The 121,896-nt window shown below is 33.2% G+C and overlaps 17 protein-coding genes, 4 long non-coding RNA genes and 1 pseudogene across 23 annotated transcripts; 7 read left to right on the top strand and 15 right to left on the bottom strand.

Moving 5' to 3' along the window:
- Positions 1-6,052: 6,052 nt before the first annotated feature.
- LOC112786603 (F-box/kelch-repeat protein At3g23880-like) lies at positions 6,053-7,198 on the bottom strand. The gene has a single exon (XM_025829973.1). It carries the CDS (start codon positions 7,196-7,198, stop codon positions 6,053-6,055), a length of 1,146 nt encoding a protein of 381 aa, XP_025685758.1.
- Positions 7,199-9,096: 1,898 nt separating this feature from the next.
- LOC112782460 (F-box/kelch-repeat protein At3g23880-like) lies at positions 9,097-10,242 on the bottom strand. The gene has a single exon (XM_025824850.3). The coding sequence runs from the start codon at positions 10,240-10,242 to the stop codon at positions 9,097-9,099; it is 1,146 nt and encodes a 381-aa protein (XP_025680635.2).
- Positions 10,243-13,656: 3,414 nt separating this feature from the next.
- On the bottom strand, positions 13,657-14,793 carry LOC112786602 (F-box/kelch-repeat protein At3g23880-like). Its single transcript, XM_025829971.2, has one exon. It carries the CDS (start codon positions 14,791-14,793, stop codon positions 13,657-13,659), a length of 1,137 nt encoding a protein of 378 aa, XP_025685756.2.
- Positions 14,794-15,113: 320 nt separating this feature from the next.
- Positions 15,114-15,946, top strand: LOC140182798 (uncharacterized). The gene is made up of 2 exons (XR_011878931.1): positions 15,114-15,303; positions 15,518-15,946. It is a non-coding gene; the product is annotated as an uncharacterized lncRNA (long non-coding RNA).
- A 316-nt stretch (positions 15,947-16,262) lies between these two features.
- Positions 16,263-17,493, bottom strand: LOC140183293 (F-box/kelch-repeat protein At3g23880-like). The gene is made up of 2 exons (XM_072231334.1): positions 16,491-17,493; positions 16,263-16,288 (listed from the first exon to the last, which is right to left on the bottom strand). The coding sequence occupies exons 1-2, from the start codon at positions 17,491-17,493 to the stop codon at positions 16,263-16,265; spliced, it is 1,029 nt and encodes a 342-aa protein (XP_072087435.1).
- A 4,171-nt stretch (positions 17,494-21,664) lies between these two features.
- On the bottom strand, positions 21,665-22,810 carry LOC112782461 (F-box/kelch-repeat protein At3g23880-like). The gene has a single exon (XM_025824852.3). The coding sequence runs from the start codon at positions 22,808-22,810 to the stop codon at positions 21,665-21,667; it is 1,146 nt and encodes a 381-aa protein (XP_025680637.1).
- A 2,839-nt stretch (positions 22,811-25,649) lies between these two features.
- Positions 25,650-26,798, bottom strand: LOC112786601 (F-box/kelch-repeat protein At3g23880-like). The gene has a single exon (XM_025829970.1). The coding sequence runs from the start codon at positions 26,796-26,798 to the stop codon at positions 25,650-25,652; it is 1,149 nt and encodes a 382-aa protein (XP_025685755.1).
- Positions 26,799-27,494: 696 nt separating this feature from the next.
- Positions 27,495-28,861, top strand: LOC140182669 (uncharacterized). Its single transcript, XR_011878667.1, has 2 exons — positions 27,495-28,100; positions 28,221-28,861. It is a non-coding gene; the product is annotated as an uncharacterized lncRNA (long non-coding RNA).
- A 1,038-nt stretch (positions 28,862-29,899) lies between these two features.
- On the bottom strand, positions 29,900-36,798 carry LOC112786600 (F-box/kelch-repeat protein At3g23880-like). The gene is made up of 2 exons (XM_025829969.1): positions 36,448-36,798; positions 29,900-30,637 (listed from the first exon to the last, which is right to left on the bottom strand). The coding sequence occupies exons 1-2, from the start codon at positions 36,796-36,798 to the stop codon at positions 29,900-29,902; spliced, it is 1,089 nt and encodes a 362-aa protein (XP_025685754.1).
- Positions 36,799-43,289: 6,491 nt separating this feature from the next.
- LOC112786598 (F-box/kelch-repeat protein At3g23880-like) lies at positions 43,290-44,435 on the bottom strand. The gene has a single exon (XM_025829968.1). It carries the CDS (start codon positions 44,433-44,435, stop codon positions 43,290-43,292), a length of 1,146 nt encoding a protein of 381 aa, XP_025685753.1.
- A 4,180-nt stretch (positions 44,436-48,615) lies between these two features.
- On the bottom strand, positions 48,616-49,755 carry LOC112786597 (F-box/kelch-repeat protein At3g23880-like). Its single transcript, XM_025829967.1, has one exon. It carries the CDS (start codon positions 49,753-49,755, stop codon positions 48,616-48,618), a length of 1,140 nt encoding a protein of 379 aa, XP_025685752.1.
- Positions 49,756-50,145: 390 nt separating this feature from the next.
- On the top strand, positions 50,146-52,460 carry LOC140182800 (uncharacterized). Of its 2 annotated transcripts, XR_011878934.1 has the most exons (3): positions 50,146-50,297; positions 50,623-52,022; positions 52,103-52,460. It is a non-coding gene; the product is annotated as an uncharacterized lncRNA (long non-coding RNA). The 2 variants fall into 2 exon arrangements; XR_011878933.1 differs by having other exon boundaries at positions 50,623-52,460.
- A 698-nt stretch (positions 52,461-53,158) lies between these two features.
- Positions 53,159-54,340, top strand: LOC112786596 (putative clathrin assembly protein At1g25240). The gene is made up of 2 exons (XM_025829966.1): positions 53,159-53,995; positions 54,098-54,340. The coding sequence occupies exons 1-2, from the start codon at positions 53,159-53,161 to the stop codon at positions 54,338-54,340; spliced, it is 1,080 nt and encodes a 359-aa protein (XP_025685751.1).
- Positions 54,341-55,788: 1,448 nt separating this feature from the next.
- LOC112786595 (CASP-like protein 1C2) lies at positions 55,789-57,482 on the top strand. The gene is made up of 3 exons (XM_025829965.2): positions 55,789-55,943; positions 56,444-56,546; positions 57,246-57,482. Exons 1-3 carry the CDS (start codon positions 55,789-55,791, stop codon positions 57,480-57,482), a joined length of 495 nt encoding a protein of 164 aa, XP_025685750.2.
- A 408-nt stretch (positions 57,483-57,890) lies between these two features.
- LOC112784449 (uncharacterized) lies at positions 57,891-60,051 on the bottom strand. Its single transcript, XM_025827650.3, has one exon. It carries the CDS (start codon positions 59,971-59,973, stop codon positions 58,162-58,164), a length of 1,812 nt encoding a protein of 603 aa, XP_025683435.1. The 5' UTR covers positions 59,974-60,051; the 3' UTR covers positions 57,891-58,161.
- A 2,235-nt stretch (positions 60,052-62,286) lies between these two features.
- LOC112784231 (protein TOM THREE HOMOLOG 1) lies at positions 62,287-65,761 on the bottom strand. Of its 2 annotated transcripts, none has more exons than XM_025827374.3 (11): positions 65,455-65,761; positions 65,283-65,373; positions 65,121-65,173; positions 64,914-65,006; positions 64,752-64,823; positions 64,150-64,222; positions 64,009-64,054; positions 63,698-63,761; positions 63,551-63,604; positions 63,393-63,470; positions 62,287-62,717 (listed from the first exon to the last, which is right to left on the bottom strand). In XM_025827374.3, exons 1-11 carry the CDS (start codon positions 65,635-65,637, stop codon positions 62,625-62,627), a joined length of 900 nt encoding a protein of 299 aa, XP_025683159.1. In that variant the 5' UTR covers positions 65,638-65,761; the 3' UTR covers positions 62,287-62,624. The 2 variants fall into 2 exon arrangements, with proteins under 2 accessions (XP_025683159.1, XP_072085531.1); XM_072229430.1 differs by having other exon boundaries at positions 62,287-63,296; positions 65,455-65,757.
- A 2,175-nt stretch (positions 65,762-67,936) lies between these two features.
- On the bottom strand, positions 67,937-70,646 carry LOC112786734 (putative GEM-like protein 8). The gene is made up of 4 exons (XM_025830104.3): positions 70,393-70,646; positions 70,022-70,102; positions 69,053-69,297; positions 67,937-68,268 (listed from the first exon to the last, which is right to left on the bottom strand). The coding sequence occupies exons 1-4, from the start codon at positions 70,538-70,540 to the stop codon at positions 68,092-68,094; spliced, it is 651 nt and encodes a 216-aa protein (XP_025685889.1). The 5' UTR covers positions 70,541-70,646; the 3' UTR covers positions 67,937-68,091.
- Positions 70,647-72,867: 2,221 nt separating this feature from the next.
- On the bottom strand, positions 72,868-73,782 carry LOC112783811 (uncharacterized). The gene is made up of 2 exons (XM_025826885.3): positions 73,617-73,782; positions 72,868-73,290 (listed from the first exon to the last, which is right to left on the bottom strand). Exons 1-2 carry the CDS (start codon positions 73,741-73,743, stop codon positions 72,977-72,979), a joined length of 441 nt encoding a protein of 146 aa, XP_025682670.1. The 5' UTR covers positions 73,744-73,782; the 3' UTR covers positions 72,868-72,976.
- A 15,922-nt stretch (positions 73,783-89,704) lies between these two features.
- On the bottom strand, positions 89,705-90,857 carry LOC140183292 (serine/threonine-protein phosphatase 7 long form homolog). Its single transcript, XM_072231333.1, has 4 exons — positions 90,510-90,857; positions 90,213-90,391; positions 90,037-90,118; positions 89,705-89,950 (listed from the first exon to the last, which is right to left on the bottom strand). Exons 1-4 carry the CDS (start codon positions 90,855-90,857, stop codon positions 89,705-89,707), a joined length of 855 nt encoding a protein of 284 aa, XP_072087434.1.
- A 5,139-nt stretch (positions 90,858-95,996) lies between these two features.
- On the bottom strand, positions 95,997-100,685 carry LOC112786593 (probable pectinesterase 29; annotated as a pseudogene).
- A 3,471-nt stretch (positions 100,686-104,156) lies between these two features.
- Positions 104,157-105,328, top strand: LOC140183291 (uncharacterized). The gene is made up of 3 exons (XM_072231332.1): positions 104,157-104,427; positions 104,541-105,043; positions 105,116-105,328. The coding sequence occupies exons 1-3, from the start codon at positions 104,157-104,159 to the stop codon at positions 105,326-105,328; spliced, it is 987 nt and encodes a 328-aa protein (XP_072087433.1).
- Positions 105,329-108,377: 3,049 nt separating this feature from the next.
- LOC112783994 (uncharacterized) lies at positions 108,378-108,925 on the top strand. The gene is made up of 3 exons (XR_003193676.2): positions 108,378-108,515; positions 108,586-108,679; positions 108,765-108,925. It is a non-coding gene; the product is annotated as an uncharacterized lncRNA (long non-coding RNA).
- Positions 108,926-121,896: the final 12,971 nt, after the last annotated feature.

The following is a 121,896-nucleotide window of genomic DNA, read 5'->3' as shown; positions in this document are numbered from 1 at the left end:
GTCTGAAGCATCTGTTTCTACTATTAAGTAGTCATTTTCTTCTGGAATATAAAGTTCTGGAAGTTTTTCACATAATTCTTTAATCTTTTGAATTTGCATACTATCTTTTTCATCCCATTTCCATTCTTTTTTAGTACTTATTTTTGGAAATAAGCTTTTAGTGTATTCTGTTATATTTTTTTAAAAATCCTTGATCAGAAATATAATTTATACACCTTAAAAATCTTTGTAATTATTTTCTATCTTCTATTTTATTAGGAAATAAATTTACCTTTTCTAGGACATTTGACTGAAGTTTTAGCTTTCCCTGAGTGGATAGAATTAATCCAAGAAACTCTATTTCTTGTTTTGCTATTCTTGCTTTCTTTTTGCTAAGAACTAATCCTTTTTCTTTACATCTTTCTAAAACTATTAATAATTTTTGAAGATGATCTTCTCTATCCTGTTTTGTAAAAATTAGTATATCATCAATGTACACTAAAACAAATTCATTTAACTCTTTTAGATTTTCTTCCATAAATCTTTGATAAATACCTGGGGCTTGTTTTAATCCGAATGGTAATACATTCCATTCATAGAGCAACACACTTGTTGATTCTTTTGTTGGGCAAGTAAAAGCAGTTAATTTCTTTGTTTCTTCGTCTAAACGAAGTTGCCAATATCCTGATTTTGCATCAAGAGATGAAAACCAAGTTGCTCCTTTGATTTTTTCTAAAATAGAATCTTTTCTTGGAAGTTTATGAGCATCACCAATAGTTGCTTCATTCATCTTCTTATAGTTAATAACCATTCTTCGTTTTCCCCTTTTAATTTCATTATTGTTTTCGACATAAAAGGCTGGAGCCGCATGAGGACTTTTACTTAGTCTTATAATTCCTTTTTCCAAAAGATCTCTACATTCTAGTGAAAACTCTTCTCTATCTCTTGCGGAATAAGGAATTTTATTTGGAACATTTATCTCTTTTGTAGGATCTTTTAATTTAATACTTACTAATTCGTTATTTGTATTTTTAATATCTAAAGGATTTTCAGCACAAATTTCATCCAAAAGTTCTTCTATCTTTATTTCAAGATTATTTTTTGGGATATTTATCTGAAAGTATAAATTTAAATAACATGCCTCTAATATAGAAAATATTTTAAATTTTAAGATCTTATCTATAGTAGTAGTCGGTATTTTTATTCGTTTTGATTTTTGATTTATTGAAGAATCGTGTGGAGCTTTTAAAACTATATATGTTAATTCTTGAATGAATGGATGATATAGCTTTAAAAAATTATTTCCTATGATAAAATCCATTCCAGAATCTAACATATATATAGATGGAACAATGAACCTATAATTTTGAATAAAAATTTCAACCATCTCTGCTTTTTGGTTAATTTTATGTATTGATTTGTCAGCTATTCTAACTCTTAATGGTTTCTTTAATTTTTTCCAATCAAGTTTTATATTTGAACTAGCAAAGCATTGTGTTGCTCCAGAATCTATGAAAGCATTTATAAACTTTTCTGTTATTTTTATGGTAATAAATGTAGCATTATTACTCAGTCTCTGAGTCTGTTTCCGAGACATATTCAAAAATATAGTCTAAGTTATCATCAGATTCCTCTAAAGGTTCCATGAAACAAGACTTAGCAATTTCTATTTGTTTAGTAAGATCCTTTTTATCCTTCTTTTTCGGACATTCATTTGCATAGTGTCCTTCTTCTTGGCAATACCAACATTTACAATTTTCTTTTTTATTCGGGCAATAGTTATTTCTTTGTCTTTTGTTTTTATTATTATTTTCCTTTCTAAAATATCTATTTTTTCTCCAGTTTGGATAGTATTTTCTTTTTCTAAATTGATATTTTCTTTTTCTTTGAAAATTTTTATTAAGACCATATTTTTGAGGTATCTCTTCATTATCTTGACAGCAGATTCTAATTATGTTTGCAAATCTTTTTTGAGTTGCTTCTTGCATACAACGTTCTTTTATTTCCTCTCTTATTGCAGAAGTTGCTCCACCAAAGTTATTTTCAGTTGTTCCTCTATTTATTTCTCTTATAAATCTTCCCATTATAAATTCATTAGCAGAATATGGAAGTTTTGTTATATACATACTAAGATAATGATTTTTATCTTCTTCTTTTAATTTCTAATAATGTATTCTATATTCACATATATAAGACTCCACATTACATAGATCATATATCTGAATGTTACCTAAATGGTTTTTTGCTTCTTGATATTCTTTATTATAAACTTCTTGTCTATGATCTATAATATTTTTTCCAAAAAATTCCTTATATAGAATCATCATTATATATAATATCTTATCATAAGCTGTAGTTTTTGTTGCTAATTCTTCTATTATTTGGTTTTCTATTGATGTCATATAATCTCTTATAGTTCCTTTAGTATGAAACCCTATGTAATTCCAAATATCTCTTCCAGATAATTCACTAAGTTTTGGATTAGTAAAGGCTTCTAATAAAAAGGAATTCAACCAATTTTCGAAAATTTCTTTTTCGTTCTTTTTGCAGTCTAAATCGAGTATTCTTTCTCCTTCCATTTCCTGGATTTTAGGAACATATTTTGATGGTATTTTTGTATATTTTGAATCTTTATTTGTAAACCCTTTTTTAAAAGCATAATTATCAAAGCCCGTTTCCCATTTAAATTGAGATTGATTATCCTTAGATGTTCCAGCTTCATTTTTTACTTGTATTGGAATTGCTGGTTCTTCGTCACTTGAATAATCTAGAATGTGTTCTTCATTTTCTATATTTTCAGAATTTACTAATTCTTCTTCTATTTGAAAACCGTGTTCCATAATATTATTTTCTTGAGCCATTTTTAATTGTTTAAAAAGCATTGTAACTTCTTCTAATTTTTCTTCAATATTCATAATTTCAATGGTGGTTTTACTTTTAAGTCTGTTATGTTGATTATATTTTGGAATTTTTCTTCTTTGGAATTCTCTTTTTCCTTATTTCTTTGAAATTTTATGGATATTAATATTTCTTCAAGCATATCTACTATAGAATTTAATTGTGGGTTAAAAGTATGATAAAGATGTGGGGAATCATTTTCATGGTAGTATTTTTTAGAAATTCCGTGTGAAAAATAAGTTTTTTCAGGTTTTTGAAGTCCTTCAATAAAACTTATAGTAAAATAAAGATTTTGAGAAAAATCATTTTGTATTGATTTTAAAAATTCGGTGTCATTACAGTTAATATTAGTTAAAATCATTAATTTTTGATCTATTAATTTTGATAACTTAATTATTTCTTCTCTTAAATCTTCTAATTTACTTTTTTCCATTAGGTGACGCTTTTCTTTGTGAAGAGCTACGGTTTTAAGTGAAAAATGTGGCTTTAAAAAGTGTGGTTTAAGTAAGCAAATCTTTAAATCTATACAGATTTAGATCTGTACCATATAATTTTCTATTTTTTAAAATTATGATCCATTCTATTTTGACAGTATAGATTATCCATGGTATAAAAGATTTATAAAATTAAAATATTTTTACAAAAAAAGTAGGTTGATAAAAGTCTGTGGCTAAAAAGATTACGGTATCTATAGATAAAAAAATCAAATAATAAGATTTTTAGTTATTATTTTTATATGAAAAAGTCTAATTTTTTATTAATAATTAATTTTAACATTCGTTATCTAAAATTTAAAATAATTTAATGTGTATATTTTTATATTTAATTAGGTGTTAACTGTTAAGTCTGTTGCACAAATAAGAATAATTAATTTTTATACTTGCTATTTAAAAATAATATTTTTTTTCATGTGTATATAAAAATATAATTAGATATTTGCATAAAAAATCATACTGATAGTTATAAAATTAACTCAAAATTAATTTTTTTAAAATAATTGAATCTTGATTCTAACTTTTAATTATAATATTAGTATTCTCTCCAAATTGTATGTAATAAATATTTAAAAGAAAATAAATGAAAATATAGATTAAAAAGATAAGCGATAAAAATTTAAAACTAAATAAAAAATTATGTATATAATAACAATAATAATAATATTTTTTATTTAAATTATATTATTTTGTTAATTTTATTTTTTGTAGAAGAGAAAGATAAAAAAAATAGAGAATGAGAGAAGAGAGAGAGAGATAAAGATGAAAAATGAGAGTGAGAGAGATGGTTTGTAAATTTTGGAAGGAAAAAATTTACTTTAATTGTAAAAAAATATCAGATGATATATTTTGATTTGTCAAATTACTAATATAAAATATAAATTATATATAGAGGAAAAATAGTAGAGAGAAATAAAAGAATGGAGAGAGGTAGATGAGAAAATTTATGAAGGGAGTTTATTAATTTTCAAAAAAAATATTTTCTCTCAATTTTAATAAGAGAGTGTCATGTTGAACATTTTGATTGTCACACAGATACAGTTTTTTAAATTCCTTATTCTACGGGATATTCACACACATTAGTGAATCCCAAACCAAAAAGAACGCTGCCAGCTTAATTCTCCATCTCGTCTTCATTGGTGAAAACCATCACCACCTTCCAGCTGAAGCACTCTCTCGTTTTGCATTGGTGAAAGGTATTATTATTTTCCACACATGTGTTTATGTAATTTGTTAAGAAATATCATGTTCAACATTTTTAATTATATTTTAATTTAAACATAAAAACACTCTGCTGATTTAATTGGAACAAGGTTGATCTTATTTAATTTTATTAATAAAGTTGTTGCAAATAAAGTATATAATCAACAATTAATTTAAAATTGTGTTGTTATTTTTCGATTATAATACATCTGATAGTATGATATTTTATACAAAATATTTTTAAAACACATCTAAAATCAGTCAACTTTAATAATACAATATAAATGTTAATAATACAATTATGAATGGTCGAATATAATTATATACATAAACTAAAATATTTTCAATTATAGTTTCTTTTTCAATTGTAACACATCTAAAATATTAAGTTATACAAAAAATATTTTTAAAACACATCCAAAATCATAAATCTAAAATTTAAATTTAAACATTAAAAAATAATTGTAACACATCTAAAATTATGAAGTTATACAGAAAATATAAAATCATAAATCTAAAATCTAAATTTAAACATTAAAAAATAATTGTAACACATCTAAAATTACGAAGTTATACAGAAAATATTTTTGAAACACATCCAAAATCATAAATCTAAAATCTAAATTTAAACATTAAAAAATAATTTTTTTTTGGTGACTAACATTAAAAATTAATTGTAACACATCTAAAATTACGATGTTATACAGAAAATATTTTTAAAACACATCCATGTGCACTTTTCGATTTTGGATGAACGACAGCGGAGAATGACTTCTCGATGTGCACCTCTGAGTTTTCCATGTGCGCCTTTGAATTTTCGACATGGCGCAAACGCGCTTCTTTGAGTGTTTTGTACGAGTTTAATTAATAATTTGATAGTTTAAGGTTTATTTTATATTTTTAAAATCAAAATTTTGAATTTTGAATAATTTGATTTTTAGATATGTATTTAAATTATAATATATTAATAATTAAATATATTAAATCTGAAACAAAAATTTAAATTTTAAATTTTAAATTTTAGTTTTTTTAGATTGTATTTTGAATGTGTATTTAATTTTAAAAAGACAATAAATCTATTCATAATTTTTAGTCGTGTTTATTTTAATTTTTTTTAATTATTGTAATAAAAAGCTGAATGTTGTAAAATTTTTAAAGGATACCTAGTTAAACAATTTATGACAGAGCTAATTTTAGGATTTGTCCAATTGCAGAACAACTTTCTTTTCTAGTGAATGGCTGCGGCATGTTTTGTAATCCCAACTTAGAGAATGTTGCAGAGCAGCCATGGGGGTAACTTGCCAAAACGGGGAGGAAGAGTTTTTTTAATTTTTTTTTTTATTATTTTTGTTGTTTGGACCCGCCGGAAATACGAATAAGACAAGCCACACCAAAATAATAAGAGAAAGGCACACAACAATGTTTAAAATAACAGAACAAAAAGCTGCAGAAGCAAAACTTTGAATAGGAACCAAATTTTAACAAGGCTGAACCAAGCTCTCAACATAATCAAATACATCGAAGAGAAGATTGTTGGCCAAGAAATTAACGCGTTTAACACTATTGTCTCTTCGGTCATAAAAAACTTCCTCAAAAAGATGACTGCCTCTCAACATGAAGATATTTCCATCCTCAAATATAAATCCTGGAAATAGCGTTTTAACAATACCGAGATGGTGAAAACTAATCTTTAGCAATTGAGTCCAAGAATTTTCATCTCCAAACTCCTTCATTTGCCATGCAATAAGATGAGTGTTCTTGTAATCATGAAGAAGATACAGGCTATTTCCCCAAACTCCCAGAGTTGGCTGTTGACCGGGGATCTCATCGATACCCTTTGGAAGCAGAATCTGTTTATGTGTATCAGATTTCAGGTCAAAAGAAACAATCATTAACATATCAAGTGTAACAGCAGCCCAATCATAATGAGCTCCATGCGGGTTACGGAGACCTAGCCAATTAAGAGTGCCACCGATGAACTGGCCATTATCTTCACATGAAAACGGAAAAGCAGGGAAACTGTTGGCCCTTTTCCAAGAACTGCCACCGAAGCTATAAACTTGCGCAGTTACTGTTCCAGAAGAATCCCGACTGACAGTCACTACCTTGTAACTGTCACTTGACTCATCATACCCAAACCCAAAAGCAGTATGCACATTGACACGTAAGCACGGCGAGTTCTCTGAAATAAACCCTGTGAGAGGGTTCAATAAACGCAACCAGATATCGCAAATATCCTTGTTGGGGTGGCAAAGAATACGGGCCACACAAACCAACCCGTTGCATGAACCCGAAACCCAGTCTTCTAGGTGTAGAGAGCGGCGATTCTCTTGAGCATCAAGAGTGGATGATGGATTTTGGATGAAAGATTCAACGGTAGTCAACACTAAGCCCCGTTTTTTTTCTTCGTCGCGGGGGAAAGTTGGTGTTCGCGTAGACAGGAGGATGGCATTATTGGGTGAACGGTGAAGGTGAAGTTTGACGAAGTGAGGGTGGGAGATGATGGAGTTCCATGACTTGCACACAAGCTTCAGGCGCGTGACAGGCTTTGCAGGAATCCAAGAGAGGATCTCCATCACCACTTCACACAAGAAGAGCGCCGCTGTTAGGTGTTGAGCCGCCATGTGCATACTCTCAAAATGCAATTGCAAATGTAGTTTTGGCACTATAAGGTAGTTTGATAAAGCTTTTATTTTTAAAAGGTTTAGTATTTATATTTGTTAAATTAAATTAAAAATAACTTTTAATAAATACAAGTAGTAATAATTATGTTTGGTAAAATAATTTTTAAAATTTAAAAATATTATAAAAGATATAAATTTAATTGTTAAATTTAAAAATTTGTTAATATTAGACTTTTAAATTTTAAATTTTAAAAAGTTATACCTTAATTACTTTTAAATAATAATAATAATAATAATAATAATAATAATACAGATTAGTTTATTAATTTTTTTTGTTAAGGTTGACGTTGACGTTGACTTTGATTTTGATTTTTGAGTTACTTCTATAAAAAAAAGCAGTTGGATTTGGATATGAAGGAAATGAAGTATCTTTAGTTGAGAGAAACTCTGCTGCTAATTGCTTCTAATCATATCATTTCGTTTCGGACTAAATTTTACTTCTAAGGTAAGAATTCAGCTCTCTCTCTCTTTTTTAATTAGTGGTCCACAATTAGAGGGAGAGACTGGAATAACATCTGCTGATAGAATTAATGAACAACATTTTGGTCCTATTTATTTGTTCTAACTTGTTACTAATTACTTAAGAATAATCATCATTAACAAATATTAAGAAATTTGTGTGTGGTTTTATTTCAAGACTATTCTGATTATTTTTTTAAAACAAAAAGTTCAACACAATAAGGTGGAGCAACTAAAAAGTACAAAATTATTAAGTAACAAAACAAAAAGTTAAACTGTAGTATTTCCGATATTATTATCAACAACTAAAAAAATTAAAATTAGTCCACTTTTTGTAAACTAATATTGTTATTTACTGGTAACTGTAGGTTCTTATTTAAACCAAAGAAAATATGACTGCTGCTATTATGGGAGGGGCATTACTCTTTGCTTATGTTCAGGTGTTGTTGGATAAGATCATTTCCAATGAGTTTTTGGACTTCTTTAGGAGAAAGAAAGCTTAATGTTTCACTTCTTGAAAAGATGAAGGTGACATTACTGAGTGTTTAAGCTGTTCTAAATGATGCCGAGGAGAAGCAGATCACAAATCCTGCTGTCAAGGAATGGTTGAATGAAAGTGCCAAGGTGCGAAACGTCTTTTCCTCTCGTTTCGACGATCATATGGTATGATCAATTCTAAAAGCAGCTCCCTCATTAAGTTTTTGTTATGATACCCCTCCCCTCCCAACCGTCTCTCTACAACAGCATTTTAAGATATATAACTTTTTCAATGACAAAAAATTCTCTCATTAGGCAATACTTCATCGTCTTTTTTTTGTATTAACTATCTCACAGCAACAAAATTCAGAATACACATAGTTACCATCCTATTAGACATATATGTAACAATTTAAGAAAGCAATCTTATTTTAGTTGCTATTCTATTAGATATGTATCTAAAGATCCAAGAAATCATATACTGCATGACAAATTTACTCCGAATAAAAAAAGAACTAAACAATACTCTGACACGTAAGTTTTTTGGTTCCAATACTATTGGAAATGGAGATACACAGGATCAAACCCACCTTTACATAGTCACATAGGAAAAAACTAATGAAGGTATATACATCATGTTGAATTTGAAAAACTAAAACTGGATTGAAGTGATGACCAAACATTATTAGACTATTATATACATCATGTTTTATTAAGTTCGTAAGATGTTAAAATAGTCATGATAAAAGTGAACTGTCTACAAATTTGGACCCAACAACAAAGAAGTAGCTAAAATAAGAAAACACCCAAAATAATCACAATGACATGAACTTTGCTGTGCCTACATGAAATATAAGAATTTAAAATAACAGAACAAAAGCACTTTGAATAGGAACCAAATTTTAACAAGGCTGAATCAAGCTCTCAACATAATCAAATATATCGAAGTAACAATTGTTGGCCAAGATATTAACGCGTTTAACACTATTATCTCTTCTGTCATAAAAAACTTCCTCAAAACGATGCCGGCCTCTCAACATGAAGATATTTCCATTCTCAAATATAAACTCCGGGAATAATAGCCTTTCAACACCGAGATGGTGAAAACTAATCTTTAGCAATTGAGTCCAAGAATTTTCATCTCCAAACTCCTTCATTTGCCATGCAATAAGATGAGTGTTCTTGTAATCATGAAGAAAATACAGGCTATTTTCCCAAACTCCCAGAGTTGGCTTTTGACCGGGGATCTCATCGATACCCTTTGGAAGCAGAATCTGTTTATTTGTATCCGATTTCAGGTCAAAAGAAACAATCATTAACATATCAAGTGTAACATCAGCCCAATCATAAGCACCTCCATGTGGGTTACGGAGACCTAGCCAATTAAGAGTGCCACCGATGAAGTGGCCATTATCTTCAACAGAAAACGGAAAAGCAGGGAAACTGTTGGCCCTCTTCCAAGAACTGCCACCGAAGCTATAAACTTGCGCAGTTACTGTTCCAGAAGAATCCCGAATGACAGTCACTACCTTGTAACTGTCACTTGACTCATCGTACCCAAACCCAAAAGCAGTATGCATACTGACACTTAAGCACGGCGAGTTCTCTGAAATAAACCCTGTGAGAGGGTTCAATAAACGAAACCAGATATCGCAAATATGGTTGTTGGGGTGGTAAAGAATACGGGCCAAACAAACCAACCCGTTGCATGAACCCGAAACCCAGTCTTGTACGTGTAGAGAGTGGTGATTCTCTTGAGCATCAAGAGCGGATGATGGATTTTGGATGAAAGATTCAACGCTACTCAACACTATGCTCTGTTTTCTTTCTTCGCCGAGGGTGAGCGGTTGTGTTAGCGTAAACAGGAGGATGGCATTTTTGGACGAACGGTGAAGGTGAAGTTTGACGAAGTGAGGGTGGGAGATGATGGAGTTCCATGACTTGCACACAAGCTTCAGGCGCGTGACAGGCTTTGCTGGAACCCAAGAGAGGATCTCCATCACCACTTCACACAAGAGGACCGCCGCCGTTGGGTGTTGAGCCGCCATGTGCATACCCTCAAAATGCAATTGCAAAGGTAGTTTTGGCATTATAAAGTAGTTTGATAAAGTTTTTATTTTTAAAAAATATAGTATTTATGTTTGGTAAATTAAATAAAAAATAATTCTTAATAAATATAAGTAACAATAATTACGTTTGATAAAATAATTTTTAAAATTTAAAAATACTATAAAAGACAAATTTAACTGTTAAATTTAAAAATTTGTTAATATATAAGATTATATTAGACTTTTAAATTTGTTAATATATAAGATTATATTAGACTTTTAAATTTTAAATTTTAAAAAGTTCTACCTTAATTATTTTTAAATAATAATAATAATAATAATAATAATAATAATAATAATAATAATAATAATAATACAGATTAGTTTATTGATTTTTTTGTTAAGGTTGATGTTGATTTTGACTTTGAGTTTTGAGTGACTTCTCATCAAAGAAGAAGCAGCTGGATCGGGATATGAAAGAAATGAAGTATCTTAGTTGAGAGAAGCTCTGTTGCTAATTGCTTCTAATCATATCATTTAGTTTCGGATTAAATTCTACTTCTAAGGTAAGAATTCATCTCTCTCTCTCTTTCTCTCTTCTTTAATTAGTGAGGTCCAAAATTAGAGGAAGAGACTGTAATAACATCTGCTGATAGAATCAATAAATTACATTTTTGTCCTATTCATTTGTTCTAACTTGTTACTAATTACTTAAGAATAATCATCATTAACTGATTAAAATATAATTGTAAATCCATCAAATACTAAAAAAACTTGTTTGTGAGAAATTTGTGTGCTATTAATACACTATTTCTCCTGTAAACTAATACTGTTATTTATAGGGTCTTATTTAAACCAAAGAAAATATGGCTGCCGCTATTGTGGGAGGGGAATTACTCTCTGCTTCTGTTCAGGTGTTGTTGGATAAGATCATTTCCAATGAGTTCTTGGACTTCTTTAGGAGAAGGAAGCTTAATGTTTCACTTATTGGAAAGAAGAAGATGAAGTTAAAGACAAGATTGATTTAAAAGCATGGGCATGTGTTTCAAAGGATTTTGATGGTTTTCAGGGTCACTAAGACTGTGCTTGAATCGGTTACCTCAAAAACAACAAATACTGATAACTTGAATACTCTGCTATGCAAACCTTTCCTATCTTCCATTTGACATCTCTTGATAGTGAAGATTGCCGAACACGCATTTGGAGCAAATAATTCCAGTGAAAGGTCCAACATAGAAGAAATTGGAAGAGAAATTGTGAAAAAATGTGATGGTTTGCCTTTAGCTGCAGTTGAATTGGGGGGTCTTTTTCGCACCAAATTGTCGAGAAATGATTGGAATAAGGTACTTAGAAGTAACATTTGTGATCTGCCAAATTTGAAAGTGCAACCTGCTCTGCTACTAAGCTATCATTTCCTTCCGGCTCCTTTGAAACATTGCTTTGCTTATTGTTCAATTTTTCCAAAGAACTCAGTCTTAGAAAAAGAGATACAAGTTCGGTTATGGATTGCAGAAGGCTTAGTACATGTGTCAAAAAGTAAGAAAATCCTGGAAGAAGTTGGTGACGAATTCAATTTTCAGGGGAAGATTGTTGACCCCTGTGATGCTTCACAAGCCAATATGAAGAAGAAAGAACAAATTGAAGATCTATCATTAGAATGGGATAGCTGCACTGCTCAAGAGTCCCAACATCTTGTATTGGAGCACCTGCAGCCTTCAACAAACTCGAAGAAACTAACCATCAAATTCTATGGTGGAACCTGGTTTCCGAACTGGTTAGGTAATTCCTCATTTGCACTATCACCTGTTGGACAGCTTCATAATCTTAAAGAACTCATCATATTTGATATTATCTCAGTGAAGACTATTGGTCCTGAATTTTATGGAATAGAGTTTAAACAAAGAAAGAAAAAGAAGGATTTTTAAAAAAGACATAATGGTTCACGAGTTTAAAATTGGTATTCAAAATACTCATGTGTTGTTTCAATAAGTGATGCCAAAAATTGGTTACAAGTCTACGATTTGATCTTGCAAAGCATAGATTGAGTTGTCAAAATGGCGGAAATGATAGTTACAGTACCTGGCTTTTACACTAGGCAAACTAAACATGGCAGTAGCTGCATTGTGCAGTTGCTATTCCTGTCAAATTGGGAATGTAAGATAGCTATAAGAAACATTTGACAATTCAAATGAGTTAATTCATGAGCTGAGGTTTCTAGTGAATGCAATAGGGAACAACTTAGTATTAGCAGTGCAGCAACGTCAGCAAATAGTGATAGCATCAAACTTATCATGTTATAGTTCAATGTCAATTGTGACTTTTAGCAGCATATTTTCTAGTGCATTGAAACAAATTTTTTTCAGCTGCTAATGTAATATGTAATTCTTGGACTTGATAATTTTGTTGACAAAACAGCAATAGAATACTAAAAGCAGCTCCCTCATTAAGTTTTTGTTATGATACCCCTCCCCTCCCAACCATCCCTCTACAACATCATTTTAAGATTTTAAGTACATCAAAAAATTCTTTCATTAGTCAACATTTCATCATTTTTTCTTCGTACTAACTATCTCACAGTAACAAAATTCAAAATACACATAGTTACCATCCTATTAGACATGTATGTAACAATCTAAGATAGCAATCTTATTTTAGTTGCTATCCTATTAGACATCTATCTAAAGATCCAAGAAATTATATGCTGCATCACAAATTTACTCCGAATAAAAAAAAGAACTAAAAACAATACTCTGACACGTAAGATTTTTTGTTCCAACACCATTGAAAATTGAGATACACAGGATCAAAACAACCTTCACATTGTCACATAATTTCCACGGAAAAAACTAACGAAAGTATATACATCATAGATAGGGTACTTTTGGCAGGGCAATAGGATGTCATAATTTATTTCCATCCTTATATTATTCATTCCTATGACTACTGTAAATAAGAATTCAGCTTGTCATCAAGCTTATTCGCCATACAAAACATATGTCATGAAAAGATAAAGTAACCAATAACTAAATAAAGTGAATTTTTCATTACTTTTATAATAGGATAGTCGCAAAAATCAATCTTCCCTCCAGAAAATGATGTTCTAGATTCTTACTAATGAAAAAATCAACGCAACTTCATTTGTCTGTAAACTTCATCCAACAATTAGCAAAAATGAATAAACTTATGCAACAAGTAGTCATGATAAGAATGTTAGAATTTTTTGTATATATAAAGTTTGCAGCCAAATCAAAATTGATTTTTAAATTTGGACCCAACAACAAGAAGTAGCTAAAGTAAGAAAACACCCAAAATAATCACAATGACATGAACTTTGCTGGGCCTACATGAAATATAAGAATTTAAAATAACAGAATAAAAAGCTGCAGAAGCAAAACTTTGAATAAGAACAGAATTTTAACAAGGCTGAATCAAGCTTTCAACATAATCATATGCATCGAAGTCAAGATTGTTGATATTAACGCGTTTAACACTATTATCTCTTCGGTCATAAAAAACTTCCTCAAAACTATGCCTGCCCATAAACATGAAGATATTTCCATTCTCAAATATAAACTCCGGTAGCAATAGCATTTCAACACCGAGATGGTCAAAACTAATCTTTAGCAATTGAGTCCAAGAATTTTCATCTCCAAACTCCTTCATTTGCCATGCAATAAAATGAGTGTTCTTGTAATCATGAAGAAGATACAGGCTGTTTCCCCAAACTCCCAGACTTGGCTCTTCACGGGGGATCTCATCGATACCCTTTGGAAGCAGAATCTGTTTATTTGTATCCAATTTCAGGTCAAAAGAAACAATCATTAACATATCAAGTGTAACAGCAGCCCAATCATAATCATCTCCATGCGGGTTACAGAGACCTAGCCAATTAAGAGTGCCACCGATGAATTGGCCATTATCTTCAACAGAAAACGGAAAAGCAGGGAAACTGTTGGCTCTCTTCCAAGAACTGCCACCGAAGCTATAAACTTGCGCAGTTACTGTTCCAGAAGAATCCCGAGTAGCAGTCACTACCTTGTAACTGTCACTTGACTCATCATACCCAAACCCAAAAGCAGTATGCACATTGACACGTAAGCACGGCGAGTTCTCTGAAATCAACCCTGTGAGAGGGTTCAATAAATGGAACCAGATATCGATAATACCATTGATGGGGTCAAGAAAACGGGCCACACAAACCAACCCGTTGCATGAACCCACAACCCAGTCTTCTACTTGTAGAGAGCGGCGATTCTCTTGAGCATCAAGAGTGGATGATGGATTTTGGATGAAAGATTCAACGCTACTCAACACTAAGCCCTGTTTTTTTTCTTCGTCGCGGGGGAAAGTTGGTGTTCGCGTAGACAGGAGGATGGCATTTTTGGGTGAACGGTGAAGGTGAAGTTTGACGAAGTGAGGGTGGGAGATGATGGAGTTCCATGACTTGCACACAAGCTTCAGGCGCGTGAGAGGCTTTGCAGGAACCCAAGAGAGGATCTCCATCACCACTTCACACAACAGGAGCGCCGCTGTTAGGTGTTGAGCCGCCATGTGCATACTCTCAAAATGCAATTGCAAAGGTAGTTTTGATAAATCTTATATTTTTAAAAGGTTTAGTATTTATATTTTTTAAATTAAATTAAAAATAATTTTTAATAAATTCAAATAGTAATAATTGCATTTGGTAAAATAATTTTTAAAATTTAAAAATATTATAAAAAATATAAATTTAATTCTTAAAATTTAAAAATTTGTTAATATTAGACTTTTAAAATTTAAATTTTAAAAAGTTATACCTTAATTATTTTTAAATAATAATAATAATAATAATAATAATAATAATAATAATAATAATAATAATAATACAGATTAGTTTATTAATTTTTTTCTTAAGGTTGATGTTGATTTTGACTTTGACTTTGAGTTTTGAGTGACTTCTCATCAAATAAGAAGTAGCTGGATCTGGATATGAAGGAAATGAAGTATTTTAGTTGAGAGAAGCTCTGCTGCTAATTGCTTCTAATCATATCATTTGGTTTCTGACTAAATTCTACTTCTAAGGTAAGAATTCAGCTCTCTCTCTCTCTTTTATCCTATTTATTTGTTCTAACTTGTTACTAATTACTTAAGAATAATCATCATTAACTGATTAAAATATAATTGTAAATCCATCAATTACTAAGAAATTTGTTTGTGAAAAATTTGTGTGCTATATATTAATCCTTATACACTACTTCTCTTGTAAACTAATCCTGTTAATTACTGGTAACTGTAGGGTCTTATTTAAACCAAAGAAAATATGGCTGCTGCTATTGTGGGAGGGGCATTAGTCTCTGCTTCTGTTCAGGTGTTGTTGGATAAGATCATTTCCAATGAGTTCTTGGACTTCTTTAGGAGAAGGAAGCTTAATGTTTCACTTCTTGCAAAGATGAAGATGAAGTTAAAGACAAGTTTGATTTAAAAGCATGGGCATGTGTTTCAAAGGATTTTGATGTTTCCAGGGTCACTAAGATTCTAAAACATCATTTTAAGATCCTAAGTACATCTAACTTTTCCAGTGGCAAAAAATTCTCTCTTTAGTCAATACTTCATCATCTTTTCTTCGTATTAACTATCTCACAGCAACAAAATTCAGAATACACATGGTTACCATCCTATTAAACATGTATGTAACAATCTAAGAAAACAATCTTATTTTAGTTGATATCCTATTAGACATGTATCTAAAGATCTAAGAAATCATATACTGCATGACAAATTTACTCCGAATAAAAAAAGAACTAAACAATACTCTGACACGTAAGTTTTTTGGTTCCAATACTATTGGAAATGGAGATACACAGGATCAAACCCACCTTTACATAGTCACATAGGAAAAAACTAATGAAGGTATATACATCATGTTGAATTTGAAAAACTAAAACTGGATTGAAGTGATGACCAAACATTATTAGACTATTATCATTTGTTTGTGTGATTAGTTTTATTAAGTAGCTAAAGTAAGAAAACACCCGAAATAATCACAATGACATGAACTTTGCTAGGCCTACATGAAATATAAGAATTTAAAATAACAGAATAAAAAGCTGCAGAAGCAAAACTTTGAATAGGAACCGAATTTTAACAAGGCTGAATCAAGCTCTCAACATAATCAAATACATTGAAGTAACAGTTTTTGGCCAAGATATTAACGCGTTTAACACTATTATCTCTTCGGTCATAAAAAACTTCCTCAAAACGATGCCTACCTCTCAACATGAAGATATTTCCATTCTCAAATATAAACTCCGGGAATAATAGCCTTTCAACACCGAGATAGTGAAAACTAATCTTTAGCAATTGAGTCCAAGAATTTTCATCTCCAAACTCCTTCATTTGCCATGCAATAAAATGAGTGTTATTGTAATCATGAAGAAGATACAGGCTATTTCCCCAAACTCCCAAAGTTGGATCTTTACTGGAGATCTCATCGATACCCTTTGGAAGCAGAATCTGTTTATGTGTATCCGATTTCAGGTCAAAAGAAACAATCATTAACATATCAAGTGTAACAGCATCCCAATCACCTCCATGCGGGTTACGGAGACCTAGCCAATTAAGAGTGCCACCGATGAAGTGGCCAATATCTTCATCAGAAAACGGAAAAGCAGGAAAACTGTTGACCATCTTCCAAGAACTGCCACGGAAGCTATAAACTTGGGCAGTTACTGTTCCAGAAGAATCCCGAATGACAGTCATTACCTTGTAACTGTCACTTGACTCATCATACCCAAACCCAAAAACATTATGCGCATTGATACGTAAGCAAGGCGAGTTCCCTGAAATAAACCCTGTGAGAGGGTTCCATAAACGAAACCGGATATCGCAAATATGGTTCTTGTATAGAATATGGGCCACACAAACCAACCCGTTGCATGAACCCAAAACCCAGTCTTGTACGTGTAGAGAGTGGCGATTCTCTTGAGCATCAAAAGTAGATGATGGATTTTGGATGAAAGATTCAACGCTACTCAACACTAAGCCCTGTTTTCTTTCTTTCTCGGGGAAAGGTGGTGTTCGCGTAGACAGGAGGATGGCATTATTGGGTGAACGGTGAAGGTGAAGTTTGACGAAGTGAGGGTGGGAGATGATGGAGTTCCATGACTTGCACACAAGCTTCAGGCGCGTGACAGGCTTTGCAGGAATCCAAGAGAGGATCTCCATCACCACTTCACACAAGACGAGCGCCGCTGTTGGGTGTTGAGCCGCCATCTGCATGCCCTCGAAATACAACGAAGAAGAACGTAAATGTAATTGTATTATAAGTAGCGGATAGGATTTGAATTCTTTAAATTTTAAATTTTATTTTAAAGGATAAAGTGTGTTTTTTTTTTTTTTTATTATTTATCTTATAAATAAGATTAAAAAATTATAAAAAAATCATTTAAAAATGAGTGATCATATTTCAAAATTTAAAAAAATTAAATTTAAATTAATCGTGTCTCTGGCGGCTAGGTTTTAAAATTGATCAGGAAATGAAGAGATGACATGTGTCCTGTTATTGTTGTGTTAGTGGAGATTATTAACGTCGTTTCTGAAAACGAAAAATTTGTGATGGCGCACACATTTTTGGGATTTTATTAATATGTAGAGGTTTGAAAGTAATTTCATTTTCCAAGTTATTTATGGCAGAGCTAATTTTAGGATTTGTCCAATTGCAGAACAACTTTCTTTTCTGGTAAATGGCTGCGGCTTGATTTGTTGATTTTGTGGTGCTGAAATCTTGAAATTTTTGTATAAGTTTTAGGTTTAATTACTCTGCTGATTCCTATAGTTTTGCAAAATTTTCAATTAGATCCTTATATTTTTTTTTAATTGAGTCTTTACACCAAATTTTTTTTAAATAGGTCCCTATACTTTTTTTTTTCTTTTATTTAGGTCTCTATACTTTTTTTTCCTTTTATTTAGGTCCCTGTACCAATTCCTTTTTTTAGTTGGGTCCCTATAAAATTAAGCCAATTACTACTAAGAGGGACTTAATTAAAAAAAAATTGGTGCAGGGACCCAATTAAAAAGAAAAAAAGTATAGGGATCTAATTGAAAATTTCACGAAACTATAGGGACTGACAGAGTAATTAAACCTAAGTTTTATGTTTGTTTTGTGATCCCAACTTTGAAAATGTTGCAGAGCAGCCATGACTGTAACTTGCACAAACTGGGAGCAAGAGGTTTTTTAATTTTTTTTTTTGTTGTTTGGACCCGCCGGAAATACCAATAAGACAAGCCACACCAAAACAATAAGAGAAAGGCACACAACAATCTGATTGTAACTCTAGCAACTCGCAGGTGCTAAGCATTCTTTTCAATTTTGTCAAATTTTTATTTTCATTACACTTCTTTATTTAATTTCTTAATTTTAAGTTTTGAAAATTGAGGGAATAGGATGTTTTTTAGACATTTCATAAAAAAAGAAGTGTCATCTTCTCTTGAAAATACAAAGTACATACACTTTTAATTTGTCGAAATAAATATCTTTCTGTATTTTTAAAAAATCAGAATTATGCATCACATAATAATAATAATAATAATAATAATAATAATAATAATAATAATAATAATAATAATCTGGATATGAAGGAAATGAAGTATCTTAGTTGAGAGAAGTTCTACTACTAATTGCTTCTAATCGTATCATTTGCTTTCTGATTAAATTCTACTTCTAAAATAAGAATTGAGCTCTCTCTCTCTTCCTCTCTTCCTCTCTTCTTTAATTAGTGAGGTCCAAAATTAGAGGGAGGGACTGTAATAACATCTGCTGATAAAATCAATAAACCACATTTTGGTCCTCTCATGGCTCTCTATTTTATCCTATTCATTTGTTCTAACTTGTTACTAATTACTTAAGAATAATCATCATTAATTGATTAAAGTATAATTGTAAATCCATCAAACACTAAGAAGTGAGAAATTTGTGTGCTATTAATCCTTACCTACACACTACTTCTCTTGTAAACTAATGCTGTTATTTACTGGTAACTGTAGGGTCTTATTTAAACCAAAGAAAATATGGCTGCTGCTATTGTGGGAGGGGCATTACTCTCTGCTTCTGTTCAGGTGTTGTTGGATAAGATCATTTCCAATGAGTTCTTGGACTTCTTTAGGAGAAGGAAGCTTAATGTTTCACTTCTTGGAAAGATGAAGATGAAGTTAAAGACAAGTTTGATTTAAAAGCATGGGCATGTGTTTCAAAGGATTTTGATGTTTTCAGGGTCACTAAGACTCTGCTTGAATCGGTTACCTCAAAACAACAAATACTGATAACTTGAATACTCTGCTATGCAAACCTTTCCTATCTTCCATTTGACATCTCTTGGTAGTGAAGATTGCTGGTCTTTACTTGCTGAACACGCATTTGGAGCAAATAATTCCAGTGAAAGGTCCAACCTAGAAGGAATTGGAAGAGAAATTGTGAAAAAATGTGATGATGGTTTTCCTTCCCTTACCATTGAATGGATGGTCATTTGACTATTACCTATCAAACAAGGTAATATATGACTTGTTGCCCAAGTTAAAACAGTTGCGGGTATTATCTTTGTCACACTACAAGAATATCTCTGAGTTACCAGACTCCGTTGGAGCTTTAAAACATTTGCGGCATTTAGATCTCTCTGGCACTAACATTAAAAGGTTGCCTTCTGTGGTTTGCAAGCTCTACAATCTACAGAGCTTGCTGTTGTCTGATTGTAAATTTCTCACTGAATTACCTGAGGAGATAGCAATGTTGGTGAATCTTCGCCACCTCGACCTTAGTGGAACTCAATTGCAGGAGATACCGGCACAAATAGCAAGACTAGAAAATCTCCAAACTTTATCTGGGTTTGTTGTTAGCAGACAGCAAAATGGATTGAAGGTGGGAGAATTGCAAAAATTTCCCAATTTGCAGGGGAAGCTCTGCATTTCAAAGCTAGAAAAAATTGTTGACTCCTGTGATGCTTCACAAGCCAATATGAAGAAGAAAGAACAAATTGAAGATCTGTCATTAGAATGGGATAGCTGCACTGGTCAAGAGTCCCAACATCTTGTATTGGAGCACCTGCAGCCTTCAACAAACTTGAACAAACCAACCATCAAATTCTATGGTGGAACCTGGTTTCCCAACTGGTTAGGTAATTCCTCATTTGCAAACATGGTGTATTTGTGCATTAATCCAGTTGTTCTCTACTTGAGTCACAATTTTCTGTTGAAGTAGATAACAGAAACATTATCAATGCATCAAATCTATTCAGTGAATTAATGCTTGGTCTTAATTCTCTTGAACAATTACATATCGAAGGCATTCCTTCTCGGACCGCCATCCCTAGAGATGGTCTGCCGGAAACGTTAAAGAGTTCTGTTCTTCAAAAATTGTGAGAACTTTCAATTCTCAAAAATTGTAGTTTATATTTCCATTGACAACTAAGTCCGTAATTTAGTAACTTGCATATACGCACTTATTTTTCCATTCACTTCTTCCGCAATGAAAGTTTTGCAAGCTATTAATAAATAAATATTGATCCAAATTTGTTGGAATAGAGTTTAAACAAAGAGAGAGAAAGAAGGATTTTTAAAAAAGACATAATGGTTCAAGAGTTTAAAATTGGTATTCAAAATACTCATATTTTGTTTGCATAAGTGATGCCAAAAATTGGTTACAAGTCTACAATTTGATCTTACAAAGCATAGATTGAGTTGTCAAAATGGCATATATGACAGTTACAGTACCTGGCTTTTATATTAGGCAAACTAAACATGGCAGTGGCTGCATTGTGCAGTTGCTATTCCTCTCAAATTGGGAATGTAACATAGCTATAAGAAACATTTGACAATTCAAATGAGTTCATTCATGAGCTGAGGTTTCTAGTGAATTCAACAAGGGACAACTTAGTATTAGCAGTGCAGCAACGTCAGCAAATAGTGATAGCATCAAACTTACCGTTTTACAGCTTTTAGCAGCATATTTTCTACTGCATTGAAACAAATTTTCAGCTGCTAATGTGATATGTAATTCTTGGACTTGATAATTTTGTTGGCAAAACAGCAATAGAACACTAAAAGCAGCTCCCTCATTAAGTTTTTGTTATGATACCCCTTCATCCCAACCATCCCTCTACAACATCATTTTAAGATCTTAAGTACATCTAACTTTTCATCATCTTTTCTTCGTATTAACTATCTCACAGCAACAAAATTCAGAATACAGATAGTTACCATCCTATTAGACATGTATGTAAGTATGTAACAATCTAAGAAAGCAATCTTATTTTAGTTGCTATCTTATTAGACATGTATCTAAAGATCTAAGAAATCATATGCTGCATGAAAAATTTACTCTGAATAAAAAAAAGAACTAAAAACAATACTCTGACAAGTAAGTTTTAACAAAAAGCTGAATAGGAACTGAATTTTAACAAGGCTGAACCAAGCTCTCAACATAATCAAATGCAATGACGTAACGATTGTTGGCCAAGATATTAATGTGTTTAACACTATTATCTCTTCGGTCATAAAAAACTACCTCAAAACGATGCCTGCCTATCAACATGAAGATATTTCCATTCTCAAATATAAACGCTGGAAATAGCCTTTCAACACCGAGATGGTGAAAACTAATCTTTAGCAATTGAGTCCAAGAATTTTCATCTCCAAACTCCTTCATTTGCCATGCAATAAAATGAGTGTTCTTGTAATCATGAAGAAGATACAGGCTATTTCTCCAAACTCCTAGAATTGGCTTTTGACCGGGGATCTCATCGATACCCTTTGGAAGCAGAATCTGTTTATGTGTATCCGATTTCAGGTCAAAAGAAACAATCATTAACATATCAAGTGTAACATCAGCCCAATCATAATCAGCTCCATGTGGGTTACGGAGACCTAGCCAATTAAGAGTGCCACCGATGAAGTGGCCATTAATATCTTCAGGAAAAAAAGGAAAAGCAGGGAAACTGTTGATCGTCTTCCAAGAACTGCCACCGAAGCTATAAACTTGTGCAGTTACTGTTCCAGAAGAATCCGGAATGACAGTCACTACCTTGTAACTGTCACTTGACTCATCATACCCAAACCCAAAAGAATTATGCACATTGACACGTAGGCACGGCGAGTTCTCTGAAACAAACCCTGTGAGAGGGTTCAATAAACGAAACCAGATATCGCCAATATCGTTGTTGGGTTGGCAAAGAAAACGGGCCACACAAACCAAACCGTTGCATGAACCCGAAACCCAGTCTTGTCCGTGTAGAGAGTGGCGATTCTCTTGAGCATCAAGAGTGGATGATGGATTTTGGATGAAAGATTCAACGCTAGTCAATGCTAAGCCCCATTTTTCTTCTTCGTCGAGGGTGAGCGCTGGTGTTAGCGTAAGCAGGAGGATGGCATTTTTGGGTGAACGGTGAAGGTGAAGTTTGACGAAGTGAGGGTGGGAGATGATGGAGTTCCATGACTTGCACACAAGCTTCAGGCGCGTGACAGGCTTTGCTGGAACCCAAGAGAGGATCTCCATCACCACTTCACACAACAGAAGCGCCGCTGTTAGGTGTTGAGCCGCCATGTGCAGTTTTGGCATTGTAAGGTAGTTTGACAAAACTTTTATTTTTGAAAGGATTATTTTTTAAAAAGTGGAGCATTTATGTTTGGTAAATCAAATTAAAAATGACTTTTAATAAATTCAAGTAGTAATAATTAAGTTTGGTAAAATAGTTTTTAAAATTTAAAAATATTATAGAAAATATAAATTTAACTGTTAAATTTAAAAATTAGTTAATATATAAGATTATGTTAGACTTTTAAATTTTAAACTTTAAAAAATTCCATCTTAGTTATTTTTAAATAATAATAATAATAATAATAATAATAATAATAATAATAATAATAATAATAATAATACAGATTGGTTTATTGTTTTTTTGTTAAGGTTAATGTTGACTTTGACTTTGAGTTTTTGAGTGACTTTTCATCAAGAAGAAGCAGCTGGATCTGGATATGAAGGAAATGAAGTATCTTTGTTGAGAGAAACTCTGTTGCTAATTGTTTCTAATCATATCATTTGGTTTCTAACTAAATTTTAAGAATTCAGGTCTCTCTCTCTCTCTTTCTCTCTTCTTTAATTACTGAGGTCCAACATCTGTTGATAGAATTAATAAATTACATTTTAATCCTCTCATAGCTCTCTATTTTATTCTATTCATTTGTTCTAACTTGTTACTAATTACTTAAGAATAATCATCATTAACTGATTAAAGTATAATGGTAAATCCATCAAATAGTAAGAAACTTGTTTGTGAAAAATTTGTGTGCTATTAATCCTTCTTTACACACTACTTTTCCTGTAAACTAACTGTAGGGTCTTATTTAAACCAAAGAAAATATGGCTGCTGCTATTGTGGGAGGGGCATTAGTCTCTGCTTCTGTTCAGGTGTTGTTGGATAAGATCATTTCCAATGAGTTCTTGGACTTCTTTAGGAGAAGGAAGCTTAATGTTTCACTTCTTGGAAAGATGAAGATGAAGTTAAAGACAAGTTTGATTTAAAAGCATGGGCATGTGTTTCAAAAGATTTTGATGTTTTCAGGGTCACTAAGACTCTGCTATGCAAACCTTTCCTATCTTCCATTTGACATCTCTTGACAGTGAAGATTGCTGGTCTTTACTTGCTGAACACGCATTTGGAGCAATTTGGAGCAATTTGGAGCAAATAATTCCAGTGAAAGGTCCAACCTAGAAGGAATTGGAAGAGAAATTGTGAAAAAATGTGATGGTTTTCCTTCTCTTTGCTGTTGAAAGCTAAGGTGAGTCCTAGTCAAGTTCAGGATTGAGTTAGAATCTGAATTTGTCTCAGATAGGATTGGGTAGATTCTAGGAAGAATTGGTGAATGTAATTCCGTTAAAAGATAGTGAAATTTCGTTATTGTTATGATAGAAACTAGATATAGACTATATTGCATTAAGTAGTCGAACCATGATATATTTGGGTGCAATTCTCTCCTCTCTTATCGTTCCATATTTTTTTCACAATAATTACAGCTTTATCTCATGTTGTGACATAGGAGATAAAAATAGAATATCTCCTTAGTTTTATCTAAAGAAAGCAAAAGTTACAAGACTAGAAAAAATGGTGGCCAAGATTCAACCTCATTCGAGTTTTTTAATTTGAATATGGAACCCAAGGAAGTGTTGAACTCGCGTATGGGGAGGAGGGGTGCTTCACCTCGTTGTGGGATCAGAGGAAGCAGAACTCGGACTCTGCGAGTTGTGTCTCTCAGAATGTAAAAAAAATTACCCAGAACAAAACAAAACGGAGGGTCCGAATTCCATGTTTCAGATTTCAAATTCCATCAGCTGCAAATCAGACCATGCGATTTGTGAAGCAAATTTGTGTACTCTGAATTTTTTTCAACACAAATCGGACCATCGGAGGGTCCGTGTACTCCCACAATCTTAAAAAACACCAAAAATTACCATGTTAAAGTATATCACTTATTTTGCTTCCATATCAAAATTTTTTTGCCACCTCATTCTCTTAGTTACTGACAATCATCACATCATAAATACATAAATAGAGCATCTATGACATAGATAGGGCATACTTAGGGTACTTTTGACAGGATAATATAGGATGTCATAATTTATTTCCATTCTTATAGTATTCATTTCTATTAGTATAATCCCATGGGAATAGATCTTCTCAATTGTTAAAAAAATTAAGAGTGTAAAGTGTGATCTTTAACCCTCTATTGCTCTCTCTTTTATATTTATTCTTGGTCCTACTTATAAAACTAATGGTGAGAGATCACACTTTACTCTCTTAATTGTTAAAAAAAATGGAGAGAATCCATTCCCCAATCCCATGACTACTATAAATAAGATTTCAACTTGCCATCAAGCTTGTTCATCATTTAAAACATATGTCATGAAAAGATAAAGTAACAAATAACTAAATAAAGAAAACTAAATAAAGAAAGTGAAAATTTCATTGCTTTTATAATGGGATGGTGGCTAAAATCATTTTTCACTCCAGAAAATCATGTTCTAGATTCTTAGTAATGAAAAAATCAACACAACTTCATTTTTCTGTAAACTTCATCCAATAATTAGCAAAAATTAATAAACTTATGCAACAAGTAGTCATGATAAGGATGTCAAAATTTTATGCACATGTATATATAAAGTTGCAGATAAATAAAAGTGATTCGTCAACAAATTTGGACCCAACAACAAGAAGTAGCTAAAGTAAGGAAACACCTGTTAAAATATAATTAGGATCAATTAGAATTTTAACACACCCAAAATAATCACAATGACATGAACTTTGCTGGACCTACACGAAATATAAAGATTTAAAATAACAGAACAAAAAAAATGCAGAAGCAAAACTTTGAATAGGAACCGAATTTTAACAAGGCTGAACCAAGCTCTCAACATAATCAAATGCATTGACGTAACGATTGTTGGAAAAGAAATTAACGCGTTTAACACTATGATCTCTTCGGTCATAAAAAACTCTCTCAAATCGATGCCTGCCTATCAACATGAAGATATTTCCATTCTCAAATATAAACTCCGGGAATAATAGCGTTTCAACACCGAGATGGTGAAAACTAATCTTTAGCAATTGAGTCCAAGAATTTTCATCTCCAAACTCCTTCATTTGCCATGCAATAAAATGAGTGTTCTTGTAATCATAAAGAAGATACAGCCTATTTCCCCAAACTCCCAGAATTGGCTCTTGAGTGGGGATCTCATCGATACCCTTTGGAAGCAGAATCTGTTTACTTGTATCCGATTTCAGGTCAAAAGAAACAATCATTAACATATCAAGTGTAACATCAGCCCAATCATAATAAGCTCCATGCGGGTTACGGAGAACTAGCCAATCAAGAGTGCCACCGATGAAGTGGCCATTAATATCTTCAGCAAAATACAGAAAAGCAGGGAGACTGTTGATCGTCTTCCAAGAACTGCCACCGAAGCTATAAACTTGCGCAGTTACTGTTCCAGAAGAATCCCGAATGAGAGTCACTACCTTGTAACTGTCACTTGACTCATCATACCCAAACCCAAAAGCATTATGCACATTGACACTTAAGCACGGCGAGTTCTCTGAAATAAACCCTGTGAGAGGATTCAATAAACGAAAACAGATATCGCAAATACCGTTGTTAGGGTGGCGAAGAATACGGGCCACACAAACCAACCCGTTGCATGAACCCGAGACCCAGTCTTGTACTTGTAGAGAGTGGCGATTCTCTTGAGCATCAAGAGCTGATGATGGATTTTGGATGAAAGATTCAACGCTACTCAACAGTGTGCTCTGTTTTCCTTCTTCGCCGAGGTTGAGCGCTTGTGTTCGCGTAAGGAGGAGGATGGCATTTTTGGGTGAACGGTGAAGGTGAAGTTTGACGAAGTGAGGGTGGGAGATGATGGAGTTCCATGACTTGCACACAAGCTTCAGGCGCGTGAGAGGCTTTGCAGGAACCCAAGAGAGGATCTCCATCACCACTTCACACAACAGGAGCGCCGCTGTTGGGTGTTGAGCCGCCATGTGCTTACCCTCAAAATGCAATTGCAAAGGCAGTTTTGGCATTATAAGGTAGTTTGATAAAGCTTTTATTTTCAAAAAGTGTAGTATTTATATTTGATAAATTAAATTAAAAATGATTTTTAATAAATATAAGTAGCAATAATTATGTTTGGTAAAATAATTTTTAAAATTTAAAAATATTATAAAAGACATAAATTTAACTGTTAAATTTAAAAATTTGTTAATATATAAGATTATATTAGATTTTTAAATTTTATATTTTAAAAAGTTTTACCTAAGTTACTTTTAAATAATAATAATAATGATAATATTACAGATTAGTTTATTGATTTTTTTGTTAAGGTTGATGTTGACTTTGTTTTTGACTTTGAGTTTTGAGTGACTTTTCATCAAAGATGAAGCAGCTGGATCTGGATATAAAGGAAATGAAGTATCTTAGTTGAGAGAAGCTCTGCTGCTAATTGCTTCTAATCATGTCATTTGGTTTTTGACTAAATTCTACTTCTAAGGCAAGAATTCATCTCTCTCTCTCTTCTTTAATTATTGAGGTCCAAAATTAGAGAGAGATTATAATAACATCTACTGATAGAATCAATAAACCACATTTTGGTCCTCTTATAGCGTTCTATTTATCCTATTCATTTGTTCTAACTTGTTACTAATTACTTAAGAATAATCATCATTAACTGATTAAAGTATAATTGTAAATTCATCAAATACTAAGAAACTTGTTTGTGAGAAATTTGTGTGTTATATATTAATTCTTATTTACACACTACTTCTCTTGTAAATTAATACTGTTAATTACTGGCAACTGTAGGGTCTTATATGGCTGCTGCTATTGTGGGAGGGACATTATTCTCTGCTTCTGTTCAGGTGTTATTGGATAAGATCATTTCCAATGAGTTTGGACTTCTTTAGGAGAAGGAAGCTTAATGTTTCACTTGTTGGAAAGAAGAAGATGAAGTTAAAGACAAGTTTGATTTAAAAGCATGGGCATGTGTTTCAAAGGATTTTGATGTTATCAGGGTCATTAAGACTGTGCTTGAATCGGTTACCTCAAAAACAACAAATACTGAAAACTTGAATACTCTGCTATGCAAACATTTCCTATCTTCCATTTGACATCTCTTGATAGTGAAGATTGCTGAACACGCATTTGGAGCAAATAATTCCAGTGAAAGGTCCAACCTAGAAGGAATTGGAAGAGAAATTGTGAAAAAATGTGATGGTTTGCCTTTAGCTGCAGTTGCATTGGGGAGTCTTCTTCGCACCAAATTGTCGAAAAATGATTGGAATAAGGTACTTAGAAGTAACATTTGGGATCTGCCAAATTTAAATGTGCAACATGCTCTGCTACTAAGCTATCATTTCCTTCCAGCTCCTTTGAAACGTTGCTTTGCTTATTGTTCAATTTTCCAGAGAACTCAGTCTTAGAAAAAGAGATGCTAGTTCGGCTATGGATCGCAGAAAGTTTAGTACATGTGACAAAAAGTAAGAAAATCCTGGAAGAAGTAGGTGACGAATACCTGGTGACGAATTCAATTTGCAGGGGAAGCTCTGCATTTCAAAGCTACAAAAAATTGTTGCCCCTGTGATGCTTCACAAGCCAATATGAAGAAGAAAGAACAAATTGAAGATCTATCATTAGAATGGGATAGCTGCACTGCTCAAGAGTCCCAACATCTTGTATTGGAGCGCCTGCAGCCTTCAACAAACTTGAACAAACTAACCATCAAATTCTATGGTGGAACCTGGTTTCCCAACTGGTTAGGTAATTCCTCATTTGCAAACATGCTGTATTTGTGCATTTATACAGTTGTTCTCTACTTGAGTCACAATTTTCTGTTGAAGTAGATAACAGAAACATTATCAATGCATCAAATCTATTCAGTGAATTAATGCTTGGTCTTAATTCTCTTGAACAATTACATATCGAAGGCATTCCTTCTCGGACCGCCATCCCTAGAGATGGTCTGCCGGAAACGTTAAAGAGTTCTGTTCCTCAAAAATTGTGAGAACTTTGAATTCTCAAAAATTGTAGTTTATATTTCCTTAGACAACTAAGTCCGTAATTTTGTAATTTGCATATACGCACTTATTTTTCCATTCACTTCTTCCGCAATGAAAGTTTTGCAAGCTATTAATAAATAAATATTGATCCAAATTTGTTGGAATAGAGTTTAAACAAAGAGAGAAAGAAGGATTTTTAAAAAAGACATAATGGTTCAAGAGTTTAAAATTGGTATTCAAAATACTCATATTTTGTTTGCATAAGTGATGCCGAAAATTGGTTACAAGTCTACGATTTGATCTTACAAAGCATAGATTCAGTTGTCAAAATGGAATATATGACAGTTACAGTACCTGGCTTTTATATTAGGCAAACTAAACATGGCAGTGGCTGCATTGTGCAGTTGCTATTCCTCTCAAATTGGGAATGTAACATAGCTATAAGAAACATTTGACAATTCAAATGAGTTCATTCATGAGCTGAGGTTTCTAGTGAATTCAACAAGGGACAACTTAGTATTAGCAGTGCAGCAACGTCAGCAAATAGTGATAGCATCAAACTTACCGTTTTACAGTTCAATGTCAATTGTGACTTTTAGCAGCATATTTTCTACTGCATTGAAACAAATTTTCAGCTGCTAATGTGATATGTAATTCTTGGACTTGATAATTTTGTTGGCAAAACAGCAATAGAACACTAAAAGCAGCTCCCTCATTAAGTTTTTGTTATGATACCCTCCATCCCAACCATCCCTCTACAACATCATTTTAAGATCTTAAGTACATCTAACTTTTCCAGTGGCAAAATATTCTCTCATTAGTCAATATTTCATCATCTTTTCTTCGTATTAACTATCTCACAGCAACAAAATTCAGAATACACATAGTTACCATCCTATTAGACATGTATGTAAGTATGTAACAATCTAAGAAAGCAATCTTATATTAGTTGCTATCCTATTAGACATGTATCTAAAGATCTAAGAAATCATATGCTGCATGACAAATTTACTCTGAATAAAAAAAAAGAACTAAAAACAATACTCTGACAAGTAAGTTTTAACAAAAAGCTGAAAAGGAACCGAATTTTAACAAGGCTGAATCAAGCTCTCAACATAATCAAATGCTTCGAAGTAACAATTGTTGGCCAAGATATTAACGCGTTTAACACTATTATCTCTTCGGTCATAAAATACTTCCTCAAAACGATGCCTGCCTATCAACATGAAGATATTTCCATTCTCAAATATAAACTCTGGAAATAGCGTTTCAACACCGAGATGGTGAAAACTAATCTTTAGCAATTGAGTCCAAGAATTTTCATCTCCAAACTCCTTCATTTGCCATGCAATAAAATGAGTGTTCTTGTAATCATGAAGAAGATACAGGCTATTTCCCCAAACTCCCAGAATTGGCTTTTGACCGGGGATCTCATCGATACCCTTTGGAAGCAGAATCTGTTTATGTGTATCCGATTTCAGGTCAAAAGAAACAATCATTAACATATCAAGTGTAACATCAGCCCAATCATAATCATCTCCATGAAGGTTACGGAGAGCTAGCCAATTAAGAGTGCCACCGATGAAGTGGCCACTAGTATCTTCAGCAAAATACAGAAAAGCAGGGAGACTGTTGATCGTCTTCCAAGAACTGCCGCCGAAGCTATAAACTTGTGCAGTTACTATTCCAGAAGAATCTCGAATGAGAGTCACTACCTTGTAACTGTCACTTGACTCATCATACCCAAACCCAAAAGAATTGTGTGTTGGGTTTTTCTCTCCTTTGTGAGGCCCAAGCCCAACATTTTGGGGGTGTATTCTTTCACCCTAGTGTCACAACCCTAGTTCAGATTTTTGGGGTCATTGAGAGTGAGTGAGAGTAGCCACCAAGTGAGAGAGAAGGGGAAAAACAAAATTCCCGTTTTTGCCCAAAGCAGTAAATTTCAAATATCAGTTTCTCAGTTGTTCACCGTTGGATCGGCTTGAAATTTAAACTGCATGTTCTTATCATCTTGTTCTTCATTCTGGTCGGTGGAGATGTTGATTGGAGATTTGCAGTGAGAGAAATTGGCTTCGCAAGAGAGAAATTAGGTTTCCCGTTTTTACACAGAGCAGCAATTTTGGAACGGCAGTTTCTCATTCTTTCACCGTTGGATCGACGTGAAATTTGAACTGTAGATTCTTCACATCTTGTTCTTCATTCTGGACGGTGGAGATTTTAATTGGAGGTCTACAGAGGGAGAAATTGGCTTCGACAGCAGCTCTGTTTTTTGGGTATATTTCATCTTCTTGCTTTTCATTTGTGAGCTTTGGTGCTTTGATGTTTTGGCTGGTTATATGCACATTTTTGTGCTTTGTTTGAGACTCTCTTGTACCTCATTTGATTATAGTGGAGCTATTTCATTGGTCTGGACGACTCGTGGTTTTTACCTCTTACCTTGAGGGGGTTTTCCACGTTAAAATCTCGGTGTGTTCTTATTATTGCTTTACTTGCTATATTTGCTTGTTATAGTTGCTGCCATATTGTGTTGTGAGTGCTTCCATATTGTTTTTGTGTTGGACATTTGTGTCGTTTCCGCTGCTAGGCTCTTTCATACTGGCATCAGAGCTTGTTGGTATTTTTCTGGGCTTGTGAGTTTGTGAACAATGGAAGCTAATACTAATACTAGTAGGATGATCACTCTTAATGGTCCTAATTATGATTTGTGGAAGTCAAAAATGGAAGATTTGCTTTATGTCAAGAATTTTTATCAACCAGTTTTTGGTACAGAGAAGCCTAATGATAAATCTGATGATGATTGGACTTTGTTGCATAGACAAGTCTGTGGATATATTAGGCAGTGGGTTGACGATAATGTGTTGAACCATATTATTGGAGAGACACATGCTCGGACTCTTTGGATTAAGCTTGAACAGTTGTATGCTCGAAAAACTGGGAATAACAAGATGTTTTTGATTAAGCAGTTGTTGGCTTTGAAGTATACAGATGGGACATCAATGACAGATCACTTGAATAATTTCCAAGGAATTATGAATCAGTTATCTTCCATGGGTATCAAGTTTGATGAAGAGGTTCAAGGATTGTTACTTCTTGGCTCCTTACCAGACTCGTGGGAAATTCTCAGAATGTCATTGTCCAATTCTGCTCCTGATGGTGTAATCTCTATGGATCTTGCCAAGAGCAGTGTTTTGAATGAAGAGATGAGAAGAAAGTCACAAGGTACATCGACTACACATTCAGATGTTCTTGTTTCTGAGTCTAGGGGGAGAAGCAAAAGTCGAGGTCCTAAAGGTAGAGATCAAAGTAGAAGCAAGTCTCGAGGAAAGTATAAGAATATTGAGTGTCATCATTGTGGTCAAAAGGGACATGTGAAGAAATTTTGTTGGCAGCTAAAGAAGGAGAAAGCCAAGGCAAGTAAAGATAAGAGCACAAATAAAGATGATGGTAGCAAGGAAGACAAGGTTAATGTAACTCATGATGATTTTCTTGTTGTTGAAGAGTTTGAATCTGTTAACCTTGTTGATAATAGCACTAGTTGGGTGATTGATAGCGGTGCTTCTATTCATGTTACATCTAGGAGGGATTTGTTTACGTCCTATACTCCTGGTGATTTTGGTGATGTAAAAATGGCTCATCAAGGTGTTGCAAAATGTGTCGGTGTTGGACAGGTTTGCTTGGAAACCTCCAACGGTACCAAGTTGACTTTGAAGCGTGTGAAGCATGTTCCAGATATTCGGTTGAACTTACTTTCTGTTGGTAAGTTGTGTGATGAAGACTTGGATAGCTCATTCTCTCGTGATAGTTGGAAGCTCACCAAGGGTTCCATGGTTGTTGCTAGAGGTACTCGACACTCTACTCTTTATTTAACTCAAGCAAAGATTGTGAAAGATGTTGTTAATGCTGCTGAGTTTGTTGATGAAACTGATTTATGGCATAAGAGATTATGTCATATGAGTGAGAAGGGCATGAATATGTTATCCAAGAGGAATCTTTTATCTGGTTGTAAGGTTGCTTTGCAAAAGTGCAACTATTGCTTTGCTGGGAAACAGAACAGGGTTTCTTTCAAGAGCCACCCACCTTCAAGGAAGTCAGAGATACTTGACTTGGTGCATTCTGATGTATGTGGGCCGATGAAGACAAGAACACTTGGAGGGTCTATCTATTTTGTAACCTTTATTGATGATCATTCTAGGAAATTATGGGTTTACACTTTGAAGACCAAAGATCAAGTTTTGAATGTGTTCAAGCAATTTCAAGCTTCTGTTGAAAGAGAAACTGGGAAGAAGTTGAAATGCATTCGTACTGACAATGGTGGTGAGTACTCAGGTCCATTTGATGCTTATTGTAAAGAGCATGGTATAAGACATCAGAAGACTCCTCCGAAGACTCCTCAGTTGAATGGCTTGGCTGAAAGGATGAACAGAACATTGGTTGAAAGAGTTAGGTGCTTATTGTCACAGTCTGGATTGGCAAAATCCTTTTGGGGTGAAGCTTTGAGCACTGTTGTTCATGTCTTGAACCGAACACCATGTGTTCCCTTGCAATTTGAAGTGCCAGAGAAGGTATGGTCAGGTAAAGATGTTTTTTATGATCATTTAAGAGTCTTTGGATGTAAAGCTTTTGTTCATATTCCTAAAGATGAGAGATCTAAGCTTGATGTAAAGACTAGGCAATGTATTTTTATTGGCTATGGCATGGATGAGTTTGGTTACAGGTTTTATGATCCTGTTAACAAGAAGGTGATTCGGAGTAGAGATGTTGTCTTTGTTGAAGACCAAACATTGAAGGATGTTGATAATGCGGAAAAGCCAATGGTTCAGCCTAGTGATGATTTTTCTGACTTGGATATTACTCCCTCTATGCCTATGGTAGAAGATGGTAGAGTTGAAGCTCAAAATAATGAGCATGATACAAGTGCAGGTGAAGATGGAACAGTTGATCCAATACTTGATGAAGTTGGTGATGATGATCAAGATGAAGAACCAGCTTTAGAAATTCCTGCAAATGCACTTAGAAGGTCTACAAGAGAGAGAAAGCCTTCGTCAAGGTATTCTCCACATGAGTTTGTTTTGTTGACTGATGGGGGAGAACCTGAATGCTTTGGAGAGGCTGTTGAAGATGAAAGCAAAGCTCAATGGCTTGAAGCTATGCAAGAAGAAATGAAGTCCTTGCTTGAGAATGATACCTATGAGTTGGTGAAGCTATCGAAGGGTATGCGAGTTTTGAAGAACAAATGGGTATTCAGAATCAAGAATGAAGAACACAATTCTAAGCCTCGGTATAAGGCTAGATTGGTTGTTAGAGGCTTTAGCCAGAGAAAAGGTGTTGATTATGAGGAGATCTTTTCTCCTGTTGTGAGGATGTCATCCATTCGTGCTGTGCTTGGATTAGCAGCGTCTCTTGATTTGGAGATTGAGCAAATGGATGTGAAGACAGCTTTTCTTCATGGTGATTTAGACAAGGAGATCTACATGGAGCAACCGGAGGGCTTTGTTGTTAAAGGAAAGGAAGATTTTGTGTGCAAGCTTAAGAAGAGTCTTTATGGGTTGAAGCAAGCTCCAAGACAGTGGTACAAGAAGTTTGAATCTGTTATGGGGAAGCATGGTTACCGTAAGACAACTTCAGATCATTGTGTATTTGTGCAAAAATTTTCTGATGATGATTTTATCATTCTTTTGCTTTATGTGGATGATATTTTGATTGTGGGCAAGAATGCTTTGAGGATTAATGAGTTGAAGAAACAGTTGAGTAAGTTCTTTGCTATGAAGGACTTGGGTCCTGCCAAACAAATTTTGGGCATGACTATTACTCGTTATAGAGATTCCAAGAAGCTTTATTTGTCACAGGAGAAGTACATAAAGAAGGTGCTTCAAAGGTTTGGCATGAATGATGCCAAATGTGTTGCTAGTTCTTTTGCTCCTCATTTTAAGTTAAGTACCAAGCAGTGTCCAACCACTGATGAGGAGAAACAAGCAATGGATGAAATTCCTTATGCCTCAGCTGTTGGAAGCTTGATGTATGCTATGGTGTGTACTAGACCAGACATTGCTCATGCAGTTGGTACTGTGAGTCGTTTTCTCTCTAATCCAGGTAAAGAACATTGGAATGCTGTTAAATGGATTATGAGATATCTCAAAGGTACAACTAACTTGAGTTTGAGTTTTGGTGGTGAGAAACCTTTGCTAGTTGGCTTTACTGATGCAGACATGGCAGGAGATATTGATTCTCGAAAGTCTACTTCAGGTTATTTGGTCAAGTTTGCAGGGGGAGCTATTTCATGGCAGTCAAGGCTACAAAAGTGTGTTGCACTTTCTACCACAGAAGCAGAGTTTATTGCAGCAACTGAAGCATGTAAAGAGTTGTTGTGGATGAAGAAGTTTCTTGCAGCACTTGGTTTCAAGCAAGACCGTTATGTGTTGTTGTGTGATAGCCAAAGTGCTATTCATCTTGCCAAGAATTCTACTTTTCATCCAAGATCTAAACACATATCGATGTTAGGTATCACTGGATACGGGATGTGTTAGATTCTAAGTTGTTGGAACTTGAGAAAGTTCACACTGATGACAATGGTGCTGATATGATGACAAAAGCATTGTCAAGAGAAAAGTTTGAAACATGTTGTTTGATCGCCGGAATGGCGAAGGCCTCCACCTAGTCGAGAAGGGGGAGATTTGTTGGGTTTTTCTCTCCTTTGTGAGGCCCAAGCCCAACATTTTGGGGGTGTATTCTTTCACCCTAGTGTCACAACCCTAGTTCAGATTTTTGGGGTCATTGAGAGTGAGTGAGAGTAGCCACCAAGTGAGAGAGAAGGGGAAAAACAAAATTCCCGTTTTTGCCCAAAGCAGTAAATTTCAAATATCAGTTTCTCAGTTGTTCACCGTTGGATCGGCTTGAAATTTAAACTGCATGTTCTTATCATCTTGTTCTTCATTCTGGTCGGTGGAGATGTTGATTGGAGATTTGCAGTGAGAGAAATTGGCTTCGCAAGAGAGAAATTAGGTTTCCCGTTTTTACACAGAGCAGCAATTTTGGAACGGCAGTTTCTCATTCTTTCACCGTTGGATCGACGTGAAATTTGAACTGTAGATTCTTCACATCTTGTTCTTCATTCTGGACGGTGGAGATTTTAATTGGAGGTCTACAGAGGGAGAAATTGGCTTCGACAGCAGCTCTGTTTTTTGGGTATATTTCATCTTCTTGCTTTTCATTTGTGAGCTTTGGTGCTTTGATGTTTTGGCTGGTTATATGCACATTTTTGTGCTTTGTTTGAGACTCTCTTGTACCTCATTTGATTATAGTGGAGCTATTTCATTGGTCTGGACGACTCGTGGTTTTTACCTCTTACCTTGAGGGGGTTTTCCACGTTAAAATCTCGGTGTGTTCTTATTATTGCTTTACTTGCTATATTTGCTTGTTATAGTTGCTGCCATATTGTGTTGTGAGTGCTTCCATATTGTTTTTGTGTTGGACATTTGTGTCGTTTCCGCTGCTAGGCTCTTTCATTGTGCACATTGACACGTAAGCACGGCGAGTTCTCTGAAATAAACCCTGTGAGAGGGTTTAATAAACGAAAACAGATATAGCAAATATCGTTGCCGGGGTGGCAGTGGCAGAGAACGATATGGGCCACACAAACCAACCCGTTGCATGAACCCGAAACCCAGTCTTCTACGTGTAGAGAGTGGCGATTCTCTTGAGTATCAAGAGAGGATGATGGATTTTGAATGAAAGATTCAACGCTACTCAACACTAAGCCCTGTTTTTCTTCTTCGCCGAGCGTGAGCGCTTTTGTTTGCGTAAAGAGGAGGATGGCATTTTTGGGTGATCGGTGAAGGTGAAGTTTGAGGAAGTGAGGGTGGGAGATGATGGAGTTCCATGACTTGCACACAAGCTTCAGGCGCGTGACAGGCTTTGCAGGAATCCAAGAGAGGATCTCCATCACCACTTCACACAAGAGGACCGCCGCTGTTGGGTGTTGAGCCGCCATGTGCATGCCCTCAAAATGCAATTGCAAAGGTAGTTTTGGCATTATAAACCTTTTATTTTTTAAAAGATTGTTTTTAAAAGTGTAGTATTTATATTTGGTAAATTAAATTAAAAATGATTTTTAATAAATATAAGTAGTAATAATTATATTTGGTAAAATAGTTTTTAAAATTTAAAAATACTATAAAAGATATAATTTTAATTGTTAAATTTAAAAATTGGTTAATATATAATATAAAATACATTAGACTTTTAAATTTTAAAAAATACAAACTAACTTTAAAAAGTTCTATTTTAATTATTTTTAAATAATAATAATAATACAGATTAGTTTATTGATTTTTTGTTAAGGTTGACGTTATCTTTGACTATGACTTTGAGTTTGGAGTTACTTCTCATCATACGAAGGAAATGAAGTATTTTAATTGAGAGAAACTCTGCTGTTAATTGCTTCTAGTCATATGATTTGGTTTCTGACTAAATTCTATTTCTAAGGTAAGAGTTCAGCTCTCTTTTTCTCTTTCTTTCTCTCTTCTTTAATTACTGAGGTCCAAAATTAGAGGGAGAGACTGTAATAACATCTACTTATAGAATTAATAAACCACATTTTGATCCTCTCATGGCTCTCTATTTTATCCTATTCATTTGTTCTAACTTGTTATTAATTACTTAAGAATTTTTATCATTAACTAATTAAAGTATAATTGTAAATCCATCAAATACTATTATGGTTTCGGTGGCTAAGAGAAGGGGGTTGAATCTTAGCCCACTTTTTGCTTAGTAACACTTGCTGACCTTTGAGATAACTTCAGGAGACTTTTTGATTTTTGTCTCGTCTTTAGCCACGAGACTTTTATTTTTATCTCGTCACTTGGCACGAGACTTTTTTTTTTGTCTCGTCACTTGGCACGAAATATTTTTCAGTTTGACCTCCTGTGCAATAGAAACAGAATTGGGGTAGAGAAGAAAGAAAGTTACACCCAGATATATCCTGGTTCAGCTGCTAAGTGCAGTGCAGCCTACATCCAGTCTCCATCACAACCATGATGGAATTTCACTATAATCTTCTTGATTACAGACTGTAAAGTGCTAACCCAACTTACAAGGGGATTCCCACAGAATCATGAAACACAACATAGATGAACAAAGGAACTCTAAGGACATCTATGGCTTTTTCTTTTAATTTTGCACTCTCTGCCTTTTTCCGCTCTATGGCTTTTTCATACAAACATCACTGTTTGCCTTTTTTTTCCATGAGACTCAAGACATGACAAAATTAAACAGAAAAATACGAAACAGAATACATTGAAGGAGAAGAAAATCTGTAAGCTTAGATAGCTCTGAGAATCCTGTGCCTTGCACTCTCACTGCTTACTTCTAACTCCTTGCTCCAAACAGTGGTTGTTCTCCCTTTTTATAGAAGAGAGAAGCCTCCACACTTGAAGCCAAAACCCAAGCCAACTTCTTCTTCTTCAAGAAATAGAACCGGTTCGAGCATATAGAGAGAGAAGAGATAACCATACAAAACCCAACATGCAATTACCTCTAGTCCTTTCTTGGTCACCACTTTTTATCAATCCGAGCTCTCCATCCTTGGCTTGCTCTCCAAGATGGATTTCTGGCCCTTGATGCTTCATGATGATGATGACTTCATCTGCTTCAATCTCTGCCTCTACCATCACTTCGCCACTCTAGCTACTTCCTGTGGTAGTTGAGCAGAATCAAAGACAAGTCACGCCTCCAAGAGTCTCCTCCTTGTTGGCCGAATCTTCTTCTTCCTTTTTGAGTATGAAGAGCTCGAGACTATCTCACCAAATCTAACCATATTTGGTGAAAATCTCAGCCACAGCACACTTTTGTTTTGTTATGTTTTCTTGCCATCATTGTGATGGTCTCTAGACTTGTCCTTCCTTCACTTCGGTAGCTCCATGTAGCTTCCATGGCATCCATTGTTTCCTGTGTAATAACCGAAGAAGAGAAGCAAATAGAGAGAGAAGAGAGAAATTTGAAAAGTATTGAATTAGGAAAGAGAATGAGATTAAATGAAATGATTCTTTCCTTGCTGAGTAGCGTGTAACCATAAGTGCTACAATCAAATCAAATGTCTTGTTTTCTCTCTCATAGTTCCCATGCAATAAATGACAATGTAATGAATTTTGGAATCCATCACATGGTGAAATGCTTGGATCCGTTGAAAGCAATTTTGCTTTCCTTTTTTCATTGGTTCCGGATCATGCATGAGGAACTTTTATCAAATATAAAATTGGGTTTAGTTGCAACAACATTTAATTTCTGGCCCAAAAATAACATTTGCTTTCATGATGAATTTTTGGATCATGCATTGAGCAAATATGAAAGCATTCATTTGGGCTTGTAGTAATAATAATAACTCAATCTGGCCCAATTAGCACAATAAACAATTCAGCCATACTCATCATATATTCTAGCATCAAACCAAGGCTGAATTTTTTTTATTTAATTGGGTTTGTATCAGAATTTTATTTTCGGCCCAATTAGAAACCTGTATCACAAAATTATTAATTAACATATGTTAAATGAAAATCAAATTAATAATTTTGTAATTAATTATTTCAATAATGTTTGTTCATCATGAAAATTAAATTAGAATTTTCCAAACTCATCATACTAAGAAACTTGTTTGTGAGAAATTTGTATGTGCTTCTTTTCGAGATCATTTTGACTATTTTTTTGAAATAAAAACTCAACCCAACAAGGTGGAGCAACAAAGTTACTAAGTAATAAAACAGAAAATTAGACTGTAGTCATCTCTGGCATGCCATCAACAATTAGTAGAATCAAAATCAGTCCACTCTTTGTTGCTCCTAATTGACTTGTTGATAACTTCCGTAATACGTGTTTCTTGATTCCTGAATATCCTATCATTCCTTTCCAGCCAAGTATTTCAAATAATAGCACAAAAACCAATCAACCACCTATTGCATTCATTCTTCCTAGCAAGAGCCTTGTCCAACTCTCGAAGTATTGTTTAATTGTTTCCAAAACAAACTATAGTTTCTTATAGCCATTTCGACTATTAATCCTTACTTACAAACTACTTCTCTTGTAATCATCAACTGTAAGGTCATATTTAAACCAAAGAAAATATGGCTTTAGGAGAAGGAAGCTTAATGTTTCACTTCTTGGACAGATGAAGATGAAGTTAAAGAGAAGTTAATGGATCTCTTATTTTATAAAATCTCCACTCTTTTTTGCTTTTTTTAATGTGGGACTAACTTCAACACTCTTCACACTTGTAACATTAACAACTATTTGTGAACCATGCTTGTGGAGTTGTGGGAAACTTGCTGTAACTTGAAGCAGAGGATAATATTCTCCATCGAATTTTGGTGTGCGTGTAACATTTATTTTGGAAATATACAAACATTTTCCCACTTTATATGGTAGTATGTTATAAATTTATGACAAAATACATGACTTATAGGAGTTGTTTTAATTAAGTTAATTAATCGACTGATTTTTATTATTAGTATCAAAGCAAATAACAATAGAATCTTTGTATGTATTTGATGGAATAATTTTCTTTCATTTTTCGTTTTTAAATTCACTTTCCTTCATTCCGTAGGTTTTAGCAGAAAATGCTTGATTGCCACTATTTGAAAAAAAAAAAATTATTAACTTGTTAACTTAATTGGCAGTGTTACTTGATAAAGAGAAGCTCACAGCATATGGTGCAACCTCATGCAGCCAAGTTCAGCTCATGCGTGCATAGTTGGCGTGACTAAATTAAGTAGATGATAGTTGTAGAGTTAGTTATTGTTACTTGCCACGTAGGATCAGTTAGTTAGAGGCTAAGTTAGTTGTAGTTTGCTGCTATATAAGCCACGTGTATCAGCTACTTTCATTTGAGATCATTCACTTCAGATTGAGTTTATTCATCAATTCCATTTAATTTCTTCTCTCAATTCTCTCCAACTTAGTGTGCTCTGTCTGCTTCACTCACCATCTTAAAGCATATTATCAATATGTCATTGTTTTTATATAATCATTAAATATTTTATTTTGTGAAATTTTAATTTTTTTTATATTTTAAACTCTTTAAACTATCCCTTCCCAATCAAACTTGTTTAGTTAGACTTTTTTCTCAAAACCAATTTTAACGTCAAAATATCCATAAAACATAGAAAATCACACAAAACCAAATAAAAAAATTATTATTATACAAAAATAGTGATATATTTGTAATATGTTTCAAAAGAGTAATATAAGTAATTAATTCTAAAAATAGTGACAATTGAGTTCTAAAGTAGTATGCAGTTAACACACGTGATTTAACTAAAATCCGCTAAAGCGTGTTGAAATGTGTAGTAAAAATTAGATTACAAGAAAACTTGTAGATTCAGTTTTATTAATAGGTAGAGATCTATAATAAAGACAAAATCGAAAACTAAATTTGCACACAAAATTTTCTAATGAATGCAACAGGGGACAACTTAGTATTAGCAGTACAGCAACGTCAGCAAATAGTGATTACATCAAACTTATCATTTTATAGTTCAATGTCAATTGTGACTTTTAGCAGGATTTTTCTAGGTGAACTCTACTATGCCCTATCTAAAATAAAGGGTAAATTACCCATTGTGACATATACAATGATTATTGATAAATTATCTTTCAATCAGAGTTTTAAAGTTTGAATGAGATCGTCAAATCTAATTACTATCTCTAATACGATTACTAGAAAATCCTAAAAATGAGGGAGCTAAAAAACTGATAGAAATTTGTGATATATTAGATAAAAATGATGGTAATTGGTGCGTGAAAGGAGACACCAAGGTATTTTATTTTATTTTTTTATCTTTAATTGTTCTTAAATTATTTTTCAATCATTATTCAGATAATAAAAATTCTAAGATGGTAATTATTGACTTATTGTTTTTATGACTAACTAATATTTTAGTTAATTTTTTTGTTATATAGTTATACAAGGCTATGAGGGTTGGTTATCTGAAGAGGAGTATCATTGTTGATCCAACTGAATTTTAAGAAAAATATTAGGAAGAAAATCTTAGGAACAAGAGAGTTAAAAAATTAATAGATGTGTTCGTTGAAATGGGAGATTGAAAGCATATATGAACAAGTTCAAAATTCTAACATAATTGATTGGAAATGGTGATTGGATTTGAGAGGAATTATGGTTTTAAAATTGAAGAAGAAGAGGTGTATTTGGTGCGGATTATGAAAATGACATTACTATCAAATTTTAAGAGAAAACATAGCGTTAATTGAAAAGAAAAGAGAAGATAATGTGAATTTTGGAGCTCTGATAGTAGAATAATTTATGAATAATCACTGTATATGTCACAAGGGTAATTTACCCTTTATTTTAGAAAAGATAGAGTAGAATTTACCATTTTCTAATGCATTGAAACAAATTTTCAGCTGCTAATGTAATATGTAATTCTTGGACTTGATAATTTTATTGACAAAACAGCAATAGAACACTAAAAGCAGCTCCCTCATTAAGTTTTTGTTATGATACCCCTCCCCTCCCAACCATCCCTCTACATCATCATTTTAAGATCTTAAGTACATGAAAAAATTCTCTCATTAGTCAATATTTGATCCTTTTTTTTTTTCGTACTAACTATCTCACAATAACAAAATTTAGAATATACATAATTACCATCCTATTAGACATGTATGTAACAATCTAAGATAGCAATCTTATTTTAGTTGCTATCGTATTAGACATCTATCTAAAGATCCAAGAAATCATATGCTGCATCACAAATTTACTTCGAATAAAAAAAAACTAAAAATAATACTCTGACACGTAAGATTTTTTGTTCCAACACCATTGAAAATGGAGATACACAGGATCAAAACCACCTTCACATTGTCACATAATTTTCACGAAAAAAACTAATGAAAGTATATACATCATAGATAGAGCATCTACATCATAGATAGGGTACTTTTGGCAGGGCAATAGGATGTCATAATTTATTTCCATCCTTATATTATTCATTCCTATTAGTATAATCCCATGACTATTGTAAATAAGAATTCAGCTTGCCATCAAGCTTGTTCGCCATACAAAACATATGTCATGAAAAGATAAAGTAACCAATAACTAAATAAAGTGAATTTTTCATTACTTTTATAATGGGATGGTTGCGAAAATCAATCTTCCCTCCAGAAAATGATGTTCTAGATTTTTACTAATGAAAAAATCAACGCAACTTCATTTGTCTGTAAACTTCATCCAACAATTAGCAAAAATGAATAAACTTATGCAACAAGTAGTCATGATAAGAATGTTAGAATTTTATGCAATTGTATATATAAAGTTTGCAGCCAAATTAAAAGTGATCTGTCTACAAATTTGGACCCAACAACAAGAAGTAGCTAAAGTATGACATGAACTTTGCTGGACCTACATGAAATATAAGAATTTAAAATAACAGAATAAAAGGCTGCAGAAGCAAAACTTTGAATAGGAACCGAATTTTAAAAAGGCTGAATCAAGCTCTCAACATAATCAAATGCATCGAAGTCAAGATTGTTGATATTAACGCGTTTAACACTATTATCTCTTCGGTCATAAAAAACTTCCTCAAAACAATGCCTGCCCATAAACATGAAGATATTTCCATTCTCAAATATAAGCTCCGGTAGCAATAGCATTTCAACACCGAGATGGTCAAAACTAATCTTTAGCAATTGAGTCCAAGAATTTTCATCTCCAAACTCCTTCATTTGCCATGCAATAAAATGAGTGTTCTTGTAATCATGAAGAAGATACAGGCTGTTTCCCGAAACTTCCAGACTTGGCTCTTCACGGGGGATCTCATCGATACCCTTTGGAAGCAGAATCTGTTTATTTGTATCCGATTTCAGGTCAAAAGAAACAATCATTAACATATCAAGTGTAACAGCATCCCAATCATAATCATCACCTCCATGCGGGTTACGGAGACCTAACCAATTAAGAGTGCCACCGATGAAGTGGCCATTATCATCAAAAAACGGAAAAGCAGGAAAACTGTTGACCCTCTTCCAAGAACTGCCACGGAAGCTATAAACCTGCGCAGTTACTGTTCCAGAAGAATAATCCCGACTGGCAATCACTACCTTGTAACTGTCACTTGACTCATCATACCCAAACCCAAAAGCATCATGCCCATTGACACGTAAGCAAGGCGAAGGCGAGTTCCCTGAAATAAACCCTATGAGAGGGTTCCATAAACGAAACCAGATATCGAAATTATCGTTGTTGGGGTGGAAAAGACTATGGGACACACAAACCAACCCGTTGCATGAACCCACAACACAGTCTTCTACGTGTAGAGAGCGGCGATTCTCTTGAGCATCAAGAGTGGATGATGGATTTTGGATGAAAGATTCAACGCTACTCAACACTAAGCCCTGTTTTCTTTCTTTCTCGGGGAAAGGTGGTGTTCGCGTAATCAGGAGGATGCTATTTTTGGGTGATCGGTGAAGGTGAAGTTTGGCGAAGTGAGGATGGGAGATGATGGAGTTCCATGACTTGCACACAAGCTTCAGGCGCGTGACAGGCTTTGCAGGAATCCAAGAGAGGATCTCCATCACCACTTCACACAAGAGGACCGCCGCTGTTGGGTGTTTAGGCGCCATGTGTATGCCCTCGAAATAAAACGAAGAACGTAAATGTAATTGTATTATAAGATGGTTGAGATTTGAATTTTTTAAATTTTAAATTTTATTTTAAAAAATAAGATGTGATTTTTTATCATTTATTTAATAGATAGAATTAAAAAAATATAAAAAAAATTTATTTAAACATGAGCGATCACATTTTAAAATTTAGAGAATTTAAATTTAAATTTAAATTGATGGCTAGGTTTTAAAATTGACCAGGAAATAAAAAGATGACATGTGTCTTGTTATTGTTGTGGTTAGTGGAGATTATTAGCGTCGATTCTGAAAACGTAAAATTTCTGATCGCACACATTTTTGGGATTTTATTAATACTAATATTTTTATCTGTAATATTAGGATATAAATTTTTTAAAATTATGATCTATTTTATTCTGATAGTAAAAATTATACATGGTATAAAAGATTTATAAAATTAAATTACTTATACAAAAAAATAGTAGGTTGACAGAAGTTTTTGGCTAATCATCAAGATATCTATAGATAAAAAAATCAAATAATAAGATTTTTAGTTATTATTTTTATATGAAAAGTTTAATTTTTATTAATAATTAATTTTAACATTCGTTATCTAAAATTTAAAATAATTTAATGTGTATATTTATATTTAATTAGGTGTTAACTATTAAGTCTGTTTCACAAATAGGAATAATTAATTTTTATACTTGCTATTTAAAAATAATATTTTTTCTTCCTGTGTATATAAAAATATAATTAGATATTAGCATAAAAATTTTATATTGATAGTTATAAAATTAATTCAAAATTAATTTTTTTAAAATAATTGAATCTTGATTCTAACTTTTAATTATAATATTAGTATTCTCTTCAAATTATATGTAATAAATATTTGAAAGAAGAGAAATGAAAATATAGATTAAAAAGATAAGCGGTAAAAATTTAAAACTAAATAAAAACTATGTATATAATAACAATAATAATAATATTTTTTATTTAAATTATATTATTTTGTTAATTTTATTTTTTATAGAAAAGAAAGATAAAAAAAATAGAGAATGAGAGAAGAGAGAGAGAGATAAAGATGAAGAATCTGAGTGAGATTGAGAGTTTGTTAATTTATTTTTTAAATTTTAAGTTCTGTAAATTGAAGGAAAGGGATGTTTTTTAGACATTTCATAAAAAAGGAAGTGTCATTTTCTCTTAAAAATACAAAGTACAGACACTTTTAATTTGTTGAAATAAATATCTTTTTAATTAGTTTATTGATTTTTTTTTGTTAAGGTTGACGTTGACTTTGAGTTTTGAGTTACTTCTCATCAAACAAAAAGCAGCTGGATCTGGATATGAATGAAGGAAATGAAGTATCTTAGTTGAGAGAAGCTCGGCTGCTAAGTTTGGTTTCTAACTAAATTCTACTTCTAAGGTAAGAATTCAGCTCTCTCTCCCTCTCTTCTTTGATTAGTGAGGTCCAAAATTAGAGGGAAAAACTATAATAACATTTGCTGATAGAATCAATAAACCGTATTTTGGTTCTCATGGCTCTCAATTTTATGCTATTCATTTGTTCTAATTTGTTACTAATTACTTAAGAATAATCATCATTAACTGATTAAAGTATAGTTGTAAATCCATCAAATATTAAAAAACTTGTTTGTGAGAAATTTGTGTGCTATTAATCCTTACTTACACACTACTTCTCTTGTAATCATCATTAACTGTAGGGTCTTATTTAAACCAAAGAAAATATGGCTGCTGCTATTGTGGGAGGGGCATTACTCTCTGCTTCTGTTCAGGTGTTGTTGGATAAGATCATTTCCAGTGAGTTCTTGGACTTCTTTAGGAGAAGGAAGCTTAATGTTTCACTTCTTGGAAAGATGCAGATGAAGTTAAAGACAAGTTTGATTTAAAAGCATGGGAATGTGTTTCAAAGGATTTTGATGGTTTTCAGGGTCATTAAGACTCTGCTTGAATCGGTTATCTCAAAAACAACAAATAGTGATAACTTGAATACTCTGCTATGCAAACCTTTCCTATCTTCCATTTGACATCTCTTGATAGTGAAGATTGCTGAACACGCATTTGGAGCAAATAATTCCAGTGAAAGGTCCAACCTAGAAGGAATTGGAAGAGAAATTGTGAAAAAATGTGATGGTTTGCCTTTAGCTGCAGTTGAATTGGGGAGTCTTCTTCGCACCAAATTGTCGAAAAATAATTGGAATAAGGTACTTAGAAGTAACATTTGGGATCTGCCAAATTTGAATGTGCAACCTGCTCTGCTACTAAGCTATCATTTCCTTCCGGCTCCTTTGAAACGTTGCTTTGCTTATTGTTCAATTTTTCCAAAGAACTCAGTCTTAGAAAAAGAGATGCTAGTTCGGCTATGGATAGCAGAAAGTTTAGTACATGTGACAAAAAGTAAGAAAATCCTGGAAGAAGTTGGTGACGAATACCTGGTGACGAATTCAATTTGCAGGGGAAGCTCTGCATTTCAAAGCTACAAAAAATTGTTGAACCCTGTGATGCTTCACAAGCCAAGATGAAGAAGAAAGAACAAATTGAAGATCTATCATTAGAATGGGATAGCTGCACTGCTCAAGAGTCCCAACATCTTGTATTGGAGCACCTGCAGCCTTCAACAAACTTGAACAAAGTAACCATCAAATTCTATGGTGGAACCTGGTTTCCCAACTGCTTAGGTGATTCCTCATTTGCAAACATGCTGTATTTGTGCATTAATCCAGTTGTTCTCTACTCGAGTCACAATTTTCTGTTGAAGTAGATAACAGAAACATTATCAATGCATCAATTCTATTCAGTGAATTAATGCTTGGTCTTAATTCTCTTGAACAATTACATATCGAAGGCATTCCTTCTCGGACCGCCATCCCTAGAGATGGTCTGCCGGAAACGTTAAAGAGTTCTGTTCCTCAAAAATTGTGAGAACTTTGAATTCTAAAAAATTGTAGTTTATATTTCCTTTGACAACTAAGTCCGTAATTTAGTAACTTGCATATACGCACTTATTTTTCCATTCACTTCTTCCACAATGAAAGTTTTGCAAGCTATTAATAAATAAATATTGATCCAAATTTGTTGGAATAGCTTAAACAAAGAGAGAGAAAGAAGGATTTTTAAAAAAGACATAATGGTTCAAGAGTTTAAAATTGGTATTCAAAATACTCATATTTTGTTTGCATAAGTGATGTCAAAAATTGGTTACAAGTCTACGATTTGATCTTACAAAGCATAGATTGAGTTGTCAAAATGGCATATATGACAGTTACAGTACCTGAATTTTATATTAGGCAAACTAAACATGGCAGTGGCTGCATTGTGCAGTTGCTATTCCTATCAAATTGGGAATACAAGATAGCTATAAGAAACATTTGACAATTCAGAATACACATAGTTACCATCCTATTAGACATGTATGTAACAATCTAAGAAAGCAATCTTATTTTAGTTGCAATCCTATTAGACATGTATCTAAAGATCCAAGAAATCATATGCTGCATCACAAATTTACTCCGAAGAAAAAAAGAACTAAAAACAATACTCTGACACGTAAGTTTTTTGGTTCCAACACTATTGGAAATGGAGATACACAGGATCAAAACCACCTTCACATAGTCACATAATTTCCACAGAAAAAACTAATGAATGTATATACATCATAAATAGAGCATCTACATCATAGATAGGGCATACTTAGGGTACTTTTGGCAGGGTAATAGGATGTCATATTTTATTTCCATCCTTACATTACTCATTCCTACTAGTACAATCCCATGACTACTATAAATAAGATTCCAGCTTGCCATCAAGCTTGTTCACCATACAAAACATATGTCATGAAAAGATAAAGTAACCAATAACTAAATAAAGAAAGTGAAAATTTCATTACTTTTACAATGGGATGGTCGCGAAAATCATGTTCTAGATTCTAACTAATGAAAAAATCAATTTGTCTGTAAACTTCATCCAACCATTAGCAAAAATTAATAAACTTATGCAACAAGTAGCAATAAGAATGCTAGAATTTTATGCACTTGTATATATAAAGTTTGCAGCCAAAATAAAAGTGATCCGTCTACAATTTGGATCCAACAACAAGAAGTAGCCAAAGTAAGGAAACACCCAAAATAATCACAATGACCTGAACTTTGCTGACTGAATTTTAACAAGGCTGAACCAAGCTCTCAACATAATCAAATGCAATGAAGTAACAATTGTTGGCCAAGATATTAGTGCGTTTAACACTATTATCTCTTCGGTCATAAAAAACTTCCTCAAAACAATGCCTGCCTCTCAACATGAAGATATTTCCATTCTCAAATATAAATTCTGGAAATAGCGTTTCAACACCGAGATGGTGAAAACTAATCTTTAGCAATTGAGTCCAAGAATTTTCATCTCCAAACTCCTTCATTTGCCATGCAATAAAATGAGTGTTCTTGTAATCATAAAGAAGATACAGCCTATTTCCCCAAACTCCCAGAGTTGGCTCTTGACGGGGGATCTCATTGATACCCTTTGGAAGCAGAATCTGTTTATGTGTATCCGATTTCAGGTCAAAAGAAAAAATTATTAACATATCAAGTGTAACAGCAGCCCAATGATAATCATCTCCATGCGGGTTACGGACACCTAGCCAATTAAGAGAGCCACCGATGAACTGGCCATTAGCTTCAACACAATACGGAAAAGCAGGGAAACTGTTGATCGTCTTCCAAGAACTGCCACGGAAGCTATAAACTTGCGCAGTTACTGTTCCAGAAGAATCCCGAATGAAAGTCACTACCTTGTAACTGTCACTTGACTCATCATACCCAAACCCAAAAACATTATTCACATTGACACGTAAGCACGGCGAGTTCTCTGAAATAAACCCTGTGAGAGGGTTCAATAAACGAAAGCAGATATCGGTAATATCGTTGTTGGGGTGGAAAAGAAGACGGGCCACACAAACTAACCCGTTGCATGAATCCAAAACCCAGTCTTGTAAGTGTAGAGAGTGGCGATTCTCTTGAGCATCAACAGTGGATGATGGGTTTTGGATGAAAGATTCAACGCTACTCAACACTAGGCTCTGTTTTTCTTCTTTGTTGGGGAAAGGTGGTGTTAGCGTAGACAGGACGATGGCATTTTTGGGTGAACGGTGAAGGTGAAGTTTGACGAAGTGAGGGTGGGAGATGATGGAGTTCCATGACTTGCACACAAGCTTCAGGCGCGTGACAGGCTTTGCAGGAATCCAAGAGAGGATCTCCATCACCACTTCACACAAGAGGACCGCCGCTGTTGGGTGTTGAGCCGCCATGTGCATGCCCTCAAAATGCAATTGCAAAGGTAGTTTTGGCATTATAAACCTTTTATTTTTTAAAAGAGTGCTTTTAAAAAGCGCAGTAAATTAAATTAAAAATAATTTTTAATAAATATAAGTAACAATAATTATGTTTAATAAAATAATTTTTAAAATTTAAAATTATTATAAAAGATATAAATTTAATTTTTAAATTTAAAAATTAACTAATATATAAAATATATTAGACTTTTAAATTTTAAAAAATATAAACTAATTTTAGAAAGCTCTACTTTAGTTATTTTTAAATTTTAAACTTTAAAAAGTTTTACCTAAGTTACTTTTAAATAATAATAATGATAATAATTCAGATTTGTTATTGATTTTTTTGTTAAGGTTGATGTTGACTTCGTCTTTGACTTTGAGTTTTGAGTGACTTCTCATCAAAGAAGAAGCAGCTGGATCTGGATATGAAGGAAATGAAGTATTTTAGTTGAGAGAAGCTCTGCTAATTGCTTCTAATCATGTCATTTGGTTTTTGACTAAATTCTACTTCTAAGGTAAGAATTCATCTTTGTCTTTCTCTTTCTCTCTTCTTTAATTACTGAGGTCCAAAATTAGAGAGAGAGAGATTATAATAACATCTGCTGATAGAATCAATAAACCACATTTTGGTCCTCTTATAGTGTTCTATTTATCCTATTCATTTGTTCTAACTTGTTACTAATTACTTAAGAATAATCATCATTAACTGATTAAAGTATAATTGTAAATTCATCAAATACTAAGAAACTTGTTTGTGAGAAATTTGTGTGCTATATATTAATCCTTACTTACACACTACTTCTCTTGTAAATTAATACTGTTAATTACTGGCAACTGTAGGGTCTTATATGGCTGCTGCTATTGTGGGAGGGACATTACTCTCTGCTTCTGTTCAGGTGTTATTGGATAAGATCATTTCCAATGAGTTCTTGGACTTCTTTAGGAGAAGGAAGCTTAATGTTTCACTTCTTGGAAAGAAGAAGATGAAGTTAAAGACAAGTTTGATTTAAAAGCATGGGCATGTGTTTCAAAGGATTTTGATGTTTTCAGGGTCATTAAGACTGTGCTTGAATCGGTTACCTCAAAAACAACAAATACTGATAACTTGAATACTCTGCTATGCAAACCTTTCCTTTCTTCCATTTGACATCTCTTGATAGTGAAGATTGCTGAACACGCATTTGGAGCAAATAATTCCAGTGAAAGGTCCAACCTAGAAGGAATTGGAAGAGAAATTGGGAAAAAATGTGATGGTTTGCCTTTAGCTGCAGTTGCATTGGGGGGTCTTCTTCGCACCAAATTGTCGAAAAATGATTGGAATAAGGTACTTAGAAGTAACATTTGGGATCTGCCAAATTTAAATGTGCAACCTGCTCTGCTACTAAGGTACTTAGAGCTTGCTGTTGTCTGATTGTAAGTTTCTCACTGAATTACCTGAGGAGATAGAAATGTTGGTGAATCTTCGCCACCTCAACATTAGTGGAACTCAATTGCAGGAGATACCGGCACAAAAAAGTCTCCAAACTTTATCTGGGTTTGTTGTTAGCAGACAGAAAAATGGATTGAAGGTGGGAGAATTGCAAAAATTTCCCAGTTTGCAGGGGAAGCTCTGCATTTCAAAGCTACAAAACATTGTTGACCCCTGTGATGCTTCACAAGCCAATATGAAGAAGAAAGAACAAATTGAAGATCTATCATTAGATCTTGTATTGGAGCACCTGCAGCCTTCAACAAACTTGAACAAACTAACCATCAAATTCTATGGTGGAACCTGGTTTCCCAACTGGTTAGGTAATTCCTCATTTGCACTACCACCTGTTGGACAGCTTCATAATCTTAAAGAACTCATCATATTTGATATTATCTCAGTGAAGACTATTGGTCCTGAATTTTATGGATGATGTTCTCCTTCATTTCAACCATTTCCTCAAAAATTGTGAGAACTTCGAATTCCCAAATCATGAATCCCTGCGTAGTTACACGGCACTTGAATCTTTGACAAATATGGAATAGTTGTTGCTCACTGGCATCATTTTCCTTAGGCTCTCTCCCTGTGCTCAAGTGGCTCTACTTTATAGAATGTAAGAATCTGAAATCATTTTCAATTTCAGAAGAAGAAGAGGCACCCCAGTGTCTCACATTTCTTCAAGGTTTCTACATTCTAGAATGGCCTAAAGTTGCTCACATAGTCACATTCCATGCATTATTATGGATAAGAAGGTCATCATTTGAGTGTGTAGGTGAGCCATTGAAATATTATGAATGTGTAGAGTCATATCCTTATAACACCATTCACTCTTGAATTTTACTTGTTTCATAGGTTGTAGCAAACTATTTGTGAACCATGCTTGTGGAGTTGTGGAAAACTTGCTGTAACTTGAAGCAGAGGATAATATTCTCTATCAAATTTTGGTGTGCACATAGCATCTATGTTTTAAGAGAAGCTCACAGCATATGGTGCAACCTCATGCAGCCAAATTCAGCTCATGCATGCATGGTTGGCGTGACTAAATTAAGTAGATGATAGTTGTAGAGTTAGTTATTCTTACTTGCCACGTAGGATCAGTTAGTTAGAGGCTAAGTTAGTTGTAGTTTGCTGCTATATAAGCCACGTGTATCAGCTAGTTTCATTTGAGATCTTTCACTTTAGATTGAGTTTATTCATCAATTCCATTTAATCTCTTCTCTCAATTCCATTTAATAAAAAAAATTATTATTATACAAAAATAGTGATATCTTTGCAATATGTTTCAAAAGAGTAATATAAGTAATTAATTCTAAAAATAGTAACAATTGAGTTCATAAGTATGCAGTTAACACACGTGATTTAAGGAGTGATCTTGGCTAAAACCCGCTAAAGCGTGTTGAAATGTGTAGTAAAAATTAGATTGCAAGAAAAATTCTAGATTCAGTTTTATTAATAGGTAGAGATCTGTAATAAGGACAAAATCGGAAACCAAATTTGCACACAAAAATGTCTAGAATTGGCTTGTGAATTAAGTCAAAGACATTGTTGTAACTGTAACAGCTAAACAACCCTTGACTATTTCCAACGCGTACATTCCAAAAATGCCCCGCCAAGACAAAACAGTTCAACATTACAACACATCACAGGCTGTGCAGCTTGAGCAGCACCACCACAAGAACCCAAGCTTTCTGTTCAGCCAAGTTTGAATCCAATCTCCAATTCCATTTTACACATTAATTCATACACAAACCCAATCAGGGGAATCTCACAACACAACTATCATTCCCCTCCTTCCTTTGTTCTTTTCTTTTTCCTCTCGAATATTCTCGCCCAGTCTTTGACTGTTCCACTTTATTGTGTTGAGCTTTTTCTGTCCCTTTTTATTTACTTACAAAGAATATTATAAAGATGAGGATATGGAAGAGGGCGGCCGGAGCTCTCAAGGACAATTACAGCATTTTGGTGGCGAAATTCTCGCCGCACGGCCACCCAGATCTGGAGAGAGTGGTGATAAAGGCGACGAGCCATAACGAGCAATGTATGGATTACAAGAGCATACAAAGGGTGTTCCAATGGCTGCGAAGCTCGCCATTGTACCTGAAACCTCTTCTCTACACATTGTCAACGAGGATGGAAAAGACTCATAGCTGGGTTGTCGCCATTAAAGGACTAATGCTCATCCATGGCGTGTTCTGTTTCGACCTTCCAACCGTTCAAATGCTAAGAAGGCTTCCATTTGATATGACACACTTTAGCGACGGTCACTTAAACCCCGAAAAAGCGTGGGGATACAACGCTTTCATCCGTGCCTATTACAGTTACTTGGATCTCAAGTCATCGTACGTTTGCGCTCAGGCGGCGAGGAAGCGGAAGCCGGGGAAGAAAACGGAGGAGACTCTGGCGGAGGAGTTACAGAATTTAGAGAAACTTCAAGGTTTGATCGACGCGATCCTTCATGTGAAGCCGCGAAATCCTTCCATGCACGTTGTGCTTGTTCTTGAAGCCATGGATTGCGTAATCGACGAGGTTCTTGAAGTTTATGATAGCTACTGCAAGGGAATGGAGAGAGTGATTCTAAAAATTTTTGATATGGGAGGAACGGTTGAAGCCGGAACCGCGCTTCGGATCATCGAGAAAGGCGAAATGCAAGGCGATAAACTCGCCTTGTATTTCGAATTCTGTAGGGAGATTGGGGTTCTTAATGTTTCTGATTCTCCCAAGATCTTGAGGGTGGCTGAGAAAGATGTAAAAGAATTGAAAGGAATAATTGATGGCGTGAATGAGAAGAAGAAGAAGAATAAGAACATGGATGAAAAAGATGAAAATGATGATGATGTTGTTAAGAAGATGAATGAAGAGATGGCAATTGTTGTTAGAGAGAATGATTTCTTGATGAAGAAGACAGTGATTACTGATCAGTGGGAAGTGTTTGATGATGACGTGGCATTTGATCAAATGAGCAGTGCTGTTGTTGTTGCTGCTGCTGCTACTAATAATTATAATCCATTTTTGGAACTGGATTCTTATAATAGCATTGTGCCTTATAATCCTCATCAACATCATGTTCTTCCAGATCTAATAAGTTTTTAATAAAATTACTTAATTGCTGTTTTTGTAATTATTAACTTCATCATCTATTGTGAAATCATGGTGGTTCTTTTTTTTTTTCAGTGTTTATTTTTCTTCTTAACTGTTAACATGCTAGTAATTAAACACCTATGAAGCATAGTCACAAAAAAAAACACCTATGAAGCACGGACACTTCGTTGAGTTGGCGTGTCGGACACATTTTGAACACGACACTCACCGATACTTGTCCGATACGCGTGTCTGCTGTGTCCAACCGTGTCTTAATAAAAAATAAAAAGTTCTTCTCCGGACACACCTGGACACATCTAAATACCATCACGTGTCAGCGTGTCTTGTCTTATTCTTAACATATATTTTTAAAATAAATTTAGATATAGTATATATTATTATTTATTAAAACAAAAAATATTTTAAATATTTGATATAATTAAAATAAGACATTAAAAATAATTAAAAATTTTAATTTATATTTTAATATCAATAAAATATCAAAATATCATTACGATTTATCTAAAAAATACTTTATATTTTGTATATATGTGTGTCCCCGTATCATGTAAGATTTTAAAATTCACGTGTCGGCGTGTCCCGTGTCTATGTTATTGTCTGTGCATCATAGTTAAACACTAAATAGGTTTATTAAAAAGCTCACTCAAGAGTCGCCTTGTGCATGCAACAACTCATTGGCCAGCGGCAGACTCTTAAATGGAGCTCAGATCTGCGACGGATTAATTCTTGACCTGTCGAATCGGGGGATACCGTGGAAAACAAAAAAAAAAAAATAGATTATTAAAATAGGTTAAGTAAAAATAAAGGGGAAAAAGAAAATCTTATAAACATTGCAAGTGAGGGGAAAAAAAAGGAAAAATATATATTATATATAGAAAGTTCAGGAGGATGGGAATGGTTTGATGATAATTTGTTTCTAATTTGGTAACATATATGATACATCCTAATTTTAATAGGATGCAATGATATAGTAAAATTATTTTTAAAAAATCACAATAATATATAGTTTGATCTAATTAATAATATTGGTAAAGGAAAGGATTTGATCAAATAAAAAACATATAATTTTTATAAGACAAAAAAAAATTAATAAAATAGAAGCTTTCTAATTTTATTCTCTATTACCAATATCTTTATTAAGATATAACTAAATTCTTATTGTAACAAATATCTATGAAATAAAATTAAAGTTTTTTTCTTCCATATATATAAATATACACTGTTAATTACTAATTGTAATTTAGTAGTAATATTTATTATTAGATGAAAAAGTTTAATATAAATATGGAATGACACTAAATTGGTAGGAAAATATTCTAATTTATGTGATTGAGAAACGAGATTTTTATTAGCCAAAAAACATAGAACATCACAAGCATGAGAGAAAAAAGAAACCCAAGTAATCAACCATAGTGTTTGTGTTGTTCCATACTAAAGTGATGCAAAGTAATACTACCAACTTTGGTAGGTGTATGAGGGGTTTTGCGTCGGTTGCTACTCTCACCGCCGCTAGTGTTATGCTCAGTGCACATCAAACCGCCACTTATACTGATTCTTCTGTTCTTGTCACCTTTGGCGACATACCATCCTATTGGTGAGTTCATAATTTAATTTTGTGGATTATTGTTCTTTTACGATAGTTTTTTTTTTTTTTCTGTTTCGAAATAAATACTCTTTTAGTGGTTAATTTTGGTGTGTGCACGTAATAATTTTGTTAATTTTGATGAGCTTATATTGTAAAGAGTTTTATACGATTATTTAATCAAGTTTCAGAGGTTAGATGATTTTTTAAATAGTGTGATTAAAAATTAGTTATTTTTACTAATATAGCAATATACAATTACTTGTGTGTGTAAAATTTTTTGTATTGACAGTATATGAAAATTATTTTTTTTTAATATTAAATTTTAAATGGAAATAAAGTCTTTAAAATTTAAATTTTACTTAGTTATACTTATAATATCTAGTCTAGTATGAATTCTCTAGAATCAAATTAATAGTGAAACTTTTTCAGTTGACATGATTAAGGGAATTTTTTAGTTTAAAGGAATTATTCAATGGCTTTTGTTTGACTTTGGTTGACCTTTGCTACAGGTGCTTTGTATTTGCAAATTATCTAATTTCTGCTTATGGCACTTTGCTAGTCTTTCTTCCAAGGAAGAGTCAGTTATGGCAATTAGTAGTTGCTTTAGATTCGGTAATACCCTCCTTCACACTATCATTCATTTTATTCTCATTAAAACTTCATGAAACTATTTCTTTTTTTCATTAAAAGCAATTATAAATTCAAAAATTTTATATAATTCAATATGTATTCTATATGAATCACTAATCAGATAACTGATGTAAAACCTACATAGAGAAAACCTTAGAAAAACTTTTGAAAAGTTTGAGAATGCATGATTAGTTAGTTTTTTTCAATGTTTTCAATTACTATTTATATTTTGGGGCACTCTACTGTAATATAATTCCTTTTATAGTTTGGGGCACTCTATTGTACAGATTGGAGTGGTATAGAGAGAGAATATAATTCCTTTTATAGTTATTTTTTATTATTTTATTATTATTCAAAATGTGGGTCCTACCGTTATTAATTTCTCTTTCATTCTATTAAAGAAAAAATCTATAAACTTACATCTTTACCATATAATTCACCTATTCATATTGCAACCTCAATATTGTTGTTACATTTAAATACTATACTATTGTTTAACAACAAAATGTTCATTTAATGGTGAAAACTCAAGTGTAGTTAACTTTATGATAGTTGAGAGCCGTTAGATAATAATTTAGTCAAATATGTCAACTGCATATGAAGTTAACTGCACCTGAGTTTTCACCACCCTAAACTTGAATGATAACAAATTTTTTTGCGATTTATATGATGGTTGAGTAGGTTTTGGTTGTGATACTGTCCTCAAGTTGCTCAGCAGCATTGGCAGTTGGTCTCATAGAAAGGAATGGCATCCCTCATGCACGTTGGGAGTCAATATATCACCAAGTTCCTTCTTATTGTGCCCGAATCCTCTCTGCATGTGGCATTGGCTTTGTTGGCGTAGTAATCTACCTCCTGCTCCTTTTGCTAGCTCTTCAAGCTGAATTCAATTCCATTCTTATTGATATCACATTATAAACCACATGTATATACTGAATTAATCCTAATCTTTGTCACTAGTTAGAACTTTATCTGTTTTTGACACTTTTTCATGATAAATTTCTGAAGAATTTAATGCTTTTTTACATTGTCAGTGGTAAAGAATTTTACCCAAATAACCAGTTGTATATCTACACATTAGTAGAATTAACTAATTTTCAAACTCATTACTTAAAAGTCATCTAAATACTTAAATCTGATTGAATGACTGTATAAAGCACTGTCACTGCATCAAATAAAATTCATATTTTGAATATCAAGGTGGTGTGGTGTGCATAGACAGCATCATATTGATGTGTGTGCAAAGATCGTACTCGAGAGAAAAATCCTAGACCATAGGTTGTGTTCCTGGTTCCAGAAAGACAGAAACTTAAAAACATTCTCAGCTTGCAACTAATGGCCTTTTACTTGGATTATGTATGTCAGAATATAAGTACAAATTTGGAAGCATACATACAATTTTTTTGTAAGAAAGAAAGACTACTACATTGTACAAAGCTGAGCTTCTTCACCCCAAAACTATACACATGACAATATAGCTACCTATCTTTTTTCCAAGTGCTAGAAGAAACAAGCATTAATTGATCTACCTATATTCAAATAATTCCATTTTCACCTTCAGATTTGGCCATTGTTATGAAAAAATTGAAAGAGCAGACTAGGCTACATAGAAACACTCTTTCAGCCATCTTGCCTGAAGTTGCAACCCGGCTTCGGTTAAAGCATTCCAAGCAGACTGATACAGCCTCTGATCCAATATCGTCCCTTCGGTTTTCATGTCTTGTAAGAGCTTGACCAATTCATCAACCATACTTGCCTTTGAGTACACACCAACCATTAAACCCGCTATGGCCCTATCGATTACGCCCCCATTCAATCTATACTCATTGAAAAGTTTCACACATGTATCAAACTCCCCTGCCTTACTATATGCGCCGATTACACTCGTGTAGGTCACCTTATCCGGTGCTATCTTTCTTCGCTTCATTTCCTTCCAAAGCTTCTCAAGTTGCCTCAAGTTCTTAGCCCTCCCATGCATATCTATCAAGGAATTGTAAATCCACACATTTGGTTGGCACCCTCTTTCTTTCATCTTCGCCATCAACCTCGTCGCGTCTCTCAACCTTCCAGTCCGGCCGTACATCACAATCATGCTTGAATAGGCCACAACACACTTGTCAAACCCCTTTGCCACCATTTCTTCAAACACCTTCTCTGCTTTGCTGTATTGGCCGAGGCGACAATAGGCATTTATAGCCGAAGCATAGGTGACTTGGCCTGGTTCATGGCCTTGAGAAATCAGCTCCTCAAATACTTGAACTGCAGCCGGAAAGCCCCTTCTTTTGCTGAATCCATTGACAACAGCGCATAATATGCAATCAGAAACCTTAACACCAGCATCCCTCATTTCCTCAAGAACTTCCAATGTCTTCTCAACTAAACCCTCTTCAATATACATAACCACAACCTTCAAATAGACCTCAGGATCCGTTATCACCGTCTTGCTTTTCGCCTCTCTGAGAATTTCCTCAGCAACAGAAACCTCGCGCAAACTCGCGAAAGAGTATACCAATGTGGAGTAAATTGAATACTGTAAGACCCCTTTCTTGATCATCTCTCTGAAGTAATCAAGAGCTTCAAAAGCTCTTCCAGATTTCCCTAACGAAACGCATAGAATCTCATACGCCTCACCTAAGTACCTTGCAGAATCTCTCAATTTCCTACTCTCAAACTCATGAAACAACCTAACCACTTCACCACAATCCCCTAATCTCGAGTAAGCTTCCATAACATGTAAATAACTAACAGAATCAGCAGAAACATTACTCAATTTCATTCGCCGAAAGACTAAAACAGTTCTCCTAAACATATGAATCTTATTATAACCCCTCATAGCAGAACCAAATGCTAAAGTAGCAACATCAGAATCAAATTGAAAAGCATCAAGTAAAGTCTCAGTAATCCTGAACTTCCTATGCTTAATACAAGAATAAATCAACCTAGAACAAGTATCCCTATCAGGAAGCACACGATAAATCTTAAAGTCTTCAGAAACTGAAGAAATGCAATCCCATTTCTTCAGTTTCCACAAGTACCTTACAACATGGTTAAGAGTTGTTCTCTCTGGTCTAAACTCTGCTCTCTCCTTCAACCTCTGGTAATAATCAAATGCAAGCTCCTCAGTTTTTGAATCCTCAAATAAACCACACAAGAACTCGTTCAGATTCCGGTCATCATCGGTAGCTAACAGCTTGGAATACTGTTGCGAATGAGAATCTCCATAGTTGCAATCAAGATGATGGATCAAGTTGGAAGATGCTTCTTCCAAGATTGGCGTAGGGGAAACTGAGAAATTCGCATGGATGAAGAATCTAGAAATGTTAGGGTTCGGAAGAGTGTAAAAGGAAGAACGGAATGCATGGTGAAGTGTGATTCTTGAGCACCATTCTGCAGTGCAAGAAATGGCCATGGAAACAGAAGAGGGAGTCTTCAATTGAACGTGGTTTTGGTGTTATCATATTATTATTATTATGTGGCTTTTTTATTTTATTTAATTTTATTTTAATATTATTATCTGATAGCTTTGGATATCTGAAACATGTGGATCATATTAGTCACTGAAAAAATTGACCTGTGGTGTGTGAGTTGCCAAAATAATTTCATTATTGTTATTATTGTATATTTATGTTAAAACTCTATGAAGGCCACGTTAATCACTTGTAGCCATTTACCCCAATTCTTTTTTTTTTCTTTTTTTTTTGTGGACAAATTTTTATTTTGGTTGAAACTTGAAAGTGATTCACAATGTTAAATTATTAAATTGTAAAGATAAATAGGGTTTATTTGTTTTGTTTTATGCATAGATTGATAAGTTAAAAGTTTATTCTAGCGTTGTCTTTATTCTTGTTTCATGTATAAATCATGTTCTCGAAATTTATAAATTATAACTGATTTTGCTTTTCCTTTTTCTTATGCCAAGAACTTTCACAATCTGTCGTATAGGAAGTACTTTGGATTGGTATTAGACTTAAATTCAGTTTGAATAAACAGTTTAATTGAATTTTTCTTAAAAAGATAGCTTAATCAATAAATATTTATATTAAAAATAATTTATAAATAAAAATATTTGATAATTAAAAAAAATTAGTTAAAAATAGTCATAACTTCCTTTATTTAGTATTCTAACTGTTTTTTTTTTTTTTTCTAACATTATTGCTTATAAATATGTTATTTTGTATTTATATTTTTAGTTCTAAAAGTACTTATTTTAAAAGAAATGTGATAAAAAAAAACTTTTTATTATGAGAGAAGTTTTTTTTTAACTTCTCTATAAACACCTAAATAACTTCTTAAAAAACTACAATTTAATTTTGAAAATTGCACCAAATATTATTAAGTCAAAAGCTCAAAAAAGTTAATTTTAAAACTTCCAAAACAGATCCTTTGTTTGGTAAAGCTTGCTACTCTTCAAAAGTAGCTTATAAAAATTAATTTTAAAAGCTAATCTTTTAAAAATTATAACATATGATAAATTAAATTAAAAATAACTTTTAATAAGTACAAACAATAACAACTACATTTGGTAAAATAACTTTTAAAATTTAAAAATATTATAATAAACATTAGGTGATTTTAAATTTTAAATTTAAAAAGTCACCAAAAAAAAAATTAAAATTTAAAAATACTATAATAGTTTTTAAAATTTAGATATTAATTAATGTATAAGATTATATTAGACTTTTTAATTTTGATAAGTATAAACCAATTTTGAAAAGCTCCTCTTAGATACTTTCAAAAACACCCATAACTTTTAAAAACTGCAAACATAGCTACACTAGTTTTTTTATTTACCAAACGCAAAATAAGATACTTATACTTTCACCTCTTCAAAAAATTTTCCCAAACCAAACTTTAGTCGTTAGTTCTATCAGAAATAAAAATGTATATATTAAGTATTAATCTTTTCATTATCATAAGTGCTTATTTTTTAAAAAAAAAATTCCTTCCAATCATATCCCTTATTGATACTAATTTAATCAACTTTGGCAGAAATGACAAGGAAGAACTAAACTTAATTATTATAAAACACATGATTAAATTTTATTTATTGATTATAAAATAAATACCGATAGTCTCAAAAAAGCAAGAGTACAGAAGAAAACCCATATTACCAAACCTTTTCTCTTAGATATTAACATAATTTATTAATTCATCTTTATATAATTTTGAAGACTTTATTTATTCAGAACCAACAAAGTTAATCTATTGATGTATAATTACATTGATCATTCAATACATTACCACATTATGCCTGTTATTTTAACTTTTTACATTGTCTCAGGCTCTTAAAATATTCAAACCTACCATTCCTGAGCTAAGCCAACCAAACATTCAAATACTAATACTTGATAGCTTAAGGACAATAACATGGGTTGAAGATGGAATCATTGTCAAAAGTAGCATATTCACCTCACCATAAACACAAGCATCGTCACACTAGAGGCAAGAGCTATCATATCCGCAATAATGCAACAGCAGTTTTTCAATTTATCACTTAAGTTACAGCAAATCTGAACCAGGTAAGCATTCTTTGATCTTTTAGCAGCCATGTAACTCGGTTTTAAATGCTTCTATTCTCAATTTTCTGTTGCCTTGGTTGTATGGGTAGTAATCATGATTCTGTTGAGCATTCATACATGATTTACCAAGAAATTTGGGATAGTTACAGTTTCGTTAAGTTTAAAAGATCAAACAAAAATTGTACCAAAAGAAACACACAAAATCAAGCAAAACAAGGATCAATTATGCGACATTTCACCTACTTGTAGAAGCAAATAGACTAACATGCTATTTATACAAGATATGACTATCCCCTTCTCCAACTTATGGTTGCTCACTGTGTTTAACTGCATAATAAAATTGGAAATAAAGTCCTAGAGACAAAGCACATTTCAGAGATAACAAAATTCGACATGTTGGAGAATACGTGAAATGTCATGTACCAAAATCTACAACTACAAGCTATCAATCCAAACAACACGAAGACTATCCTGTCTCTCTAGAGCGAAGAATATAAAGAGTCACTGATAACTTCCGTAATCCTAGATATGTTCAATCTTTTCAGCGTATCGGGTGATATTGTGTGATACCTCGCTTGGGTGGCAGCTTCCTCAAAATGAAAAGAACCAAAGCTGAAGGCAATATTTCCACCAACTGCAGGAAAAATATGCCAACAGTAAGGGGAATGGGTAGTAAATCAATACAAACACCCTTTGTGAAAGCTTACCCTTGAGAAAAAGTCAAAGTATTAAGCAAGAGAATGCTAGTGTGATTTCAGTATAGTATTAGAGAGTAAAATGTTTCTATAAGCATGGAAATAGTACAATTGCTTCAAGAGCTTCGCCATGAATGGTCAAATTTAACAACTAACTCTCTTGTACTCAGGTTGCAGATAATAACAAGCTTAACAGGAAGCTGATAAAATCTCACATGACATGATGGGAAAAAGGAAGGGAAAATGCAAAATCCAAGCATCAATAGTTTAGCAAAACGTTTATCCAGAAAAAAAATAGGCTGTGAAAATGTCAGTTTTTTCATCTCAGGTGAAAACAAAACTAACAAAATAAAGCACAAAAGCAAACCTTAAAGAAAAATTACGAGTAGAATAGGTCAAAAATAAGAAAAGTAAGCAGTTAAGGGCCTTGTAGTCAAGTCACAACTTTGTTGGTCATTAAGGAGCTGTAATAAACAAGGTGGGAGCTATGATCCCTGTAAGCCACCCATCCCACCTATCTAGTTCACGAAAGGGAGCTCTAATCAAAATTTATACAGAAGCAATAACGTTAATGGCAATAAAAGCATCGTAACAAAGGAATGCAGAAATCTTACCAGGTAATATATGAAGTTGAGAATAGGGTGTTCCAAGACATCAAGGTCGGCATTTTTATCAAAAGCGTCAAAGCACATCTGACATACCATAATACATTCAGACTCAATTTTGAATCATGCAACAGGAATAAGAGGTTTTTTATTAGAAAGGAGCTCACCATAATGCATCTGACAAGAAAACATAAAAAACATATGGTGGTCACGTATCCAACCTGTATTAGAAACAACAAACCATATAGGTCACTACAGGGGTAAGAGTGGGACAGGAGAACGAAACAGAAATAGTTTTACATCAAATTGCATACCTCTTGCAACTTCTTACGTCGCCCTTTGGATTCAACAGGAAAGCGTTGTAGCATCAAGAATAATCTGTCAACGAGCAATCAGAAAGGAGAGGAGAAATCACAAGGGTTCGGAATACACAGATACATAGCCAACTACAAAGTATGTATACACTAGCCAATATTGTTTGCACTACTTGCATTCAATCAGTCCAGAAAGGCAGCACAGTTTGGATAATTAAGAAGTAAGAAAAAATGTCACATAAGGAGTTGCTTATCTACTCCATTTTTCTTTCAAGCACAAAACTTTTGACTCAATGAAGACAATAAATTACCTTCCACCAAAGAGAAGAAAGCCAAGGGCTGCAAACAAAGAGACCCCTATAGCAAAATATAGATTAAATACATTAGCAAAAACTTCATAAAGCACCTACAAGCAATTAAAATGATAAATCAAATCTCCATCAGTGACAAACCTGCAAAGAATATCTTAGACAGAATGACCATGACACTGACAGGTTTCCACCATAATATCAACCACAAAATAATCTGGCCAACAAACAAGATAAGTTATTGAACAACTCTCAGGACATATAACAAAAGCATTAAAGACACAACATACTAATATACTGAATGTTATGGTCAACGGTTGAGCATCTCGTGGAGCATAAGAAAACTAGAAGCAAAGATTTGTTGTTTTTTGTTAATGCCATTCAATCCATAAATTGGGCAAAGCCATTAACAATAATGTGTGAACAAGTAACATAACCAGTGCATGCAGTATCAAGCTTATCCACTGACATAACCCTCAAAGACTATATTGGTTCAGCGATTCCATGATCAGTTAGGTTCAATACGGGACAGAAACGGACCTATCATTTGAAACCTTTTGGTGTCTAGATTAAAGATACAAACATAAAACTCCTAACATACTGCTAAATACCTAATACTCCATCAAATCCTAAATGGTCCAGGTGTTTGATTGTTGTGAAATTATATCAATTCCAGTTTATATATCAATTAAGAAATACAAAAATCAAATACAATTAGAAACTCAGGGATAGAGTGCAATTGTTACCTGAATAGCATAAACCACAGCATTAATTGTATAGAAACTTGGTTTGAGCTCATCAGTAGACACAGCACGCGCCTGCAAAAGCAGCGGTCGATACGGAGCCAGTCATAAGCTGATGTAAACACAGACCAAACCAAATGGACCATAACACAAATTAAAACTTGCCTGATAATAAATCTCGGCCCAGAACAGAACCAAAAGCGCATACGTTGTAAAGAAAGCAAGACTTGGCAGGTCAAGTAAGATATGTCTAGCAATCTATACACATAAAACACTTATGACTGTATTTAAATGCTATGATTACAGGAGAAAAAAAATTAAAAACAAAATGTTGGAAAAATATCATCAATAAAATTGCATATCCCCCTATACCTCTGGCTGTAAACTCTCCACATTCCGATAGAATATGAAAACTAAACAACGAACTGCAAAAACCAGAAACAACGAATCCAAATCATATATCACTTAATAAAATTGCTACATAAATAGAATCTTTAAGAAAGTGTTCAATAATAACATTGGAATGATACAAACCCCCATTCACCAAAAAATTGAGTAAGTGAAAGACCTTCTGAGTGGTCCAACCGTATTCTGGAACTCTCCATTGTATCCGAACTAGTTGCACCTAAAGTCATAAACAAAATTAAAATAAAAACACTGAAATTAAGAAAGAGGAAAACCTAATTAGAGTGATGCATGTATGTACCAGAGCTACGGTGGCTACGACGCCGTATAAGACGGCAAGAGAGTAGAAGATACGGTCCTGCCACGGCGGAGAATCGTTGACGTGTTGCCACCAGCTGTAGGAAGCCGTGAGCTCAAGCGCCGGCACGACGGACGGCTCCGATGACGTGGCCGTCGGCGTGAAGAGCATGTCGATTCGGGCCATGAAATTCGAATCGAAGTGAAATTGATGAAAGAAACGAAATGGTAAGTAGTAACTAACTGAGGGTTTGTGTGAATCTGTGTGAGGGTAACACCACTCAGTTATTTGCTGTATCAGTTAATTTTCATACTCTGTTAATACAAAAAAAAAAAATTTATATCAATAAAAATAAGAGTAAATTGTTAAATAAATCTATAAAAATTTACATTTTAGATAGATTTTTTTTAAAAAAATTAGAAATGAGATTCGAAGATGTAACCTATAGGTGAGCATGGGAAAGATTAGATCATTTGAGTTATAGTTCTTACATTTTAGATAGATTAATCCTTAAAAAAATATTAATAAAATCTTTTAAGATAGCATATATAAAACCCATTTGGTCGAGAAGCAATAGCTCAAATGGCATAGTCTTCCCATACTCAATTAAGAAGTTGCGGATTTGAGTCTCTATATCTTCGGTAAAAAAAAAAATATGTAAGACCCATTTGAAAAGTTTCAAAAGTAATTTTTTTGAATTTTTGACTTATGAAAAGTAATAGTATTAATGTTTGATGTAAGAGAAAGTATAAGGAGCCAATGACCTAAGCGTACAATATGTACAATGAAGGTTTAGAAAGTATTAGAGATATGATTATTAGTGTTACATTGTCCTGTCAGGTTACGTTTTTGGGATGAGTGGTTTCAGGAAATGGTATTAGAGTTCCAGATCCGGAAGGTCTTAGGCCATTGGCTCCCTAGCACTACTCTGTTCAAAATCAAATTGTAGCTTTTTAAGAAACTATTTAGGAGCTTATAGAGAAGTTAAAAAAATTACTTCTCTTATAATAAAAAGCTTTTTATCACATTTCTTTTAAAATAAGTATTTTTAGAACTAAAAATTTAAATACAAAATAACTTATTTATAAGCTACTTTTAATATAGGCATTTATTGTTTAAACTATTTTTTAAAATGAGTTTAATTAAACTATTTACCCAAACTAGACCATAAACATACTACTTTTAAATTAGTTTCTATGATTAGAATAGAAGATCTTGGTTTAAACTACTCCACATTTGTTATTTTAAAAAAATTTATTAGTACTTTTTTTCTTTAGAAATTAATCTATCTTGATAAATTTTTAAAAATTTATTTATCACTTTACTTTAAAAATAATTAATTTTGGAGTCAAGTAAGATAAATACATTTATTTTCTTCAATTATTTATAACTTTGTTATAAACACTCTAATATTTTATTATTCAATTAATATCAGTACAAGAATTATAATATTAAGTCTCCAACAATTTTTGTCTTCGAACAAATTTAATTTTCAATAAGTAGGTAACTAAAGCCTTAATAATAATAATAATAATAATAATAATAATAATAATAATAATAATAATAATAATAATAATAATAATAATAATAATAATAATAATAAAAGATGAAAAAAAGTATATACAGAATTTATGTTCAAATAGATTTCTTGAAGATCGAATATACACGAATGTTATTACGGTTTTTTTAGATAGACAATAATTTTTGTAAATAATGTGAATAATAGGTTCTAGAATTGACCCAATAAAGTAAAAAAATATTCTACCCCTAAATTACTTCCTAAATCTTAACATTAGGATAACTATCTACACATCTATTGAATTGAACATCCAGCCATTGTTAACTATGCATGAGTAAATCGAATCAAAAGAAATAACCATCCAATTAAAAATAATGAACATAATCATCTGCATACTTATTGAATTGAACATCCGACATATCCATTATTCACATTATTTAGTGTTCTCATTGTTTACCTATACTTTTTCATGTTATTAAGAGTAACAACTAACAACCTGTTAAACTAATCCACTGATTACTAGACCATGTGATTATTTTACTATATAATATATCAGCCAACACATAAAATTTAAAAATATTATTTATACACTAAAATTAACTACTAAAATAATTACTATGTGTTTATATATAAATACGTGTATAATTTAATTTATTTTTAGTGTATATTTTTTATTTTATATTTCAATATATATTATATAAATTTACTACTATAGAAACTTAGCTTGAAGGCATATTAAAACATATATATGAACTGGCCAGAATGAATTATTCATATGTGATGAAAAAGAAAATATTATTGGTTAAGATAATTACGTTAAGGCCAGTTTTGTGCTTAATTTTCTTAACTTCCTTTATTATTAATTTTTCCGAATCTTAGGTATGAAATTGCGACAGTTCAAAGTCGTCATTAAATTCCTCCGCTGCTAATGCTATTTACCAAAATTGGTATAGTGTATTGAAAAAATAATTCAAAAATACTTACTCTATTCAATTTCTCCATTAACTATACAACAGATCATTGACAATTTCTATAGTTCTGTACATATACATTATGATTTTATACATACTAGCTTGTAAATATTGTCATAGTTTTAATGGTAAATAAATTTTCTCCTCTAATTAAGCATGAGAGAACATTGCCTGCTGTAAATACTTGAAAGTTTTCTGGTAATTTAAGAATCCCATAAACCAAAAGTCAAAATTATCTTCGGTAACTATTTCTATGTACTTTTCTGAAGGCTTCTCCACATTTTGACTTTGGTTGACACAGTTTATCTTCTCAACTGGAATAGCAACCTGAAATAAATTAACAAACAAAATTTCTGTTATATATATAAATACATAATTATTAGTCAAATATCAGTTATGATTAAAGTAATAATAATTTAGGTTTTGAGGCAATTCCAATTGTCACTATGCATATTATAACCTATATAGTGTGAATTCTTATGTTTACAACTTAAAATTTAGTTTTTTACAGTCCACTAAACTTAATTATATTGCAATCTTGAATTATGTCACTATTAAAATATGTAATTCGAAACACAACACAATATTACAATCCAATAATGATGCAATTCATTTGCAGCGGTATTAATTACAACCGCCACAATATTATCCTAAACTCAAAATCTATAAATATATTATATATTGGAGTAACGATAAATAGGTTCTGATTTTTTATTTCAAAGATAAATAAGTCATCGACTAATTAAAAATACAAAAATGTCCTTCATTTTCTAAAACATGAGACATCAAAGTCTCTCCAAGACGGAGAAATTTAAATGTCTCATACTTTAAAATATCAAGATCGTTTTTGTATTTACAATTAGTCAGGAACTTATGTATTTCGAATTAGGTGCATTCTATGGTATCTATCTATATTTGCCTAACTTACTAAAAGAAGATAAAAATTAATATTTAAATTAAAAAATATAAAAATAAAATTTTTTTTAATATTTAAAACTTACTATACAAGATAAGTTCGGCAATTTCGACACCAAAATTATAGGCACCATAGAATTTGCCTTCGAATTAAAAAGTTAGGGACTTATTTGAATACTAGAAAACAATTGGTTACCTTATAATGGATTCTAGTGTTGAAATCTTGCTCAGGAGAAGAGATAATCTTGATGGATCTATCACTACAAAAAGCAACTTTATGAGTTGAAATGAAGAGAATGCCAGAAATAGGACCAGAAGTGGTTGATAGATAGCACTGTGATGCTTTCAGAAGCTTCTCCCTTTCTTTCATACCAAAAAGTTGTATGAAATTTTTCTTCACTTTCATAGTATTAGATGTCTTCATCCCACCAAGTCTCATCACTGCATCTCACAATATTATATAGTTTAGATTTTTTTTTTTTGGGGGAGCTTGTTTAGATTTGATTATTTTGAAAAGGAAAAAAATTTATCAAAATAATAAGGTTTAATTATTCTGTCAGTTCCTATAGTTTTATCGAATTTTCATTTAAGTCTCTATACTTTTTTCTTTTTATTTAAATCCTTATACTATATCAGATTTTGCAATCAAGTTCCTACTGTGAAAAAACGTTGGAATTAACGGAATATTTTGTTTAACTATACAGAATATTCAGTCAAGTGTTAGGCATATTTATTTTGTTTAACAGAATATTCTATTAATTTCAACGTTTTTGTCATAGTAGGGACCTAATTATAAAATCTAATATGATATAGGGACTCAATCGAAAAGAAAAAAAGTATAGGGACATAATTGAAAATTTAGTGAAACTATCAGGACCGACAGAGTAATTAAACCAAATAATAACCAACTAAAACATCATTTATTATGTATAGTTATATAGAAAAAAAATTTGCTATTGAAGAGTGAATATTCTTTTGTTGGATTCAATTCATATATATGTTGAATAATTCCACTTTGTCTATCAATTATAAAAATTTACATTTGATATGATCAATTAAAATTTTCAACTGATATGATAATTCATTCTCATTTAATTTTGTCTGAAAAAAATATAAATTGAACAATCATTAAATAATAGTGTTTAATTAATGGTAAGATATATACCATGCTCTCTCACTCCATTTGCAAAATTGTCAGCTTTTCTCCCAAACTTGTTCATCTTAGTCAGAACAGAATTTAGTTTGCCTGAAATCATGAAAGAACATTAAACTTTTAAGGTATATTTAATTTAAGAAAACATTCTCTATTTTAATTTTTAGTATTTAAAAAATTTATTTAAAATATAATAAAATCTTATTTTTATTTTCATGTGCTATTCTACCCTTTTTTTTTTCTTTTTACAAAATATAAACATAGAAAATACTAAAAATAAAAATCCATATAAAAACACAAACTAATTTAAGCATACCTTTAACTATAATAAAAAAAAATTCAAAACTAATAAATCAAATTTGGTAATATAAATATATACTTACTGTTTTTCTTTGCTTTTGCTGAAGACTTGTTATGATATTTTCCAGAACAAGATTCAGCTAAGTATCTCTTTGATGGATTTCCAAATGCTCTTGAAATAATTGGAATACTAGTAACTAACTCCTGAAGAAGTAAATTACCTTTCTTCATATATAATCTTCTGCTCAAATATTATTATTCAATATTGAATAATATATTTCTTTAATTTAATTTCTTCCTTATTACTTATACTTTGGTTGATGAATAATAACCCCTTATGCTTAGTATGGTGTATATATAATTGATTAAAGGTAAATAAAGAGTGTGAATTGAATCATGCATGATGCATATTCATCTAATCTCTATACTTTATTTTTGTGTTGGATGAGTCAGCTTTGGATCATCATCAAAGAATAATAATTATTCATTAAAAAGTTGTTCAAAATTTGAACATGGCATGGTTGGTTGCTTTTACAAAAAAGATATATTGGTCTACGTCATTTCTAAGTAAGAACCTTAAAAGCAAAGAAAAGAAAGACCTTCACCATTTGTGTTTGAATAATAAATAATGATTTAAAAAATAAAAACCTTGGTTTTCAACTTTTCATTAAGGCTCCTTGGTTTTGAATTGAAACTAGCTAGGTAGTGAACTAGGGGTGAGCACGGGTAGCGGGTACCTGATTATCTGTTCGAACTCGAACCGAATCAATTAAATTGGTTCTGAAACTAAAGGGTAATCGGGTCCAATCCGAACCAATCTAATGGCCTTTGTTAGTGATTGGTTCGGGTATTGGTTCTGGAGATGCAGAATCTGAACCAACCTGTGAACCCGATGATATATTTAATTAAATAAAAAAATAAAAATATGTATATAGCTTTTAGTGAGATTATTCACTATTAATATATTTGGATTTTAATGAGTTTAGTTTTTAATGTATTTAGTGTTTAACATATTTAGATTATTTATATTAATATTACATGTTTATTGTGCTTGTTGAATTTTTAAGATAAAAATTTAGTTTTTTTATGAATTTCAAAGTCATCGGGTACCCAATTACCCGAACCGAACCAATCCGTTCTTAATCAGTTTGATTTGGTTCGGATACATGCACAAAAAAATATAAATCCAAATTAAATCGAACCAATTACATTTCGATTAGTTCGGTTCTAATTTCACTTTGAACCCCAACCAAACCGACCCGTGCTCACCCTATAGTGAACCTTAATCTTAGTGCTTGATTGGAATTATTTGTTTAATTATTATTAGAGAGAAATACTTATACAATTTTTAAAATATATTTACAACTAGTATGTAACTTTTTATTTTTTCTCATCCATTTCTTACTTCCAAATTGTTTGTTATTATTTGATCTTTTGTGTTTGATTTTTGTTGACATACATAATTATTCCTTATATTTCTAATAATCATGATTGATCATATTATATGGATATATATCAGCAATTAATTATTATGTAAAAATACATAAACATTAAAGAGTTTGATTATATTACTTTAAAATATTTTGATTTTTTTATGTCAGATTTGAATATTTTCTAGTAGTTGATTATTAGTTTATATATTAATTATTTGGTGCGCCCATCAATTTGCTAGCAAGAAAATCTAAAATGACACAAATTTATATATAATATATATTTGTATCTTATCATCACTACTGATTTTTTATTAATTTGATCGGACTTGATTGAAGTCTAATAATAAAAATAAAATTAAAAATATTGATTAGAGTAATTTTGATTTTCATAAAACTAGTTTTTTTTTTCTATGATTGAAATATACATTATTGAGCACGGTGATTAAAGGTTGCATTTAGTTGATATTCAATGCATAAAAAATAGAGATATAAATAAAAATAAATAAATAAATATTAAGTTAGAAATGCATTCGGTTTGTGTTCTTTTTCTATTTTTATTTCAAACATTTTTTTAGAATTTGTGAAGAAAGAGAAAATAATAAAAAAATTATTTTCTATTTTTATCTCTCATTTTTCCTTTTTTTTACAGAATTTTAAAAATAAAAAATATTAAAACTAAAAATATAAATCAAACAAATCCTAAATGTTAGCAAGAAAATACTATTTTTTAATAATATTTTAAATTTATTATCACAATGACAAGAATGATCATGCATTTACACAATATCTAATAATTATTCAATAAATCAGTGAACATTTTTAAGTTAGCAAGAACTTTAAATAAAATTATTACTAATATATATATTTTAGCTAATTTAAAATTATTACTTATAAAAGTTTCTTAGAGAATTGGACGAATTCATCTTAAACAAAATAAAAAATATATATTCTAAAAATTAAAGTTCAAATAATGTGTTTCTGGATCAACGCAAGTTGGCATAGATGGATGAGGGTCTGTGTCCCTTAACCATCTTTTTCGGGTTCGATAGTCACTGAAAAAAATAATTTTTCTTTAATTTATTTCAGAAAAAAAAAACTTTTATTATAGATAATAGAACCAAGATATAATTAATTAATTAAGGGAGCAACCAAATGCTTTTATTATATCATTGCCCTTCTATAGAGGTTTTATTTATAATATCCATTACAAAACCCTAGACATTAACAAGTATACTTATTCATGAGTGTTTGCATCAATTTTAGCTTGATGAGTTTGTCCCTTAGCGTAACAACACCTATAACATCCATAGTAACCCCAACCACAACATCCATAAGGACAATAACCGCCACCATATCCATATGGACCGCCGCCATATCCCCCGTAGCCGCCGCGCCATCCCCACGGACCGCCGTATCCGCCACGCCATCCCCACGGACCACCATAGCCGCCGCGCCATCCCCATGGTCCGCCGTATCCGCCCCGCCATCCACCACCCCATCCACCATATAATTTGCTCTCATCTACGCCTTGTGCCGGGTTATTGTTACCTACAAATAATAATTAATCATATGATAATTAATTAGGTGGTTTAATTTAGATAATAATTATAAAAATAATTTTACATATATATCCTTTAGTAGTATAGTCTAATAATTGTTAAAATAATTTATTCTAACCCAAAAAAAATGTGAAAATTAAATACATGTACAATAATATTCTTCTTGATGTCACAATTTAATATAATTCAAGGACCTAATAAAATTTGATTAACTTCATAAGAGTTTTTCAACTTGAAACAAAAACTAATCTTGGACTTATTAGGAAGTGCTATATATACTAATTAAAAAAAAAAAAAAAAAAAAAAACCAATTACCATCATTTTGTTCAAATTTCTCATCTAAGTCTCCGGGTGCTACCTCATTGGTAGATGCCACAAAGATGGTGACCATGAACATAGCTAGAATTAGAAAAGCCTTGAAACCCATTTTTGCAACTATCATTGATTAATAAAAACGTAAATATTGATGATGAAAATAAAATGGATCACAATTCCCTCTCTATATATAGGCAATCAATTTCTTCAATTTGCTTCATGGAGGATTATTATTATTAGATTATTATAGTTTGATTTAATTCATTCTTATCTTGAAATAAAGAGTTTCAAAATGATCACTCAAAAAAACCTTGTCCATTTCCTCATTATTAATTTCTCTATATTTCCGTGTTATCACAAGTAATGGTCAAATTCCTAATTTTTGCATGAATGTGTAAATTCATATGATGATGATATAATATAACAAATCTAAAATGCAATGCAAGTTTTGAAGTCATTGCAATATGACAAATAATTCAATTAATTAATTATCGGTGCGTGAAAATATGGGCATGAAAGATAAATGATACAATGGAAGAACCCTACATTATTTTCCTCATTAATAATGTATATGTAACCGAACGTGTGAAACTAAGATATTCTATTCTATAGTCAAACCAATATTTGGAAATATATACATGTTGCTTGCACCGCTTATAAGTTAGTAGTGACATTATTTTATATCAAGAGAGATATTCCGTTAATGTAAAAATAATATTGTAAATTATTAAATAATTTAATAATTAAATATATTAAATTATTTAACTGTTCATAATATTATTTTTATGTAAAAATATTATTATTAAAATATATTATCTGTATCAAATTAAAAAAGTTTAATGTGATTGTTATTTTCATCAGATTGGTTAAAGTTTAGTTTTATTTTATGTAATCAAATATGCTTTAGTTTTAGTTTCTTAAATTTTTTTATTTTTTGCGTTTGGTTCCTTATTTCTCAATATTTTGCTTTTATATAGTCTTTATCTTTCAAATTTTTAGCATGTATAAATAATTAAATACTTTAAAATATATGCATTTAGTCAATAAAATTATTATTGTAAAATATTTTTTTTATGACAGACGTGTTTTTTTTAATATTTTTTTATTTTTCGAAAATATAAACTTTACACCTGATCTAAGGAGTAGGGACTAAAAAAGTAAAAAGTTAATAATAGTAAAAACGAATAATAAAAGTGAAAAAAAAAAAAAAACTTTAGAAGCACTGCTAAAGTGAAATTAAAGTAGCCTATGTTGAGGGAGTGAATTTATTGGTCATTTTTCTTAAAAAATGTATCATTTAGATGAACAAATTAAGAAACTAGATTGACATTGTATTGTATCATTGGCAAAGTCTAGATTCCTAAGTTCTCAAGTATTCCGATAGTAACAAGTACCATCGGCATGATAGAAATTTTTTTACAAATTTTAGTTATAACCATTTGCAGCGGTTACTTTTTATAAAATAAATATTAAGTTATTAACCACTTTCACTTCCATTATCATAACATTTTTTAATGTTGTCTAATGATTTTTAAATTTCTGAGATACAATTTTTACTCATCTTTTTTATTTTACAATAATAGATTCGAATCAATTCAATTTTCTTTCAATTATACTTGAAGTTTTTCTTAAAATTCAACAAAAATGCTAACGTGCATATCAATAATCACTTAATCAGCTAATAAATTACCTACTATTATTTAAATATAAATACATATATTATTTAATTTATTTTTAATAAATATTATATATATTTTAACATATATATTAATAACTATTTTGATAATTAATTTTTAATGTATACGTAACATAGTTATTATAATACATGCTCAAGTTTTGAAATCTCAAAATCTAAATCTAAATTTTTCGATGCCAAATGCCTTTTGTTACGATGGGTAACCGGAGATTGTTGGGCTGGACTCGCTAGGTTGGCCCAATCGTCTGAGGAAGGAAGCCTTCGAGTTGGTCTGCGCTTTGGGGGCCTCCGTCCGACTTGTGAGTATGAGTGAATGGGGGGTGGTACCTGCAAAGACACTCCGATGCCTAAGTCAGCATGAGGTTAAGCAGGTTTAGAATGTATTGGAACTTAGTGATACCTGAGGGGTGTCAGTGTATTTATAGTGGTGAACCAATAACCACCGTTGAAGTAGTGCCACCTTTTTAGGGTGGTAACCGTCCCTTTATCTTAGGGAGGTTAAGATATGACCCCTGGAAGTGGTTAGAGAGATTCTAGGGGCAGTTACTCATTTAAACGAGTGTTTATCTGCCAGCTAACTCCCGTCTCCGATTTCTTTAGGGTAAGTCGTGGTAAGAGCCGACTTCATAGGAGGAAGGTCGGCGCAATGTGAGGCTCAACCTTTCGGATTGGGCCTTTTATTTGGACCTGGGCCTTATCATTAGGTCAGGGTATGAACAGTGCCCCTACTCGAGCCCGATTTCTTTTAGGATTTGGGTTCGAGTATTCTACTCGGGACCGTAGCCGACTTGTTGGAGGACCGACGTGATGGTTGGAAACCGACGTGACTTTTCGTGACTTTTGACTTTCACAGTTACGTCTAATCAAGCGTCGCGTCCGTTAGAGGTTTGCGTAGGGATTGATTACCTTGGTAACGGTGCACCCATTAATGACTGTCCCATTTTTACCATTAAGCCCCTAACGTGTTTATAAATACTTTTCCTCTCTTTCGTTATTTCGTTTCTGCGATTTTTCAAATTTCCTCCTCATCCGTTCGTGCAGCGTTCTTGCGTTTGAAGGCTTTCATTTCCTCCAACCTTATTTTCAGATAAAGGTTAGGTTTTTCTTCTTCTCCTTTTGCAACATGCTTTCTGTTTGCATGCTTTTATATTTTAGATGGATAGGTTGATTTGTAGGCTTCTGTTTGATTCCGTACTTTCCCCTTAGAGACCATGTTTTTTATTTTCTTTTCTTTTTCCTTTGTAGGTTTTTCTCACTTTTTTAGAAAAAGAAATGACTTCCGTAGATATTCTTGCTCAGTGGGTTGATGTCACAGTCTTAGGGGAGGAACCCTTGGTCGATACCGAGTTTATCACCCATCTTCATACTCGTCACAGAATTTGTACCTCTGAAGAGGATGAGCCGAAGTATGAGTTGGTGGTCCCGGGTCCGGAAGACCGGGTTTGCTTCGGGAGGGCCACTGAGGCGGCCCCTCATTTCTTCTTCATGTATGAGAGCATGGTCACCCGTTTGGGTGTTTTTCTTCCATTTTCAGATTTTGAAATGTCTGTGTTACGTCACTGCCGAGTTGCTCCTACTCAACTTCACCCCAACTCTTGGGGTTTTTTGAAAATTTATCAGTTTATCAGCCAGGCCTTGGAGTTCCCGACTTCTCTGAGGATTTTCTTCTATCTTTTCCATATGACCAAGCCCTTCAGTGGGCAAAATAATAAGCAACAGTGGGTGTCTTTCCGAGCCATACAAGGTCGGAGAGTCTTCACCCTTTTTGACGAGTCCTTCCATGACTTCAAAAACTATTTTTTCAAAGTTCAAGCCGTAGAGGGTCACCACCCCTTTTTTTTGGATGAGAATTCTTCTCCTCGCTTTCCTTTATACTGGTTAGAGGCCTCCCCCTATGAGAAATATAGCTTGGAAGATCTGGATGAGGTGGAGGCAGCCATTGTGGGGTTCCTCCGAGAAGTATGGGGGAGGGCCCCATATCTGGATACCAAGAAATTTCTCCAGGGGTCTCCGACCTTTATCCAGACATAACTAGGTAGCTTTTATATATCTATTTGATTTTCGACTTGTCTGACTTGTTTTTCCGACTTGTCTGATCTTTTGGCTACTAATTGTTTTTACAGGGATGGCGAAGAAAAATTCAAGTGAGTCTTACCAGAGGGTCCAGGAGGCCAAGGCAAGGTCTCGTGCCAGGACTGGTGGTGCCAAGGCGATTATCCCTCCTCCTCCCCCTCCCCCCCGGAATTTGGGGACTCCTTCTCAACCCATCGTGATCTCTTCGTCGGCCTCTTCTCAGCCGCCCCCTTCCCCCCGACCTTCTTTTGAGCCAGAGAAGGAAAAACGCAAGGTTTTGGAGTCTGGCTCCTCTTTTGAAGGTGAGGCTAAAGCGGATGCTCCTGCATTCATCCGAAAATACATCTACCCCCATATCCGCATAGGTATGGATGATGTTTCTATTCGGAACCACCTTACTGCTCTGGCTGAGGAGAGTATCAGGGCGGCAGGGGTGTGCACAAAGTTTCTTGATATGTTCGAGAAGACTCCTCTCAGCTCTCTGGGTTCAACCTCGAAGGTTGACGAGCTAGAGGAGAGGCTTCTCATATATCAGAATTCTGAGAAGGAGTTGAAGGAGGAGGTCGCCAAGTTGAAGGAGGAGAGAGATAGTCTTCGGGAGAAGGGGAACAAGTTACAAGCCCAATGTAACATGGAGGAGGGCTTGAGAAAGAAGGCGCAGGAGAGTTATCAGAGTTTGTTCGAGGACCTTGTGGCTGTAAGGAAAGATCTGTTGAATTCTCGAACTGCCTACGCCGAGTTGGAGGACTCTATTGCTGATGGTGCCGAGAAGGCTTGGAGGATCTTTAAGGAGTAGGTCGGGGTTCTTGCCCCCGACCTTGATCTTTCTCCTTTAGATCCTGACAAAGTCGTCATTGATGGTGCCATAGTTTATCCTCCTGCCTCTCCTAAGCCTGTCACCGATTCCGACTTGAAAACTCGGGGGCAGAGGATAATTGAGTCCCCTCCTCGTCCGAAGGATGCTCCAAGTTCCTCAAAGCCTCATGGAATCTCTTCTCCTTCTCCCATGGATGCCTCTCTTCCTGGTCCTGATGGTGCTCCGACTGCTCTTCCTGACTTTGGTGGTGATCCGTCTACTCCTCTTTAAACATTTATTGGCTATATGGGGCCCGGCCTGTGGGTCTCCCCTTTTTTAAACTCTTTATTTGTTGTTTGTGGTGTTGGTGATTGAACATTTTTCTCTGGCCTTTTAAGGCCGTAAACAAAACATCTTTTAGAAATACCCTTTTTGGATAAGGATTTTAAGTTAACAAAAGAAATACCCTTTTTTGGATAAGGGTTTAAGTTACCTTTTGCTTGCATGCTTTTCTGACTTTAGTTTTTTGGAAAACCCCTTTTGATCTTCTTTAAAAACCTTTTTCTTGGCTGTCTGTCCTTTTGAGTTCCTTTTTCTCTAAGGACTTAGGACAGTCTTTAACTTTGACATTTTTGGTAGGTTTTTCAATCTCTTTTTGGTATTCCTTATACTCAATTTCGGAGTTTATTGAGTTCCTATGACTTAGGTTACTTTTGTGATGCGTTTTCTTTGCTGCTCGGTTCTTCATTTCGACTTATGAGTCTGAATGTTTCCGAGTTCTTCGCGATCAACTTTTATAACCTCTTTACACCGACTTGTACCTCGTCGTTTTATCCTGACGACCATCTAGGTCGGTTCATGGGATTTTCACGTTTTGTCGAGCTTAAGTCGGCGCGTTTCGTAGAAAGAAAGAGAAAACAAGAAGGAATTTATAAGAGATATTGTAAAAAAAAAAAGATCTTTATTTATTGGGGAGGTACCTTACTGCTACTAAGGGTTTTTGACAGCCTATTTCCCTTAGCCTCTACTATGATGCCTCGTTAAAAACCCTTCTCCAGAAAAAATCCTTTGATTTCGGGAAAAAATCGTGAAGTTGGGAAAAGAGTACATCAGGGAGTAGAGTTCACTTTTAACTATAGTACTTTTTCATGTTACAAGCATGCCACGATCTTGGTAACTCGGTGCCGCTTAGGTTGGTCACCTTATAATAACCTTTTCCTAAGACCTCGCTAATTTTGTAGGGTCCCTTCCAATTGGCAGCGAGCTTTCCTTCCCCCGATTTATTGACTCCAATGTTGTTTCTGATCAAGATCAAGTCGTTTGGGGCAAAGCTCCTTCGAATGACTTTTTTGTTGTACCTTGTAGTCATCCTTTGCTTCAGCGCTGCTTCTCTTATCTGGGCTTGTTCTCGGACTTCGGGGAGCAAATCGAGCTCCTCTTTGTGCCCCTGTACATTCCCAATCTCATCATGGAGAATCACCCTTGGGCTTTGCTTATTGATTTCTACTGGTATCATGGCTTTTACGCTGTAAACTAGTCGGAAGGGTGTTTCCCCCGTAGCAGATTGCGGCGTCGTCCGATAAGCCCACAACACTTGTGGGAGCTCTTCTGTCCAGGCCCCCTTTGCTTCTTGAAGTCTCTTCTTCAGCCCTGCCAGTATGACCTTGTTGGCTGCCTCGACTTGTCCATTAGCTTGTGGATGTTCCACCGAGGTGAACTGGTGTTTTATTTTCATACTGGCCACCAGGCTTCTGAAGGCAGAGTCGGTGAACTGGGTTCCATTGTCTGTAGTGATGGAATAAGGTATTCCATACCTTGTGATGATATTTTTGTAGAGGAACCTCCAACTTCTTTGAGCTGTGATGGTAGCCAGTGGTTCTGCTTCTATCCACTTTGCGAAGTAGTCTATCCCCACGATCAAGTATTTGACTTGTCCTGGCACCTAGGGAAAAGGACCTAACAAATCCATTCCCCATTTTGCGAAGGGCCATGGAGAAGTTATACTGATGAGCTCCTCGGGGGGAGCCACGTGGAAATTTGTATGCATTTGGCATGGTTGACATTTTTTCATAAATTCTATGACATCTTTTTGCAAGGTCGGCTAGTAAAATTCAGCTCGGATTACTTTCCTGGCTAGTGACCTGGCTCCGAGATGATTTCCATAGATCCCATTATGAACTTCCTCTAGTACCTCGGTGGTTCTCGAGGTCGGTACACACTTCAACAATGGTGTTGATATTCCCCTTTTATAGAGGATATTTTTCACCAGAGTGTAATGTTGTGCCTCCCTCCGGATTTTCTTAGCCTCTTTTTCCTCCTTGGGGAGGATGTCGAATTTCAGGCATTCGACCAAGGGGTTCATCCATCCGAGGTTTAATTCGGTTACCTCAAGGACCACTTGCTTTTCCTCTGTCTTTACCACGGAAGATTCCTGGAGAGTTTCCTGGATCAGGCTTCTATTATTCCCTCCTGGCTTGGTACTTGCTAACTTGGAGAGGGCGTCTGCTCTGCTATTGAGATCCCGAGTTATGTGTTTAACCTCGGTTTCCGCAAAGCGCCCGAGGTACTCCAAAGTTTTTTCCAAGTATCTCTTCATATTTGGATCTTTTGCCTGATACTCTCCATTTATCTGGGAGGTCACCACTTGGGAGTCGCTATATATCATCACTTTTGTTGCACCGACTTCTTCTGTCAGCTTCAATCCAGCAATCAGGGCTTCATATTCTGCCTGATTATTTGAAGCTGAGAATTCAAACTTGAGGGATACCTCTATTTGAGTTCCCCTTTCATCTACTAGTATTATGCCTGCCCCGCTTCCTGTTTTGTTTGAGGATCCATCTACATAGAGTTCCCATGCAGTTGGCCTTTCCTCTTGGTCTCCTGCGTACTCAGCTATGAAGTCGGTGAGGCATTGAGCTTTGATTGCTGTTCGAGTTTCATATTTCAAGTCGAACTCGGAGAGCTCTATTGCCCATTGAACCATTCTCCCTGCAACATCCGTCTTTTGGAGGATTTGCTTCATGGGTTGGTTCGTGCGGACTCTCATTGTATGAGCTTGAAAGTAAGGTCGTAGCCTTCGCGAGGCTATTACTAAGGAGTAGGCAAACTTCTCTAGTTTGTGATACTTTAGTTTGGGGCCCTGTAGAACTTTGCTGATGAAGTAAACTGGATGCTGCCCGGCCTCGTCCTCCCTTATCAGAGCTGATGCAACAACTTTGTCTGCTACGAACAAATAGAGGACGAGATCTTCCCCGACTAGAGGTCGGGTTAGGATTGGTGGTTGACTCAAGAATCTTTTGAACTCCTGGAATGCTCTTTCGCATTCTGGAGTCCATTCAAACTGGCATCCCTTTTTTAGTAAGGAAAACAGTGGAAGGAATTTGAGTGCTGATCCTGCCAAGAACCTGGAGAAGGCTGCGAGTTGGCCATTCAATTGTTGAACCTCTCTTAAGCACGTCGGGCTCTTCATTTCCAGGATAGCTTTACACTTATCGGGATTTGCTTCAATCCCTCTCTGTGTTAGCATGAAACTCAGGAATTTTCCAACTTCTACCACGAAGGCACACTTTGCGGGATTTAGTCTCATTCCGTGTAACCTTATGGTGTCGAAGACTTGCGAGAGGTCTGACAAGAGGTTGGCTTCATCCTTGGTTTTTACCAGCATGTCGTCGACGTCGACTTCCATTAAGCTCCCAAGGTGAGAAGCGAACACCTTATTCATCAGCCTCTGATATGTGGCCCCTGCATTTTTCAATCCAAATGGCATGACCACGTAGCAAAAATTAGCTCTGGGCGTGATGAATGATGTCTTCTCCTGGTCTGGCTCATACATCGGGATTTGGTTATATCCCAAGTAGGCATCCATGAACGACAAGTATTGATATCCCGAGCTAGAGTCTACTAGGGTATCAATACTTGGGAGTGGTTAAGGGTCCTTGGGACATGGCTTATTTAAGTCGGTGTAGTCGACACACATTCTCTATTTGCCATTTTGCTTTTTGACTAGTACTACATTGGCTAGCCATGTTGGATACTTGACTTCTCTGATGAAACCGGCTTCTAAGAGTGCCCGTACTTGTTCTTCTACCACTAGGGCTCGTTCCGGGCCGAGCTTGCGTCTTCTTTGTTGTACAGGTCGGGATCCTGGGTATACTGAGAGCTTGTGGGACATGAGATCGGGGTCTATCCCGGGTATGTCGGAGGCCTTCCAGGCAAAGAGGTCGGAATTGTCTCTTAGGAGCTTAGTCAACCCTTGTTTTAGGGTTTCCCCTAGGTTGGCTCCTATGTTGGTATTTTTTCCTTCCTCTTGGCCGACCTGTATTTCTTCGGTTTTTCCTCCCGGCTGTGGTCGCAGCTCTTCTCTGGCCCTTGCACCGCCGAGCTCTATGGTGTGAACTTCTTTGCCTTTTCCCCTCAAGTTCAGGCTTTCATTGTAGCATTTCCTTGTCAATTTCTGATCTTCCCTCACCGTTGCTATTCCCGCTGAGGTCGGGAATTTCATGCAAAGGTGGGGAGTGGACACCACCGCTCCGAGTCGATTAAGGGTAGCTCTGCCAATTAAAGCATTATATGCTGACCCTACGTCGATGACTATGAAGTCTACACTCAGAGTCTTGGATTTTTCCCCTTTTCCGAAAGTGGTATGGAGGGGTAGAAATCCCAGTGGTCTTATTGGCGTGTCGCCTAGTCCGTACAAGGTGTCGGGGTAGGCTCTTAGTTCTTTCTCCTCTAACCCTAGTTTGTCAAAAGCGGGCTTGAAAAGGATGTCCGCTGAGCTTCCTTGATCTACTAGGGTTCTGTGGAGATGAGCATTTGCTAGGATCATGGTTATTACCACTGGATCATCGTGTCCAGGGATTACTCCTTGCCCATCCTCCTTTGTGAATGATACGGTCGGAAGGTCGGGTGACTCGCTTCCGATTTGATAAACTCGCTTGAGGTGCCTTTTGCGAGAGGACTTGGTGAGTCCCCCTCCGGCAAACCCTCCTGAGATCATATGGATATGTCTCTCCGGAGTCTGCGATGGTGGGTCTCTTCTATCCACATCGTCTCGCTTTCTCTTCCCATGACCGTCCGACCTTTCCATGAGATATCTGTCAAGCCGGCTTTCTCTAGCCAGCTTTTCTATCACATTTTTAAGGTCGTAACAGTCATTTGTCGAGTGACCATATATTTTGTGGTACTCACAGTAGTCGCTGCGACTCCCCCCTTTTTTATTTTTAATGGGCCTGGGAGGTGGCAACCTTTCAGTATTGCAAATCTCTCTGTATACATCCACTATAGAAACCTTTAGATGAGTATAAGAGTGATATTTCCTTGGTCTATCGAGACCGAGTTCTTCCTTCTTCTTGGGCTCCCTCTCCCTCTCTTTTGTTGAAGGAAGATGCCCAGGTCGCCAACTCGAATCTCTCAGTCTAGCATTCTCCTCCATGTTGATGTACTTTTCGGCTCTTTTCTATACGTCACTTAAGGAGGTGGGGTGCCTTTTTGATATGGACTGTGAGAAGGGACCTTCTCTAAGCCCATTGACTAACCCCATAATGACTGCCTCGGTGGGCAGGTCTTGGATTTCTATACATGCTTTGTTGAACCTTTCCATGTAGGTTCGTAAGGATTCTCCGACCTCATGCTTTATTCCCAGGAGGCTTGGCGTATGTTTTACTTTGTCCTTCTGAATAGAGAACCTCATCAAGAACTTCCTTGAGAGGTCTTCAAAACTGGTGACTGACCTCAGGGGGAGGCTGTCGAACCACTTCATCGCTGCTTTCGACAGGATAGTCGGGAAAGCTTTGCATCGCGTGGCGTCAAAAGCATCAGCCAGGTACATCCGACTTTTGAAATTACTTAAGTGATGCTTCGGATCTGTGATTCCGTCGTAGAGGTCCATATCGGGGCTTTTGAAGTTCCTCGGAACTTTTGCCCTCATTATGTCCTCGCTGAAGGGGTCCTCCCCTCCTGGGGGCGACTCCTCTCGATCGTCGCAGGAGCTCCAACTTTTGAGGGAGGATTTCAACTTCAAGAGTTTTCTTTCTAACTCTTTTCGTCATTCCATCTCCTCTCTTAGGTTCTTTTCCGTTTCCCTTTGTCGCTCCCGTTCCTGCTCCAGTTGTTCCAGGCGGCTTTGGTGGAGATGAACTAATCCCATAAGTTCAGTTGCATGGGACGGTCCATCTTTTTCCGATTCGCGCCCTTCTGAGGAATTCACCTTCAGATTTTTGACTCCAGAGGTACCCTCTCTATGCTGGTCGTTGGTTCCCTGATGGAGGGCTAGGTCTGCGTCATTATTTCTGGTATCCAGATTCTCTTGTTTGGAATCTGTCTCCACATGACCCTCTTCAGGGGATCTGTCCGCCATCACTGGTTGATCTCTCGAGTTCCCCAGTAACGGCGCCAATGTTACGATGGGTAACCGGAGATTGTTGGGCTGGACTTGCTAGGTTGGCCCAATCGTCTGAGGAAGGAAGCCTTCGAGTTGGTCTGCGCTTTGTGGGCCTCCGTCCGACTTGTGAGTATGAGTGAATGGGGGGTGGTACCTGCAAAGACACTCCGATGCCTAAGTTAGCATGAGGTTAAGCAGGTTTAGAATGTATTGGAACTTAGTGATACCTGAGGGGTGTCAGTGTATTTATAGTGGTGAACCAATAACCACCGTTGAAGTAGTGCCACCTTTTTAGGGTGGTAACCGTCCCTTTATCTTAGGGAGGTTAAGATATGATCCCTGGAAGTGGTTAGAGAAATTCTAGGGGCAGTTACTCATTTAAACGAGTGTTTATCTGCCAGCTAACTCCCGTCCCCGACTTCTTTAGGGTAAGTCGTGGTAAGAGCCGACTTCATAGGAGGAAGGTCGGCGCAATGTGAGGCTCAACCTTTCAGATTGGGTCTTTTATTTGGACCTGGGCCTTATCATTGGGTCAGGATATGAACACCTTTTAAATTCCAACCTCTCCTTCCCTAACATGAATAGTAGAACTTTGTTTTAATAATAATAAAAAAGTTTCAAATTAGAAACTAACGGGTTTTTGATAAATTATTCTCGAAAAGTAAAAATTTTATCAAATCAAATTTTAATCAAATCTAAGGCAACCAAAATAAAATAAACACAAGTATATAACATAATTGTGCATTATTATGATGTAATTGTACTCTCCTATCTTGTCTCCATGTTCCTTTCTTTCTATTCTATCTTCTTTCTATTGAATTATAAAAACTATGCTCAAAATATGAATTATTTTTTAAGTTAGTGGAATGAAATATATCTAAAAGTTAGATTATGATATCCTATTCTTATTTGGCTGTATGACTCATCTCCTTTTCTTTCCATTTTAGATACAATTGAGGATTTAGATCCTACATTTTATCCCTACATCTATAATAGATTCTAGATATTATACATCATTTTTTTTTGTGAGTCTCCACTAGTTATGGTTTTTTTTTCACAATATTATTTAATTCGATATAATCAGTTATGAATCAAAGTTTCTAATAATTTGTTGTTAGCCAATATCCAATGAATTACAATATAAATAAAATGATATTCGATAAGTTAACTACCAAATTATTTAGCGACTTAAGGATGGTTGAAATTTCAATCTTTAACAATTCATATCTTTTTTCTTCATCTTTTAACTCCTCTTAAGAGTTATCCCAATTGAATGCAGAGATGTCTTTGAATTGTATCCATGTAAGTCAAATGTTGAGTAATAACAAAGATCTTTGCCCTTAGTAAATATAAATATATATAGATACACCAATTTGAATTTAGTGTCCCATTAAATTTAAATTTGACATAATATTATGACAGATGAGATGTACTCAAATAGTAGTATTTACAAACTCATTTATTTCATTTAAGCCAAAACATAATAGACAAGAAATTAAATATATTATTATATTATTCATTTAGTAATAATAAGTACAATGAGAGAATTTCACTTCTACAATACTATTCTTCTATAATAATATATTATAAGTACTGCTAGAGAGCTAATAGTCTAAGTGTACAATGTGTATAATGGGCTAAATTTTTGGTCTATGAAAAAAATAAAATATTACTCATACTATCCAGAATAACCATATACCAGGGATAATAAACATCTCATGTCATAAAATTACTCATCCTAAAAGCTTAAGCTGATTTTGGAATTCACCAAGAATCAAACTCTTGATTTTGGGTTCACCAAAAATCGAACTCTTGACTTTTCGGATCTAGAACTCTAATACCATATCGTGAAACCACTCATCCCAAAAGCATAATCTGATAGGACAATGTAATACTAATGGTCATATCTCTAATACTTCCTAAACCTCCATTATACATATTGTACGTTTAGGCCATTAGTTCCCTATACTTATTCATATATTATTATATTATTCTGCATGCGTTGAAGGCTTGAAGCTGAGTTTTATTGTTCCTATTACGTACATAATTATTAATAAATAACATAACCCAGCAACACTTGTAGCATATATAAACCTTAATGTTATTAATTAGTTATAAGGTTCATTGACATCAAGATCAGGACAAAAGAGTTGTTGATGATCATCATCATGATATTGAGTATAATGATGATGAAGGCCTCATTTAACCCAATACCTATGGCTGAAATGAGATATTCAACCACAGTAACTATAACGACAACGAATATTCATTAGCAACTGTCCCAGGTGCGACTCATCGCCTAAAAAACAAATAAATGAATCATAAATAATATACTGAAGTCATGGACAAAATAATTTGATTATGGGATTAAAATTGGTGTTTGAGTTTAAAATGGGTGCAGTATGTGTATTTGTAGATTGGTGATGTCAGAAGATACTTTCAACACGTGGGGTACGTGTTACTACAACATATGGGGGGCGTGCTGAGTCAGCACATGGGTGGGTGTAAATGCCACGTGGCAAAGTCTGATTGTATGAGACTACAACGCATGGGGGACGTGCTGAGCCAGCATGGGGGCGTGTTACACGTGTCGAAGGCTCATGGGCAAAATAATTTGATTATGGGATTAAAATTGGTGTTTGAGTTTAAAATGGGTGCAGTATGTGTATTTGTAGATTGGTGATGTCAGAAGATACTTTCAACACGTGGGGGTACGTGTTACTACAACATATGGGGGGCGTGTTGAGTCAGCACATGGGTGGGCGTGAATGCCACGTGGCAAAGTCTGATTGTATGAGACTACAACGCATGGGGGACGTGCTGAGCCAGCATGGGGGCGTGCTACACGTGTCGAAGGCTGGTTGGTTGGTGATCGCAACATGGGGGTGGGCGTGCTGAGTACTTCATCTATATAAGGCAAAGTCCGGAACTATTTTCATTGTGAGGAAGAGTGTTCTTTGAGTGTATTGCTAGTGTAATGGAGGGTGCCGCAAACATGCATGATAGTATATCGCAATAGTGAGATTATACGAAATACTCATGAGGGAGTGAGGTTTGTGTGTCAGAATTCGTTTTCGTTTGTGGTTCCATGCACCATGTCGTTTATGGAGCTTTAAAACGGTCTCTGTCAAAGTATGGAGAACAGTATATTGAGGAAAGTGAGCAGTATATTGTACCGAAATCCGGTTATAGTCTTTGGTGGTCTAATACTGTTTGATATCATGCCGATCACTGATGAGGAGAGTATGCAAAATATGTTCCAGATTCACCGGCAAACTCAATTGCGACAGCCACAGATTGAGCTGTATGTTGAGTTTGAAGACGTAGAGGCAGATGAAATTCAAAATGATTTAGATATAGAGGATGATAGAGATGCAGTGTACAAAGGAATGAACAGTGACAGCGAAGAGGACTTCGAAGCCACTTATGAAGCTGGCGATGAAGACGAGGATGGTGATGTGGGAGTCGAAGCAGAAGTGGAGAATGTGGTGGTTCACCCCGCAGTCAGTCAACCGATGAACGTCCCACCTTTTATGCGTAATTTGGATCTTGACGCGATGAATGCACCGGAATTTTTGGAATATGCAAATATAGGTACGTGATGAGTGAATAATATGTTTTTGTAAATTTATATTTCGGATGGATCAATGAATGATGATTTCTGCTTTTTATAGGTGTTGCTGATCCTGAGGACGGAGAGTTCAGGATAGGAATGGAGTATAGTTCTAGAAAGTCTGTCGTTGCAGCAATCAGAAGTTACACTATCTCTAGAGGAGTCGACTACAATGTTTACGAGTCCGAACCATTGATGTTCTATGCAAAATGCAAGACGTATGGGCGTGGGTGTGACTGGCTTATCCGAGCCAGTTTGATACCAAAAAAAGGTTGTTGGGAGATACGGAGATACAACGGCAGGCACACATGCACCATGGGAACGATTTTACAGGATCATTCCAAGTTAGACTCGGACACAGTTGCGGAGGCTATAATGCCATTGGTTGAGAGTGACCCGTCTATCAAGGTCAAATCTATAATTGCAGAAGTCCAGTCAAGGTTTAACTACACCATCAGTTACCGAAAGGCTTGGTTGGCAAAGCAGAAGTCCATAGCCAAAGTTTTCGGTGGTTGGGAGGATTCTTATCAAGCTTTGCCATGGTGGCTCTCGGTCATGACTCAGAAGATGCCTGCCTCAATAGTCCAAATAGAAACACGACCACTGTACAATGGGACTGAGGAGGCGGATGGTGTCAAAATACTTCACCGCGTATTTTGGAGTTTCAATCCATGCATTAGAGCGTTCAAGCATTGCAAGCCTCTAGTTCAAGTTGACGGCACACATCTGTACAAAAAATACAAATGTACACTTCTAGTTGCTGTTGCACAAGATGGGAACCAGAACATTGTGCCTATCGTCTTTGCCCTGGTGGAGGGCGAGACAGCTGATGCGTGACACTTCTTTCTAAGAAATCTACGAAGGCATGTTGTTAGAAAAGACAGTGTCGGTATGATCTCAGATCGACATGAGTCAATCCGGGCAGCAGTAAATCGTTCCAGTGGTGATTGGCAACCTCCGAGAGCATGGTGGATGTTTTGTATAAGGCACATCGGTAGCAACTTCTTAAGGGCATTCAAAGTTCCGCACTTGCAAAAACTTGTTGTCAACATATGGTATTCAAGGACAGTGGAGGAGTACAACATCAATTACAAGAGGTTGGAAGAGCGAGGCGAGGCATATGCCCGGTGGTGCGATGCCATTGGACTTAGACACTGGGTATTGGCATTTGATGAGGGTCATCGATGGGGCCATATGACGACGAACCTTGTGGAGTGCATTAATTTAGTTTTGAAGAGTGCCCGAAACCTTCCTGTGTTGGCGCTCGTCCGAGCAACGTATTATCGGTTAAACGAACTTTTTACGTGGAAGAATGCCGAGACTCACGAATGCAAGCGTGCTGGATTTAATTACTCTATATTTGTCCTGGATGTGGCTGTGGATGCTGAGGAACGTGCTCTGACAATCTCAGTAGATGTACGTACAAACTCACGTACCAATCCCGGTGCTCTATCGACGGTCTAAAGTCCCAAGTCGGAAGGGGGTGTAGATCCCATAACCGAGTGTTACGGCGGTTGTTCCATTCCTCTATCTATCTCCCATGTAAAACTGTCCAGTCATAAAGCTGCACTCCGCGAAGAGTGATGCAATGCTCTCTTAGTGGAATTTTTCTTGCTACTGCCGGGGGCTGTGCATAGCCAAACTGGCACATCACTCGATTCGCAGGGTGCCATTCGACACACTCGAATGACAATAACGGAGCAACGATGTGACATACCTCAAGATGTCCATGTAACTCATCGGGTATGATCAACCCTTCGTACGGCCGCCACACAAACTGCCAGATAATATTAGAATATTAATGTTTGGATACGATAATTTTAGTGTTTAGATACGATAATCACATGACCCTTAAATATTTACCTCGTCCATGTTGTCTATCTCCTTCCTAAATACCTCTATGGTCTTCGATAACCAAGCTTTGCTCCGATACGAATGACTCCACCTGAAACACGATTCATCGAAAAAATTAAAAAACATATTACGTCAATCAAATATGCATTCTCAATATAATGTATGACTAAAATAGGAATTGTTACCTCATGGCAACTGGCATCTCAGCTGGTGGAAGGGACTGTCTGGGTACAGGCGTAATACACGGCAGTCGCTCCCATGCCCAAACAAACAACAAATTAAGAGGGACATCCATCTCCTTAGTATCATACCGTGATGCACGACATAGTACTCTGTAAAGATGTGCGAGACATGCTGACCCCAACTATAAGTATGGATCCGCTCGAAATCGTGAAGAAATGGTAGATACTTCGCATGGCATATGCGGTCGACTTATCCGTGAATAGGGTTGAACCCAACAAACAAAATATCTGGCATCTGACATATCTTTTAATAGACTCCTTGGTATCCAATGGCTCTGCGTCTCTGATAGTCCGAACACAACCCAACTTAATATAAGATTTCGAAGAACTACTGAGAGCCGGTTGGTGACCGAATATCGCGATGCTCTGACTCTGTACGAAGTCGCTACTACTATCTGTCCATCCACTCACAGGCTCTCCATCAATGGGTAAGCCAAATATATGAGCGACATCTTCCAGTGTCACAGTAACCTCACCCACCGGCAATACAAACGAATGAGTTTCTGGCCTCCACCTTTCTACCAAAGCAGCTAATAAGGGGTAAAATCCTCTTATCAACCCAATTCTAGAAACGTGATAGAATCCCATTGAGCGTAAATAATTTTCAACCATCGGATTCCACGTCATCGGCGGATCCAGTTTACGAACCATCAAATTCCTGTTTGGCTGGTTCAACAAAAATATATTTATTCACTAAATATTAGTTTAAATAAATAAAAAATATTAAAAAATATTTATAATTATAATTTATATAAATATAAAATATTGTTATTTCTATTCATCCATTAAGAGCACTGGGTGCGTCTTTTAAAAAATTAGTGAGTGCCTTTCAAAATTATTATTTTTAGTTTCATTTTTTTATCGCCTGTCCAATAAAAATTTAGCAACTGAAAGAGAGACTTTTAAAAAAATTTACTTATTTAAACATTATACATAAATATAATTAATACAAATAATATTTATTTTTGAAAATATATTAAAAACTAATATAATAATAATATTTATATTAAAAATAGACGAACATATATAACCAGAAATTATTTTCTTTTCATAATATTTATATTCGAAAAAAAATTTAAATAATATTTACATTTATATAAAACAAAACATATATAATTATAATATTAGATAACTAAAATATAATTCGTAAATAGTATTAAAAAAATGGCACTAAAATAATAATATTATATTTTCATATATTATTACTAACAACAACATAATAAAAAAAATTAATTTAAATACATAAAATAATAAATTTTATGAACTTACATAAACTGGATGATCCAAATAATTGATGATATGTTCTTCAGGTATTGAATAATTACGTACCATTTTTAAACACTACAAATTAATAATTTTTTTTATATAAATTTTTTTTCAAACAACTCTAACTCTAACACTCTTCTTCAACCTCTCAACTACTTCTATCACGATCAACTTGTGAAGTATTTAACAACACAAAAAATATTTATCTTCACTCTCTCAACTTCTCCTCTCACAATGAACATATGAAGCATTCATGCATGAGAAATAGTTCAGGAGCTCAATTTATAGAGGAGCTTTGAACATTGCTGATTATCGGAGTGGGGGCTGTCTCCTGTATGCAGACCACCTTCAACATGCCCCCTCCGTGTTGCTCCATGCGCCTTGGAAAGGAGCGAAGACTCTGCTGGACTGGCAAGATTCAAAGGCACGCCCCTGGTGTAGGTAGGGCTCTACCACACGTCTCTCCAATCCACTTCACCACGTCCACATGAGTGTTTTCATTGTCTGACACACTTTTGAGACACTGTCAACATGCCTCCCACCGTGTTTAAACTGAATTCCAGCACTGAAAAATATACCTATATTTTCAATATTTGGCCAATACACCACCGTAATTTTCATAAAGAAAATAATTTCTGGAAGTCATGTTTATATAATTTATTAACATGTTTATTGTAGATATCAGTGTAATTTTTAATTAATGATCTAAACTATTATAAATTAAAAGAGAATTTTATTTGAAAAATAAAATAAAACTAGAATTTGTTTTCATAATTTAATAATTCAAGAAAACTAACAAAAAATTGATTAAACTAGATATTAACTAAGATTCCCATAATATTAGTAAAAAATCAAAGAAGTGTTTACAATAATATGTTAGCGGATGGTTAACATATTTTATATATTGAATTATATATATTATTGTACCGTCTAATTTCTCCTTCATGTCTTGATAGAGTGAAATTTAAAAAAAAATGCGAATAAAAATAACCATAAATAGAACTGGAACAAAGAAAACTCTAGAATTTATTTTCTTAATTCACAGATAAACTAAGAACAGAAAACTTGTAAATAAATATATTTATTAAAATGAAAAGAGTGTGGTATACTCTTCTCTATTTATAGGCAATATACCAGGAAGAGCAAGGAATATATATATATATATATATATATATAATAACTAAGACAGTTAGACAGACCATCCAATTTTTTTAATTTGTATGAATTTAATTTAATTTTATCTTAGATATGAATATATAATTTACATTCTAATTCATTCTTATAATCTTATCTGATACTATATTTTCGGTCGTTTATCTTTAATTTCATCTTTTATTTTTGAGATGCATATAATTTGATACTATATTTTTGACGGTTTATCTTTTAATTTTATCTTTTATTTTTGAGTTATATTTAAAGCTTTTTTTTATTAAAAATCATACATATAATTTGAACCGTAAATTATATAAATAAAAGTTAAGAGAGCAAACGTAAAGGTTAAGAGAGGAAGAAAGTGAGCTCTTCTTATTTTTTAAAAATTTTTCAAAATAAAAATCTAAAATTTTTTGTTAGATACAATTAATTATCAACTGATATAGGTGCAATTCATCACCTAAAAACCAAAAAAATAAATCATAAATAATATACTGAAATCATGTTTATATAGTTTATTAACATGTTTATTATGCACATCGGTGTAATTTTTAATTAATGATCTGAACTATTAGAAATTAAAAGGAAATTTTGTTTGAAAAATAAAATAAAATTTTATAAAAAAATTTCATAATTTAATAATTCAAGAAAACTAAAAATTTGATATATTAGTAAAAACTTAACGGGCCAATAGTTAACAGATTCATCTAGCAAAACTTCACAGGAAATGAGAATGAAAATAGGCATAAACAGAATTACAACAAGAAAAATTATGGAATTTATTATTTTTTCTAACTCACAGATAAACCCACAACAGAAAACTTGTAGATGGAGTACAATAAAAAAAAAAAAAAGGGAAAGTGACCTAACTACTTCTGTATTTATAGGCAATATATAAGAAAGAGTAAGAAATATATATAACAAACAAGACAGACAATCTAATTTCTCTGATTTGTATGAATTTAGCCTTATGTTAGATAAGAATATATAGTTTACATTCTAACGTAATCTTTATCTTATTCGATACTATCTAATACTATATTACTGTCTGATACTGTATTTTTGACCATTTACTCTTTGATTCTATTTTTCATTTTTAAGCTATACATCATTTGATACTATATTTTTTTTTTGCAGTTTGCCCTTTAATGTCGTTTTTTATTACTGAACTATATATAAATATAATCTGATACGTAATACAATATTTTGGACAATTTGTCCTTTGAATTCTGTTTTTTAATTCCTGAGCTATATATAAAATTTTATTATTAAAAATCATACATGTAATTTGAAAGGTAAATTGCTTAAATAAATAAATAAAATGTACTCCAAACATTACTTTAATATTTAATATTTTTCATACCTTCCACGAATCACTTAAACCATAAAATATGCTTTAGCTTTAGTTTCTTATTTTTTTTGCTTTTATATAGTCTTTATCTTTCAAATTTTTGGCATGTATAAATAAATATTTTAAAATATATACATTTAGTCAATAAAAATATTATTATAAAATATTTTTTCTTATGACAGACTTTTTTTTTAATATTCTTTTATTTCTCGAAAATATAAACTTTACACCAAATTTAAGGAGAAGGGATTAAAAAAGTAAAAAGTTAATAATAGTAAAAACGAATAATTAAAGGTAAAAAAAAAAACTTTAGAAGCACTACTAAACTGATTTAAGGAGTTTTTTATTCTTTTTGCCATTGTATCTCTCAATCTGGCAGGTTTATGACTAATCTATTTAAGGATCTATCATTGGTTAATAAGTTGCTATATTTATAAAGTGGAATTCGAACTGAACTTCGACACTTAATTAAGTAGACAAATAAATTAATTACTCGATTAACCCAAATTGCTTTACAGATTTGAGATTTACTCAAAATAAAAACTTCTTTTTTTTTGGGACAAGAAATGTTGAGCTACAATAAACCTCTGTGCCTTTAATTTTGTCCAGCATTCCCAAAATCAAACCGCTAGAAGGATGGACCAAAGAATTTCTGAGCCCAATAATGATTTTGTGGGCCTCCAAAACAAAGTCAAGTGGATTGGATGTATTGGCATCGCTTAATTTGGGTATTGGAAGTTGAAGGGAATGAAATCGATTCCCCCATGAAGTGTCTGAATTAGTTTGAAGCATCTCCTCCACTGATTTGTAAGCTCTAATTTTTTTTGCATTAAGCATCACTATCGCTGTTGTTTGTGTTTTTCTTGATTCATAACTCTTTGCTTCCATGTATAAACTTATTCCCAGGAAGATCATGCCCACTAGGGTATCATTTGTGGTCTGGATCATTAACAATATAAAGAGTTATATTTATTATCATTTGAAAAATTTAGACAACCTTAACCTTTTTTAAGAAAAAAAAAATAATATACTGTGCTAAAGAAATTAATGTAATATAAATAAATTATTTATTCACAAGTATGTATTCATTGTTCAACATCATAATATTATTAATTAATATTAATGATAATACATAGTAATTAAGTATTTAATTTATTTAACGTTTTAGATTATCTTAAATTTTATTTAAAAAAATAAATGATAGTTTAAAAATAATGTTAAATAATAACAACTTTGGCTCAATTTTTAATTAAAAAATATTAAACTACAACAATTTTGACAAATAACGGTGTTTGGGTTACAAATTATACTGAAGTTTTAATAGCATTTGTACAAAAAAATAAGATTTCATCTGTAAGGTTTTTTTTTCTCTAGCTAGCACAATAATTTATTTGGAATAGAAACTGAGAATATTATCAATTTTGATTTAATATATTTGTGCAGATTTTGTCTTATCTTGAAAAATGTTTAAATCTCAAAAGTAGGTTAAACATATTTTTATATTAAACATTAATGATTCCTAATAAGATTATCAAGTATTTTTTCTTATTCAGTTGGTGAATTAATTATAATAATGGTGTAACTATTGTGAATTTTGGAAGTGTTTCAAGTACATAAAAAAAGGAAGCTGAAAAATTTGGAACATATTGCTTCACATGGGAAAATTTTCTACACTTGGTATAGAAACATGCTTTATAATAACATTGAGTATTCTTTCATAGTTTTTTGCATAAAAACTACCACTTAGCTCTTAATATAGATTACAGTTTTTTTAAGATTAAAGTTGTCCTACCCGCGTATCATCTGATCCACATATCAATTAACGTTTATGAAAAGGAAAAATTCATTAAGGTTATAAGGTGCTTATATTAGGAAACGTTTCGTAAGCGTACCCAAAACATAGTTATTAGACTGTTACAACTATTGATAATGTTACAACTATTGATAATGTTGTTTTTTCTAAAACTGTTGGTATTGATGAACCCATCCTTCAGAGTCTATGAAACTTATATTTGTCATCATATCAACCGTCTTTAAATCCAACGTTGTAGTCCAATTTACTCGTTTGGAGGTATTAGAACCTGGTCCAAAATTGCCATACTCTGCAAACATAATGTTATTCCTACAAAAAAATAATATTTTATATGATGGTCAAATCAAAATCATGTATTTACATAATATTTAATACATAACTATAATTTTTAAAATATTATGAACTAAGTCACATTGATATTTTTGCTTTGTATTTAACATGAATTAATAATATTGTTAATAAAATGATTAGCATAGTGATAGAGTCTTACTCATGTTGAGAGGAATCCCATAGGTCCCAACCAGCGGGTTGAATAATGTTGGCCATACTTGTATTGTAGAAAAGAACTTTAGCATAAGGTCTCCAAGGTCTTCCCAAAAAGGTAGAACCATTTCCAGAGACATTGCAATTCTTGAACACAAATCCATTTGAATCTTTTGGATTTTCTCTTGCTTGTGCTGTTATATATCCTACAAACCATTTTCCTAATGCCCTTCCAATCACATTTATGCTACACCTCTGCCATTACCAACATAATAATACATTTAATTAATCATCAATTCTCATTCAATCTATTTTTATGTTACCATGGCTAAATAATTTTAACATTATTTAAAAAGTATTATTAAAATTAGATTCATATATATATTTTTTATATAAATTTCACATTAAATCTCAAATCAATTTTTATGATATATAATTCTATAAATATTTATGTAGCATTTATAAGACTTAAAATAAAAGTAAGTATTAAAGATGTTCTTACTACTAAAAAAATGTTATTTTAACAATAATAATAATAAATACGATAGCATGCACATTTTATATTTGAATGAAATTTAATTACCTCAAATAATGACTGGCCAGCACCGAAAATAAAATCAACAGCACCTTCAATAGTACAAAATTTATAGTAATGTTTTCCATAATTATCCCACAAAGTATCTTGCAATCCGAAAAATCCAACTCTATAAAAATAAGACTTGTTCCCACTTATCATTGCAGCTATTATCAGCATCGGATTGGAACGTGGGGCTCTGAGCTGTTGTATTATGGTCATCCCATTCAACCCACGTTCTCATCTTTCCACTTCCCTTCAATATTATGTATGGTTTATCAATTGGAATCGTCACTTTCTCCCTGTAACACTAAATTTCTCAAGTCAAATTAAATAAAAGAGTTACATGCCACAACTCAAAATAATAGTAAATAATATTTGATCTGAAAACATCTCTATTTACATAAAAATATTATATGAAAATTACACGTAAGTTATTTTCACATAAAACAGAATGGGCGACATGAACTTTTCTTTTTCCACCCAACTATAATAATTGGTAACCAAAATGTGAAGTTCAATGACTAATAATACAAATATGAATAGTTTGGATGTGGTGGTCATGTGTAAATATTATGATGGGTGTGTCTTAGACAAGGCATGGAATACATTGCTTGCAAAAAATTCAACCCATCTCAAGAATTTTAACTGCTTTAACATTAACAGCTCCTGTTAGTTCATCTGAAGGTACTGCATATTAGTTCATCTCATATTTTTTCTATAGGTAAAACTAATTATTATTTATCAGACTATTCTGTTGGACAGTTTTTCCAGGATGCAAGGCAAGCTACAACATCTATTCTTGACAAAAAAAAGTTACTATTTTTTTGTAGAGCAAAAGAATATTGAATTTATTACCTGTAAATACCAGCAGTGACATTGATTAAAATCCAATACTTATTGTTGGAAGGGACAGAATCAATGGCAGATTGAATTGTAGAGAAGTTGCCATGTCCCAAAGAATCGACAACAACTTTGTTGAATGGAAGGATTTTGTCTCTAACAGTTCGGTAATTTTGACTATTAACAGCTCCTGAATTTAACAGCACAAACACATAAATCCACCAACGAACAAGAAATAGCAACATCTTCAGTGAATTCAACACCTGTGTTAATAGTTGGGATCAAATTGAAGTTTTTTGTATATAGATATAAGAAGCAGAAAAAATAACACTACACGCAAGAGGAAGAGGTGACAACAATATATTTGACAGTGGAATTAAGGAATGAAGTGATGATCGTGTATTTAATATTTATGGACACAACTTTCTCTGGGTGGATTTTGGAGGGAACCTTTGATTTTTCAATTTAACATGTTTTTCATATTAGAAACATTTTTATTAAAATTATAAAGATATAATAACTAATTTAAAATCAAATTTAAAATCAAATTTAAAAATCAAATTTAATTTCATTAGATTAGATCATATTTGATTTAAATTTAAAATTTAAAAAATACTATCAAACAAATCAGAATTAAATTAAATCTTTTAACAAATTTTGAAAACAAAACAAACTCAAATATAGACTTAATAATTTCGAAAAATAATAATAACCTTATATGTTAACCATAATTTTTTAACTTAAAAAAAGAAGTATTTGTTACTTTAGTCAATTTTTTTTTTGTTTTTAGCAAGTTTCTAAAAACCGAATCAATCATCAAACCGCTTTAACTATTAATTTATTAGTTTATTAATTCAACTAGTTCGACCGTAATTTAACAAAAAATATGTTTTATAATAAAATAATAAATAAAATTTAAATAAATACATTAGAATATAATTATAGTATAATATAAACAGAAAAAAAAAACTTACAATATTTTTTAGTTCAACGTGCACATACATGAATTAGTATTACTGTACCTCTTAAACTATGTTTTTGGTTAGTTGTTGTCATTGGTACAAAAATACACAGAGGACACAAACTTATATTTAATTATTATTTAAATCTTATTATAAAAATGCGATTACTAAATTTGCTTGTCTTTTATGAATATTTTTTACAAAAATATTATTTGTATATTAAAATTAATTATTAAAATTAATTATTAATATATATTTATATTTTAATATATATTTTATACTAATAATTAATTTTAGTAGCTAATTATAATCGTATTTTTTAACTTGCTAGAATTTGATGCTTTCATATAGAGACAAATTTATTTATTACTTTACAAACTCTTACTTTGATAAAATTTTTTATTGTTATTGACAATTAATTTTTAAGAAATGGTGTTTAGTTTCGTAAGAAAAATTAACATTTAATTTTCAATCCAAAAATTATATTATCATTATATTTTATCTTACCAACAAATATGGTCAAACGGGTCACAATTTTAATTATTAAATTACACAAGTTTACAAACTTTTTTTTATGACATATTTATTTAGGGTAATGCTACTGTGCAGAAACAAATTTTTTTCCTCACCTACTGAAATGTGGTGGAAGCAGAAGAAGAAAATACGTGTTTACATTGGTCCCTACTTGGTCCGACAAGTGCTGTAGTATTCTAGAATTGACATGAAATGTGGGCCAAGTTATGCTTAATTAATTAGCGTTAGTTTTGCATATAATATGATGATTAGTTATTTGGATTTTTTTGTCTAAAACAAATCAATTTTTGGAAAGAAATGGGCTGGGTTTAAGCTATGGAAGGTATTTTTTTTTTCATTTTTAAACGGACAATACATTTAATTTTGCAATTAAACCATGGTTCGAATCCCACTTTGTGCATGCAGCAACCCATTGGCCAGCGACAAACCCTTAAATGGAGCTCAGTATCGCGACGGATTAGTCCTTGACGTGCCGGGTTGGGGGATACCGTGGGAAACCAAAAAAAAAAACCATGTTTTGAATGTGGGTATAGTGTGTTTTGAGAATATGATGTTTATAATGTTAAATTATTGTGTGTTTCTTTTACAGTTAAATTATTTAATTAAAAAATTATTATTAATAAAATTATTTATTTAAACTTAACTTTTCTACGTTAGAAATAATTTCAAATTTAAAAAATTTTAAATTTTAAATTTTTTAATTTCAAATTTTAAAATTAGTTCTACTACATTTTTTATTTCAAATTTTGTAATTTCACAATATATTAATAATTTCAAATTTTAAATTTGAAGCTTATTTGTTAATTTAAAAAATTACAAACTAACATCAACTTTAATAAATCCTAACCTACGTGGTAAAATTTTCACCAAAAAAAATTTTTTTTAAATATTTTTATTTTCAAATTTGTAAAATAACGTAAAAATAATAAAATAATAAAATTATATTTTTCATTATTTTTATGTTTTTAATAAAATTATTAAAATAAAAATAAAAATATTTTAATAAAATCAAACTAAATTACAAACTCTAATCCCTAAACTTTACCTAAAATCTTAAATTTTCAAAAACATACCCTAAACTCTAACTCCAAATCTAAAATGCATCAATCCTTAACCATAAATCTTAAATTATAAATCCTAAACATTCAATCTATAATAATAATAATATTATTATTATTACGAACACCACTTTGACCCCTTGTCACAAGCATCAAGTTAAAGGCCACGCTCTTCATCTCAAGCTCTCTCAAGAGCACCAAATAATAATAATAATAGTAATAATAATAATAATAATAATAATAATAATAATAATAATAATTTTTAAACCATCATTTTGTTCAAATTTCTCATCTAAGTCTCCTGGTGCTACTTCATCGGTAGATGCCACAAAGATGGTGGCCATTAACATAGCTAGAATTAGAAAAGCCTTGCAACCCATTTTTGCAACTATCATTGATTAATCAAAAATACTATTTGTATACTAAAATCAGCCATTAATGTATTTGTGTATAAATACATGTGTAGTTTAATTTATTTTTAATGTATATTTATATTCTAACATATATTTTATATTGATGACTAACTTTCGTGGTTGATTTTGGTATACAGTATAATTCTTGATTAATAAAAACGTAAATATTGATGATGATGAAAATAAAGTGGATCACAATTCTCTCTCTATATATAGGCAATCAATTTCTTTAATTTGCTTCATGGAGGATTATTATTATTAGATTATTATAGTTTGATTTAATTCATTCTTATCTTGAAATGAAGAGTTTCAAAATGATCACTCAAAAAAACCTTGTCCATTTCCTCATTATTAATTTCTCTATATTTCCGTGTTATCACAAGTAATGGTCAAATTCCTAATTTTTGCATGAATGTGTAAATTCATATGATGATGATATAATATAACAAATCTAAAATGCAATGCAAGTTTTGAAGTCATTGCAATATGACAAATATTCAATTAATTAATTATCGGTGCGTGAAAATATGGGCATGAAATAAAGATATATAAATGATACAATGCAAGAACCCTACATTATTCTCCTCATTGATAATGTATATGTAACCGAACGTGTGAAACTAAGATATTCTATTCTATAGTCAAAACAATATTTGGAAATATATATGTTGCTTGCACCGCTTACAAGCTAGTAGTGACATTATTTTATATCAAGGGAGATATTCTGTTAGCGTGGTTAGGAAAATTATAAATAATTTTTAAAAATTTTAAGATAGAAATATTATATTTTTATATTTGATTCAAAATTAAAAAAATTATTCTTAAATAAGTTTGATTCTAAAAAATTAAAAAACCATCATTTTAATTTTTACTTTTTTTTTTAATATATTTGATTTTTATAAGAATAAAATCTTAGTAATATAATAATATTTGAACCACACACATTTTTAAAATAATTTTATGTAAAAATAATATTGTAAATTATTAAATAATTTAATAATTAAATATAATAAATTATTTAACTCTTCATAATAAATTTAGTTATAACCATTTGCAGCGGTTGCTTTTTATAAAATAAATATGAGTGATAGGGGTCAGCAGAATTTGTGATGTTTAGTTATCAATTAGTCATTATTAATATTTTTTATAGTGTGAGATGACATCTAATGATATAAGATTAATCATTTTTCTTTTGATGATTAAGTGTCGGCCAAATTTCAACAAAAATATTGCCCCCTATACTTTTTCAATAAGTATTAACTACTTTCACTTCTTTTTTTATAACATCTGTTAATGACTTAATGTTGTCTAATAATTTTCAAATTTCTGGATATACAAATTTTACTCAACTTTTTTATTTTACAATAATAGATCCGAATCAATTCAATTTTCTTTCAATTATTACTTGAAGTTTTCCTTAAAATTAAACAAAAATGCTATCGTGTATATTAATAATTACTTAATCAGCTAGTAAATTATCTACTATATATATATATATATATATATATATATATATATTATTTAACTCATTTTTAATAAATATTTCGTATTTTAACATATATATGAATAACTAATTTAATAGTTAATTTTTAATATATACATAATATAGTTATTATAACTAACGGGTTTTTGATAAATTGTTTTCGAAAAGTAAAAATTTTACCAAATTAAACTTTAATAAAATCTAGAGCAACCAAAACAAAATAAACTACAAGTATATATAACATAATTGTGCATTATTATGATGTAATTGTACTCTCCTATCGTGTCTCCATGTTCCTTTCTTTCTATTCTATCTTCCATCCATTGAATTATAAAAACTATGCTCAAAATATGAATTATTTTTTAAGTTAATAGAAAGAAATATCTAAAAGTTAGATTATGATATCCTATTCTTATTTGGCTGTATGACTCATCTCCTCTTCTTTCCATTTTAGATACAATTGAGGATTTAGATCCTACATTCTATCCCTACATATATAATAGATTCTAGATATTATACATCATATAATATATTCTAGATATTATACATCATTTTTTGGCGAGTCTCCACTAGTTATGGTGTTATTTTTTTTACAATAATATTATTTAATTTGATATAATCAGTTATGAATCAAAATTTTATTTAACAATTTGTTGTTAGTCAATATTTAATAAATTATAATATAAATAAAATGACATTCGAACTCTTAATATTTATTTAAGCTAATAAATAAGTAAATTATTTGATTAATCCAAATTATTTAGCTACCTAAGGATTGTTGAGATTTCAATCTTTAACAATTGCTATCTTTTTTCTTCGTTTTTTGACTCTTCTTAGAGTTGTCCCAATCGAATGCAGAGATGTCTTTGAATTGCATCCATGTAAGTCAAATGTTGAGTAATAACAAAGATCTTTGCTCTTAGTAAATATAAATATATCGGGCCTGCTACACATACAAATATCCAAGCATCCAAGTTGGCCCAGCCCAAATCGAAGACACGCGCATAAGGAAGCATAACATGGCGCGTCAAAATCACGTGCTCAACACTACAACCGTTACGTATGGAAAACTCTTCCACTTCCTCCACTTCTTCCACTTCTCAAAACGCTTCGAAACCAAGGAAACCCTCCCATTTTCGAGCAAAAATCAAAGTTCAAAATATCCAAATCGTTGTTCGAAACCTCCATCAAAACAACATCAAACTCTCCGTGAAGAATCTGAAGAGAAAACGAAGCAACAACACTCAACGTAAGTTCATCAAGATTACTGTATATTTTAGTTTTCTTCTACGTCGTTCTTCTAGGGTTTACTGTGCTATTATTCTTGCTTCTTTGTCACACTGTTCTAAGTTCTACGTCATTCTTCTAAGTTCTACGTCGTTCTACATTCTTGTTCTAAGTTCTCTTGCTACTGTTGTTGATTTTCGGGGCTTTATTCCGTAGATTGGGGGTTGTATACTGTTTGAACTTGTAATGTGACTTGATATTGATGCATGTTTGAGTGATATCTCACTGATATATATGAATGTATCTGAATAATATCTATCTCACTGTTATCAATGGGTGTATCTGATTCTTACATATGGGTGTATCTTACTCTTATCAATGGGTGTATCTGACTCATATATGCGTGTATCTTACTGATATCTCAATTAATTTGATATTGAAGCATGTTTGAGTGATAACTGACTGATATATATGGATTTATCTGAATAATATCTATGGGTGTATCTCCCTGTTAACAATGAGTGTATCGGATTCTTACATATGGGTGTATCTTACTGTTATTAGACCTTGTAATGTTGCTTGATATTGAAACATGTTTGACTGATATCTGACTGATATATATGAATGTATCTGAATAATTTCAATGGGTGTATCTCACTGGTATCAATGGGTGTATCTTACTGTTACTAATGGGAGTATATTTGTGTGTATTTTTTGTTTCAGACAAAATGGCAGCAAGAAACCAAACGAAAGACCTTAAGTGTGCCACACATCTACTGAGTGATAAGTTCAGAAACATGGCTGAGGAGAAGAAGGCAATTGTCAGGGATCTCGGATTTGGTGGGTTGATGCACGTCCCACCTCTAAGGGTGGATCACCAACTCTTAAGGGAACTGGCAAACAACTTCAAACTTGGGGAGAACAGACTGAAGACAGGATATGGTTCTTTCCAAATAACACCAAAGACAATAGGTGATGCGCTTGGCATCAATGCAACAGGTAACTAGCTCAAAATTATAGGTGTATATTAAGTTCATGCTTGGGTATATTTAAGGTTGATACTTGGGTGTTTTTGAACCGATTTTGATACTTTGTTGTTTCCTTTTTTGTAGGAAATCTGTTTCCTGAGAAAGTTGAGTATAAGCAACTTTATAAGCAACTTTCTGATGATGACAAAATAATTTATAGAAGATTCCAGGGTAAGACCCTCAAAAGTCTTACCGATGAAATGATGGAAATAGGCGTTGGCAGCGAAGAGGAACGCCTGATGTTCAAGAGGATATTCATCCTCTACATACAGATGGCGTTCCTTTTGCCAACGACGATAAACAAAATATCGCCCGTGCACCTCGCCCCAATTTTTAAGATGGACGGCATATCAGAGAGAAACTGGGGGGCGCATGTTTTGACCTTCTTGATCAAAGGCATCACAGACTACCAGGAGAAGAAGAAGAAGGCAATTGATGGCTGCCTCTTTGCCCTCATGATAATATACTTTCATCTTTCTGAAAACAAAGGCAAGAAGAGGGCCGAAAGACCACCAAAGCCTTGGATTGCCAACTGGACTAAGGAGAAGTTGGTGGAAAGAATGACTGCAGAAAAAGAAGAAACTTTGGTAAGTAAACATAATATGTTGCTTGTATTTTATTTACATGAATGCTGCTAGCTAAAATATCTCATGTTTCAGGGGATTGTGAAGATGGCGGAGACAAGAGCAAGACAAAAAATGAAAGAAAAAGAAAAAAAAGAAAAAAAACAAGAAATCAAAAAAACAAAAAAAAGGAAGGCGAGTCCAACATCGTCTTCGGAGACAGAAACAGCTACTGACAGTGACACTTCTACCTCTGAGTCTGAGACTCAACAAGACTCGGAGGATTCAGCAAGAAAGGGGGAAAAGTAAGTACCATACTTGGGTGTAATTTCTTTTTCAAGTTGGGTGTATCTTGTTGATCACCTTGGGTGTATTTTTAGTATGTTCTAAATAATCACTGTTTGCCTTCCAGAATGGACTCCAGAAAAAGAAAGCAGAGGCAAGAGGAGCCAGATTCTGATTCAGAATCTGAATATGAACAAAGTGATGAGTAATGTCCTGAAATTATTACTCCTTTCTTTTGGCTTCATTATAAAGATCTCGTGTATTAACTGAAGTGTCTGTTATTAACTTATAGGAGTGAAGAATCATCACCTGCAGAGAAGGAGAAGGAGAAGAAAAAAACAAAAACAACACCAAAAAAGTAAGCACTTCTTTGCATAATATTCTGTGATAAAATTAATTTTTTATTTCTGATTGGTACTCTTTTTTTTCCACCCAGAACACAACCAAAAAAGAAAAAAGTTCTCGTGGAGGATTCACCTCCTAAAGAAGACCAATACTTTGACGGGTACAGTACCTCGTAAGCTATATTACCGTCTATCGTCGTAATTATTTTTGTTAACATCTTCTTTTATGAATGTAGTGAGACATACGAAATATCAAGTGACGAACTGGATGAATGGCTAGGGCAAAATGTTGATAAATCTGCTGCAGAGGGGTATGTCTTGATGGGCTGTCTATTTCATATTTTGTTGTGTTTTGTATGCTAATAATTGTTTCTTGTTTCGCAGCGAGAACCAACCTGACCTGCGATCGACAGAAGGTCGCTATGTGTCGTCTGAAACGTAAGAAGCTTTATTATTTAATAAAATCTTGTTATCATGAATTGGGTGTGTCTTGTGGTACCATTTGGGTGTATTGAGTGGATCAAGTTGGGTGTATGTTGTCTAATAAGTTGGAATATTAACTTTGTTGTATTGGGTGTATCTTGTGCATTCATTTGGGTGTATGTTGTTTAATAAGTTGGAATATTATTTTGTATGAATAACATGAAATCTGTTTTAGAATACCTGCTGTGAACTTGGGAAGTGATGGTCCTTCCTCTCAAGGACACACAGAACAGAGTAGTGTAAACCAGCCGTCACAAAGCATGTAATTTCTCTTTCAAATAACCGTTACTTTTGTTCTTCCTATTACCCTTCTACTTCTAATTCTGTATATATTCTTTTTAGAAAAAAAAGCCCTTTATTATTTTATTCAAGAAAAAAAAGGCAGGAAAAAAAAGCAAAAACTGCAATTATGTAAGTTCTCAAAAAAACAAAGCCTGTCTTCTTTTTGAATTGTTGGGGTGTATTTCTTGAATTTATTTGGGTGTATTTTAGGTTGAGTCCATCTGATTCGAATATGATGGTTGTGAGGGAGCAGACACCGTCCGAAGCGCTAGCAATGTGAGTTTTCCAATAATATTTCAACCTTATAACCTTATTATTTTCAAAGGCGTTGTTAACCTTTCATTTTTCTTCTTGTTTAGAGTCCCGATTCAGGTTTTTGTGCCGGCATCCCAAACAACCGCTGAAACAGATTTTGAACCAACCCCTATGCTACAGATTGAAGGGACTACAGAAACGTAAGAAATAGTATTGAGTGTATATTTGTTTGGAGTTTGGGTGTATATTAGCTAACAGTTTGGGTGTATATTGTTCCTGATTAGTTTCTTTTACGTCGTGATTAATTTTTTGTAACTGTGCAGCACTCCTGAAACCCCCAAACAACTTCAAGAGACCACACCCACGGTTCCCCCAGCTCCAACTAAATTGTAAGTTCATCAGACTAAAATCAATCTTTGCTTATCATCTGTATATTCTTATTCTTATTCTTATTCTTATATATGATGACGCAGTCATCCAGACGCAGAAGACGCTGCTGCCCTGTTGATGATGGCACGCACAGCTTCCTATGTTCCGAAAACAGATCCAGGGGTGCCATCATTCAGTCTTGGATTGACTGATTCAAGCCAGGAGGGGGCGTCAACGCAGGAGACAGAAATGGAAAAATCTCCAGAAGCTGCGAATTTGATAGAACAATTGGACAGTTTGGTCCAAAGAATAGCTAGCAGCGCGACGAAGGAAAAAAACACAAGTCCACAAATTCAGAGGGAGACTGGGGGAGAAAGTTCTGCAAAGTTTGAAACTCCTCGGGGATTATATCAGATTACGGATGATATGAAACAAAAGTGCTACATCTGGGGGACGAGACTGAAGGAAGATGCAGATGGCAATACTAACGAGTATGAGGAAATGTGCACTCTGATTGGCCAAGGAAAATACATTTTGATGAGAATGCACCTTGCTTCCCTCCAGGCAAAAAGTGATATAGAATCTCAGGTAATATTATAATAAGATTCATGTTTTTACACCAAAGTCAATTACAATGCTTATTAATGTAAGATTGATTTCGGCATATATTTCTAGATTGTATCTGCCATCTGCCTCATCCTCAACAACAAAAATGAAAAGAGATTTCAAGAACAAATATACTGTCTCCCCCCCGATATTGTGGTAAGTCTTACTTCTACGAACTTCGGGTGTATTTTCTGTATTGATTTGGGTGTATTTGTCACGTTTCATTGGGTGTAAGTTTAGTATTTCATTTCTCGTTTCCAATTCTTGCAGTGCATGGCACTTTCGGATCACCCAAAAGGGGAATTCGTATCACCGAAAACGAAAAAGGAATTCAGGGTGGAAGCCTACCCGAGTTTCATTCCCTTCATAGATAGAAAAAAATTGACTTCGCACCCATATGTAAGTTTTCATTTGCTAAATTTGTTAGTAGGCTTATTTACTTATTTGCAAAATAAAATAACACACTGTTCGTGTGTGGCAATCCTTCAGATTTTTGCCCCTGTCTGCTACGCCGGGCATTGGTGGTTATGGCTGATAAATACAAGAAAGCGTAAATGTCAAATACTTGACCTGCTACACAAAATAGCTCCCACTGATGAGAGAAAGGCCATTAATAAATTCACTGTAAGTTGCCTCTGTCTTCTTTACTTTAATAGATAGGTCTATTTCGTTAGTTGTGATGGGTGTATATTGTCCATTCAGTTGGATGTATCTTGCACATTCATTCGGGTGTATTACTGATTTGTTTTCGTATTTAAGGGATACGTATTTTCAAGATTGATAACATATGCCGGCGGGAAACCTCTTCAGAAAGGGGAGAGGGAGAAGGAAATTAAATCACCATATGTTAAAATATCAGGCCAAAAAACAAGGTATAAATTTGTGAGTCTGAACATTAAACTTTTGTAAATGAGATTTGTAATTTATTTTATTCGTTTTCAGCTATGACTGCGCTGTGTACGTTATGAAGTGGATGGAGATAATTGAGCCGGAAAACATCAAAAAGGGGAAGTATCAATGGGATAATTGGCCACAGGTAACTGTCTTTAAAACCATATAACTCTGTATTACTTTACTGAATTAATATTGCTGTTTAAACAGAATATACTTTTTAATTGTAGGAGGAGGTGGACCACTATAGAGTGGAGTACGCATCCCGGATACTATTGAGTGAGATGAATACACAGAGAGATCGGGCAATTAGAGAGAGTAGTGCTATAAGGCTGTCGAAGCCATCATCTATATTATTAAGTCCGTTTTGTCAGATTAATTCTGCTGATATAGAAACTGGGTAATCCAACTGCTTGGTAGTTTGTAAATTGAACAAATGATGTAAATATTTGCCATTTATCAACAACTTCTATTCCATGTATATTTTTTCCCATAGTTAAACTATCTGTGCTGGTAAACTGTCTGTGATGTATTCAAAAGCTGTATTACAGGTGGTAAAATATGAAGGAAAAAATCAAGGCATATATAAACACAAATTATAAACTGCTACACCCAACGCAAGTCTAATAATACACCCAAGGTTGTATTAAATATACACCCAAACTGTCTGCACTGTATTCAAAATGTATGAATTACATGTACTAAAATTTGAAGAAAAACATCAAATCAAATATAAACCCATAACCTGAGAATTTTTACAGCTTTTGTTTTATATATATCTATATATGTGTCTATATCTAAATTGTGAATTAACGAAAATACACCCAAAATAACGGTGCTTTTACACCCATATTCTGTAAAACTATACACCCAACGAGTTATCCCCTGCTGCTGGTACCCTGAACTGATAACTCATAACGTGTCCTTGATATTGGCTGCAATTTGAATGCGCCGCTGATGCAGCATCAAACAGGTTTATCTGAAATATAACACACACACATTACCTAAACTATTAACGAGAAAAATAAACTCAATCGCCACAAAATTAAAGAACATTACTTTTACCTCGCTTAAAACTTTCGTCTTCTTCTTCTTTGTGGCATTTGCGATCTGTTTCTCCAGCTTTGAACCTAGCCTGTTTTTTGGACGTCCTCTTGTTCGAATCCTTGGCGGGCTTTGAAGCTCGTTAACGGATTCCAAGTTGGCGTCTTCGTGGGATAAAGAAGATGTCCCCTTCCTTTTGGCTTTTAATGCTTCCATCTCGGCCATGACGTTATCGTACGCGCGGTGCAGAATTCCAGTCAGCTCCTCCGATTCGGAGGCAAATTCGCATATATTTTGCGAACGAAAAACCAATTGGTCGAACCTCTTGCTTCTTGGCTCCATTAGTGGCTCGTCGTGGCTGCTCTTGATGTGTGTGTGTCGCCTCTTTACCTTCTTGCTCCATCGTTCCAGTATGTATCTCGGTGACACTTGGCTTACTTGTTCGAAGCTTAACACGCTTAGTGCGTGACGGCACAGTATCCCTCTCGACTCGAATAATAAGCAATGGCATTTTACCTCGGCTGCAACCGAGTCGTAAGTAACCGCAAACTTGTTGAATATTGAGCTGGAAACTTGTTCTCCGACTTCGTATACTGAATAGCCTAGAGCGGAATTCTTTAGTCTGGTGATGCAATTCGCCTTTCCTCTGAATTGCGCTTGGACTTCCCTAAACTTTGCGTGAGTGTACGCATCTTGAAACTGAGCTTCAATGCAGGATTTGGTTGCACACGGTATGACCGTATGAAAATCTGCAGCGTCTGATTCTCTCTCTGCTTGCTCCCTGCTTCCGAGGCAATTATCGTATTGTTTGACGAACTGAATAAGCGAGCTGTTCCGGGTGATATACTTGTTAAAAAATGAATGCATGCTCTCGCTCCTTTGTGTGCTTCTCATCCCTGCCCAGAAATGGTGATCCAGATAGATAGGAACCCATATGTGACGGTCTTCGTACAGATCTGCATAATACACCCAAAGACAGTCTATAAATACACCCGAAAAAACATGCAATTTACACCTCTGATGCAGATTTTAAAAAGACATTACCTGAAAGCCACTTGTTGTCCCCAAGACCAAAATTCAGCAGAAAATCGTTCCAATTCCTATTGAATGAGTCTTTGCTGTGAGAGTTCCAAACAACTTGGCTCATTTCTTGTTCGATATCGGCATGTCCCTTGTACCCGTTTAATTTGCTTGGAATCTTCTTCATGATGTGCCAAATGCACCAGCGGTGAACTGTTGTTGGCATACAGGCCTCTAAAGCCCTTTTCATGGATGCGCACTGATCGGTGAGAAACCCTTTCGGAGCGTTTCCTCCCATGCAACGAAGCCAGCTTTGAAATAACCATTTGAATGATTCAATTTCTTCGTTCTTCATCAAAGAGCATCCGAGAAGTGTTGATTGACCGTGGTGATTCACCCCGACAAAAGAACCACAGACCAAATTATACCTGAAACAAATTACCATGGTCCAGAATGCAAAATCATTATCTACACCCTAACAAATGCTTCGCATACACCCAATGAATCAGCCAATATACACCTCTGCTGCGGATTCGTAAAAATAAATTAATTTGGCATCATAAACAGGGACAGTTTGTTACCTGTTTGTATTGTACGTGGTGTCGAATGAAATGACGTCTCCGAAATACTCAAAGGCGGCTCTGCTTCTTGCATCGGCCCAAAAAGCCAGCTTAATCGATTGATCATCTTCGAGTTGGAGCTCAAAAAAGAAATTCGGATTCTTCTCTTTCATTCTTAATAAATATTTCCCGAATTCCTTTGCATCTTCTTGTTCGGAAACATTCCGCACTTCCCTGGTAATGTAATTCCTCACGTCCTTTTCGATAAAATTTAACTCGCGGTGACCCCCGGCAGTCGCAACAAATGATTGGTAGGTTTTGCTTGGTCTGATACCGGCCTCCTCGTTATTCTCTATCGTACGACGAATGGACATGCTTAGTTCCCTGTGCTGTTTGAGCATCTCTGCTTTGCTTGGGCAGCAGGGGTGTGAATGATCCAGCACAACCTTTGAAATGATCCAAGCACCGACATCCTTCAATGTGTGTATATAAATTCTTGCAGGACAGTTTAGACCGGCTGTCGGATTGGTCTTCTCGGTCGGAGATATTTTAGATTTCCATTTTCCCTCTCTGCTACATGTAATCAGTTGGTTCTTAATCTCGTTTCCCTTTCTATTTGTGCACCGAACTCTTGTAGAGAAACCTGCAGCCTTGGCGTAATTCCTGTAAAATTTTCCAGCATCTTCAAGGGTGGTAAAGGTCATTCCAACCTTTGGAACAAGCTCGTCATCAACAACTGAGAGAGGCTGCAAAATACACCGTGTCAGAACTGTAAATACACCCATAGATATGATTCAAATACACCCAATCATGTCTAATACGATACACCCTAACCGCAACAACTCAACAACAGAATGACTTTTAAAGCCATAAACTGTAAATACACAGCATGCAGATATAATACAGTTCTAAAAACACACCTAATCATGTCTGTTATAATACAGCTGAACAACAACAAGTAAATTAAAATAACAAAAAACCAGTAAAGTGTAGATACACCCACACTTCTAGCTAAAGTACACCCAAACAAGAATTGATCTACACCCGAGCGTCTGCTACAAATTTCAGGTAATTAATCACAACTAATACATTGAATCGACAAATTCAGGTAAACGTGTTACTTTCACAGTAATGTTCAGCAATTTTTCAACTACACAATGCTATACAAATTACTGAAAGAAATTTCATACTAATCCTATGTAAATCAAACCTCAGGGACTTCGTTAGATTCTGACTCATAATCCACTTCGCCTGCATTCATATGACAATCTGAGGTTGAATGATCCATTATCTTCAAAAGGAGATCAAACTTTGATTTCGAAAAACAACAAATCAAAAATAGAAAACGAATATCGAGTTGCAGAGAGAGACAAAGGTAACCTAAACGAAGAAGATGCTAGTGAGAAAAGGAGAAGAAAAGAACAATGGAGAAGAAAGAGGGTAAACGCGGGAGAAGAAGAAGAACGAAATCTCAAAATAACGAAAACGAAAAGGGAAAGAAATATTTTAAATCTGGTAGTTAGATATACACGCGATGTTATATAGCGCGTGTAATCAACGTACCTGAAGCAGCGCGTATTTTGATCTTATTGTTTAATGAACTTGTATGGCATACAAGCCATTAGGGCTTGTATGCAGAGCTTTTCCGTAAATATATATAGATACACCCATTTGAATTTAGTGTCCCACTCAATTTGAATTTGGCATAATATTAATGATGGATGAGATGTAGGGGTGTTCGCGGTGCGGTTTGGTTCGGTTTTAAGGAAAAAAGTTATCCGATCCGAATGCTTAATTTATGTGCAGTGTGATTTGGATTGGATGAACTTTTTTTGGAAATCCGATCCGATCCGATCCGATCCGATTACAAGCGGTTTGGATCGGTTTGGATTTGCAGTTTTTTAAATAAAAAAAAATTAAATACATATAACAAGTCTCAACATCAAATTTTAAATAATCAACAATGACATAACAAGTCTTAACAATATCTTAAAAAGGCAACGATAACATAACAATAGAAATAAAATTATAGGTTAGTTAAAATAAATAAATAAATAATATTTTGAACATAAAATATTTATTAAATAATAATAATACATGAATAATAGAAAAATGTATAACAAATTAAACATGTTATAAGTATAATTGTAAATATAATAATAAAATAATAATATTATAGCATGTTGTGCGGTTGGATTGGATTGGATCGGTTATGAAAAATAGATCCAATCAAATATGAATTAGAGCGATTTTAATCAGTTTTCGGTTTGGATTGAATTGGATGAGCGGTTTAATTTGGATCAGTTTGAATTTGAACACCCCAATAAAATGTATTCAAATAGTAGTATTTGCAAACTCATTTGTTTCATTTAAGCCAAAACATAATAGACAATAAATTAAATATATTATTATATTATTCATTTAGTAATAATAAGTACAATGAGAGAATTTCACTTCTACAATACTATTCTTCTATAATAATATATTATTATATTATTCTGCATGCATTGAAGGCTTGAAGCTGAGTTTTATTGTTCCTATTACATACATAATTATTAATAAATAACATAACCCAACATCACTTGTAGCACATATAAGGTTTACTTATATGTTATTAATTACTTATAAGGTTTATTGTCATCAAGATCAGGACAAAAGAGTTGTTGATCATCATCATCATCTTGAATCTAATGACGATGAAGGCCTCTGCAGCATTTAACACAATACTTATGGCTGAAATAAGATATCCAACCACAGCAATCATAGCGACAATGAGTACTCATTAGCAATTGCCTCAGGCGCGACTCATCGCCTAAAAAAACAAATAAATCATAAATAATATATTGATGTTATGTTTATATAGTTTATTAACATGTTTATTGAAGACATCAGTGTAATTTTGAATTAATGATTTGAACTATTATAAATTAAAAGAGAATTTTGTTTGAAAAATAAAATAAAACTATAATTTTTTTATAATTTAATAATTCAAGAAAACTAAAAAAAATTGATTAAGCTAGATATAAATTAAGATTTTCATGTATATTAGTAAAAAATCAACCATCATATAGCCTATGGTTAACATAGTATATATTGGATTATATGTATTACCGTACCGTCTAATCTCTCCTTCGTGTCTTGAAATTTTAAAAGAGATGAAAATGAAAATAATTATAAGAGAACTAGAACAAGAAAACTCTAGAATACATTTTCTCAATTCACTGATGAACTAAGAACAGAAAACTTTGTAGATAAATATATTTAACATACAATAAAAACGGGTAGCATAATCTTCTCTATTTATAGGCAATATACGAGAAATAACAAAGAATATATATATATATATATAATAACTAAGACAAACCATCTAATTTCTTTAGTTTGTATGAATTTATTCAACTTTATCTTAGATAGGAATATATAATTTACATTCTAATTCATTCTTATCTGATACTGTCTGATACTATATTTTTGGCCGTTTGTCCTTTGATTCTATTTTTCATTTTTGAGATGGATATAATCTGATACTCTGATACTATATTTTTCATTTTTTATCCTTTAATTCTGTCTTTTATTCATGAGTTATATATAAAGTTTTTTTTAATTAAAAATCATACATATAATTTGAATGGTAAATTACATAAATAAAGGTTAAGAGAGGAAGAAAGTCAGCTCTTCTTGTTTTTTTTAAATTTTTCAAAATAAAAATCTAAAAATTGTTTGTTAGATACAATTAATTACCAACTGACCTAGGCTTAACTCATCATCTAAAAGCCAAACAAATAAATCATAAATAATATACTGAAATCATGTTTATATAGTTTATTAACATGTTTACTATGCTCATCATCAGTGTAATTTTTAATTGATGATCTGAGCTATTAGAAATTAAGAAGAAATCTTGTTTGAAATAAAACTTTATAAAAAATTTCATAATTAATAATTCAAGAAAACTAAAAATTTGATATATTAAGCTAGGTATAAATTAAGAATTTTTGTATATTAGTGAAAATTAACGGGCCAACAGTTAACATATTATATATTGAATGAAATTATATATATTAGCGTATCGTCTAATTTCTCCTTCATGTCTTGATCAAGTGAAACTTTAGAGGAGATGAAAATGAAAATAGCCATAAACAGAATTACAACAAGAAAAATTCTGGAATTCATTATTTTTCTTAACTCACAGAATACAGATAAACCCACAACAGAAAACTTGTAGATGGAGTACAATAAAAAAGGGGAGAGCGGGCTGAGCGGCCTAACTACTTCTGTATTTATAGGTAATATATAAGAAAGATTAAGAAATATATATAATAAATAAGACAGATGATCCAATTTTTTTAGTTTGTATGAATTTAGCCTTATCTTAGATAGGAGTATATAGGTTGCATTCTAATATGATCCTTATCTTATCTGATACTATATTACTATCTTATACTATATTTTTGATCATTTGCTCTTTGATTCTATTTTTCATTTCTGAACTATACATCATCTGATACTACACTTTTTGCAGTTTAACCTTTGATGTCGTTTTTTATTACTGAACTATATATAATCTGATACGTAATACTATATTTTGGCAATTTGTCCTTTGAGTTCTGTTTTTTATTCCTGAGTTATATATAAAGTTTTATTATTAAAAATTATATATGTAATTTGAAGGGTAAATTGCTTAAATAATTAAATGAAATGTACTCCAAACATTACTTTAACATTTAACATTTTTCATGTCTTTCGCAATCACTTAAATCATAAAACATTGATGTTCTAAATAATAGCTGTTTTTCATAATATTAGAATAAATTTTTGTGAACTCTAATAATTCATTATGATTCATATTATTAATAAAATTAAGTACAAAAACTGCATTGGGACTATAATGTCATGGTCATTAAACTGCTAGCCATAAACATCAATCTTAATATGTGTTTAGAAGGATAATTTTGTTATTTTAGAGATAAGGTATAAAATGATAATATTTTCATGTTCAAAAATCTAAATACTAGAAAAATTACACTATATCGATTTTAGACGTTAAGGAAATTAAAAATTCATCTCAAAAATAGCAATGCTGAAATAGTGACCCTCACAAGACCCATTAAGCTAAATAAGGACAGCAATAAGTCCAATACTAGTTTTTAAGTTCAGTAGAAGCCATAAATCTATAATTAATTTCGAAATTATGTATTCTTTTATTTTAGTTTGTTTTGTTGTTAAAACTTGTCAAAAATTTGATTTTGTTTTAATTTGCTTAGTAGTAATTTTAGGACTTTTAAGTTTAAATTAAAGCTTATCCAATCCAATAAGATTTGATTTAAATTAGTTATGATATCTCTTAGGATCTTTAATTTAAATAAGATAATTAATAGAGTTAATTTTAGAGTCATATCTAAAAAGATTTGGCCAACTTTTAAGCTAATTTATTAAATCCTAGAGAATCAGTTACTCAAATCGACCGGTGTATTTCGCCATTGATATTGAACCCTGCCTTACTTGTAACAATTGAATATCCTTCGCTGTCCTAACTGAATTAGGAAAATATTTCTTATACAACTCGGATTGAAATGCATCCCAAGGTATAGCAGTATTATCTCATTGTAGAAGCGAACTCAATACACTAATCCTCCGACACTTGTTGCGTTTGCAAGGCTCGTTCCATCGCCTGAAACTAGTTATCAGCTTCCGTCGGATTCGTGGTTCCTCTAAAGATCGGTGGATTTATCTTCAAAAAGTAACTAACGTCATCGGCCCATTTATGCCGTTACCCCCGTTTCTGTTATTAACTTGCTGGCCAAGGACCTCAGTCGTTGCCTGCATAGCATCTACCATGTTCTCCACGGTGTTCATAAAGTTCACAGGATTATTCGCAATTGTTTCAGGTTCCGCATTACTATTTCGGCCTCTGCCTCGACTGCGTCCGCATCCACGAGTCATCATTTGGTTCCTATTCACACCAAACAAGTAATATCAAGGTGAAATCAGTCTCAATATCTCAAGTCTAATTCTTCGAAGTCCCATACATGCTCTTGAAGAAATATGCCACAAATATCAGTTAAATATCCTAATTAGCATATACACATACCCAGAATACGCCTAGAAATATAGTCAGTCCGTCCCTCAGGCTCTATAGGAATGAACTGCTCTGATACCATAATGTAACACCCTACCACACAAAGCCTTATGCTTAAGTTGTAAAGTAGAGGTGACGAGGTATTACGACCTCTAAAAGAAAAGACGTATAGTTGAAAGAAAACCATAATGAGGAGCCTTGAAGAAAAAGGTAAACAAAATCGAAGAGGGCAAAATACAAAATATACATGTGGAGAATCTATATACACATATACATAGCCTATAATAATATATAACAGTCCAAAAGATAACTCTTCGCTTGTAAGGAAGGTCTCCAAACGCTCAACGAGGTGCCTCTCGACCTGCATTTGAAAAACAGCAGAAATATGTATGGAATGAGAACTGGAGGTTGTCAGCATGGTAAAGGTACCCACATAATTAATATACAAGATCTCGGAAAATTCAGAGGTAATCATAGAACTCCGACACTCAGATTAAACTTAAAATTTATTCTAAATCAGTAATGTCAGTAATCTAACTAAGGGGTTCTAGCCCTAGTCTAACTTTGCACCCTCCGTCTCCTCCAAACCTCCAAATCAATGGTGGAATAACGATCATCATTCCTTCGCCAAAAGAGGGTCTTTCAAAGCATACACAAACAATTCAAACAAAAAAAAACAGATACAGGCACAATTACAACAAGTAGAACAAATAGCAGATAAACAGAGTTAAGCAGTTAAGCATACCAAAGCAATGCACACTCAAGTAAAACATACAAATACAAATGATCTATGTCTATCTTATGTGCCCATGAAAGAATTTGAGAAGTTAAAGTGCCCGATCACATCTTGCGACAGAAAATTTACAGAGTATCGAATTTCAACCTAAAACAAGTGGTGACAAGTCACTGCCTTCACCCAGAAATACTCGTGTATCAGATGATTCAAATATATAAGTCACATGAACAATTCAGTCATAACTCATCAATGTCAATAACAATCTCAATCATATATCATGTATCAATTATCACCTCAATGCCTCATCAATTCAACATTCACTTCTCCAATCTTCTCAACTTATTCAATATGTCCACCTTGGTTCTAAAGCTTAAAAGATCTTTATCAGACTCTAAACAGGTGTTAAAAAGGTTTAGAAAACTAGAGAATAAGTTTTAAACTCAAAAGTTCAACTTTTACCTAAAACAACAAACCACAAGTTTTTCCAAAATTTTCATTTCAAAGTCCATCGTATCACAATCCAAAACAGCCCCTCATGTCTCAAACCATATTCACATGCTTTCCAAATTACTCACACATACCAACACTTAAGACACACATTTATTCAACAAATTCATTCATACAATCTCACCATAACATCATTAACACTCCATATCAATACATATATTATATCTATCCAATCTCCATCACAATGCACATTAGAGTTCCACAATCATTTTCTATATCCACAGAACATGAACAAATCACATAATTTAACTTATCTTACAGTCAACTAGTCTAAGTTTTCACGTGACGTTAAATATTAACTACGAAAAACCAAAATCATAACTTGGCCGATTTCTCCCAAGCTTAATACACCACGAAACCCCTCTTTGCAAGCTTTCTGACCTCCAAATTAAATTCAACGAGTCTCGGCCACCAAAACTTGATTCCAAGCGCTCTAATTCACGGATTCAATCTCCAATTCGACTTAAATTCAATATAATCCATACAAGTCACCACAATTAACACTAGGGTTCATAAAATTGGACAAACCACAAGGGTTTAGAATTTTCTTACCTTACCCATTGATGATTGGGGTAAAACTCAACAATTACCCGCCACTAGATCAAACCTAAATCATAAAAAACATCAAAACCTTCAATACCCATAACCAAGATTTACGAATTCAGTGGAAAGGAGAACTGGACATGAATAACAAAGTTCTTACCACTTTGTTTAGATAGAATGAAGAGGATTTCAAGACGAACGCGTGGCCGCAAATGACTCGTCAATCGGAACTCCGAATTGAAAGTGACGTGGAATTGAATTTTTTGAAGAGGTTAGGGTTCTCTCCTCCAATTCTCTTTTCTTCAACGTGATTCCAAGCTAGAAATAGGGAGAAAATGCTATTTCAAGGGTTTTATATGTTGGCCTTGGGTCTAATATGGACTCGGCCCAATCGGTTTGACCTGTTGGTCCGATTTTAGACTAAAATATTTAAAATTAATGTAAAAATTGTATTTTAATTATTTACATCTTTAAATTATAAAATTTAATTTTTTAATTTATTTAAATAATAATTAATTTATTAACTAATTATTTATTTATTTCGCAGAATTTACATATTGTATTTTGGTGTATCTCTTTTTTATTCTTTTTAATTTCATCCATGTTTTTTATCAAATCTGGATCGAATCAAAAATAATAAAATATATAATTTAAAAACTTTTTTTTTAATAATTTATTATTTAAATCAGCTAACCGTTAAAAAATCATACCAATTAAATTGATTAACCAAATTTTTGTTTCAACAAGTTCATTGTCAAATAGTTTTTATTAATTGAATCCAACCGACTAGTTGCATCTAATTCTCAAAATCATGCAATGAATACATACACATCTAATTTTACATGAAACTTTAACTTCATTTCAAATAGCTTATTATTAATTTTACAAGTAACTTTCTCATTTCAACTAGCTTATTATTGGAGGCGATTTTATTTGTCTGGTTTATCATTTATGTAACGGAAATGTTTGGTAACCAAAGAAAATCAGTCAAAAATAATTATAATTTACTTTATTTAGCATTTATTAATTGTTGCGATAATTAATTAATGCTAAATAAGGCAAGTTTTAGCTGTTTTTTTGTCTTATATAAATGTCCCAAATAATAGACAAGAAATAATTTATTTTATTATTCGTTTAGTAATAAGTACAATGAGAGAATTGCACCTTTATTATTCGTATCCTTATTATATTTTGTTACATTATTCTTCATGAAGTTGTTTTATTATTCCTAACTAGTAGTGATATAATATCAGGATTACGTTAACTATTAGTTATATGATTCCGAGTCATCATTAATAACATTAGGGTAAAAAGAACTGTTGTTGATCATCATGATCATGAATATGATGGATTTTTTTGCAGCACTTGATGCAATACCGCCGCAATTCCCCACGATAAACCCAATGGCAACAACCATGGCGACAATAACTTGGAGGAAGAAGCGGAAGCTCAGTTTTTTCTTTCCCATTTGCTTCATTCTTACCTAATTCAAATTAAAACCAAACAAATAAATAAACATGTCGATTAAATGATTAATTCTCAATCACAAAAAAAATATGATAAAAACTGGCCGGGTTGAACCGGTTTTCACCGGATCTCATGAGTGTCTGGTTCGATGAGTGACTCGACCCAGGTTGATTATCGGATGACTGGATTTCTAGTTTGAACCGGTCGGGTCGAGCCGGATTTTGATAACTATGCGTACATATATCTCAGAAAATGTAATTAATGAAATTTATTTTGGTTAATTATATTCTTTTCTATATTTTCCTTTTATAATTTAATGATTTTGTTAAGAAAAAACTTTTTAATTAACAATCAGCTAGTAAAATAGTATATAAATAAATGTTAAGGAGTTTGAATTCTTATTGATTTATTGTAAAAAATAAAAAAAAATTATTAAAAAAGTAAGGAAAAAGAATAATATTAGCTGAAAATATACAATTGAGTACATGTTTTTATTCTAAAAACTTTATATATTAATATTTTAAGATTAGTAGATAAGAAAACTAGCTAGAAATCATTTTTAATTAAGGTCTTAACTATTAATAAAGGGTAATAAAAATTGATCAAATTTTTCTCATAGTTTAATTCAAGCAACCTAAATATTGATTAAACTAAATAATTAAGATTAATTTTCCAAGAAATACCTAATAGATCAACATGAATCTACGTTAGTAATATCATGTAATGATGTAGCTGATAATTAACATATTATATATTGAATATGATTATATATATTACCGTTGTTTGCGTCCAATTTTGGTCTGTGTCTTGTTTGGATGAAACCTCAGAAGAGATCAGAGAGATAGTAGCCACAAATAGAAATAGAACAACAAAAACCTTAGAACCATTACTTTTCTGAACTCAAAGATAAACCAAAAGAAAAGCTTTGTAGATATATTACTATTTTTTAATTTATGAAAGGGAGTAGCCAATTCTTTCTCTATTTAGGAAATATACGAAGAATAATAAATCCTAAGACATTTTTAAGAGTTATCCAATTATTATATTCGTTTTTGTGAATAATCATTCACACGATTAATATAAAAGGCAATTACTTTTATTAATATAGCATTATATAGAAAACGATAAATAATTTTTTGATTTTTTATTTCAAAGACAAATAAATTCTCAATTAATTAAAAATATAAAAGTTGTTCTTCAGTTTTTTAAAATGCGAGACATTTAAGTTTCATCAGAAAATTAATTTGTCCTTATTATTTTTTGAACGGAAAGACTTAAATATCTCGAATTTTAGAAGATTAGAGACATTTTTGTGTTTAAATTAATAAAAAACTTATGTGTATCGAATTAAAAAATTAAAAACCTATTTAACTTCTCATGTTATATAATTGGATGCACGTATAAAA

This window comes from Arachis hypogaea, chromosome 20 (genome assembly GCF_003086295.3).
Source record: "Arachis hypogaea cultivar Tifrunner chromosome 20, arahy.Tifrunner.gnm2.J5K5, whole genome shotgun sequence".
Lineage (NCBI taxonomy): Eukaryota > Viridiplantae > Streptophyta > Magnoliopsida > Fabales > Fabaceae > Arachis > Arachis hypogaea.
This window is presented reverse-complemented; position numbering and strand designations above follow the sequence as displayed.

Excerpts from the sequence above, each read along its gene's own strand:
- LOC112786603 (XM_025829973.1), bottom strand. The coding sequence starts at position 7,198 with ATGGCGGCTCAACACCTAACAGCGGCGCTCTTCTTGTGTGAAGTGGTG.
- LOC112782460 (XM_025824850.3), bottom strand. The coding sequence starts at position 10,242 with ATGGCGGCTCAACACCCAACGGCGGCGGTCCTCTTGTGTGAAGTGGTG.
- LOC112786602 (XM_025829971.2), bottom strand. The coding sequence starts at position 14,793 with ATGGCGGCTCAACACCTAACAGCGGCGCTCCTGTTGTGTGAAGTGGTG.
- LOC140183293 (XM_072231334.1), bottom strand. The coding sequence starts at position 17,493 with ATGGCGGCTCAACACCCAACAGCGGCGCTCGTCTTGTGTGAAGTGGTG. Across the intron at positions 16,289-16,490 it reads AAATATCTTCATGTTGAGAG|GCCTAGCAAAGTTCATGTCA; the intron begins GTAGGCATCGTT and ends TATTTCATGTAG.
- LOC112782461 (XM_025824852.3), bottom strand. The coding sequence starts at position 22,810 with ATGGCGGCTCAACACCTAACAGCGGCGCTTCTGTTGTGTGAAGTGGTG.
- LOC112786601 (XM_025829970.1), bottom strand. The coding sequence starts at position 26,798 with ATGGCGGCTCAACACCCAACAGCGGCGCTCCTGTTGTGTGAAGTGGTG.
- LOC112786600 (XM_025829969.1), bottom strand. The coding sequence starts at position 36,798 with ATGGCGGCTCAACACCCAACAGCGGCGGTCCTCTTGTGTGAAGTGGTG. Across the intron at positions 30,638-36,447 it reads CGGGTTCATGCAACGGGTTG|GGTGAAAGAATACACCCCCA; the intron begins GTTTGTGTGGCC and ends TTGTGACACTAG.
- LOC112786598 (XM_025829968.1), bottom strand. The coding sequence starts at position 44,435 with ATGGCGCCTAAACACCCAACAGCGGCGGTCCTCTTGTGTGAAGTGGTG.
- LOC112786597 (XM_025829967.1), bottom strand. The coding sequence starts at position 49,755 with ATGGCGGCTCAACACCCAACAGCGGCGGTCCTCTTGTGTGAAGTGGTG.
- LOC112786596 (XM_025829966.1), top strand. The coding sequence starts at position 53,159 with ATGAGGATATGGAAGAGGGCGGCCGGAGCTCTCAAGGACAATTACAGC. Across the intron at positions 53,996-54,097 it reads TGAGGGTGGCTGAGAAAGAT|ATGAATGAAGAGATGGCAAT; the intron begins GTAAAAGAATTG and ends GTTGTTAAGAAG.
- LOC112786595 (XM_025829965.2), top strand. The coding sequence starts at position 55,789 with ATGCAAAGTAATACTACCAACTTTGGTAGGTGTATGAGGGGTTTTGCG. Across the intron at positions 55,944-56,443 it reads GGCGACATACCATCCTATTG|GTGCTTTGTATTTGCAAATT; the intron begins GTGAGTTCATAA and ends CCTTTGCTACAG. Across the intron at positions 56,547-57,245 it reads TAGTAGTTGCTTTAGATTCG|GTTTTGGTTGTGATACTGTC; the intron begins GTAATACCCTCC and ends ATGGTTGAGTAG.
- LOC112784449 (XM_025827650.3), bottom strand. The coding sequence starts at position 59,973 with ATGGCCATTTCTTGCACTGCAGAATGGTGCTCAAGAATCACACTTCAC.
- LOC112784231 (XM_025827374.3), bottom strand. The coding sequence starts at position 65,637 with ATGGCCCGAATCGACATGCTCTTCACGCCGACGGCCACGTCATCGGAG. Across the intron at positions 64,055-64,149 it reads GTCTAAGATATTCTTTGCAG|GGGTCTCTTTGTTTGCAGCC; the intron begins GTTTGTCACTGA and ends ATTTTGCTATAG. Across the intron at positions 63,762-64,008 it reads TTTCTTCTCTTTGGTGGAAG|ATTATTCTTGATGCTACAAC; the intron begins GTAATTTATTGT and ends GCTCGTTGACAG.
- LOC112786734 (XM_025830104.3), bottom strand. The coding sequence starts at position 70,540 with ATGAAGAAAGGTAATTTACTTCTTCAGGAGTTAGTTACTAGTATTCCA. Across the intron at positions 70,103-70,392 it reads AGCAAAAGCAAAGAAAAACA|GCAAACTAAATTCTGTTCTG; the intron begins GTAAGTATATAT and ends TCATGATTTCAG. Across the intron at positions 68,269-69,052 it reads ACACTAGAATCCATTATAAG|GTTGCTATTCCAGTTGAGAA; the intron begins GTAACCAATTGT and ends AATTTATTTCAG.
- LOC112783811 (XM_025826885.3), bottom strand. The coding sequence starts at position 73,743 with ATGATAGTTGCAAAAATGGGTTTCAAGGCTTTTCTAATTCTAGCTATG. Across the intron at positions 73,291-73,616 it reads GAAATTTGAACAAAATGATG|GTAACAATAACCCGGCACAA; the intron begins GTAATTGGTTTT and ends TATTATTTGTAG.
- LOC140183292 (XM_072231333.1), bottom strand. The coding sequence starts at position 90,857 with ATGGGATTCTATCACGTTTCTAGAATTGGGTTGATAAGAGGATTTTAC. Across the intron at positions 90,392-90,509 it reads AGGAGTCTATTAAAAGATAT|TTGGGGTCAGCATGTCTCGC; the intron begins GTCAGATGCCAG and ends CCATACTTATAG. Across the intron at positions 89,951-90,036 it reads AGATAGACAACATGGACGAG|TTTGTGTGGCGGCCGTACGA; the intron begins GTAAATATTTAA and ends ATTATCTGGCAG.
- LOC140183291 (XM_072231332.1), top strand. The coding sequence starts at position 104,157 with ATGGCAGCAAGAAACCAAACGAAAGACCTTAAGTGTGCCACACATCTA. Across the intron at positions 104,428-104,540 it reads GCTTGGCATCAATGCAACAG|GAAATCTGTTTCCTGAGAAA; the intron begins GTAACTAGCTCA and ends CCTTTTTTGTAG. Across the intron at positions 105,044-105,115 it reads CAGAAAAAGAAGAAACTTTG|GGGATTGTGAAGATGGCGGA; the intron begins GTAAGTAAACAT and ends CTCATGTTTCAG.